This window comes from Phaseolus vulgaris, chromosome 3 (assembly GCF_051622355.1).
Source record: "Phaseolus vulgaris cultivar YP4 chromosome 3, ASM5162235v1, whole genome shotgun sequence".
Taxonomy (NCBI): domain Eukaryota; kingdom Viridiplantae; phylum Streptophyta; class Magnoliopsida; order Fabales; family Fabaceae; genus Phaseolus; species Phaseolus vulgaris.
In genome coordinates, this window is record NC_143500.1 from 51596554 (window position 1) to 51719218 (window position 122665).

The 122665-nt window shown below is 31.1% G+C and overlaps 15 protein-coding genes and 1 pseudogene across 33 annotated transcripts; 12 read left to right on the forward strand and 4 right to left on the reverse strand.

Moving 5' to 3' along the window:
• The first annotated feature begins 4453 nt into the window (after positions 1-4453).
• Positions 4454-10528, forward strand: LOC137808456 (hydroxyproline-rich glycoprotein family protein). Of its 3 annotated transcripts, none has more exons than XR_011080708.2 (4): positions 4509-4670; positions 4935-6339; positions 7546-7645; positions 10213-10528. XR_011080708.2 is itself a non-coding variant. In XM_068609577.2 (3 exons), the coding sequence occupies exon 2, from the start codon at positions 5142-5144 to the stop codon at positions 6294-6296; it is 1155 nt and encodes a 384-aa protein (XP_068465678.2). In that variant the 5' UTR covers positions 4454-4670; positions 4935-5141; the 3' UTR covers positions 6297-6339; positions 10213-10528. The 3 variants fall into 3 exon arrangements, 1 of the variants encoding a protein (XP_068465678.2); XR_011080709.2 differs by having other exon boundaries at positions 7560-7645; XM_068609577.2 differs by lacking the exon at positions 7546-7645 and having other exon boundaries at positions 4454-4670.
• A 5606-nt stretch (positions 10529-16134) lies between these two features.
• TKI1 (TSL-kinase interacting protein 1) lies at positions 16135-23070 on the forward strand. Of its 2 annotated transcripts, none has more exons than XM_068609578.2 (14): positions 16135-16384; positions 16856-17016; positions 17114-17199; positions 17338-17385; positions 17519-17628; positions 18742-18826; positions 18910-19189; positions 19356-19490; positions 19580-19728; positions 19821-20059; positions 20940-21297; positions 21594-22001; positions 22076-22213; positions 22463-23070. In XM_068609578.2, exons 2-14 carry the CDS (start codon positions 16887-16889, stop codon positions 22691-22693), a joined length of 2397 nt encoding a protein of 798 aa, XP_068465679.2. In that variant the 5' UTR covers positions 16135-16384; positions 16856-16886; the 3' UTR covers positions 22694-23070. The 2 variants fall into 2 exon arrangements, with proteins under 2 accessions (XP_068465679.2, XP_068465680.2); XM_068609579.2 differs by having other exon boundaries at positions 16156-16384; positions 16787-17016.
• Positions 23071-24265: 1195 nt separating this feature from the next.
• LOC137808458 (endonuclease/exonuclease/phosphatase family protein) lies at positions 24266-28883 on the reverse strand. 7 transcript variants are annotated; one of them, XM_068609580.2, is made up of 9 exons: positions 28491-28883; positions 27662-27880; positions 27467-27552; positions 26941-27056; positions 26763-26843; positions 26390-26581; positions 25877-26037; positions 25102-25802; positions 24266-24598 (listed from the first exon to the last, which is right to left on the reverse strand). In XM_068609580.2, the coding sequence occupies exons 1-9, from the start codon at positions 28708-28710 to the stop codon at positions 24527-24529; spliced, it is 1848 nt and encodes a 615-aa protein (XP_068465681.2). In that variant the 5' UTR covers positions 28711-28883; the 3' UTR covers positions 24266-24526. The 7 variants fall into 7 exon arrangements, 6 of the variants coding, with proteins under 6 accessions (XP_068465681.2, XP_068465682.2, XP_090155899.1 ...); XM_068609581.2 differs by having other exon boundaries at positions 25877-26028; positions 28491-28875; XM_090299773.1 differs by having other exon boundaries at positions 25877-26028; positions 26941-27051; positions 28491-28835.
• Positions 28884-30977: 2094 nt separating this feature from the next.
• Positions 30978-41594, reverse strand: LOC137808459 (calcium-dependent protein kinase 28). 5 transcript variants are annotated; one of them, XR_016519318.1, is made up of 15 exons: positions 41517-41594; positions 41040-41366; positions 40772-40902; positions 40584-40625; positions 38265-38376; positions 38094-38172; positions 37758-37927; positions 37442-37568; positions 33069-33184; positions 32667-32774; positions 32482-32544; positions 32081-32251; positions 31686-31878; positions 31454-31562; positions 30978-31283 (listed from the first exon to the last, which is right to left on the reverse strand). XR_016519318.1 is itself a non-coding variant. In XM_068609584.2 (13 exons), exons 1-12 carry the CDS (start codon positions 41343-41345, stop codon positions 31720-31722), a joined length of 1584 nt encoding a protein of 527 aa, XP_068465685.1. In that variant the 5' UTR covers positions 41346-41493; the 3' UTR covers positions 31322-31562; positions 31686-31719. The 5 variants fall into 5 exon arrangements, 2 of the variants coding, with proteins under 2 accessions (XP_068465685.1, XP_068465684.1); XR_016519317.1 differs by having other exon boundaries at positions 31454-31878; XR_011080710.2 differs by lacking the exon at positions 41517-41594 and having other exon boundaries at positions 31454-31878; positions 41040-41493.
• A 6472-nt stretch (positions 41595-48066) lies between these two features.
• F3H (flavanone 3-hydroxylase) lies at positions 48067-51539 on the reverse strand. Its single transcript, XM_068609586.1, has 3 exons — positions 50892-51539; positions 48759-49187; positions 48067-48661 (listed from the first exon to the last, which is right to left on the reverse strand). Exons 1-3 carry the CDS (start codon positions 51255-51257, stop codon positions 48359-48361), a joined length of 1098 nt encoding a protein of 365 aa, XP_068465687.1. The 5' UTR covers positions 51258-51539; the 3' UTR covers positions 48067-48358.
• Positions 51540-55293: 3754 nt separating this feature from the next.
• Positions 55294-59114, forward strand: LOC137808461 (large ribosomal subunit protein mL54). Of its 3 annotated transcripts, XR_011080713.2 has the most exons (3): positions 55294-55432; positions 58081-58644; positions 58762-59114. XR_011080713.2 is itself a non-coding variant. In XM_068609587.1 (2 exons), exon 2 carries the CDS (start codon positions 58090-58092, stop codon positions 58480-58482), a length of 393 nt encoding a protein of 130 aa, XP_068465688.1. In that variant the 5' UTR covers positions 55294-55432; positions 58081-58089; the 3' UTR covers positions 58483-58760. The 3 variants fall into 3 exon arrangements, 2 of the variants coding, with proteins under 2 accessions (XP_068465688.1, XP_068465690.1); XM_068609587.1 differs by lacking the exon at positions 58762-59114 and having other exon boundaries at positions 58081-58760; XM_068609589.2 differs by lacking the exon at positions 58762-59114 and having other exon boundaries at positions 55307-55432; positions 58084-58760.
• Positions 59115-60840: 1726 nt separating this feature from the next.
• Positions 60841-62531, forward strand: LOC137808462 (uncharacterized). Its single transcript, XM_068609590.2, has 3 exons — positions 60841-61053; positions 61143-61582; positions 61835-62531. The coding sequence occupies exons 1-3, from the start codon at positions 60981-60983 to the stop codon at positions 62336-62338; spliced, it is 1017 nt and encodes a 338-aa protein (XP_068465691.2). The 5' UTR covers positions 60841-60980; the 3' UTR covers positions 62339-62531.
• Positions 62532-64612: 2081 nt separating this feature from the next.
• On the forward strand, positions 64613-65372 carry LOC137808470 (uncharacterized). The gene has a single exon (XM_068609598.1). The coding sequence runs from the start codon at positions 64649-64651 to the stop codon at positions 65189-65191; it is 543 nt and encodes a 180-aa protein (XP_068465699.1). The 5' UTR covers positions 64613-64648; the 3' UTR covers positions 65192-65372.
• Positions 65373-65754: 382 nt separating this feature from the next.
• Positions 65755-68732, reverse strand: LOC137808469 (zinc finger (Ran-binding) family protein). Of its 4 annotated transcripts, none has more exons than XM_068609597.2 (7): positions 68404-68732; positions 67171-67571; positions 67046-67073; positions 66721-66785; positions 66433-66605; positions 66203-66283; positions 65755-66034 (listed from the first exon to the last, which is right to left on the reverse strand). In XM_068609597.2, exons 1-7 carry the CDS (start codon positions 68591-68593, stop codon positions 65986-65988), a joined length of 987 nt encoding a protein of 328 aa, XP_068465698.1. In that variant the 5' UTR covers positions 68594-68732; the 3' UTR covers positions 65755-65985. The 4 variants fall into 4 exon arrangements, with proteins under 4 accessions (XP_068465698.1, XP_068465697.1, XP_090155902.1 ...); XM_068609596.2 differs by having other exon boundaries at positions 66712-66785; XM_090299776.1 differs by having other exon boundaries at positions 66712-66785; positions 67171-67543; positions 68404-68710.
• A 2198-nt stretch (positions 68733-70930) lies between these two features.
• On the forward strand, positions 70931-72344 carry LOC137805978 (fe(2+) transport protein 1). The gene is made up of 3 exons (XM_068605852.2): positions 70931-71533; positions 71625-71774; positions 71871-72344. The coding sequence occupies exons 1-3, from the start codon at positions 70931-70933 to the stop codon at positions 72174-72176; spliced, it is 1059 nt and encodes a 352-aa protein (XP_068461953.2). The 3' UTR covers positions 72177-72344.
• Positions 72345-83316: 10972 nt separating this feature from the next.
• Positions 83317-84669, forward strand: LOC137805699 (fe(2+) transport protein 2-like; annotated as a pseudogene).
• A 570-nt stretch (positions 84670-85239) lies between these two features.
• LOC137805979 (endoglucanase 24) lies at positions 85240-88183 on the forward strand. The gene is made up of 6 exons (XM_068605853.2): positions 85240-85501; positions 85613-85896; positions 86254-86691; positions 86960-87107; positions 87285-87451; positions 87600-88183. The coding sequence occupies exons 1-6, from the start codon at positions 85264-85266 to the stop codon at positions 87927-87929; spliced, it is 1605 nt and encodes a 534-aa protein (XP_068461954.1). The 5' UTR covers positions 85240-85263; the 3' UTR covers positions 87930-88183.
• A 1331-nt stretch (positions 88184-89514) lies between these two features.
• LOC137808463 (uncharacterized) lies at positions 89515-94047 on the forward strand. The gene is made up of 3 exons (XM_068609591.2): positions 89515-89722; positions 91984-92840; positions 93603-94047. The coding sequence occupies exons 2-3, from the start codon at positions 91987-91989 to the stop codon at positions 93775-93777; spliced, it is 1029 nt and encodes a 342-aa protein (XP_068465692.2). The 5' UTR covers positions 89515-89722; positions 91984-91986; the 3' UTR covers positions 93778-94047.
• An 8800-nt stretch (positions 94048-102847) lies between these two features.
• On the forward strand, positions 102848-103298 carry LOC137808464 (auxin-responsive protein SAUR50). Its single transcript, XM_068609592.2, has one exon. It carries the CDS (start codon positions 102924-102926, stop codon positions 103227-103229), a length of 306 nt encoding a protein of 101 aa, XP_068465693.1. The 5' UTR covers positions 102848-102923; the 3' UTR covers positions 103230-103298.
• Positions 103299-111832: 8534 nt separating this feature from the next.
• On the forward strand, positions 111833-113267 carry LOC137808471 (large ribosomal subunit protein uL2x). Its single transcript, XM_068609599.2, has 2 exons — positions 111833-112329; positions 112768-113267. The coding sequence occupies exons 1-2, from the start codon at positions 111890-111892 to the stop codon at positions 113108-113110; spliced, it is 783 nt and encodes a 260-aa protein (XP_068465700.1). The 5' UTR covers positions 111833-111889; the 3' UTR covers positions 113111-113267.
• Positions 113268-116103: 2836 nt separating this feature from the next.
• Positions 116104-118667, forward strand: LOC137808465 (uncharacterized). The gene is made up of 2 exons (XM_068609593.2): positions 116104-118200; positions 118488-118667. Exon 1 carries the CDS (start codon positions 116142-116144, stop codon positions 118197-118199), a length of 2058 nt encoding a protein of 685 aa, XP_068465694.2. The 5' UTR covers positions 116104-116141; the 3' UTR covers position 118200; positions 118488-118667.
• Positions 118668-122665: the final 3998 nt, after the last annotated feature.

A 122665-nucleotide genomic window follows, 5' to 3' on the forward strand; every position in this document is an offset into this window, starting at 1 on the left:
AATCCATATATATCCACATGTATAAAAGCATTTAACACAACATAAAATAATCTCTTTCTAACAAATTGTTGCTTCAACGAACTCATTTTACTTAAGCTATTTATTTGTCATAAGAAAGACATCGACCATCTCGCTCAACAGTATGTAATACCTACTATTATATGAATATTTGTTACTTAATTAAAAACTCTGAGTAATTTTTGTGTGTGTGAAGATTTTTTTATGAAGAATATTAATTATAACATAACTTTATATACAAATATGTATATCAATATGTTACATCTTTACAATAATTCAAAGTATATAACAAAAACATATAATAATGTATATCAATATGTTACATCTTTACAATAATTCAAAGTATATAACAAAAACATATAATATAAGTTTTGCACAATAATAAGAGTTCTACACCACAATGGAGGGTTATTTATATATTTTAATGTCTCTCAAGGATATTAAAACTATGTTGTTTATGAGTCATCATTCTACTGAGAGGGTTCTCCTTCTACTCATACAACAAACACAAATGAAATAAAAATAGAGAAATGTAAGGTATTTGTAAGCTTTAAATATCAATCTTAATAAATTTAACATACAATATAGGCAATAAGGGTGTAACGTACTTTGTAAGTACTTCCTTAGACAAAATCATGATCCATGACTTTCATCCCACAATGTACCAAAAGTGTGGCTTCCCAATCAGAGACATTGATGCATTATCATGATTTAAACTTATTACAAGAAAAATTATGACTATTTTTTAATTAAACTGACATACTATTTACTAATTTCAAGGATAACAAAACTTGTGACTATTAAGATACATCAGGTTATTGTTGGAAGATGTAGAAGATATATCTTTGCTTTATTGATATTTTGAATCATGTAGATTAAGATAGGTTATGAGAAAATGAAAGAGATTTATTACACCACCGATACACATTTTGGATATATAATTACTTGTACAATGAACCTTTACTTATGAGGCTTAGATTTGTGTGTAAGTAAAAAGTGTTTAGATGTTAGTCTTTGACGAGACATGCTCGATATAAATTGTCTATAAGGGTTTGTACGTGATATTTGTTATCTTAAAAATAAATATATTTGTAGATATAATATGTTTAGAAATAGAATGAAAAAAGTTAGTTTGTACAAATAATTTTTCTTTGAGATATTAATTTAATGAATATTTCTTAAATTTTTCTAGATGATATATATACTTTTCAGATATCCTTTTGTTTTATAAACACTATATTAGGTATTAATGAATATTTACTATGAAAGTTAATATTTATATAATTTAAAATGTTATTATATATTTTTTTTATAAAATTTATTTTAAAATAAGTAGTAAATGAAAAATTTGATTTTTGACCGTGCCAATTTACTTTTTTTTAAAGAGTTGAAATGACCATGCCAATCTACTTTTTGAAAGAGTTGAGAATTATAAATGTGTAAAAGAAAATTAACTTAATATCATAAACTTAATAATAAAATGTTGTTAATAAATATTCCTTCTTTCTTCTTTCTCCCTCTCCATCTCTCCTTTTTTTTTTTTAAATAAAAGCTTCCATGTTAGGTATCACTATGCAACTTAAGATCTCAGCTAGGCTGACACCTAAAGTTACAACAATCATTTACCATTACATGAAAAAAATATTATTGAACAAAAGAAAAATACAAAAAATACAAAAATACGGGGGGACTATACCAAAACCCATATGTTAACAAAAACGATACATAGGTAGACTATACCTATTCATAAAGAATTCTAAGAATAGACAAGGTGGAAGCCTATTATACCAAAGAAAAGGCTCTCTATGAAAAAATTCTAAATTAGCCAACTTATCAGCACACGCATTTCCTTCACGAAAAATATGAGTAACCGTAAACCTAATTTTCCCACAGTAAGTAAGACAAGCATTCCATCGATTATGAAGCATCCAAGGAACAGTTGTCCCAGTAGTAAACGCAGCACAAACCAAAGCAGAATCACATTCCAACCAGACATTAGTAAGCCCCATCTTTTGAGCTTCCTCCATAGCATGTATAACCCCATAAAACTCAGCAACCAAAGCAGTATGAACTTCAAGAAATGCAGAAAAAGCTCCAATAAATTCCCCCATACTCCCACGAAAAATACCTCTGCAAGTAGCAAAACCATGATACCCCCTAGCAGCCCCATCAGTGTTAATTTTAACCCAGCCTGGTGAAGGAAACTCCCATCTAACAGGAAGAGGATGTAAAACTTTACCAGTACGAGTGTTAATACCAAAAAACTTGAGCACATTGAAATCGAACATATCATTCTTCATTGAAGCTTTAGACAAATTACCCACTAGACAAGTTAAATCTTTAATAACCAAAATAGCCCTAGAAACCTCAATCTTCTCTCTTAATTTCTCACTCCATACCTCATCTATTTTATAATCTGATCATACCACGCTGTAGCTGAGGAGTTAAGGAACATTTCTACCCGCCCGATCAAATTTTCAAACAGAGTAAGTCCATTGGTCTCTGTTTTTTCTAGGATTTAGTCATCAATCTTGGTGGGGTCAATTGAGAAGTTTAATCCTCTCAACTTATTCTATTATATAATGAATTTTTGTTTTGTTTGGATATTTTGAAATTAAGCCCATAAATCTTGAAGCTTATCCAAATTGTGGGGAATAAAATTCTAGAAGTTGCTTAGAAAGTAAGCAATTGAGGTAAAAGAAACTAAATTTAATTTTTAAAAGAACCCTAAGCTAGAAGATCTGGATGTGGAAGGGACGTGGTCCCAATATTCCATTTCTCTTGCATGGATGTTGTGTGTTTATATATATTCGGTTGTTTGTTTTATATTATTTAAATTTGTGGAAATATTAGGTTTTGATGATTTAGTATTAAAGTGTTATTTTTTTTATGTCAAATAGATTTTTGAATATTGTGGATCACTTTTTGCATGATATTGTATGACTGAATGGTATGTAATTGAATTCATACATTTGGGATAATGTATGCACTGATGTTTGTCGTGTATTAAGTATTGATGCCTATGTGGTAACAAAAATCTTAGAGTTTCACTGATGATCTAAGTCACATAGACTAAGATATCAGGTGGTGAGAAGCTGATGGGGGAGTTCATGCACACCATGACATATGAGATACACGACTTGGGTTGTATTGAACTTACCCTGATCCTTTCTCTGTTGGATTCGATGGTAATATTTGGATCAGGTGTTAGTCTCTAGTAGGACTCACTTAATACGGGTCTTCCGGAAAACGTTGTTTGTTGAATATTCTGAATGTGTAGATCCATGTGAGATCTATGTGATTGTTTTATTGTTGAGATTTGAAGAAAATTGAATAATTTGAGAATTTGATCATGTAATTTGGTTTTCTCTTTGAATTTAAGTGTGTATATTATAAAATTATATTTTCACTAACTTACCTTAAGCGGTTTGAGAGCAGATAACCAACCATACAGGTGCAGGAGAGCCTTAGAGGTTTCAAAGTTTTATTTTGAACTATAAATATGTAAATATTTGTATTTCTATAAATCATAATTAGAAATGTTTTAACAAACTCAAAATTGGTATAAAAACTGATATAATTTTTTATTATAATAGTTATATGTAAATTATGGGGTGTTATAATTAACATATAAATTTTTAGATTTTTGTAGGTTTTACATAATATTTGTTGTAAAATAATTGATATTATAAGTCCATTTGACGGATATAATATGATATCCGTGTCAACATGAATATGATAATGTTATCTTATTATTTTATTTTATTGATATAATATATATTTTTATCTCAAGGGAAGGAGTGAGTTAAATTTATCATGACAAGAGAAACTCTGTCTTTTTCTATATATATATTTTTACAAATAAATTTAAATTATAATGATTATTAAATTATAAAAATATTTCTTATTATATATATATTAAATAAAAGTATTCGCGTCATTATATTAATTTTACAAAAATCATAATTTATTTATAATTTTAATAAAATTAACTATATAAATGAATAATTTTTGTATATAATTTTGATAATATTAGTTTACATCATAATTTTTTATTTAACATTTATTTTATATGATTTTTATAATTATTTTGATACATAGATTTAAATTCTATTATTTGTTAAACTATTAAGTATAATAATAATTTAAATATTTTTTAAGCTGGTTATTATAATTTTAAAATCTTATGTAATATTTTACATTATAAAAATAGTTATATAAATAAAATATAAATTTAGTTATTTTTTAAAAATAATTTTCATAATTCATAAAAAATTCAAATTAAAAATTAATTTTTAGAAAATTATATATAACTTGAATAAACATTTTTTAGCTTCTTTTCTTTCAACCCCTCGCTTTATATTATGTCAATTAAACAAAGTATTAGAGCTATTCAATATTACCATATAAAAAAATACTTAAAAAAAGTTTATTAGAGGACTGAAGTGTAATACAAAAGGAATAAAGGACCTTCTTACAATAAAAAATTTGCAACACTGGGAGCAAGCATTAGATCTAGAAGAACTGATCATGCTTCTTCTTCTATTATCATTAGTTAGGGTTTGCAAAATTTCAATTTCCCTTCATTTTGCTACCCTGCACTCGTAGCATCTCGTGATTCCTCCGTTGTTCCGTTTCCGTTACTCATCGAGGTAGAAAGATTTCGTTCTCTGATTGCGAATGCTATCATTGTGGAAAACTAATTGCAGAGTGTGAATTAATTTTTCTGTGCCTGTAACGTATATGTGTTGCTATATGATGTACCTGTGTTCATTAGTTGTGATCCCTGTTCCTTCTAACTTATGATCCTGTGTTGTATCCGAGGCGTGGATTTTTCCTTTTTAACATTGAATTGATTATCCTATATTTTGACTTTGCTAAATTTTTTTGCTGGTGATGTTTGATTTTTTTTGAAGGATTTTGAGCAAAGCTCAGCATGTAAACCCCTGTAAGTGTTAGAGGATAATCTCCGGCTTGTGTTTCTGCAGTGTGAGTAATGCTTTTATGCCACTTGATTTGGTGAATGGAAAAAATGTTGTGTGGGCTTTGAAGTTACAATACCCTTCAATCTGCAATAATCTTTCTTCATCCCTTCATAGAAATTTGTTTTCCTGATAGAGAAGATGCTTCAACATCAAATTGTGCAGTCCCCTGCTAGGCTAGGCCTAGCAAACCCTAACTCTCCTTCAATTCCGAACCCTACCCCTCCGAAGCTCCCTCCAACACAGACCCAGCAACCCCAAGACCGCAACTCTTCAACCCCTTCTTCTGCTCTTCTGTCTCTCCTCCCACCCCTTACTAGAGCCCAAGCACTTCTTCACCAAATGGCGTCCTTAGCCTCCAAGCTCTTTGAAGTTTCCCCTAACAGGTCTCTTTGGGTCACTGCCTTCCGTGGATCTCCAACTTTCCTCTCTTCTCAATCATCTACCCCGCTTGACTCTTCTCCGTCCACTGCAAAAGAAATAATTTCCCTTTTTACTGTTCTCCAAACCCAAATCTTCGAAGCTGTTGTGGAACTCCAAGAGATTCTTGACCTCCAAGATGCCAAGCAGAAGATGGACCGTGAAATTCGTTCCCAAGATTCAATGCTACTTGCATTTGCCAACAAACTCAAAGAGGCTGAGTGCTGCCTAGACATTCTTGTCGATGATTACTCTGATTATCGCCGCTCCAAGCGATCAAAGTCTGGGGATGATGATTCCATGACTTCATCAACTGTCTCTTCTCAGCTGAAGCTGTCAGATATATTATCGTATGCCCACAAGATAAGCTACACCACCTTTGCACCACCGGAATTTGGGGCTGGCCAAGCTCCTCTTCGCGGCGCAATGCCACCTGCACCACAAGAAGAGCAAATGAGAGCTTCACAGTTGTATAATTTTGCTGACCTTGATGTTGGATTGCCCAAAGAAGTCGAAACCAAAGAGAAAATTGTTGAAGCTATTGTTGAGCCTCCATCACAGGTGGATACTAATGCAGTTCCAAATTTGTCTGCATTTCAAGGACTGCTGCCTCCGGTTCCACCTGGTTGGAAGCCCGGAATGCCTGTGCAGTTGCCTATTGATTTGCCACTGCCCCCGCCTGGGTGGAAACCAGGGGATCCTGTGCCATTGCCTCCCATGGACTCGCTTAGATTTGCCGAGCAACAAATGCAACCTCACATTCCTCAGCCCAAACAACCAGAAGTTATTCAAGTGCAGCCAGTTAATTTGGACCTTGGAGGAAGTGATACGAGTGATTATAGTAGTGATGATGTCAGCTCTGATGATGAAGATTAACAAGTTTGTTAAACTGATCAATCTCAAATTGATAATTGTACAGGTGAGGGATTTTGCACTTGGTTTTTATGTCACTCCCAGATGTTTTATATTCTGTTAATTATTTCTCAAGAATTGGGTTTTAATATGATGTTTTCAGCATTGATAGGTTGAGAATAAAAACTTTTCATTACCTTGATGTTCAATTTGGTATTTTGTGTAATGAATATAAATTATTCCTCTGCTGAATGCTTAGTGTTTTTGCTTTAGGCTCTAGTGAGCACAAACAATATCTGTACTTTATAACCACGAATATTATAATAAGAACTGCACCTTTACTAGTGGAGGGTTGTGTTTTCCAAGCTACAAAGGCGTTCAATTTACAGTAACGTAAGCTGCTATATAGTAGTACTATGAAAAAGAATATACATTTTATATCAGCCTAATATGTATATTTTTTTAATAATTTACTTTTTTACATTAACAAATAAATAGCTCTTTAAGACATTTTTGTACCAAATTGTGACAAGGCACCATGTGAACATCTTTTTGTGTCATGAAAATACTTTAAAAAAACTAACTACTTTAATAAATAAAGCAAATCCAATCTCTAGAAGTTGCCGCCTTTTAGCAGCTGATTCCTCGTTAACCATTCCCACTTCATTTATACACTTCATAAAATTATATTGAGTTGTAAATAGTAACCATTTCTCTCTTGTGGATACTTTCATTCGCATAGATACTCATCAGTCATTTCAAACCACCTTTTTCACTCTTCCACCCTCTGACAATGCAGCACTCTAAGAATTTTGCCTACTCACCCATTTTCACACCCTTTAGCATTCACGTTCTCTCATTTAAAGATACTCGCTAACTTTCTCATCACTCAAAATTTTGGTCGTAGGGTTTGATAATTTTGATTTTGGCTTGCTTTGTGGACTATTTTGGTTCTTGTCGATTTTGATTTTGGTGTTCTTCCTTACCGGTTTGGAAGGAGTGATAGATGTTATAAGATACTATGGAATCTGCTTCTACCTTAGTTTATTGTGGATATAATTTTCTAGAGGTTTGTAGTAATCTGTGACTGTTGCAGGCCAATATGCTTCATGCTTAATCATAAGTGAAACGTTCATTTATACGCAAGCTTGCTGTCACACCATTAAGATTTAATGTACTCTAGGATGAGTCTCAGTATCAATGATTTGGATATTGTTTTTCCTTGCACAACAGTCTAATTTGCAGCATTTTTGTTTGAATGATGCTTACAAAGCACTGCTCAATCAGGATATTCTTCATATTATTGTTGAGAAACTGCCATTGAAATTGAAGTTAACCAAGCATTTTTCTTCTTCTTCCTCTAGGGCTAATTGGTGAGTTAACATGCTAGTTGCTTTATTCACAAGTCTTTTCTGGTCGAGATTTATAGGTTATCAGTCTATGACGTTTATAATGTTTTGGCTCTATCTTTTCGTGGGGAAGCCTGGAATATATTAAAGTTGAAATAATATCCAACTTAACATACTAATTGCTAAGTATTGTATCTTTAGTGATTTGAAGAAATCTTGACAGGAAATCAGCAAAAAGCAACATGGTGTTGATTTTTAATGTCTATTTTTCTGTATTTGTAGTGCACAATGGAAAATATCTGTCATTATTTTTGAGTTAAATAACCTTAAAATTTCCTCTCCTCTTGACGCCTTCTCGGTTGAGAGGCTATTTACAATTTATTTGCAGCATATTGTTTTTCTCTTAACCCTTTTCAATGATAATGTTGATCTTACATCGATTATATATATGGTCAAATTATAGTATATAAGTGTACACCTCACTTTGCAATCCAGTTTTGTAATTGCAATCTAATTTTGTGATATTGAGTTAGACTTAAAATTCACTTTATAAGATGGTATCAAAGCTTGTCCTAATAAGGTTTGTTAAGCTTGTCGTGTCACTCACAAATATCTAGTTTCGAGCTTGAAAAGTCCAATCCTAAGCGTGAGAATGTGTGTTGGAGATCTCATATTGACTAGAGATATGACTAAATTATAATATATAAGAAGAGAAAACAATAGAACTCAAACAGCTCAAAGAATAAGGGGAAGAAACACTGAATCTCTGAAATTACCTCTTTGCTGAAAAGAAAAAACAAGAAAGCCTCTCCTTTCACACTAGATATTTGTCCAGTCAAAATAGTTCATATATGTCCAAAATTCTCAATTCTAAAATATATGGGCCTGTTAAGTATTACATCAACCTTTTAAAAAACTCTCAGACCCGTGTGAAAACAATTACAAGCTTCACCCTTTCCTCGCTAACCCTTTCCTTTTTCTATAATAAACCTGCAGAGGTTTTTCTCCTTTGGGATAACCTGAAATCATTCCCGGGATTCCTATATCTTTCCCAAACAACGAATGAGTATGATACATGGATTAAGATTTAATTAATTAGTGTACTGCACAGTGTAAGACAAAGGAGGAGACATGGCTGTATTCTTGTTTTTGTCAGTGTCTCTTTTTATTTGATACAACAACCTCCATCGCCTTGCTAGAGAGCTTACCATGCTTCATCACTTTTTATGTTAGGATAGATTAGAAGCTAGAGAGCTTACCATGCTTCGTCACTTTTTATGTTAGGATAGATTAGAAGCTAGAGAGCTTACCATGCTTCATCACTTTTTATGTTAGGATAGATTAGAAGCGATAAGTAACTATTTTTTGAAGGCTACTTTTAGTTTAAATATCGTAAATGAAAAAGTGTACATGTTCAGATATCTTGGTACATAGTTGTGTGGTCGTATTTCAGTTATTTCATTCTTTGTTAAGTAATGAGAAAGTATGTGAATCCATGAGGTGTTGCACTGGATTTGGGTGTCTAGTGCTTCATATTTAACTCCGTGTATTTATCCCCTTAATTTGGAATTGGAAATTGGGGAAAGTCACTCCAAGAGAGAAATTTCCAAATGTTAATCAAAATATCAAAACGCCTGTTAACTAGTACATCTAACTAAATCAGGTTCAGATTTCAGATCCTTAATCTACATATTGCTTTTATGTCTGGGACATTAGGCAGGACCAGCACAACTACTAGGTGACAGTGACAGTTTCACGTATCCTAAAAACACGCCCTATTTGTTCTGCAATGAATGTTCTCTCAAGCACTAGCTAGCCAATGCGAACCCAATTTCTTTGTTCCTATGATCCCTGGCCTGTCTAATAACACTAGCTAGCCAACGCAAACCCCAACCCAAACGCTGTTCTAAGATCCCATTCCTTTCATCAAAATCTTGTGTTATATATGTATTATACATATACATCCATAACTATGTAGTATGTTTATTTACTAGTCTCTGCCTACTATGTGTGTGAGGGAGAAAGGTGTCTATCGTGGATGGTAGGTGAGGGCATAGTGGTAATTTGGGAGGGTAAAAGCTGAGAGAATCCAGTTCCGACTGAGATCTAAATGATGATCCTGGTGGGTGGTCCTTCGTTGTGATTGTCTTGTTGGTACGGAAATGGGGACAAGGCTTGTAGGAAAGGGATCTCTTGCAATTTTGTACTACAATGGTATGATCCTTCACAAAAACCAAAACTAACAGTAAATCTAACTGCCCAATTCCTTATGGCAATTTCTACAAGACTATAAACAATTTGTATCAGTTGATTACCTCCCCTGATGGAAGGCACAACTCCATCATCCCCCACTTCTCTCTCTCTCTCTCCCTCATAAAACTACCCCTTTTTTGTTGGGGAAGCCTGATTTCTGGCTGTGGATTCCTCTATATTTATGAAATAAAGCAGGGTTATATGTATAAGGCATAGTGATAAGGCCGCATTGTGGGCACTCGGTTTTCTTTTCCATCTTGATTTTCATGCTGACATTCTTGTATTTGTTTGCTGGTATCTCTTGATTTCCATGCTGACATTCTTGTATTTGTTTTCAGGTAACTTCTTGAAACTATATGGGCAGTTCTTTAGTTTCAATTTTATGTCCTATGCTTCTCTCAAATCTGTTGTTGTTCAAGACAATGATTGATAAAAAAACTTTCTCTCGTGGGTGCACTGGAATGTGCTCTGCAATCTATGTCGAAGAATTGAAAAGGTGGTTGGTGAGAAATTTTAGGAAATTGGCTTCAAATCTATATAAGAGCATGTAAGGAGAATATTTAAAAGTTTTTGGATTATTAGAGTTTCAAAGAAAAATTAAGGATTTTTATGACGTATTTTCTCTAATCAAATCCTTGGAGGTTGGCATTGTAAGATTTGGATTTCAACCTTTATGAATTTTGAAGAGAAAGTTGCACACAAAAAAAAATCTCATTTATGCCTTCTTTATTTATTTTTTACTTAACAGTTTATCAAGAACAATTTAACATTAAAATTTAGGATAAACAGTCAATTTTGTCCCCGTGACGTGCTATCAATTTTTGCCTTTGCAAGTACACAAATTATAACATCGTTCGGGAATGAAAAATGTGTTTCAATTTGATCTTACTCTTGGATATGTTAAAATTAACATTGATGCTATTCATCTACATGACGGTAATGGTGTAAATATGGATTACTTACAATAATTTAATTAACATGAATAAGTAGAAGTTGATTGTGTTTTTAAGACTTGTGATATTACGTTATGATATTTTTAGTTTAGTTTTCTATTTCATTTATTATTAATTTCTAATTAAGTTTTATATAACCTATAAATTATTAGAAGAAAAACATTGTTATTTTTCTTTTTTCTTACATTTCTTATTTTTCATGTTTTTCATCTCCATCTTTTACAAATTGTAATTGTAATTTATCTTCACTTTCATTTTCATTATTTGCTTAACATGAGGTCATCATATAAAATTTAAATATGTAGAGAAAAGTGCAAGTAATAAAATAAGTTTTTAAATTTTGTATACATGTTAGATTTGAGTAAAGGATTTGACTTGAAACTTTATTGAATCTTGTTAGCAATGTCTTGCATTTAACCAAACATACATAACATGATTTAACCAAGCATACATATATCATGCAACTATTATACACAACATGCAACTATGAGATTTGGTATATGCCTTTCAAATCTTAGCTTTATTTGAACAAAATACATGTTACATTAGTTTCATAAGTAGAACAAACAAAATCATGTCCCTCACTTCCACATCTTTATTTTATCAAATGAATCAAAACAATAACAATGAAGAAGATCTTCAAGATCTATCTAGTCCTTAAACTCTCATATTGTCATATTTTTACTTATTTACATTCTTCACATGAATAAAAATCTAATTTAAAGTCTACTTTTAATTTAATATTACATTTAAAAACATTTTGTATTCCATACATTTAATTTTATGTGTTTTTAATTTTTAAATTGAGAAATTTTGCATATATTTTTTGAATGCAGCCAAAATATTTAATTTTACTTCAGAATTTAAAAGAATAATTTATAGTGCCAGTTTAATAATTTTTAGAACTCATTTTCTTTTTCTTACAATCAGGTAATATCTAGACACCTTACACTCTTAGACATTTAAGATTATATTGATAACTTTTCCACAACTCAGGATATTTTACTAGTTTTCTTATGTGGTATTTTAATTGTATAAAAAATGTTGTAAGAAGTTCTTTTGCTTGAAGATTGTCAGGAACACTATCACTAATAAACATACCATTCATAATTTTCTTAAGAGTTTTATTTTTCCTCTTAGTTGCTCCATTAGATTTAGGTGAATATAATGGAGTTACTTAATGAATAATACATTCTTTTACACAATAATCATTAAACAAAATATATTCACAACCTCCATTTGATTTATTCCTTTTAATTTTTTTATTTAATTGATTCTCTACTTTGGTTCCATTTGATTTATTCCTTTTAATTTTTTTATTTAATTGATTCTTTACTTTGGTTTTATAAGTTAAAAACATATCAACTTCATCCTTGTCTTTATTTAAGTACACTTTGGTGTATCCTGAATAATAATTTAAAAATGTTACAAAATAATTTTTACCACCTTTACATATTATATGTTTTAAGTTAGCAAGATCAATTCAAATTAAATTAAGGAGTTCAATTTGACGTTCCACAAAATGATATGTTTACTTTATTTGACATGAATGTTAATTAGTCTTAGTCGTTGCAATTTAATAACATACGAAGAATTTACATGTCCTAATCTAGCATACCACACATAATAAGAATCAACAATATAAGTAGAAGACCCAAATGCATATTCATTAACAACGTCAGTCAGAAATGTTAAGTACAAAAAGACCTTGATCACAATATCTCTTCCGCATAAACGCATAATTCTTTTTCTTAACAATTGTGTAAGACTCAAATGACACTTTGACCTGAATCTTTCCCAATAATGCTCCATGGATTGAATTAACTCTAATAGATGACACATGTAGCACGTCGCTTAAAGTTAGAGTCTTTCTAGATGAAAGCTTCATAAGAACTTTTTCTTTTCCTAGAATCAAAGTTGTCTTGGAGTCAATGAGATATACTTGTTCTTATCCATTTTGCACATTAGTGTAAGACATAAAAGCATTTCTGTTTGCATAGATGTGTCTAGTAGGCCTAAATTCTACTACTCATTTGCTCACATTGGTTACAACGTTCACTTATGAAACAACTACAATAATTGTAACTTCCCCTCGAGTTGTATTTGCCTTAGGAATATTGTTGTTATTGACTCTATGCCACTGAGGTGCATAATGACCTAACTTTCCACAAACGAAAAAGTTCCATTCTTGAAGGTGGGGTTAAATCCATTGGGATGAGAAAATTTAAACTTTTCTTCTTCTTGTGATCAAGTTTTTCTCTGACTTTTTTTAGCTGGTTTGTCTTTTATCACATTTGTCTTAGCAGATAATATCTTAGCCCTTGAGACAATAAATTCGTTTATGTTGATATCTTTGATGATAATAGAAAAAACAGAACAAGGTCCACATATATCAATATGTAACAATTCAAAAGTTTGAAAAATATGAGAATCACTAAGAGAAAGAGGAAGTCTTTTTCTTTTTTTTTTGGCTAGATGACAAGTATCACATATATAAGAATTTTCAATATAAATGTCAGGGTAATGATTTTTTAGAACCTTTCATCTTCCATCTGAGGGATGTTCCATTATATAATGCCAGAGATTGTTATTTTCACAGTGCAAATCAAAATAGTGGATTGATGATCAAAATTATTAAACACATACAAACCAACAACAATGTCAATTGAACCAATCTTGTCTTTGGTTTTGGAGTCCTATATAAAACACTTAGTAAAAGGAAAAAACCCAGTTCATATTTAAAGAAAATAGTACGATTAGATATAGAAATAAGATTAAAAGAGAAGTCTTGAACATATAGGACATTGGTAAAGAAAAACTTGTGGATAAAACGCACAATTCTAAAGTAGGAACCAGTGATAAAATGTCCTTTAGGAAATTTTATAAGAGTAGGTTTAATATGATTATAGGAAGAAAATTTGGATAGAGAGATAGAAACATGGCCCGTAGCATCAAATCTAAAATCCAAGAATGCTTAATTAAATTAAAACTCTTTTAAGTTTTAGATATTACTTCTAGGTGAGGAATTCTGATTCTGATGATAAGCAAAAATTGAACCAACTTGATTAACTTGAGCATGACCATTTGAATTATTAGCAAATTTGAAAAGATATGAAAGAATTTGATATTATTGTTGTGTGATGCAAATGTCTCCACTGTCATTTTTGACCCGATCTTGATTGAAAAAATTGTCCTCCTGAACAACCATATTATTGACTTGAGAAGATTTTCCATATTGGAACCTATAACCCGGGGGGTAATCGTGTTTCTTATAACCTGTCTCTATAGTGTGACTAGTCTTGTTATAGTGAGTACAACTCTTTTCATTGTTGTTAGTAGATCTAACACACTTTCCATCTTTATTAGGAAAACCATGTTCCTTAAAACAAAAATGTCTCAGTATGACCATTTTTGCCACATAAAGAACAGGTGATGGTGGTTTGCAAGACAGTCTTGCTAAGGATGGGATTCATGTTTTTTCATTGACCACTAAGACATTATTGTTTAACTGACATTCTTGTTGAACAAGAAAGGATATTTTTTTGGCTATGGAGGGAATCTGTTTCATAGAGAGAATAAGAGCCTTAACATTATTATACTGATAATTAAGACCATCGAGAAATTGCATACCTTAGTCCTCTTTCTTTGAGTTATGATAAAGGAAACTTTACAATAACATTTATTTTGACATGTGCAGACATGATCGAACCTAAAGTTTTCTAATTCATCCCAAATGATTCTCAACTTAGTAAAGTATTCGATAATAGAAAAATCACCTTAACTAAGGGAAGATGCTTCCATTTGAAGATCAAAAATCCAGGAAAACACGCTTTTTGGTCTTTCTAGATATCCACCACTTTGTCCATCCATATAATGATTTGTTGCATAGGAATAGAAAGTGAATGTAGTAGCCATGACTACCATATTGTTGCAATGAGTTTAGGCCGAAAAAGTCCTGTTTGTCTTTGCGGGTTGTGAAAGAGTACCATGGTTGAACTCAACCTTGTTCTTTGCGCTAAGAGTCGTGACCATGTACCTACACCAATAATGGTAGTTGGAGGGATCAAGAATGGGGGAGACAAGAGGAGTCGCGAGGTTTTCAGGGTGAAAGTACAGGTAACTTTAAGCAAGATTCTCGTCAGCCATATCAAACGAAATAGGATTGTCTAATCCAATAGTCTATCATTGTTGTCAACCTTGCCTAAAAGAAACTGTACCAAAAACAAAGAAACAAAATCAATAACAAAAAATAAAATCAGAGTGAACACAACCGAGCTTTTCATGAGTAAGAGCTTTGATACCATATAAAAAACATGAAATAATCAAGAAGTATAAGAAGCAGCCCTACAAACATAAGAAAAAATGATCAAGAATGAACCCCTTAACAGAAAAGAAACAATGGAAGAATGAGAAGAAGTTTTGAGAGAGAAAGTCTGATATAGTACAAAAGACACATAAAATATAAGACGCTTGTCACACAAAAGAAATACACCACTATTATCGTCTAAAGGAAGGTACAAACAAATAAAAGAGATGCAAGACATGGACCGAGAAGCAAAGGTCCATAAAACTGAAACAACCCAACTAAAAATAAAAAAAAGCAACATAATATTATGAAAAATTATTCAATTTTTAAAACCTAAATAATATTATAAGAAATTATTCAATTTTGAAAAACCTAAGTTAATACAATAATTCAATTCAACTTTTATAATTATTTGTTTTTAAAATACTAACAATTATGATGTTAATTGTATCAAATGACTTCAACAAAAATTACAGTGTACTTAAGTTGTGTCAGACTACTCTAATGTGATTAGAGTAACCCAATTCAATATAGTAAAATGCTACTAAATTTAAACTTAAGTATAAAAAAATTAATAATTACAACAACATATCAATTAAAAAGTTTACAAATTTTAGAAAAATAATAAGAAATGAATGAAAATATGTAAATTCTAAAAATGAGTTCATAATTTGAATTCAAAAACATACTTTTACTCACAAAACATATTTTGAGGGTGGATTATTGGTGGTTGAACACTTTTTTTAATAGTGAGTACAAGGTTAGTGTATATAATTTTGTATTGTTATGTATACAACAATTGTGACTTTTCAACATTTACTGGAAAAGTAAATAAACTTATCACATATTTTTGCATTATAATGGGTTATAAATTTTTTCATATACTATGTGGAAGGTTTTTTCTCTATTAATATTAACAATAAATCAGAGTTATTTAATATTATTTAAAAAATCATCAATATTACAAAATTATTATTAAGGGACCATTGTGTAATACAAAAGGAATAAAGGACTTTCTAATATTTTTTTTAAAAAAATTTGCAACGACTGGAAAACGAAGCGTTTAGATTTAGAAGAACAGAAGATGCAGCTTCGTCGATCTTGCTTCTTCTATCATCATTTGACATCGCGTTAGGGTTTGCAGATTTTCAATTTCTCTTCGATTCGCTACCTTCCCACCCTCAGCATCTCACAATTCCTCTGTTGTTCCGTTTACAAAACTCATCAAATTGAAAGATACCGGCCCACAAGGTAAAATATTTCGTTCTCTGAGCTTCAATTTGATTATGTTTCTCGTGTTAATACTTGATTCTTGCTTGTCAGTTTTACGAAATTCGAATAAAATAATTTTCATGTATCATTTAAATGTCTGTGTGGAAAACTAATTGGAGTGTGAATTAATTTTGTGTGCTTGTAACCTGCATTGTGCGTAATGATATGTACCTGTATTCAATAATTGTGATCCCTGTTTCTCATAACTTATGATCCTGTGTTGCAGTTGAGGCATGATTTGGTACTCTAATAATTTTAATTTTCAGTGAAATTGAATGTTTTGGTTAATTTGAATTAGAAATTGAAACTTGTTAGATACATTTTTTATACGGGCTTGAGCTCATCCCTATGTAATGCTTTGTGTGTATATATGCTCGTCAGCTATGCATTGAAATACTAGAGGATTATATGACATAAATGTATACCATTTCTCTCTTCAAACTTCAACAGAAGAAAGACGAGCATGTAAGCGAAGGAAAAAATGGAGGCTGAGGCGCAAATCTCTCACAATTCAAGTACTCAATTTCAGCCAGAGCCTGTTGTCTCAGTTCAAAATGGGGATCCTGGTGTTTCCTCATATGTGGCAAATGCTGTTATCCCTCAGCAGCCAGGTCAGTTCTGTGCATCATTCTAGTTTTAATTTACTGAGCAGTTGAGTTTGACACGTGATGCGAAGCTAAAGGGCTAACTGTTTGGTGTCATATATAGCTACAAAAAAACCGACCAGACAGTGGGCTGCGTGGACTCGACAAGAGGAGGAGAGTTTCTTCACTGCATTACGACAAGTTGGGAAGGTACGGTATATTTGGCGTTATTATTTAATAATTAATGCAGTTAGGAAGGTACGGTATCTTTGGCGTTATTGTTTAAATTTTAATATGTTTGTTTCTTATGGTATCATAATGATTGCTGATTTAAATTTTCGTGTGTAGAATTTTGAGAAAATCACTTCCCGTGTACAAAGTAAAAACAAGGATCAGGTAACCGTTACAACTCTATGTGGCTTCTTAACCCTTTGCCTTTTCCCATTCATTATATTTAGTTTATTGTGAATAATATCATGGCTTGTTTTAATTTTTTCACTCTTCTCTTTGTCCGGGGGTTGACTTGCAGGTCAGGCATTATTACTACCGGCTTGTGAGGCGGATGAACAAACTTCTTGGTCCAGGACTATGTTTGGATGCCAAAAACTCTAAAGATACTAATGCTGCAATGCTTCGCTGGTAACAATTTACTTGGACTAGTTGTTTGTTAAATGACTTTATTTTCATATGTGCATGTGTGTGCAAGACTAGAAAATTTGTCCACCAAGAAGTTATTTGTGTTAAAGATATCAAGGGCTTATGATGGTGAATGGGTGAGGAACAGTAATTTTGTTGATTTTGTTGTATAGATATAAGGAAAATAATGGAAAGAACAGGTTGATAATGGGAGGGGAACATGTCCTTGTACAGAAATGTGTCTAGCCTAGACTGTAAGGGTAAACATTTTTGGTACTAAGAAAATACTAAGGGGTGAAATTCTTGACTAACGTGCTTAAAATTACATAACTGCCCTGCTTAAAGACCCTTTTTAATTTGATATTAGACTGGACTGTTTAATGACTTGGTGACTGATTTTTTATTGAGACTGAAATTGTCTGGATCCATTATCTAGTCATTTACCCTCATTCATCACTCTTAAGTGTCTCTGTAATTATAGAAGGTTTAATTGATGAGAGATTATTACATTTCCACGTTCCTTTCATTTTCTTGTGTTCAACTCTTCTCAAATGACTGGAAGGTATATTAGGAATGTAACCACTAGACTGTCTACATCAGAGATCCTATGCTATGGAAATGTGAGAATGTTAAAGAAGTATAACCTTGAAAGATAACTAGTTGGATTTGTGATTTGAGTTTTATTTTATGCACTAAGTGAAATGAGTTTTACAGCTTACCCCATCATCCAATGATGTATTGTCACAAAATTTAATGCTTGTTAGCAGCATGAGATGTCAAACCTTATCAAATGTTATTGCAGTCAATAGAAATTTGGAATTGACCATAGAAATAAATGAGACTAAGCTCCATACAAGAGGTATCCCTCTGCCTAAGGATTAAATTGTAGAGGAATGGTGAAAAAAAAGGGGAATCAGGGCTTTCCTCTTTCTCTTTCCTGTTGTTTGCATCCCTTTTTCTTTACTAACCTCCTAACGAATTCTTTTGAATCTCCTTTTTTTTCTCTCTTGAATCTCCTGCCTACATGTAATATCCTGAATAAGAGCAGGGATATACTCTACTATTTTTATGAGAGTTTACAGCATTGAAAGTTTCTCACTTTTACTTGTGACTCAGGTGGTCTTTATTGGAAAAGTATAGCTGCAAAGCCTCAAAGCTTCACCTGAAGCCTCGGAGATTTAAAATATTTTTAGAAGCCTTGGTTAGTGAAAGCTATTTATTTTTTCAGGGAACTTCTTTTTTTTTAATATGTTCTGAAGCTGATCTATGTTTTCTGTTGGAAAGGAGCACCAACTATTGAAGGACCGAAAGAAGAATGTAAGGAAGCGACCCTTGCAGGGGGGGAATTGTCTTCCTCCTCTGCCTAGTACAGTCTCAAATCAAAGTAGAGCATCAGGAAATGAGGCCCGTGCAGTTAAACTTGTTCTTGTTGACAGTCAAAATATTCTTAAATTGGGACCTTCAAAATCATCAATGAAGCGCAATATAAACATGGGTGTTAGCCGTAGTAACACAAAAGGAGATTCAAATGCCATCAAATCAACAAGGCAACGAAAGAAATCTGGTGATTCTTTTCAATTCCCTTCAAGATATCTTTTACCTGTTTTCTTCTTTGAACTAGATTTCCTTCATGACTATTGGATAATTGATATTCAAAGTAAATTTGCATAAATCATATTTTTACTTCCTTTACGATGAAAAAAAATGTTCTCTCTCTCTCTCTCTCTCAGGTATGATTTCAACAGCTGCATATAAAAAATGGGAGAAGGCTGCAATTGCTGGTGTTTCTTTAGTTGCAGATGCTGCAGAGCATTTGGAGCGAGCTGCAACTGTTAGAGAGATTGAACAAGATCAGGAGAATCCAGGTAGCTATCACACTTTTGTTTTATCCTATCCTTGCTTCCACAAGGGCTTTCTCAGATCTTCTGTAACTTCACTCTGATTTTTATTCCAGGAGAAAAGTGTTCTGATCCAACCGATTATGTCCTGCCCTCTTTACCCACATGTCCACAAAATCAATTTGTTGATAACAATGTGAATAATATGAAACTTAAGCTCCAGTTATTCCCAATCGACGAACCTACTCGAAGAGCATTGGAAGTGGTGAGAATAAAGAAAATCAATGAACATCTTACTGTAGCAATGTATAAGGGCTTTTGGAAACTATTATATATATGTTTTTCTTTTCCTTTTAGGATAAGCATAATCCACACCTGGAGCTTACACTTAGTACTCGAAAGAAGATATCATCAATTTTGGAACATCTAAACCGTAAATGGGGTCATTCAAGCATAGCAGTTGGAGAATTAATGCTTTTTCCTTATGGTATTCAGAGGGAAAACTTGGTTAATTATCAGAGATGGACCCAGGAATCTATTCTGAGTGCAGCTGATATATATGCTATGATTGGAAGTCCACCCATATTTCGGTTAAGGTACCTCTTTTATCTTGCCCTCTTGGTGTATTGTTATATTTGAAGTAACTAAATAGAGACATGTAAGACAGTTGATTTAATTGTAATGTTCGTAATATAATTGGTTAGATAAAAGAACTTGTGAAAATCCATTTGTTATATAAACAAGAAAAAGTTTTGAGGGATCTTTACATACAATAAATGTTATGAATGGAAAGCCAACTGAGTTGCTAAGATATATAGAATATAATTTGAATATATCCAATTCCTAGCTTTTGATTCGTTGGCTTCAATATATAGATAAAATTGTTTGTAATCAAAATTTTCACGTGCAATACTTGTACTAATGTTAACGTGACTAGTGTTTGTAGAAAAAAAATTCCTTTCCTCTTTTTTCACTTTGAGAAACCCATAGCCTGTACTTTGGTCAACTTATGCAACAAAACACAGACTCTGACAGATATTTCAACACCTGATACCCAAAATGTAGGATACTGGGACATATGCAGACATACACATACATCAATTAGAGAGAGAAAAAATATGACCAACATGGCAAATATTTTGAATTGACTATCAAAATTTAATTTTTCACCTTCCCATGATAATGAAACTGACAAGATGACAAAGAGGCATTATTTAGTGTAGTTTGATTCTCCTTCATCCTATGATAATGAACCTAAAATGATAAGGGACATTATTTTTTTATATATATTTTATTTATATTTATTTCAGTTTTCTAAATGTTTAGAACACCTAGTGAGCAACGCTGGACATAAGTTGTTTTGTGTAATCATGCTGATATTGTACCTGACACTCCTGACACCTTAAGCAGGAGTGTCTGTGTATGTTTTAGTGTGTAGTTACATTGTAATGATCATATTCACTTATCTTTATGAAGGTATGGTTGGTTCTCCAATACTGAACTTGGGTTATTAAATATGCAAGTGACTGTAGCATCCGGCTCCATGCTCACACAATCCAAAAGTAGTGTATATTCTAAGGATCGGATTATGAATTCGGTTTCATTTCCTACACCATCAACTAATAGTCATTCCTTGGAGCTCTCTGAAGATTGCAGAATATCCATGAACAGAAATCATACTCTTATGACCTCTTCACCTGATGTGCCTAACACTAGAGGCAACAATGCTCACCCAAATACAAGCTCTGAGGAATCTCGTCGTCCTACAGCCAACTCATTGTGGCATGAAAAAGATGTTAGGGATGGAGCTGTAACTACGCAGTTAGAAGACTTGGTAATTTTAATAATCTCAATTTGTTTCTTTTATTAGCCCTGTAGTTTCACTTTAGACTTTCAACTTGTGCCATAGGATCTTAATGGGTTGCTTTGTTGTACTTTGTTGCCTCTAATGAAATAAGTTTTCTCATTTATTCTGATTTTGGGCATATATTCCCTCCTGTTTAGATTGGTACATTTCAATTAAGCATTTCCAGGTCAAGTGGTATACATTAACCAGACTATTTTATCTGGTCAGTTAAATTGCTTTATTTGTTTAATCAACTTCCATAACTTCAAGTTCTTTGTATTCAGGATGAGTTAAAATTAAGCAGTGGAACAGGACAGTCCGCTGGAGAATGGGCTGACAGCCTTACCAACATTAGTGTGGGGGATCTACTTTCAGGAGTGTCCCAGGATCTCGAAGATGACTGCATCAATCCTCCTATTGCTGAGAATTGTCATGATATTCAGCAAATTCCTTTTAGTAGTGATTCTTTTGATGCTGCTATTGCTGCTCACATATCCAGACACCAAGACAAGATGGGACAATCATCGCTGGCAGCCCATATGTCTTCCATCTGGGATGCTGAAGAAACTTGTGATGCCTTTTTATTTCGAAAAGATCCTATTCTTCATGTAGATCGTCCTTGTTTGTCTCCAGTTGCTTCTTTAGAGTCTGAGAACAAGGTTCCTGAAAGAAGCTTTGAGAAATTGGACGAGGTAGAGCATCTTAATTATTATTAGTAGATATTGCTTGCGAAGTGAAATTTTAACTTTCATGGTATTTATTGCAGTTCTCACCCGAAAGAGAGAGGCTTGTGGAAGATTTTGTTCAATCAGACCCTTTGCCTATGGACAACAGTTCCGAGTCTGACGCAGATATCCAGGATCATTTAGGAAAGGATTTTACTGCGCTAACAGATATATATTGGGTATTTTTCTTCTATACTTCAGTTTTAATGTCAAAGTCACGGCTTCTTTGTAGCTGTTTAGATTCACTTACATCAAGACAGTTCGTTGGAAGCTTATGTTAGGGAGTTACTACCAACATATTTACATCCTGCTACTCTGAACTATCAAACAAAATAATTAATCTGATCTTCAAAAACTCTTTGAACAGTTAATATACAGTGCGTCTGACTTTATTTCTCACTATGATTTTTTATTCTATCATGTGGCAGCCTGATTCCTTGGGACCTTTGGATTTGGATATACCATCATCAACTAAGTACCATACCGAAGATCTAATTTTTAGTGATAGTCTTAGTGGATTGAATCGCTTGATAGCAAGCAGCTTGGATGCATTTCAGAACTGCTCCTTTTTTGGGTTTGACAAGAAGGAAGCACCATCAACAGTTGAGGCTCGAGAATCTGCCACTCTTTCAGATTTTAAAATTGAAAGTGGTATCTGAGACTCATCATCACCGGATCTTGGTAATGTTTTCCAATTGTGGCATGATCTGGGTTGAAGTTTCTTAAGAATTAACAATTTTCTTTTATCTTACTGGAGGGTGCAAGCTAAAGAATTGTACTGAGTCACTTCAACTCTTCCTGTATATGTTTCTCTAATCTGTCTCTCTTTCCTTTTGTACAAAGAAAAAAAAGATCAGGGAACTGTAGAAATTCTTCTCTTTTAGTTGAACATACATTTTTTATTCTCTGCTTCTGGACGTTGTATTTTAAGAAGACCGCGTTTTGCAACTCCGTGGCATGGACTTGTTTTTTAAGCTAATGGACTTTTTCTTCTATTATGCAAGTTAATGGACAAAAAACTCAGTTTCTTTTATTATCTGATTTATCTTATTGTTTCTTTTGATAATGCGTGGAAGATAACTTGCCTTAGATACATAACCAATGCATTTGGCGGTTTTAAAATAGTATAAAAACATGCAATTCACTTTTCGAACAAATTGTTTCATTCAGATTTTGTTTGTTTGAGGTTTTAAATGATGAGGGCAAGACATTTTGCATTCATTTATAAAAAGAAAAAAAATATGTTCACTGTACCTAATGTTATTTAAAAAATACTTTTATATTCAATTATAGAAATAATCTTCCAGACTAATTTAGGGAATATACCCATGAAATCAAGAATATTAAATAAGCTCAACTACCATTTTTATTAAAGGTGAAATTAGTTAATTTTGTTCATATAAAATAAGAGGAAATATAACAAAAATATTTCAATGTATAATGAACCGAAAGAAGAGTATACATGATTATGGATTTGAGTAGCTGTAATTCTGCAATCGTAGATATTGTCTACTTAAATGAAGTTGGTTTCTTCTTCCATTGACAAAACTTAGAATTCGCAGCTCTGTCCAAATAATATCGTCAAGGTAATAACTGCATTTGAAGTGTTGTCAAATGTGAAATTTGAAATTCTATTAGGAGTCTTAAAAACCATCTTAACAAATTAAAGAAAAAATATATATTTAATTAATTTTTTTAAATGTATTATAGGTGTGGTTAACTTTTTCTATTATATCACATCAATATGTAGTTAATCTATTCATATTTAATAGTATTTAAATCTATATAATTTTATAACAATAGATTCTTATTAAATATTTTCTGGTTAATATAATGAAATGTAAATGTTTTTTAATTCATTGAAAAATTACTCTAAATATTTCCACAATATAAAGCACGTGCCAATTTCTAATATATCATCAAACACGTAGGGTAATTGACAAAGAGTTGTTCTAATTTAAATTATGACTAAGTTTGGAAAATATACTAAATTAATTGAGGAAGAGTTTTCTGATTTAAATAATGATAAATGTGATTCTTAAATTTATAGTTAGATTAGTAAGAACGTTTTTTATTAGCCATAGCAAGTCCTTAACTTATTTATTAACCGTGACTAGTTATGAGTTGGTGTTGTTTAGCTTTATTGATCTTGTTGTCTTTCTTTTATTTAAAAATAGAACAAGACTAAAATGTTTAGATTCTGCTAATCGATTTCTTTCTATTGGTCAAAATTTGTTCAAAACCATAAAATTATGTGGGTCAAACTTATCATATAATTTTGGTGGCATTAGCTGATTGTACAGAACAAAAATTCAGAATTGTAGAGAAACCTAGAAGAATACTTGCCTAGAGGGTGGACAGATTATCAGAGGCAGCTCCTTGAAGGAACTTGGTAATGATCATAATCATGCAAAACTGGTATTTCCTCTCCACATTGTCGTTATGAAAGAAAGTTGGACGAGGAGGGTTAATCAATCATCCATTCTCTTGCATTATTTATTCCTAGACTTTGAAGAAGCCCATCCAAAGTAACCACAGTTTGCTTCAGGATTAGACGCAGGGCCCTGTAAGTGGAAATCACGTTAATATTCACCACCTATCATAGGTTGGTGTTACACAAATTAAGAAATGACAAACCCAAAAAACACAAGGTGTCATTAAAACCCAATCCCTCCCTTAAAACAAGGAATGCTGATTATTTTCTTGTGTCATTGTATGGTGCAAGTATGCTACTTCTTACAAGACTGAATCCTCATTTTGGTCCTAATATATGACCTTACAACTTAGTACCTAAAACTAAATTGCTGCATCGTGGTAATTTGGTAAAGTCTAATGAGTTTACGAATCTAGTTTACCAACCCTCTACAAATTTTCATAAACTATCGACTTTGACAACCTTGAAATCAACTAAAAGATCAAGACTGTTTTAATTTTAACAGGTGACTATCTTTCTTGGATTGACAATGGATTGAGTTGAGACCTCACAAAACTATAGTTCAATGCAGAAAAATAATTGTCAAAGAGTAAGAAGCACAGAGCCCGAAACCACTCAATGGAAACAGATTACCTCAGCACGAGCACAAACATAGAATCTTCGGCCAAAATTTGGTCCTTGTTTCTTCACCACCCGAGAAATACAAGGTTCCTTATGGCCCTTGCAAATAGGTATACTATTCTGCATCAACTGTTGTATTCTTTGCCACTCTAATGAAGCCACATTACTCTTTTCTTCCTTAGTGGAACTATCCTTTGGCCCAGCTAAATCCTGATCACATGCATCAGTATCCAACGAACATTGCTTGGGACTGGTACTGTGATCAGACACTGTAGGAGTTTCATGTAACTGAGGGTTGGGTTGAGAAGGTTCAGCCTGACTACTTGAGTAATCAGTATATGAGGAGCCATTGACGTCATTGTCAAGATTTGTACTTTTTTGGAAAAATGACCGAAGTGAGAGCTGGGACCATTGACTATTTCTACCTTTTTTGTGGGGTTTGTTACACTTGTGCATTACTGATTTTTCACTTTCATTTAGTGATTTGGAAACAGCCTCCTGAGAAGAACCTCTGGAAAGTTCATTTGGTTTCAAAATGCTACCTTTATAAACCTGACTTGGAGGAAAACGACATTCATTTGGACTGGTTGCAGATGAAGCAGCTCTGTTAACTGGTTCTTCTCCCTCACAAGTAACATCCATTGCATCGTCTTCAGGTGCCATCTTGCATGATTTAATTTGTTCAGAAACTTTCCTTTTCATCAACACTGACACTGCAAGAAAAGGTTCAGAAACAAAAATTGTGTATAAACGGAGACTCATCCAAAGAAGAAACCATGTTTGGTACCCAGAGTTTGCTGTATGCCGTGAACCATAGGAACATATCTAGCAGATAAGGAAGGAGTACTATGCAGAGAGACCTCAGAAATTTCATGTAAAGACATAAAAACTGGAGCATGATCAGATCCTTCCAGTTTAATGCTGCGCCCTCCCTTCCACCTATGGGCACTGATCAGATCATTAAGCTAAGTTTTATCCTAACATTGAGAAAGACACATGCAGCACATATGCATTCAAATATTGAACCATTTAACAGAGTAGAGGTGAATAACCACATTATGAGTTGAAAACAAAATAAACAAGTCTATTAAAAAAATACGATGGAAAACTATGAAAAAGATAAAACAAGTTATGAAAGTACAATCTTTGCAAATTTCATATTTGTAATGATAAAAGATCCAAAACACAAGGGCATGTTAAGTTTCACCAAGTATATAACATTTACATCCATGAAAATAATAACCATCTAGGTTCACAGGCAAAAGAGCTTAGGATTTCACATACAAGGCTTGCATTTTACCTCGGTGTGTTTTCTGGCTTACACCGTTTGTACTGTGTCAGAATGTCACATTCCTTGACATGACATCTTACAAAACTATGGTCGCATGATTCATGTAAGCATGAACCGGCAAACAGAATATGGTCAATTCTACTCCCAAAGTTAAATACTTCAGCACCTGTATTTTGCGACCAACAGGTGTATGCTTCCCTTCTGCATGCAATCTCGAAATGTACAGATATGATGTAACAAGATTAATACTGATCATATTGAATAAAATGATTTTAAGAATAAAATGATTAATTCTCATTAAGTATCAATATCATTAAGTTTTCCAGAAGAAACCAACACATCATAATTGATTTTGATATTTAGCAAAACAGAGTATCCATACCTATCTGGATGTTTAGCTCTGAAGACATCAAAAAATTGACCGCCATTTTCAATTAACATTGATTTGAACCATTTTCTAAATCTACATATAAATTCAGGAAAAAAATTTAAGACAATTATTAGCATGTGAGATTTAACACCACCAAAGATACTTCATAGAATTCAGGTAGTAAACTCACTCATTATTTTCAAAATCAGGTCCTGCATCACATCGATCAATTGCAAATGGGGCAATATTGAGATCACCAACAACAAATATTCTCCTTCCTTGATGCAGGAGATACTCCCATCTTTTCTATTAAAGAGACTATCAACATCAATCAACCAGAAAACAAGAGAAATGAAAATTTTCAGTTTTGAAAAACTTAACAGAGGCACAAGAAATGAACATCAAACATAAACTATGCCAGATCCTATTTTTTAAGAGATAGCCTTTCCTCTTTTGATATTTAATATTCATTGAATCATATTAATTTATAGGTAAAACAAAATAAATAGTAATAATACTACTTTAAGAAAACTAGCTTTATAGTTTCTTACACTCTGAACATGTTCTAATAGACAGACAATGTTCAGGTCACATCTTCTTAGCAATGATGCAATTGGATGAACCTATTCAAACTTTTCAAACATACATTCTAATTATTAACTTTTGAATTTAGTCGCATCATTTACTGATTCCATTAACATAAACATTTCAAATACCTGTAATACACTGTAAAAAAATTTCTTAAACTGAATCCTCTCTGTCTCATCACTTGCAGCTCGAGGCCCATACACATTGAAAAGAACTGAACACAGGTATCCAATGTGTCAAAACAAATATAAACATATTTATTTAATCACACTACTGTATCATGCTTCACACAACTGGTTTCAATTTTTTTCTCTTGTACTCACCAAAGTGAGTGTGATCCGTGATAATGCATCGCCCCTCACTATCAAGACTTATAAGCTCATCTTTTGAAAATTCCTCTAGATCATCTGCCATGAACGGCAATTCATCTTTGCTAGTTTGAGAGTTTTTCAGAAGTCCAGTAAAGCCTTCTTCTGCTGCTTGTGGCAATGCCACTTCATTACTAGAGAATGCTGATTTTACACGACAAAATGTAATAACACCTGCACACACGCAACACAATATACAGCCTCATAAGTATGATTTAGACACTTTGTACCACACTCTTTCAAAAAAGTTCTTTATACTTAAATAAAATTTTATTAAAAACTAAAAAATTGTGGAGTCTTACTTCTTATCAAATAGGTTTCACTCATGATAATGTAATCTTGTTTTTTGTTTCCCATAAATTTCCTCCTTTTAGACAATCCTGTTTGAGACAAGGTGAGGTGCCAATAAGCTAGAAACTTATCTCACCATGATGGAGAGACTACCTCCTTTAAGATAGAACCAACCTTATATGGTACCATAATGTTGGAATTTTTCTATAAAATAATACACTCTTCTTCCACTTTCTTTTATTGATCAAAATGTATTGAAAATTACAAAATCAGTAAAAGTTAATTAACAAAGTTGTGTAAACCCTTAATCAATCCTAATCCATGAGAGGGAGAGAAAGAGTTCAAGAAACTAGTATTTTTTTAATTACCAATAAATTTTAAACAATAATAAAGAATGTGTTTGATATGCTAACCAGCAATTGATATCTAAAACACAAAGAAACAACAATATAGTCTAAAAAAAGAAAATAAGAAACTAAGTAAGGGTGGTCACCGGAATAGCCTGTTCGGCCCTTCTGAGAGGTGCGGGTGCAGGAAAAGAAGGATTCGTAACCGTCGGCCATGATCAAATCCGCCGTAAGTTCCTGCCTCGGAAGTTTGGTCTCCTGAAAACAAAGGATGTCGGCGTCGAATGAATTTAGCAGATTCCGGAGAGACCCAAACTGCGCTATGCGCTGTCTGAGACCATTCACGTTGTAACTCACTATCTTCATTCTTCCACACTTTCTTCTTCTCTCTCACACACATTACAATTTACATTTTCAAACAAATTTCTTTTCTTCTCCCTTCTTCTCTGTACCCTTCCTCTTCTCTTCTCCTACCTACACATTGCACAAACAGCTTATTTCTGCATTTTTTTTTCTTTTTAAAAAGAAAATACAAAAGTAGGGCAATTCCAAATATTTTTATACTATATTGTCATCTTTTGTTAGATGTAATTATTGGTAAATTGAATTTTGTTTTATAATATTTTAGTCAAATTCTCAATTTTATATGTATTTTATTATGTTTATTGAACTAAGATATTTATTTAAAATACCAAATCGATGATTTTGTTAAGAAAAAAATCAATAACATGATTTTGTTAATACCATTTTTTAGTATACACTCCTTTTAAAGTATTTTTGCTTTTGTTTATTTTGTGACAGCATAAATTCTATTAAAAGAATTACCATTCTAATTTTAGTTTTCTTAAATATTTTTTCCTATTAATTTGGGATAATTACATAATTTTTTTCCATACAAATATTTTTTTTAACTAAAAATCATTTTTATCTTTCACATTTTTAATTAAATGTTAATTAAAGTTGTCTTTACCACTTTAATGTTTAATTAAAACTGTATTGATCTCATAGTAAAATGTGTCAGTTTTACACGATTTTAGAATAGAGAAATTATATTTTTTTTAAATGATTTTTTTTAATCATACACAAATTATACCTATTACAAAAATTTGTCTATAGACCAACACACCTTGTAAATTCATGGTAGAAGGAAATTCTCATTACAATATTTAGAAATATTTAAGTAACATAAGGCTAGTTGAAGATTATCCATATATATTCATGTTATTCAAGTGATTAATCTTGTTAAACTGTGAATGTGGCAACTAGTATTGTGAAAATGTTACTAATTACTTCATTGGATACTTTCTTTTAGGACTAAAGAATGATTGAGATAAGAATATGATAGTTGGTATTGTGAAGTGAAAGGAAGAAGACAAATTGTTGAAGGTGTGACACATTTGATTTTGTTCTTGTGTGAAGAAGAGTTAAGTGAACATGTAAAACCCATACAAGTTGCACTTCTATGAAATGAAAAAATTAATGTGAAGAGAGACCTACACAATTGATATCATATACCATTCTTTTAAAAAATATAATCAATTATGTTTCTATTTCTAAGAACAATGACTACACACCTTACATTTCCCTTTTATTTCTATATAATTTTTAAAACAAAGACACTTTAGTAATAACTTCAGTTAAGTTTTTTATTCATTATTCTTCTCTTTCCACTCTTTTCTAATTTAAGCAACCTATTTTTTTTAATTTTTTTCTTAGTTTATTTCTTTTTTTACTACCTAACTTTCCATCTCTTCATCTAAAGAAATACTAAAAGTTAAGTACATTGTAAACAAGTTTTATGAGGGTGTCCCTTATTATTTGACAAAATGCCTCTATTTACAAAACATGACAAAATTGTCCCCAAACCCTGTACATTTTTGTAGGGTACATACAGTCGCATAACTTGGATTAGTTGAAAATAATATTCATACTCCTCACTATGGTTTACAGAATCCATTAGTATCCTCAAACTTAATCTTACTTGGATCTATTATTAGTATCCTCAAAATTAATATTACCTTTTATCTTTCTATCATGCTCCCATACCAAAAAGTGTCCTAGGTTTATCCCAAGCTTACATTTTAACAATGAATTGTTTATGATATATAAGAGATGACATTGACAAGATATTCAAACATTTTATAATATATAAATGGATATAAATTCTAACTTATAAATTGAGTTTATGAGATAATTAAAATCATTTAGAATCCATCCAATTCTGTTTGAGGGTGACAAAATATGATATAACAAAAGATCCATGTAAAATACAGAAGACATCCCGACTACTTATCGCTTCTACTACGAAAGGAAACCTATCACATAACTAAAAGCAAACACAACCTATGAGGTTCGGACACGCCTCTTAAATGGCGTGTCCGTGTCAAACACACGTATCAGACACCAATACTCGTAGGACAGGTATCCGTGAAGTTTCTAATTTAAAAAATATTTGTGATTCTGACAATTCTAACATGATTTTAATACAATTTTAAAGAAAAGAAACACATTAATTTTCTAAAAATTCAAACTTATTATATAATTTTTATTATGATTATAAAAATAAGGAACAAATCATTTTGAATCAGTCATGAAAAACATCTTTATGCCACAAAAACAACTGAAACATATAATTGTGTACATAAATCTTTATTACCAATTTATATAATTTATAATTATATAATATATAGATTTGTATCCTTATGTCTTACATTTTAGAAAATTATACGTATCTACATGTCAATGTCTGTATCGTATCAATGTCTAGTGTCTAGAGTACATAGAACGCAAGTCATCAAAGACTTCAACCACTCCTTCTTACGGCATCTTCCCGCTAATTCTTAAGAGATGAGCACTATACATAATTACATTTCAGATACAAACCAGTACACCAAATTTATACAATCATTTTACTAAGAACAGCAGGGTGCATTCGCTTTCTGCAGGGAAAGAAAATAAGAAAGAGATGGAAAAACAGTGAGAAAAAACAGAATCTGATCCGTATTTCATTTCATCATTTATAGTGTTGTTCTTTTCATTTTTGGCCAGAAGATTTTATTTATACAAGAAGTCAATCCACGCATAAATGATACTGCTGAAACTGCAATACCTGAAGCCCATCCACGCATGGTCTACATAAACTCTACCAAACACCTCTTGATGTAGTCCTCGTCAAATTGTGGACATAATCACCGCAAAGGGGATACCGCAGTCAATAACTGGTGTGGAGTTTCACAGATTGTCAGCACAGATGAGTGATTAAAATTTGCATAAAAGAAGAGAAATCTTAAGAGCTTCAGGAAAATCACACAAAAGATACTACTAAGAGGAACTCCACTCGCATCTCCAAATTTATGTCTCGGAAGTGCCTCTATTCTAGATTCTCCGCTTATAGACAGTTGGGCTTGAAACCTTTTGAGAACTCATGCTCGCAGTCCTTAGAAGTCTACGGAACTCTGATAGGCTGATTTTTCCGTCTTTGTCAATATCAGCTTCCTCCAGCAAAGGATCAATGGAGCCTCTCAAGCCTGTATGCTGAAAAGCCAAAAAGGAATATTAGTAATAGCAACTACGTTATCTTTACAAATGTGCACCGCCTAAAACTGAGAAGCAGATACCCCTCACCCAAAAAATCATAAACTTATAAGGATAGTAAACTAAAAGAGAACTATTTTGAATCTTCTTGAGAAAGTTTCGCAATAAATGAGTGGGGGCCTTTACAAAAGTTGATACCAACCATTTTAAGTTCCTCTGGACTAATATAGCCATCTTTATCTATGTCAAATTTCTCAAAAGCAGCTTGTGACCGTAGCTGCCACTTATCAGAGTCGTCCTCCAACTGATGCACATGTAATGTAGCAGCTACAAACTCACTAAAATCCACTAGCCCATCAGTGTTGCTGTCTATCTGCTTACACAAGATTGAATTATACTATTTTTGCAAGCTAGAGAGTATGACAAAGCAGCATTAGTAGAAAAGTGTAATTTGGGGAAGCCACATATATCTTCATAGAAGTAAATGAAATATTATCAATTACCAAAGAAACTCCGTAATTTTAGACATAGAATAAAGGTTGAGAAGAAGCTGCCAGCAAACAAAACTACATTTGTTGCTTGTAAAAGATCAAACATACTAACCGCTTGCAATATCTCTAGTACTCGTGGTTCTTTCAACTTCCAAGGAAGATCTTTCGCAAGAGCCTGCACAAAATCTTTCCTTTAGACTAAAGTAGGGAAATGTTTAGGGGAATAATTTGCTCATCAATAGAAAAGTGATGTTTTTAGATTTAAGTTGGTTAAAAAGCCAGTAAACTAAACACTACCTGTCTCATCTCTTCCAAACTAATAGAACCATTTTTGTCCACATCTATAGCATCAAATTGATCTTTTAGATCAGCCAACTCTTCTTCGTTAAGTGTGCTAGCCAATGCCTGCAGGTAGGTAATTATTGAAATTAAGTGTTTCATATAATCCTAAAACCTGTAGCATTAACCTTATACAAATCATAATCCTAGCTAATTAGGGAAATAAATCTTGATAAGATAAAGAAATATGGTAACTAATCCAAAGGGATAAAGAAGAAATAGGGAAACTAATTTAAAAGGATAATCTAAAATATGATTAGATATTTCCATATATTCCAACAGTAATCAGTTGTCAAAAAAGCTGGATGTCAAAAAGTTCCATGCTTCTGTCATGAAAAGTCGAGAACTAATTTCTCTTACCCTGAGTGCAAATTGTTTCAATCGACTATATTTCACAAATTGCCGCATGTTGCTAAGAACGGATATATCAATAGGAATCTCCGATGCTTCTCCTCCTTCTCTAACCCATGGATGTGCTGGAATTATCAGGTATAATTGAAACAGTTAAACATTAGGGAAAGCTTTACTTAAGAAAATGTTTTGCATTGTAGATAGAATAATACAGTTTGATTTTGCAAATTCTGTAAATAGATAATGCTACTTGACGACTAAAGACATGATGCAGAGCTAATGCATTCCATTTAGTGCAAGATAGTTAGGTAAATGGGCACAAAAACAATCTGAGATTTTATATTACGTAAAGTGATGTTTATATAGCATTGCCACTGTCCAGAAACATCATGCATCGTGTTTACTGAACATAACTGTAAGCAAATCTTCAGAAAAAACTGCCGAGGTCATTCAGCAAAGCTAGAATGACTGAACACTTAGGACAGAAAGCAGTTAGAGCTTCGAAACTTCAAGCTAGTGTATCTGTTTATTAACAACCACCAGTGTAGGAACAGTTACATCCCCCTTCTCTCAAGAACATTAACCTATACTCTTCTGTTCAATCTCACTAAATTCTCATTCTTCTGTTTCCAGGTTTGTAACAACTTGTCCAATCAACCATACCCATAATTTGGTGAGATGGAGCAACATATTGAAGCCTTGGAGAAGATAACCTTAGAAAAAGAGAACATGGTGTGCAGCTGCATTCCTCAGAATCTAATATCACATACATCAAGATGCCTGATAACATCAATGTGATTAAACTGAAACTAGGGTAATGGATGAAAAACAAGGCTTTGAGATGGTAGACAAAAGAGACAAAGAAGACATGTTTCAAGTTGTGCAGTTCAGAGTCATCTGAATGGAATAAGGAGGCAGTGAAAATTGCAATGAACCACTCTGGTTATGAAAAATTGGGTGTGGGGGGGCACAGTCGAATATGAGCAAGGAAAGTAAAAGTTTCCTATTTAAAGAGAGCAATTGACTATGTTGGATAGCAACAATCAAGTTCTTTAGATTCATCAAACGAAAATGATAGAGGATAGCCTTTATCAGCATGGACAGCACAAAGGTTTTACTGGTTCCGATATCGCTTAGGACAACATATGTCTGTTGAAACTCGTGGTTGGGGTCACCAGTATTGCAGTTTTTGCACAGTACTGGTGGTCAGCTATCCCACATGGGCATTAGGGCTACGGCTCATGATGAGATGTTAGGATCTAATTACAAGGTACTGGAGTTGAGCCTTAATAGGATTCTAGTAGGGTTCATAAGGTTTTGAGCCCTCCAACTACAACAGTTAACTTTTGTGATGTGATTCTCTCGTGGTTCTTATAACAGCATCTTCCCTACCAACATGTTCAACAAAGGAAAGAGGAGCAATATGTGACTAACTCTTAATTCTAATACACTAATGCCTAGAAAAGATTATGTAGGTGACGATTTTAGCAAAGGGTTAACAATTAGATGAGGACAGCGATTGCCAACAATGTGACAAGTTGGAATTTCATGGGGGAGCCAATTAATAGGTTTCAAATTAGGATGTTATATAATTAGTCTCAAAGTACTTATAGTAATGAGGTGATTACAGTTGGAAGGGAACTTTGCTTTATCCAAGAAAGGGAAACCCGAGGAAAACCCTTTTCTCAATAGTCATTAAATATTCAACAATAGAAGCATTCTTCTCTTTCTTTTAATTAGAATATAAAAAATAGCCAATATTATCTTGATTGTATCCTAGAATATCTTATATATATCCTTTAGGATTTAACTTCCCTATTTCCCTAACATCTCTTAGAATTGATTATCATTTGTCCTCGTCACATGATTTTTTTCTTTAGTTCGGATTGTTAGTATGAATAAAGGTAAGTGCTCTAGGTTATATGAACACATCATCATATTCTAAGGCATCAAAGGATATATATTTGTAAATTATATATATACATATTATACATTATGCATATATATATAACGATAATATCAATATCTTATATTCAGTCAACAATCTCTCCTCTCAGGCACAAAATCCCCTAATTTCAACAAGGTACCGATTATCTTCACGACTCTTCCTTTAAATTAACTTCTCTTGTGTTTCTTCATCTCCTTCACTGATTTCCTCTCTTTATGGATGTTTTCTAGTGTGTTTAAAACTGATTCGGGCTCTAATCTAAGTATCCCAAAAGTTTTCAATTTCCACTGAGTATTTTTCTGGCTTATTTCAAACAGTTCTCAGCCCTTCATTTGTCTCCTATCTCGTCCACCACATTTTTTTACATTTTACATAATTCCCCATCCCCCCAACTTGCAATGTCATGATTTCAGCAAGTTTAGTTCTTTTCCAGTCTCACAACGGCTGTTTCACCATCACTGCTGTGAATTCATTTCCTGCCAAAGCCACTCTCATGTTCTATTTTTGGAGGCGTGTTTTTTCACTTGTCCTTTTCCTTTGCTGTGAACAATGTCACATCTCTCTCTATTTCTAGCAACTCTTAATAGCTATTGGCTCACCATCTTGCTTGCCTCCTGATGTGCACTTGGTTTGTCAATTTTTGGTTCCCATGCATCCTTAGCTGTGGCTTTTCTAGGGCTGTTTGGCACTGTCTTTCTCTTCTCTACCTGACCCATGACCTCCTCTACTCAAAGCTGTCCTCTTTCGTTCAAATCAAGTACTGTAATATAGAGAGAAAATCAACTTTACCCAATTTGGCCTCCTGGCTTTCCCAGAAATATTAGCTTGCCTGGTGGCAGTCCTGACAATCATCCTAGCTTGTTTGGTTCTCATGATCTGTTTACTATTTAGTTAAAAATATATAGGGTTACTGCTCTAAGTTTTAGAAACATATCATCAGATTAAAACGTAACATAATGTTGATTTAAAAGGTACATCTCACATTCCAACTCTCTCTCGTACAAATTCTTATATTTTTCCCAGGCTGTCGATAACATAGTGCAATGCTACACAAATTCACTCAAGCATTTAATTACATATACCAATTTAAGTGAACCTTCAAAGTCAAATTGATTGTGGTAACAAGACTATGTATAACTTCAATTATTACAAATAACTGAACAATTACTTATCATTAAAAGGCAAATTGATCTCACTGAAAAAAGATAAAAACAAAATTTTAAACCATGGTAGTGTTCAATATTTGGTATCATTCTAAATTTATATATTTGTAATTCTTAGAAAGTGGACTTTAAGATTAACTCAATCTCACAAAACTCGCTTAGTAAGATAAGGTTTGCACTCATCTTATATATTATAATTTGGTCATATATTGGTCATATCACTAATTGATATGAGATCTCCAATCACGATGAGAACATCAAACATGAAAATAGAGAAGGGCCCAATAATAGGTTGCACGATAGGCTTAATAAACTTCGCTAAGATAGACTCTGATATCAACTTAGAAAGTTTATCTTAACCAAGTGTGAGGTTATGTACAACACATGTGTTTCTAAGACAACACATGTGTTTTATTTATATTGAGAAGATGAATGAGTTTAATTATTCCACTTCCACTGCTGAGTCACTTGTTGCTCCTACATTCCCAAATGATCCATCTTCAACAACATTTGAAGATTTTATCAAATGGAGTGCGACATGTCAATTCACTAGTAACATTGCTTTAGTTACACATACTGATAATTCATCTGCTTGTCTTTCTCAATCCCCTTCTTTTGGGCCTTGGTTTATTGACTCTGATGCAACTGATCACATATATCTGGCAATTGTTGCCTTTTCTCCTCTTTTACTAAAGCTGCCAATTTTCTTTTTATTATTGTTATCAATGGTTCACGGACGCGGCATTGGTTTTACCCAACCCTTCTCAACATTTGACTCTATGTTCCTAATTGCCCTTTTAATTTACTGTTTGTTGCCCGATTGACCCAATCACATGGTCTTTACTATCTCTATCCATTACCATCAATACATGCAGCTACGGTCTCTCCAATTATGATTCATGCTCAATTAGGAAATCCCAAGTTCACAAAATTGCAAAAGATGGTGTCAAGTTTAGAACATGTTCGATAGTCTTTTCCAGTTCCTTCACATATTTTTGGTTCAACATGTTTTGTATCGAGATAAACTTTCTAAGAGCATTAAATCAAAAAATTTAAAAATCTTCTAAGTTCTAACAATAAAGTAGCATTTAAAATGGGGTGCATTATGAATTCAATGCCTAAATTTTAGGTGCTATATAGAACAACCACCCAAAAATAATATTGCTATTATCATCATCATTATTACTATTATGATGAGACAAAAATCACTTAAAGGCTCAAATAACATAATAAACAGTCTTCGAACTGTAAGAAAACAACAGGATACATACATAGAGCTTGAGCAGCAGTTAGCCTTGCCCTAGGATCCTTTACCAGTAATTTTTTCACAAAATCTATTGCAGCATTACTTATAGTTGTCCATGGTTTCCGATGGAAATCAGGCTTTTTCCGTAAAACCTGCATATCAGATTATAAATTAAACACGACAACAAAAACATTAGCAAATTCCTTTGTAAATATTAAAAATTATGTGGACAATTAAAGTAAAGGTCATAGACTTAAAATGTCATTAGGAAACATGAATGGATAAAAAATCCCACATAAATAGGTAAAATCAGAAAATTACATGATAATAATCTAGTATACCTCCTTAAAAATACCATCCTCAGTCTTATCCCAAAATGGGCGTCTCCCACTCAGCAATATGTATGTAATAACACCAATACTCCACACATCTGATTGTGGGCCAGACTTGCGTTTTAATACTTCAGGTGCAACATAGTAAGCACTACCAACAATATCATGAAACTTCTTTCCTGCAGGATTTTTATTTTCAGCGATAGAGAATTATAATTCTCAAATAAAAATTGCAAGAGCATGTCTTGAAACTCTACCAAAGAAACAGGAAAATAAGTCCGAAACAAAAAATGGAAGACAAGAAAAAGAAAGAAATTGGTCATGCAAATGAGGACTCTCCCTCACCAGGTTTAATGAAATCCGACAAACCAAAATCTGTGGCCTTTAAAGGTGAATCTTCTTTAGTGGATTTAAGAAGAAAATTCTGCAGAAGAAAAATAATTCACCATATAGCATCTAGTCATATAACTACCACTTTATACAAATTTGTCAGATATGTAAAGTGCTTGACCATACTTCTGGTTTCATGTCTCGGTGCACCAAACCATGTAAATGGCACTCAGCTGCAACCTTGAGCATCTGCCTTACAACCACCGCTGCATCTTTTTCGGTATAACGACTCTCTTTCCTGATTGAAGCAAAAGAAGAGGAAGTAAGTTCTGGTACACATAAACATAGACTCACAAATCATTGTTGACTCTGGTTCTGCAATTTCAACTTAGAATTTCAAAAGTTATACATAACCAAAATGAGTAAACCTCCACTTTGCCCCCCTTGAGATTATAAGGGTTAGGAAGAATGGTCTATAAATTTACAAAAATTTCATTTTACTCCCCAAATTCATAATATGTTTAATTAGCTTTGGTCAATAATGGACAAATATTTATTGGATACAATGATTCTAAAATTATTTACAATAAATGGGTGAGCACGGTTGTCAAACTAAAAATTTTAGATAAACTCGTGGAGCTTCAGTAAACTTGACTCATAAAATCAACTTGTAAACTCATAGACTGTACCTAACATAAATAATATTAAAAGTCTATTAATGGCATATATGCATATTATAATAGTCTTAATACAACAGTAATTCAATATTTCCACTTCACAATAAAGAAAAGTAGCAAATCACAATAATGAATTATCGGTACATTAGTGCTAAATAAGATTAAACTACGTAGATGACTAAATCATATATAAATTCGTAAAAAACATAAGTTCTTAATGTGAAAACAGTTCAAAATGGAGTTAATTTCTTCATATAATTTGAGTCTAATAAAATATTGGCATTGTGGGAGGGAGGAAAAGTCGAACAAAAAATACATTTGATTTTATTTCAAAACTTGTTAACTCACTTCCTGACTCGAGAGTTTGTGAGTATACAACAAGTTTAAAGAGTTTTACCTGAGTTTACTTAGAAAAAAAGTTTGATAGTGAGTTAACTCATTTTCTCTATCTAAGATCATAAACTCAAGTTTGACAACCTTGGGGATGAGCATGACCCAACCCAAACTGTCGGTCCAGTCTGAGCTAAAGTGGATTTGGATGAGTTTGAATTTGAAAATAGACACCGTGCATTTTATAAGACTAGTTCGGGTTGTCTTTCCACGGTTTAACTACACATAATGTAAATTGTTATATAGTATAATTCTTTGGAGTCTTGATTGGATCTTTTTGACATAAATAAAGGAAAATTCTCCCTGCACCTTCATAATTTTTTTTTATTTCAATAATACTCTTTTGAGTAATATGGTGAGTGTGGTGTCGTCTTCTTCATTTTCAAGTGGTGGTGGTTGCTTGTGGTAGCTGGTGGTGGCAGTGTTTTCGTTGCTTAGTTTTTTTCATTTTCTTGGAAGTCACAAAACCCAGAAAACAAACAAGCAAGGTGCAAAAATGGAGAACTAAAAAAAAATTATCTTCACACTGGAAATGTCGAATACAACAAATTTTCTCGACAACCCTATCACACACGCTCAATTGATGGAATTGTTCCCTCGAACATTGCGATTGAAGAAGAATGGAAGTGATACGATTGGAAAGGAAGTATGAGGGTGCGGGGAGTGCAACTCAGGTTATTTAAAAGTGTGAGGTTATGTTTCATTTGGGGTTAATTAAACTTTTTAAAAAGGATAAAACCGACTTTTCACAATTAATATGAAGGTGCAAGGGGAAAGTATAAAGGTGGAGGGAGAATTTACCTAAATAAATGGTCTAATCAATATTTCAAGTTGGGCCAAAACTATGACATCTCTAGCCCAACTACACCCCTAATACAATATAATTAAGAAATATAAGTGTATACATAAATATACAAAACATGGTAAAATATAATTGTAATTCTTCAAATCCAAATACAAAAAAAAAAAGAGTATAAATCAGTGTCATAATATATTACTTGATATCATCTACAAATAGGAAAAGTACCATCAATCTCACTCATTTCTAGAGGTAATCCATGAAGAGAACAATTTCTATTTTTTGATTCATCAAGGGGCAATGTTTCTATATGTCTCAAGTTCTTGAATTTTCATCACCTTTTTTAAAGGATTGAATACTTCACCAATAAGTATTGGAAATATTCAAGAGTATCAGTATCGGATGCTAATACGTGAAGCAAATTAAAGGATTGATGTTTCATCGCTTTAGTACGTGTCCAGTAAATTTTTCACTTAAAACTGAATAATATAGTTTGTAACATTAAGATAAGTCGGGGACTGTAGTAAAAGTTGTATAAGGTAAGGCACTGGAGTAACCAACACTTTCAATCTCTGGGACTAAAGTGTTGAGGTTACTGCTCCAAAAATAGCAATCACATCCAAATCAAACAATACTTACTTGGCCAATATCCGATCAAGCAGTTCTCCACCCTCGCATAACCTAAGAAGCACGCACAAATATAAATCACATGGAAAGAAAACAAACTACAATTTGATAATTGAGCTCCCAAAGCACAAATCCAGAACATATCCAAGTGCTGAAAAATCAGAGCAACAAAAGAAGAAACGGCAACCAAAGCAACTTACTCCATAACTATGTACACGTAAGAATCATCTTCAAACGCATCATAGAACTGAACCACATTCTCGTGGCCAGTGAGCGCTTTCAATATCTTGACCTCTCGCTTAACATCCTCAACGGCAATAGGCTGAACCATCTGCCACCAAATTCAAGAATAAAAAAATCAGAAATCAATTCCAACATTACACACACCAACGAATTTAAAGCACTAAATTCGAGTCAATTCATTCGCAATCGCAAGATTCATGACTTATACGACACGAGCGAAAATACCTTACTCTTCTCGAGCCTCTTAACGGCGACGCGATCGCCATTAGCTTTGTCGATTCCTACGTAGGTGTAACCGAATTGGCCGTGTCCCAGCAATTTGCCCAGCGTGTACCGCGTATCGAAATGCTTCTCGTAACCAAAATCCGTGCGTTTCCCGCACGGCACGTGCCGCGAACTTGCCTTGTGCCGTTCGGTATTGGCCGTCGGCGTCCTCTTTTCGGGTGCCGCGGCGCGCTTGCGGTTTTTCTTGACGGTGACGGGGGAGCCGTTGAAGACGCTGACCTTGGTGGCGGAATAGCAAATTCCCATGGTCGGAGAGGGTCGAACACGCTTAAAAGATAGAAATCACGAGGAGCTTGGAAAAAAAGTTAGAATATCTATCTACAATAACAGCAATTAAAGTAGTTGCATTTGTGATCCCTTTGGGGAAGAAAGACAAAGGGGTGTGAACTGTGATGCAAAGGAATAACGGAAGAAAACCTTTGGATTAGAGCGATAACGGGACGGGGTCGGGATGACACCCCTTCCCCAATCAACTCCCCCTTACAGATCAACCCCTTCTATGGAAATTAAACACCCTTTAAATACTGTTTTTAATTCTTTAAATATACTAATTTAATTGCTATAACCACTCAACAACACTAATGAATGTTTCTTTGTTCATAAAATTCAAATCTTAAACTTGCTTAAATAAATATTAATATGCAAAACTATGGGTTCAAACAACCTCTTATATTAAATAAATGTAATTGAAATCTTATTTCTTTAAATTTTGATTTTTTTTCAATCAATTTTATGGATTATATTTTGTTCACTTGAAAAATAAAGTATGACTATAACTCTTTAATTTTCTATGAGGTTATAGTTTAGTGTAGCCTAACTCTTAACCTCGAATTTGTAATAGTATAATTGTGTGTTAGATTTCTTGTCAAAAAATATTTTCTTTTGTTGATATTAGAAAACCTTCTACAACTTAATTTACTAAAGATTAATATCATCCTCGTGAAGTATGAGACTTCTTTCTTGAATATTCAATTAAAGTATAACATTAGTGTTATTTATGGAAAGTAAATATTTTTTTCTTTCTCTTAAATATTCAAGTATTGAATTTGCATTATTTGTGGAAAATAAATTTTTTTCTTTCTCTCAATCACTAATTTGATCATATTTACTTCAACTTTTACACCTCTTTATGATATTTTTAAGTATGAAGATGATGGATAATTATACTTCTTTTCACCAACAAAAATACAACAATGTCTTTTCAATTTTGTAGCCATATACATAGTTAGTTAGTTTGATCTTCTATTGAAAGGGAATGTAACTTTTATAAAGAGTTAGTTTCAAGGCTTATTAATCATTAAAAGAAAGATTCAATAAAACTACCCTGAATCTTAGTTAAAATCGATAAGGAAAATTCAAACTTTAAAGATTAGATAATATTAGTTAAGATTCAAATGATAACATAGCTACTAACTAAGACTTATGAATATCTCTCTCAGTATGTAAAAGGGCAATTATGGATGCTCTAGTTAGAAACCCTACGAATTAAACAGAGGTATTTTTGGCTAAAACATTTTGGCACTGCCTATGGAAGATAGTTAGCGTGTTCTTTAGAAGGTTGGCCAGGCTGGTATTTGAATTTACTCAACATTTGGGTGAAGGCATTGTTGGAAACCTTTGGCATGATTGTCATAGTAGTTGCCTCCTCAATGGGTTTGCAATATGCATTACCAAATCCTTCTTCCTTCAGCCTCAACGTCTTCACATGTGTTGGCAACGAACTCAGTGTCAACCACCACACCTAGGTTCTAATATCCCTAGCGATGGTAGCCCCTCTTTCATCGTCTTCAATGTCAATAATATTGTAAGCTATGAGTTCCTCTCAATCCTCTCATAAGGTGACTCCCCATCTCTTTACCACCAACGACTAGCGATAGTTAGTTTATGGCGTTGGTGGAATGGCTACTTTTTGGTCCTTAAGCAAACACACATGACTCTAATTGTCACTTTGATTAAAAAAAATGCAGGCCTTGCACTTTAGGAGAAAATTATTCTCTCTCTATTATAATAAAAATACTAAAAAGGCAAATCAAAACAACACAAAAACGAGCAGATGAGCCTTATAGGCCCAATTACTATTCTAATTGAGATTTCAATCCTCATTACAACTAGGACATGCACACAAAGTTTGTACACCACATTATGACTCTAATTGGGATTTTAATCTTCTTTATGGCTAGAACATGCACATTGAGTTTGTACAACCCATTAAGGCTCTAATCAAGAATTTAATTCTCATTAAGATCAAAACATGCACGATGGGTTTGTACACCCATTACGGTTTATTACGATTAAGACACACACGCGAGGTTTGTACATGTCATTACATCTTTGAGTCGTTATATGAACGCAAGGTTTCCTATTACGACTCTACTTGGGATTTTGATCCTAATTACGTCTAGGACATGCATGCAGAGTTTGCACAACCCATTATGGCTCTAATCGAGATTTTAATATTCATTACGAGTAGGACATGCATGCAAGGTTTGTACACCTCATTATGACTTTGAGCTGAGACATGCACACGATGCTTGTAAACCCCATTACGACTCTAAACATCATTACGATTTTAAGTCAAGACATGTACACAAAAAAGTTTTGTACAACTCTTTTTGATAATTCCATCACAAAGTCTTCAATTGACGGTTTTTTTCCCACAGTGGGCTTTTGTTTTGCTTTTTTACCAAAATGGGATTCGTTTAAAAAAAAATACAAAAATAGGACAAGTCGTGCCAACTTGGCACGACTTCATATGCAGAAGTCGTGTCAAATTGGTACGACTTTGACACATCAACCTGAAACTGCCACGTCAACCTAAAGTCGTGCCAATTTGGCACGACTTTGTCCACGTCATTTTTTTATATTGAGTAGTGAGTTATGTAATATTTTAAATTAATTTGATACATAATTTTTCAAGGGTGTTAGTTTTAAGCAATAAAAAAATTAGATAATCGTATATGGATCATGATTGACGGTAACGTAATATATTTATTTGAGAAGTGCTATTTGAAAATAAATAGAGAATTATTTTTGTGGATAATTCAATTCAAATAAGCTAAAAAGATGTTCACATTATAGAACTGAATGTCACAATAGAAACAATTGTTCGCACAGACAGGTTTAATAATAAAATTCAATTCCAAGTTTGATTATTAATTTCCTAATTTTCTTTACCTATGTATTTATTCATTCGTAAAAAAAATTATTTATCAATTTAATTTCAAATATTACATAACTTATAATTCTAATTATAATTAAATAATTATAATATATATATTTATTTTAAAAATATATATATATAAAAAAATATGACGTTGACAAAGTCGTGCCAAATTAGCACGACTTCAGGTTGACGTGTCAAAGTCGTGTCAATTTAGCACAACTTCCACATATGAAGTCGTGTCAAGTTGGCACGACTTGCCCCATTTTTGTATTTTTTTTTAAACGAACCCCATTTTGATAAAAAGGAAAAAAATAACCCCCAATGATAAAAGAACCTCAATTGAGACACATGCACTAATAAAAAAATATCACTTAATAACATTATTTTTAAATTATAATAAATTATAAATTATGTTTCCATTAATGAAGTACAAATTAGAACATTTCAAATTGTGATGTGATATTATAACCTATAATTTAATCACAATTGAGAAATCCCCGTCAAAGTTCTTAGCCACTTACTTTGTCGGTTTCAAGCCACTTCTTTTACTCTTCTTCTCAATCTTTTTTCTAAAGCATGTGCTTGGGCTCATGCCTTAGTTAAGTCATCCATGGCATATTTATGGTGTTCTTTTTGCTCATTGATATGCGTGCTTTATCATCTATGGATTAGTGAAACTTGGTGTTAATGATGCAGTTGACTTGGCATGAATACTTAATAAATTTCTTTATCATTATCCAACTGTTTAAGGCATTTTCTGTCAATACTATTGAAATATGAATTATAAAAGGATCAATTTAAATTAATATGTGCAAAGAAAGTGGATAAAACCTAGAGTTTGGTCAAATTTTTAATAGTTCAAGTGGTTCATGAACTCAACCATAATAATCCATTTTCTATGATATGAAATATTGAATTTATGAAAATATTAGATGTAAAATTATAATCTATATATTAATTTTATTATAATTAAATAAACAAACATACTGGCCTACCATAATAAAAAAATCGTAAGTAAAAAAATCTAATTTATTTAATTAAATGAATTTTTTTAAAAGTTTAAATAAAACTTGAAAGATCACTCTAAATAAGTCATATGGGACACCCATACCTTACAAATAATTAAGCAGACCTTTAGATATTAGAATTTGAGGGGTGCGTGGGACATGGAGAGTTAGGTACAATGAACGGTGGAGATTCAAGCAATTCCGTATCTACTATTTTCATAGACTATTTATATTTAAATTTAAGATTTAAATATACCATATTGTGATAAAAATATTAGTTTGAGATACTTCAAAATACTCTTAAGATTTATAAAAAAATATACTTATATAAGAAGTATTTCAATCATCAGATATAATTTTTTAAACTTAATGTCTAAAATTAATTTTAGACAAATAATTATATATTTTTTACTATTCATTACAAATTATTTTTAAGATTTTATTTTGCAAGGATAAATTTCAGATAACATCATAATTAATATATATATATATATATATTTAAAAATTATATAATAAAATATATTTATATTTTCTTAAAAAATATTCAAATTTTGTCTAATTTATATGCTTTTTAAAAAAATATTATTTTAAAATAGATAAACAAGTTTTACAAAATTAAAAAATTAAAATTAAAATTTAATTTATCAAACAAAATATAATACTTACAATACATAAATAATAAAAAATATAAAAAAAAATCTTTACCATATATATTTTACCAATTTTTTTTAAAATTAATTATTTATAAAAAAGTATTTAAATCATCGACTTTCATTTTTCAATTTAGAGTCTAAAAATAAATTGATAAGTAATTATATATTTTTACTATTTATTACAAATTATTTAAGACAAATTTTAATGATAACTATTATCTTTCTTTAATTTATTTTATTTTCATTTTTTTATTTCACTTTTTTTTAATTTTTAATTACTTAAATTGTATACTTCTACGTTATTTTATTTTATTTTTATTCCAGTTTTTGTATAAAAAAATATATGTAAAAAATATTTTTTTATAATGTAATTAATTTTAATATTTTTGATTTATCTGGAACAAAATATTAATTTTGTCATCATCTTTTGATTTAATATATTGATGAATTAGTTTCATAAATATTTTCAAAGCAAAAATCAAATTATAAAATTGTAAAATAAAGTCTTCTCTCTTTAGTGTTTATTATAAAATATTATTTAATGAAGTATCAAAATACTTTAACATTTAAAATTAACATATTAAAGTATCAAAACACATATTCATATAACTATGGAATGTAAAAAACGAAAAAGAAATAAGACAATCAATTCAAGAATTGAATGTTGATTAAAAAGGGAAAATAAAAACGAAAAATTCAGAAAATATAACGTATGTTTTATAGTGTCTACTCACACGTCTTTTCTACCATTAGATTTTATGCTCATTATTATACGGATATAGAAGCTTATTTTACTTATAAAAAATAATATATTATTTTTTATATTTTCATATAATATAAATTTGTTTTTATTAACTAGTACCTTACAAATAAGCATGGGGACATGGAGAGTTAGGTAGAGTGAACGGTTGAGATTCAAGCGGTTTACATATCTACTATTTTCATAGTCTATTTAAATTTAAGATTTAAATATTGTGATAAAATATTAGCTTGAGATACTTCAAAATATTCTTAAGATTTATAATTTTTTTTTTCATAAAATTAATATTATAATTTTAAAATGATTTTAAATTTTAGAGAAATGAAAATGAAAAAATATTTTATAAAACATAGAATGTTGTTAAGTGTACTGTTACGATCCGGACGACTGAGATCATGACTCGTCGATCGACATCACCAAAATCATTACGCCTAAATAGGATTAATGAAATTAATCAAAGATCAAACACTAGGTAATGCACTTCTAAGCATGATTCAACTCCCTAATCTAATCTAATAACAAATGGTCAATGATAGTCATATAAATAGACACAAATTACAAGAATCAGGTATGTCATTACATAATATTAATAGTGTCGAGTGTCAAATATCGAATTCTTACTTGAACGACAGGAGTGTCTTTTTACAAATATAATCCTAAACCCTAAACCCTAAACCCTAAACCCTAAACCCTAAACCCTAGGCTCTCGACGCTTATAGGCTTGTGGTATAGTTCGTACTCGTATCAAGCTGTGGTCTCCGTCTCTTTCGATTATTAGTAGGTAGGGGCATTCAGTGAGATAGAAATTCCCTGTCTTCAAGTGAGATAGAAACCTACCTAAAGATTACGAGAACGAAAAATAAAATAATAAAAGAAAAGTTCGTTTTAAAAGGAAGTAGAAACCGAGCAACCCAACACTCGACTATCTTTACAGAAATTAAATATTTTAATCAATAGTAATATATACATGCTGAATGTTCAGTCCCAAAATCTGGTGATTATTTTTTGGACATTATTTAAGTAAAATAAGCAAATATTTATTAAGTGTGGCTCAATTCACTACAGAATTTTCGGGTACTTTCATAATTTCGGTTTTATTTTACATGGGTCCCTTGAAGACAACCCGTGGATTAAAAAAACATCTTATTAACACATTTTCTCAATAAAGACACAAAATGCCTTTCAAATTAATTTTGGTGTCATTATATTAAGATATTACTAAAGAATATTTTATGTTTGCACTTTTTCTATAATTAATGCGTATGTATGATTACAATATGTTTATAATGTCCTATGTGTATCTAACAATTTTCTTAATAAAATCTCTACTCAAATAGTTAATTGATATTTTTAATGAAAAATTTAGTTTCAAATATAACTCAAATTTAAAAAATCGAATTCAGTTTTACTTGGAATATCACAATGCTGGTTTTACAATAGAGAATCTACTTAGCAAAGTAGTGATTTCAAAATGAATTACATATTTAAATCCTCTGCTCAAATAAGGTGGTGTGAGTGCAATGATAGACCATCATGGAACCAATAAGGCAGTGCCACTTATTTGCATGTAGATATCAGGAGGATCCTAGCTAGGGTTCAAAGACAAGTTCAAACTAAAAACACAAAGCACCAAACTAGTGGGAAATGATAATTATTTATGTATGTTTGAAGACTGATTAAGCAAGAATTTGCTTCAAAGGCTTGGTCTCCAACTTTGCCTTCTCAAGGTCCTGCAATTGCTTTTCCTTAGCCAGCTTCTTCATCCTTGCAATCTCAAGATCCTTGCTCATTTTCTTCCTGTACATTTCAGCAAAAGTGATGGGTTCCTCCAGCACAGGCTTCTCTCCCTCCCTCACCTTCAAAGGGTACACAGTTGCATTTGGTGCTGGGTTCTGAAACGTGGCTATCGACAAACGGCTGTGGTTCGAGTTCACCACTGCTTGGTGATCAGCATTCTTAAACCTTCCATTGCTCACAAACTGCATACATATGCAAGAACGATATCAATGTTTTTTTTTAAGATTGATGTAATCGTATATTGATGTATATAAAATGAAATGAATGATTAGTACTCACGTGACCATGGTCGCCAAGATTGACAACAAAAGCACCCTCGACAGGCTGAACAGTGATCCAGGTTTTACCATTGTCTCTGGTGGCCTGAAGTCCACCGACTTGGTCCTGAAGCAGCAAGGTGATGGTGCCAGGATCAGTGTGGCGTTTGAGACCGAGAGTGAGGTCAGGTTGAGGGCATTTGGGGTAGTAGTTCACCACAACCTTCTGGTCCATATCAACACATGCATTGGTCAAAGCCTCCTTCTCTAACCCCATTGCCTCAGACAATACTTCCAACAATTTGCATGCCAGCCCCATCAGCTTCTCACTGTATTCCTCAGTCACCGCTCTCCACCCTTCTGGTGTGTCCGGCCACCGCGAATAGTCCCTTTCTTTCTTCGGGTACGAAAAGTATGTCACAATCTCTCTCCAGTCCTGCACCGACTCTCCCTGACATGTCCAAAAAAACCCCACATCGTTCATTTTCAAACCAAGCTGAATATTCAAACTTTCAACGATAAATACATGTAAAATGATATTTGACAACTTTTCTAGAGTTATTTAATTTTTTGATATGATGGATTTAAAAATAAATATAATAAAAAATAATTTTTAAATTACATAATATAAAAAATATTAAAATAATTATATTGAGAATCGTGTAAAAAAGTCAAAATCTTAATAAACTAATATTTGAATTATTTTTATGTTATCTTTTAGTTTAAAATATTATTATATTATTATAAGTACCGGTCAAAGTGGCTGTTTGAAGTGTCAAACAAAAATTTTCCACAATCTTGAAAACACATGCAAGGACAAAGAGTAACGCAAGATAAACATTTGGTAGGTGTTTGCATTTTAGGAGCAAACAAAAACAAAAATAAATGAGCACAAAAATTTTCCATGGCAGTGCATGGTACACATGGACAAGAAAATGAATGGTGGATTTAGCTCCAACTTTTCTGTTTTGTGCCTAAGCCTAAGTTTAGGTTACCCAAACTAAATTAATACAATTAAAGTGTTTATAACGGCAATTAGTATCATTTTCTATCTAATAATTAAAAGGGCCATAATGGCTGGTTATTGGCACTTAAATGATCAATTAATGTTACCAATAAAATTATTCCTACACCATCAATCCTCTTGTCTGAAAATACTTTCTATATCCATTTTTCCCTTCTTATAAAAAGTGTAATTCAGTATGTGGTATATGGAGAAGTTGCAAAATATTCAAAATAAAAATGAACTAAAAAGAGCTTATACAAACAAAAAGTTTAAATATAATTTATTAAGAAATGAATTTTAAACTATTTTAATTTTATAAAATTGACTTATTTTATAGAATTTGCTTATAAATTGAGTTTTGCTATTAAGAAGAAAAATCCAACTTTAACTCAACCTTAGACTATTAATAAGTTATATATTATGAAATATTTGTATTTGCATAAATAATGTGAAATTTTCAACCAATATATCTTGAAAAATGGTAACCTCTCAACAAATAAGAAATAAGTTTTTTTGACAATCACTTTCAAATTATTTTCAAAATTATAAAAGTCTTTTCATTTTTTATGTTTATGAAAAAGTGTTATATAATTATTGATATTTATCAATTATATCATAAACATCTTATTAATATTATTTTATTATAACAACAATAAATAATTAAACAATACTATTAAAATAATAAAATAAATTAGTAATAATATATACTTTTCATTCATTTTCATTTTGTTTTCACTCACCTTCCATTATCAAATCTAAATAAAGTATTAGTTCATAATTTTTCTATGCGCCAAACAGAAGGTTTTTTTTACATTTAAATATCATTTCTTTCAAATTCTTCTTATTATATACGTAGAGAGAATTTATTTTAATTTTTATAATTAAAAAATATATATTGATAATCTTGTTTCAATATATAACTCTTTCTCTTTGTTAAAAATTTTAATTTTTTTTATGAAATTACAAAAATATTTTTTTATATCATCAATTAGAAGTTATATAGTAGAACATGTTGTGAATATATCATTTCTCTTATAATTTCGATTTGAGATATTAAAATAAATAATTTATAAAGAAAAAATAAAAAGTTTGCATGTTTAAGGGAAAAAAAAGGTTAAAAAATGGAAAACAATGAAGAATGAATGTTACTTGGAGATGGCTGGAGACAATGAAGCCACCCTTTTTGCCACCGGACATGTCGAAGCGAAGCTTCTCCTCCGGCGGCAAAGCGAAGAACTGGGTGGCGAGACGAGTCATTTCGGAGACGAGTTTCTGATCGACGCCGTGATCAACAACCTGAAAAATACCCCAATCCTCGCAAGCCTGGACGATTTTCTGGCAAATGCTCCCTCTGCGGCCATGGACGTCGTCGATTCCGGCGAGAGAAATAACGGGGATCTGGTCGCTGAAGTGGTTGTAGGCAACCTTGGGGCGCTCGTCCTCGTCCCTGACGAAGCTGGATTCCAGCGTCTTCTCCTGCGCGAGGTACGTGAGAGTCTTGGGTGTGGGAGCCATGATGGTGAAATGAGTTTGGTGTGTTGAGCGGTGTGGGACTGAGGAGTTTGTGGGAGTTGAGAAGGTTAAATAGAATGCAGAGTGTTGAAGGATTGGTAGAATATTGGAAGATTGGGTGGTGTTGTGTTAAAGAGCATGGCCACGTAGAGTGGTAGCTCCTACTTACTCCTCTTTCTTTCTTTCCTACGCTTTCTCCTTATTTATTAGCCTCTTCTATTTAAGTCTCTCTCACGTTCTTACCTAACTCTCTGCACTTCTTTTATCCCTTCAAGCTCGTAACTCGGAGTCAGATCCAGATCGGTAAGGGTGTGAAAACTGCTAACCCGAAGATTACTATTCAAGTTACTATTACACACACGTAACATAATTAAAAATAAATTCATAATTTATTAAATAATTCCATAATCCCAGTATTATTATTGATATAGGATAGTTGTGTGTGACAGAAATAAATAAATGTGTTGTAATAACTATATTTTAAATGGGTCGAGGTTCAACAAAACTTAGTTTTATGTAATTTTTGAATTCTTAATTAGTTTTAACCTGTGAAGTTTGAACACTCCTTTAAAATGGCGTGTCGGTGTCAGATACATGTATCGAACATCGACACTCGTATGACACTTATAGGATAAGTATCCATTAAGTGTCCAATTCAAAAAATATTTATTGGATTTCTGACAATTCTAACACGGTTCTAACACAATTTTAAAAATGAAAAATACATTAATTTTTTAAAAACTCAAACTTATTGTATCATGAAAAACATCTTTCTGCTAAAAAAAATTTGGAACATACTTATGTACATAAATCTTTATTGCCAATTTATATAATTTATAATTATATAATATATAAATTTGTGTCTACGTGTCTTACATTTTAGAAATTATACTGACACTATGCTGTATAGGTTTTACCTGCTAATGCAATCCCCCAACAAATTCAAATTTTATTTGAATAATTAGATATAACTAACTTATAAACCAAACAAATCTCAAAAATAAATTATTATTACTCTCTTTATTTAAAATATATCTAAACTTATCATAATTATAATTCTTTTATTTTCCTCTCTTTACTTTATGTATATACAAAAAATTATTATAAAGAAATTACTAGTATATATATTCTAGAACCACCCGCTGTTACGTGCTGTCGACAAATCAGTTTATTGTTGATCAACTTTTTTTTCGTGACATAAATTCCATGATTAATTAGCATAATATTTTGACATAATTGAATTAAATCTTTCAAATACTACACCGATTAGTGTACTAGCTATTTCAAGCATCTTTGAAAAATAATCATAAGCGTGTACATAAAAGTCAAGTTTTTTTTAAAAAAAATTTTATGCTTTAAATTTGAATGTCGTACAATTTTGGTCTCAAGAGTTTTAGTGCAAAGAAAAAAATGCATGATTATGGTGTTAAGTTAAGTTGTGCAATTTGTTCCAGTTATATAAGTTGTTCCTTGTGTTAAGTAAGTTGTGATGGGGAAAAAAGTGGATGAAGCGTGCTCTGATTTGCATCAAGAATTAAAAGATGAGTATAACCATTTTTAGTATTATTATTGAGTAAGACATTAATCCGGTTTAGAAGAATCGTTTCAAACAAAGTTAACCTTATCATATTGGAAAAAATAAACTCTAACACATTTAATATTTCCAATGAATAATTAGTTTTAGCTGTTAAATTAAAAAATAATTAGTACATAGTTGGTTTTCATAATGAAATTTATAACTATACTAGTGTAAGTTGATATTGCAGAACCAATATATATAATCAAAATAAAATAAAATAAAATATTTAGATTGAATACCACATTCGGTTCAAATATTTGTTATAGTTATTCAATGTTGTGTCATAATTTTTTTTTCCCTCAAATCTAATTTTGTTAAAATGACACAATTTGCTTTGATTGGATTCGTTTGATGTTAAGAGTATACTAATTTGTTAAGAGGATAATAATTTGACACATGCGCATAGAACATAATAGACACATTTTTATTTTATTAAATGAATAAAATCATTATCTTTATTTATTAGAGGATAAAATTGTTGAATTAAACGATGACACCAAGAAACTTACTAAATATAATGGTATAGATAATTATTAAAATAAAAAATATTATTAAATTATAAAAAAATCATAAAAGGTAATTAATATATATATATATATAATTTTTATAATTTTATGTCGGTAGATTTTATTTATTTTGGAGATAGTCTTTTTATTACTATTATTTTAATATAAGAAAACAAATACACTCAACACGTAAAATAGTAAAAAATTGTATTCATCAGAGAGAAATCCCATTTGTTAATGTTATATAAAAACACATGTGTTTTTATGGACGTTGACTTAACTAATATTTTATTGAGGGCTTTAAATGACCTTTTTATTTAGTATGGTCAAACAATTAAGGATCTCGATTTTCGGATACGTTTGAGAATACTCTAGTAGAAAGAATCATACAATAAGAGCTATTAATATTAATATAGATAGTTTGACAATGTACACAAATTGAATAATGATTTGATTGCTTTGAATACCATTTTAGATCTAATTAATTATAAGCAAAGTCAAATATGTTTTTTTATAGACCATAAGTAATAAGTTAAATATCTTTTTACCACATTATACGGTGACTAAATTGTATATTTTCATATTAATGTAGAGACGGATTTCTTTTGTTCAATAAGTAAACAACAAGTTACTAACATAAACAACAACAATTATTTAGGATAAAACACTCATGACTAAAGAAATTGATTTGGAGGCATTAAATCGAACATTATTCTATTATTCTAAATTGTCATGCTCCATTTTGGGGAAAAGTGACGATATTAGGAGAAAATGTTCATCAAGTATTGTTTGTTATTTAAAAAGGTACAAAGGCATAATTTATGCATGTATTGTTGAGTCTCCTATGAAATAACACGAATGTATTGCATTTACAACAAAACATGCAACCATTACAAACAATTTTGCAGAATATCTCGTACGCATAAGATATGAGATTAAACCTATAAATCTTGATGATATGTTAAAAGTGCTCCCATGAACTACCAATGTATTGAGAATGAGAGGATTTAATAAAAAAAAATCCCAAATTTGAATTTCATATATGGAATGCATGTTATATTGTTTAAAAAGTCATATTATCTCAAAAAATGAAGATGTTGAAATTTTTTATGACATGATTATCGGTCATTTTTTAGGATATCAACATAATTTATTTTTATTTGATGAAATTAAAAGAGACACATAATTTATACCAATAAAGATATTTGCACTTCATTACTTCAAATGGTTGATCACTACCTATTTTAAAGGTTAACAAGGATTCATCATTAATGTTGTTGTTGGAAAACATAAATCCTAAATATAGGTTACATAATGATAAAAGATGACTCTATTGTGGGTTCTACATGAACATGCAGAGACTGAGACCGTTCAAATTGTTAAAAAGTCATCGGAACAAACCTTGAGGCTGCGGTTTTTGTGAATTTTCTAGTTTATTGTTCTATGTTTAATCTTTGTTGTCTTGCTATTTAGCTTATTATTGAGCACAATATGTGTAGTGATTTGAGACTCTCTTGTAACCTTAATTTATAGTGGAGAGCTTGATTGACTATTTGTGCTCGGGATTTTTACTTCTCACATTCAGAAAGTTTTCACGTTAAAATTTTTGTATCTTCTTTCAGTGTGTTTTTGTTGCGGTCATTATTCTTGTTCTTCACAAATTATTGCAAATTGAAAAAATTATTATCCGTTACTTATTGCTTTGGTTGAATTATTATTTTACTGTGTTGAATTTCACACTCATCTAAAAAATAACGTGGATAAATTGTTATTAATAAATAGGATCTATAAAGTTCAACAAACTATTAGATTATTTTTATGCCATTTTTTATAACATTGCAATACATAGGATCCATAAAAAATTTCATATATAGATTTTAGGTCTAAAAAACATGACAAGGTAATTTTTATGATTAACCAAAAATTAACAAAGAAAAAAGGACGAAGGTAAACTCCAACAGAGAGCAAAAGAAAATTTCTTGCAGCTGCTCTGTTGCAAATAGCGCGGTACATAACTCAGTTTCCGATCATCCATATATTTGTCATAGCGTAACCGCTTATTTCATCTACCGTTCCCACCGTAACTCTCTCAGGTTCTTCCCTTAATCCCTCTTTGACTTTGCTTTATTAATATTTATTCACTTCGATGTGACTATGTGTTAGGGTTAGGGTTAGGTTTACATTTGCTTCGGATTCATCGTACACCTCTTTCGATCTGTGTACGATATCCTCATTTCCAGTCATCGATCCTTGGAGTTTCGTTTTACCTTGATTCTCTGTGGTGTGACTGTAATGTATTCTTCTCAGAGTTTCGATTTTGAATCAATTTATAGTAGGTTTGGGTGTGAAGGATTTTTGACGTTTGCTGTGTGTTTTCCTGGTGCCGAGAAACAAAATTTCTCTGATGACATATAGGAAAAAGAAGGATAATCAAGTTAATATTTTAATTAATGGTTATGATTGTAAGAAATAAATTTCTAGCTGTGGTGGATTGTGGGAACTGGGAAGTGGAATTCCAGGGAGATATTTTACTTCTGGAGCTGATGAAATTGGGAATAATATTTTGTTTGGAATTACTAACCAAGGACAGTTAATTTGGATATATTATGTTACTTGCACTAACTGTCTGGATTAAGTAGAGAACAGGTCTTAGTGCTGAGTGCCCCTGTGGTAACTTGTGACTGCTGAGTGACCTTAAGTCTTTTGGAATGCTCTTTCAGAACAACCTGGAGCTTCTAGAGAAGGATTTGTGCATTTTTCACTTTAAATATGGCGATGCAAAAAATATGTAGATGTAATGTTGGATGGGGTGAACCTGATGATTGTTCCTTTTAGGAGGGAAGTCTGCTGAAGAACTTGTTTTCATTTTAAAGGCACCTGCAATTTTCTATTAGCAAGATGTAGCTGTCTATAACCATATGTCTCTCCTTTCCTTTCTTTGTGGTTATTTTCTTTGTTTTATTCCTCAATCGCCTTTACAGGATAATAGTATTTCACTATTCAAACCAAAACTATGCGTACAGATGCCTTTCTGTGTTAATCAATATTTCACCTTATTGGGTTAGATTCGCCAAAAATGAAGTGATATGCTTTCTTTTGTTTTTTCAAAGGTAGAATGATCTTATGTTGGGAATATATTATTTGTGAGAAGCACATGAATTTTATGAAGAATGGTGTCCAGGGCTTGCTGTCAATTTTTTTGGTGCCGAGTGCACTGGTATTTGATTCATGTGGATGTGAGATGAATTGCATGTTGAAAATTTCATGCTCTATCCAGTTGGAATTTGCTGTTTTTATATTTTGAAGGGGAGGTAGGGGGTTTGGCTTGGGTTGCCCAACAACTAAAATAACCGTTATTTGGATAGAGTTGTTTCACTGGGACTAGTGATTTCAGGTTTGAAGGAGAGTTATGTTTGATTATCTACATCACTAGTAATTTGTTGTTTATCATAATCACAATGTCAATAAGGTTGGTGCATTTGATATTAGGTGGCTTCACATGAATTTGTTGTTTTAAACTCAATTGAATGCAAATTTACACAAGTACAGAAGCTGGTTTTCCCCTAGGTGTATTCATTGGCAGATACCTAATTGTTGGTTGCCTCTGTTATGTTTTAAACCTAACTGGTAACCACAAGAAGTTGTTACATGAAAAAGAATTGGTGACCCATCATTAATAATGGAGAAAGGAGTTACCTGAACCTTTCAAAGCCACATTATTTAATAATGTATTGAGGAAGTTAAGTGTGGGCTAGAAGTGGTACTTGCCTGGTGAACATTTGGATTTTTTTCTCTCCTCATTTTGATCTCTCAGTTTCTTGTTTATTTTTTCCTTCAGATTGAGCAATTTTAACTTGACGTTTTTGTGCAAGAAAAATTCCCAGCTAGAGGGGGAACACATGATGTATCAAATAAAGATGAAGTTTTGATACATGTTAACTAAACGTGATAATTACACTAATAAATAATCCAAAAACAAATACTCTTAGGTGGAACTATTTCTTCCTTGTAGTGGTATTATGACTGAAATAAAATTATCTCATGTGACAGAAACCAATTTGGTATACTTGTTTAAGTCTGGGGATATTGTTTCTTTTACTTTCTTTTCATATCCATAGACATGTAGGGTCCAGCAGGAATAACCATAAATGGAGACATGGTAACAACTATAGATGAAACCCGTTAATTTTTAAAAAGAGATGTTGTTTAATTTTCTTTGAAATAAAGAAGAGTTATTCAATTATTTATTTTATTAAATAATTAAATAAATAATTTATTTGTTATTTAAACATTTCTGGATGAAATTTTACGAAACTTCATCCACTGGAGTGATTGACTAAATTCTCCAATTATGAAAAATACTATAATCTAAATCCCCGTGTTTAAAGTTCGATGATTAAGACCAACTTTGACCTGAATTGAGGGACCTAAATTACATTTTATTCAATTATTAATGAAGAGCATGTTTAGTCTGTTACTTTTTAAGAATAAGTGTTTATTCTCTTAATAATTAGGAAAGATAAGCAATTATTCCTCTCTGAATCAAACACACACTAGGATAGTATTATTAGAAGTTCAGATTATGTGTTGTACACTTTCTGCATCTTATTTATAAAGTAGGTATCTGAACTCTAATAAGTAATCAAGGTGTTGAATTTAAATTGTAAGAGAACTACTATTCATACTGAATTTTTCTATACAGTAATGTTCCACCCTGAACTGAAATAAAATTGTCTTTCAGAAGAAAGTGATGGCAATGAACCATGCCAGATGTATAAGATATATTACAACCAAGGAGGCAGTTAGGGTTGCATGCCAAAGAACTTTTGCCACCGGTAAAGCAAAGAAAGGATCTAAAGGGGGTGGAGCTGCTGATGCACCCAAGGCATCAACTCTTAGCAAAGAAATCAAGTCAAGCACAACTGTAGGTGCTAACATTCTGAAGGAAGGAACTGATCCAAAAATCCTGCCTGATTCAGACTACCCTGACTGGCTGTGGCATCTACTCGACAAACGCCCTGCACTTAGTGAACTGCGTAGGAAGAATGTTGAAACACTATCTTATGACAATCTAAAACATTTTGTTAAGCTGGATAACCGGGCAAGGATCAAGGAGAATAACTCTATGAAGGCAAAGAACTGATTTCAGTGGTCAAAAAGAGAAACTAGGAGTTTTTCCATTTTTCGTGGTTCCCAGTCTTCTGGGATTCCTCTGAGTAGTTGGCTTACATGGATGCAAATCATTGAACGGAACAAAATCCAAGAGTTGCATGATTTTGCACATTTGTTGTTTCTTTTCTTCCTGGTACTTTTAGTCTGTTTTTTTTACCTTGGATGCTTGGTAAATTAAATCTGACTGCATTTGTTGATTGAACAGAACGTTATCCGTAATTTTGATCTGTGCTTTGTTTTTCTTTTCTAGACATTTGTTATAACCTTGATTCAAGGGGATTCTTATACAAAGGGCGAAGGAATGTCGCTCCCCTCAAACTCAAACACAGAATTGTGGTGACTGCGCAGTTGCAAACATCAATTTTCCTTCGTTCAAAAATCACACGGTAAAACGTTGGATGAATTTTCCGGTAGAAGTAAATATCACATACTTGGTAACCCATTTCTGATAGAAATGTAATGAGATTTGTTGTGGTTGGCATGTGATGTTAGGCTCTAATAATCATAGTGTATGGAGTGAACCAGACGTGAGAAATCCTTTATCAAACTCACTGAGTTTTATCTCATTCTCCCGTTCTATCAAAACGTATAATGTTATTTCAATTGTTGTTGTATAATAAACCAAGCCTTTAGTTTAGTTTTGGTGTACGAAGTCAAAGCAAAAGCCTATTTAGTTTGTCAGCGAGTACCCTAGGGAGCTGAGGCTCATTACCAAAAATAAGAACAATAAACTTTTCTTACCTTTTGTCACATCATACAAGATTTGATTTCACCATATTATTAATGCATAACCTTCAAACTTTAAAGTAGCAATTTCAACTGCATTGTCTATATGCAAAGAAAATCTGTTTTACTTTCCTTCCCACTCAATATGCAATTCAGGATTTGAATTCCCATTAAACTTGGGAAATTTTTACATTGTATTTAGGTATTTTGTCTACTTCAAAAATTATTTGTCTTCTTGATCTTGGGAACTTCCTTTCTTCGTAGTCTTCATATAAATTTGTAAAAACAGTATTAAAAAAATTACATAGCCAATATTTTTGAAAAAAAAAGTTATTTAGATATTTTGAAATAAAGAGAAATTATTCAATTGTTTATTTTATTAAGTAAATGAATAAAATATTTTTAATTTATTAAAAGGTAAAATTGTTTTATTAAAATGTCATGCCAAAGAAATTTATCAAATAGTTTATCCTTTTTATATAACTATGAATTTTAGTCTAAAAAATGGTTATTTGAAGGGTAAGATAATTAAAATAGGTATGCATAGGCAATTTTCTTTATTAATGTTATCGATAAATATAAATAGTTTTACAATTTTATTATAAGCAACTTTTATTTATTTTTTAGGTAATTATTTTCGTTTAAAAATTTATTACTTAAAAGGTGTAGTGGTAAAAATTTGTATATACAGAAAGGAAAATCTTTGTTATTAATGTTATAGATTTTTATTATTTTTATGAGTAATGCATCAGAAAATAATAATAAAAAATGATACAATTTAACAGTGTATATATGTGTGTGTATATATATATAAATAATTTTATTAAATAAATAATTTTTTATTTATTAAAAAAAAATTATTCAATTAAAATATAATACAAAAGAAAGTTATCGAATGATGTTCTTTTTTATACAATTGTAGATGATGACAAATGGAAAGACATGTGCTACTCTTTTCTATTATAACAAAAAAAAGTATTATTATAATAATTATACAATAAAAAGTAATTAAAAAAGTGTTTTTTATTTATTTTGTAGGTACTAATTTTAGTTTAAAAAATGAAAATTAAATGATAAAATTAACCTTATAGATAATAATTTTTATAATTTATTGTAAGTAGATTTTATTTATTTTGTAGGTAGTTATTTTAGGTTAAAAAAGGGTTACTTAAGTGGTAAAAGGATAAAAAATTGTATACATCATAAACTTTTTAACAAAAGTTTACCCACATCATAAATTTGAAAAAAAATTGAAGTTACAACTCTCCTCTTCAAAATTCTTTTACAATAGTATTAAAAGGTTTAACATTCTATTTTTTTTAAATTGTTAAAAAATTGATTACATTTAAAACATATTTTTTGAATTTCAAAAGAAAAAATTGAAAATAAAAGTTTATTAAGATGTATACATAACCACTGATTGCTCAAATTTATAATTCAGCAGTACATTTCAAATGAGCTGAACCAAGCCCGCATTTGAAGCCCATAATCTACTGCGGGCCGAACTTAAACAAAGGGCTCAGAATTCAAAACAATAAGCCAACGGCTAGTTCATTCTGTCTTAATTTAGGTGATAAATAAGCAAATATTCACACGCGCCAACGGTCAAATTTGATGCCACCACCTTTTTATAAACCCCACATTTGAGTCTTGTAAATCCTCACTCTTCTGATTCATAAAATCTTCTCTAATCTCTCTTTTCTCACTCCAAAAACCAAGATCACAGTGAAATTTTCAGTTACAATGGAGACTCCATCATCCACAGCAAGAAGAGTCACAAGATCCCAAACCACCTCCAACAACATTCCCCTTTCAAGTAAGTCACTGTTTCCGTTAACCACCACCACCGTTATCTTTCTTCATCAATGATTGATTTTTTTTTTTCTTTCTCTTTTGGTTTCATAGGAAAAAAGAACGAGGACTCGGAAATGGCCGTATCGAAAACCCAGCAAAGAAAGGGCGTGCAGAACCAGGATCGGTGTGCCCTCATTGACATATCGAACGATTCTCCGATTGTGGGGCTTGCTAACGGCAACGACCTTGAGACACCATTGTCGTCTATGGCGAAGCAGAAGCGGGTGAAGAAAACGCCGGGTTCAGGAGAGGCCTTGCTGAGGGGTCAGGTGAAGACCCTTTTGCAGAAAGTGGAGGAAGAGGCTGTGATATCGAAACTCACCATGGAAGTTATTTCGCCCTTTCTTCAAATCGCTAATTCCCCCATGTCACTTCTTGCACCCACTCCTGCAAACACTCCTCAGATTCCCAATCTTTCTGGACCCAACGGCGATGCTTTGGCTTTGGTGTCGCCTCCTTCTTGTGTGATTGAAGAACAATTGATCACGCGGGTTAGTCCTCGTTATTTGGTTTTGTTTTCTTGCTCCTTTTGTTTTCAAGAAATGAAATTGTTTTTGGTGTTTGATATGAAATTTGAATCTGAGGAAAAGGAAGAAAAAAACTAAATATTTTGCTTATCAGAAACAGAATCAGCTTTTTGTCTTTTTAGACCAGTTATTTGTGTCTCGTTCTCTGTACTTATTTTTATGTGGTGTTCTTTGAATCGAAATAATAAAGGGGTTTTGTTCTTTTTGTCATGGCAGGTGGTGAATGAAATATTTGAAAAAAATAAGGAGGTTGAATGTGAAAAGAGCGTGATAACACGGTCCTTGCTGTTGGATTTCTCGGATAAATCCGAGGTGGTTTCTGAATGCTCTTCTGTGACACATGAGAGTGGTGTGTCCACGGAGGATGATGGGGCTTCTGTTTGGTCGATGCAAGTGAATGCAAGCACACACGATGAAGATGAAATGGAGGAGGAAAGTGGCGAGGAGGAGGAAGAAGGGGATTATTACGAGGATGCTGAGGAGGAGGATGATGGAGGATTGTTACTTGATGAACTGTGTGCTGGGTTGAACAACATCAGCGTGAATGAGAAAGGTTGTGGGAAGCACACAAGGTTTGTTTACGACAGTGAGGATGAGCTTGTGGAGAAGGTGGTTGAGTCTTGTGCTTCCTCTGATGTTGTGCATTTGAAGGGGTTGCCAACACCCAAAGGAAAGCACCTTCGCTTCCCTGAGGAGGAAGAAGAAAACTGTAGTGTGTGATTTTGATTGGTGATGATGATGATGATGCTGTGAGTTGTGGGTTGGTTGCTTCGGTTGTCTTTCTTGACACCACTTTCCTCTTTTGGTTGGCCATTGTTTTGTTCCTGAATCTGTTCAGGGATTTATTAATGCTGGTTGGAAGCAAATAATGTTGCTTTTCATTTATCAATAAACTTTGGTGATCTAAAATTAATATGCTTGGATCGTTCTTTATTTTCCCTGTTTCATCTAATTATATTCCATGTTTTTATATTATACTTAAAAAATAGTGAAGCATTCTATCCAAAAAGTAAAAACTACAGAGTCCATGATCATTCATTTGAATGAAACAAGACTCTATCCAAAAGATAAAAAATAACGAAGCTGATCACCAATCATATGAATGAAGCATGCCTCTATCCAAAAAATCCAAAAAATAAAAGACTACAAAGTCAATGACCATTCCAAAAGATAAAAATAAACAGTGAAGTCCTGAACTAGAATTTAATAGATGCAGGTGTCAGTCGAAGCTGGGCTTAAACATGTGTTAGTGTAAGTTGGCTTCATTTGCAGGTGTCAGTATGAGCTAGACTTTATGCAGAAAATAAACATATGAATGTCAAAGAAAGAAGGTGCATAAACGTAGGTATGCAAGTGTGAAGCAAGGTGTAAAAACCTTGGTATGTAGGTAAAGCAAGGTGTAGAAACCTTGGTATGCAACATGTGAGGTGTAGAAACCTTGGTCTGCAGGTATGCAAGGTGTCGAAACCTTGGTGTACAGGTATGCAAGGTGTAGAAACCTTTACATAAGAAACCATAATTCACATGTGAGTGTCAAGGAAAGTTGGACTTCATATGCAGTGTCAGTCGAAATTGGACTTTGATGTAGGAAACATATTTTGATCTTTCAACTGATAAGATATCAATTGAATTTTTTATTTTGTAAAAATAAGTTTGACTGATTAAGTTATGTAAATCATAACCTTTATTTATGAAGTAGTCATAAGGAAGGACATCAATGCACGATGTGATATGTGATGAATGTGAACACATGACATGATTCATGGTAATGATGAAATGTCACATCAAATCTTATGTGTGTTTTTCGTTTTTGTAAAAACAAATGTTTTTAACTTGAATGCATAATTCATTTGGATTGATTCCGATTTTGTTGTTATTTTAAATTCATTGAATCATTCTTGTTCCTTTTTTATTTTTCCAAATTGATGGTTATTGATGATTATAAGATGCATAATGTATATATACATTTATTGTATATTGTATGTGATACTTCTATATGATATGATGATCTTTTTATGGGTGTGATCCTTATGGCTGTGATGCTTCTTTTGGGTGAATTATGGTTCACTATGGGTGTGTGATGAGAATATGAGATGGTATTATGACCTCCAAAATGGTAGTATTAAGCATAAAAATTATTATTAAAATGATATATTACATTTTGCATTAATAATCTAATTAAATAGATAGGTAGATAGGATGTTGAGTGGTGAGAAGTTGAATAAGATCCTTGTATTAAGATTTTTTATAACATAATCACTTTTAATATAAGAAACTGAAGTTTATTTTTGCTAATGATATTTTTTATGGATTATGTATTAATCTGTCTTAAAATCGAGTGTGACAAATAACTTTTTATTAAGATTTAAATGTGGATGTTTGCATCCTTAATAGTAATATTCAGTTACAATTTATTGTATGGACTAATATGACTTTGATTCAATTTTCAATCTTGTATACGTTTAATTTTCATTTTTATTAATTAAATTAATTCTTAACCATACCCTATATGAATATGCTAAACTTACAATCGGTTGCAGTAAACTATAAATAGATAAAATGAATGTAAAATTGTGAGTAAGATCAACTCATAAAATTTATAAACCCTGAGAACTAAATTTTATAAAAAAAAATCAAAACCGAGGATAGAAATAAAAGAAAACTTAAATTATGGTTTATCTTTTATTTTTGTATATTTTTTAGGCATTTCAATTTCATAAAAGAAAAATATAGTTTTACACCTAATCAATATTATTATAATTGATTATCAAATGTATGTCTTTTTCTTTTTGAGTGTGGTAGAAACTTCTCCCCAATAAAAACATTCACTTCACAACCTTTACAAAAATATAAGAATATTTTAAATTAAAAAATAAAATAAATGTAATTAAAATATTAAATTATTAAGTGGGTAGTGTGAAAATATGAGTAGTTTTTCATAAAGGCTGGTGTATAGCCCAACCCAATAAGAACAGAGGACTATAAAAGGGAAGTGGATAAGCAAAATATAACCACACATTCCAGGAAGCCATGGAAACCATCTCTTTCTCTCCAAACTCATCTTCCGTCATCGTTCTCACTAGACATTCACTGCCATCATCAAGACACAGCCAAATCTTCCTTCCCCACCGTCACGCTTCTCTCAGGTTCAACCCCATATGCTGCACCACCACTGATAATAACAATAGTAGTAGCAGCAGCAGCAACACAACCAATGATGATGCAAACTCAGTTCAAGCACCAGGTGCAGCACCGGCTAATCCTGTAGAATTGAGCTTCAGGAGAAGGTCAAGAAGGCAAGCTAGACGACAGAGGGAGAGGGAAAACGGCATGCAATCTACAGACAGAAGGGTTGAGAGTCCTCCCAAGAAATGGGAGGATATGACTTTGAGTGAGAAAGCAATGGAGCTTTATGTAGGAGAGAAAGGTGCTCTCTTTTGGCTCAACAAATCTGCATATGCTTCAATCTTCATCATGATTGGGGGGTGGATAGTGTTCAGGTTTGTGGGTCCTGCATTCAACCTTTACCAGCTCGATGGCCCTCCACTCTCCCCTACTGATGTGTTCAAGTGATTCATCTCAAGTTTTGAACTTGATCAGTTACTCAAAAAGCTTTTAGCATCTCAACTCATCTGCAGTTATGTTTCTCTGCTCTCTCAACAAAGATTACCTTGTTACTTAGTATTACTGTGTGTAACAGATGTTATATATATAAATCCAGGGGCGCAAAACCAGACATTTTTGTTAGAGGCCACATCATCTTCTTTTAGTATACAGACATTTTTTCGTGTTTGGAATTCACATTAGTTTTACAGTAGAACTAACACAACTCTAACCAAATTATGAGACCACAAGCAGAGAATTTGATTTTTAATCAAACCTAATGATATGAATGATCCATATAATCATTTTTGTTTAGTGGGGTAACATTGTTGTTATTGGTGTCTATCATCATTTTTTATACGGGGCTGAAAGCAGCCTGCTATGTAATAAATAACTAGAATCAATGCTTTTCAAAATCCGTGTGATACATGAAATATCAGGTATACATCAATTTAATTCTTAGACATTTTGAATCCTTGTTTTACACTTCTGAACCAATGTTGTAACTTAAAACAAAGGATACTAGAAGAGAATACTCAAAATCTTCCACAATCATCTATTAAATAGAATATTTATAGTAAGCAATACATTTTCAGAAACTAGAAGATATGATGGTACAAAGCATAAACCATTATGTCTTAAGTAAACATAACGAGTATGTCAGAATCTCAACGCGTTTTGCTGGCAAAATACACGCTAGAAAATCAAAACAAAACTCAGCCAAACTAGGGCACGTCACAGCAATTTAACTAATGAATTCAACATTACACAACATTAACAGGTTGCATGGAGGCCATTCTTTGGGTTTTGCACCTGCAAATGACGAGCATCGATTTTGATTATTCAGTACAACGTGCAACAGAAAATGCGAACATGTTTGATTGCTACATAATGAATTAAAAACGTACATATTTTGTCTTCATTTTAAAGCATTTAATTTGCACCCCAAAACATAAAAAATAATACGAATGACATAATGACCTGTTACACTGTAGTCTTGAAGCATAATTATGATTATTGCAATTTGAGCACATCCAGTCTCCACTGCGCCATTGCTTTGCTCTAATAGGTACAATAGGTAAAAAATTGTATTTAAATTTAGAGCCTTTCAGAGTATGATAGCATCTATAGATGTACTATTAAAAAAATATAATAAATGTCTTCACTCTTCAATAATATTACACGATGCTCATGTGAGAGAAATTAATTACCCTTTTCCAAGGAGGGCAGGTGTAGAAACTTGAGGTGGAAGAAGTGTGGCCAATGGCAAACTTGGAGCTGTACTTGAGTTCATGCTGGCATAAGAGGGGAAGACTCCAGGTTTTGGATCTGCACCTGTCCCAACCACTTGATCTAAACTTGTATATGTTTGCTGATCATTTGTCTGCCAAATAAGTATGGAAGACAGTAAGAGGCTTCTAAAACTGTCAAAACAAAATTTTAAAACCACAGCAGTGCATCAGAAATTAGCTAAAAAACAAAGTCCTTACAGTTCCTACATTCAATCTCTTGTTGTCCCAGTCATAAACCAACTCTTCAGAGGCTAGCCGTTTTGTCCCAAGTGCTTCACACCCAAAAAGTGGAAACAGCATGAAGATTAACATGAATTGCTAGAAATTGAAAACCATTTTTTATATTTAATAACCAAAAGTATTCTTATGAATGCAACAAAGACCGGGAGGACTATCTGTGGGACAACAGAGCACCATAAGAAGGTGTGTTCCAAGACTTGTGCACATATACAAATTATCTTTGGTAGAAGACACAGATTAGTTAATTTGCACCCAACAAGGCTACAGCATATACAAAGGAAGGAAGTCATACCAGGTGGAAAAGCATTGCATTTTTTACACTGCAAATAGTTTCAACATAGAATCAGAAAAATAATTAACACTCAACTCTTGCATAGTGTATAACTCAACAACACTTTCAAGTAATTCAAGACATACCTGAGAGCGGGAGGAGTAATTGTGGAAGCCACAGTTACAGATCCAGTCCCCACTGCGCCATCCCTTTGGAACAGATAGATTCTGGTTGTTGGAATTATCAAGAGGATGTCCAGAGCCATAATTTCCACCTGGTAGCCATATGGAGATTGGCTGAACACCATACTTATCTGCTCCAAGAATGGGCCAATTGGAGTTTAAATGTAGTGACAGTGGCGGTGCTCCACTGCCAAGCAATCCAATATTCATCTTTTGTTCTGGTCCTCCTGGGCCCCTGGAATAATAATGTGAATAAGTGGGGAAAGATGCTCCAGTCATCGCAATCGCTGGCATGGCTGCTACTTCCTTTGGTTGTCCACACTTCTTGCACTTCTCTCTTGATGCATAATTGTTGTTAGTGCAACCTATTGTTCCATGCATACAAACCCAGCCCCAGAAAGCAGCCAGAGAGGAAAGGAAGCCAAGGATACGCACACCAACACGTCCCACGCACACCAACCCGTCCATCCCACACAAAATACACATACAAAAAGCACAAACATCTCAACCTAGGCGATAGCCAGTTCTTCATCTCAATTTGAAACAGAATATCATAAAACCAAAATCAAATGTCATGCTAGGTCGGGCATCTTTAACATCAATCATTTGCTAAAACCCAACCATGCATGAAATAAATAAAGCATAAAACACATGGTGGCAAACGTGTGTCCTTAAGAGTACTGCTATCCAGAAACAGAACACACAAAGCTGAAACACTAACAAATCTACACTATGAACCAGTTCGAATCAGCTTCTCAAGAAGCACTTAAAAGAAAAGAAACTAAATCAAGAAAACTAATAACTTGTTTTCTCAACTAGATCCCTTTTTAAATTCTATTCAATTTCAGTCCTCACAAATTACAAAACCTATGTGCTTCTAACCCTGAATGAGAGATTGTTACATGGAAGGAACTAATGATTAAAAAAAATAAAATTTAAAAAATAAAAAGTATCTATCCAGTTATAAATTGTAGTGAGTGTTTCATATATGGGCGAAATGGAAAGAAGCATACTAGGTCAGGCAGTATAAAAGATGATTGAAGAAAGGTGTAATTTTCCAATTCCATTTCACACCAAGATAACAGAGAGAAGGAAGAAGTAAAGCAGGCATTACAGAAAACATAAGGGGATGAAGGAGAAAATAAAGAGAAGGTATTTGAAATGGAAAAGAGAGAAAAAAGGGTGGTTGGGGCTAACCGGTGCAGATCCAATCGCCAATACGAGGAAGCCACTTGGAATCAGCGGGGGTTTTGGTGTCGACGAGGAGGCGGGGTTGCTTGCATCGATTGCAGAATGATCTGAAAGCATAGTTCCTGTTGTTGCAACTGCTGCACTCCCAATCCCCTTCTCTCCCTTCTCCACCTTCACCTCCTTTTGCGTTCAACATCTTCTTCCCCTCTCAACTCCACCACTCTCTCTCTCTTCTCTCTCTCTCTCTGTCTCTCTGTGTGTCGCACAAACCAAACCACACCGGAGACAGATTTTTGTTTTCGCTTCTTCGCAGATACTAATATTAAATTATATATATATATATAACATTTTACAATTCTTGTTAATTTACTGCAGTCAGAAACAAAACCTCAATGGATTTTGCTTCCTGCACCCCCATTTTTTAAACTGCACTCCCTCATGTTAATCAAATGACAGAAATGCCCTTAAGGGTTTATAATTAAAAAGCACGTTGGTCTTCTTTCATCCCTCCATATCTTCCTTCCTGTTGCATTTGTGGCTGCGCCTTTTCTCTTCTTCACGTTGCTTTGGTTATCTTTTGTGTTTGGTTCGTGATTTTTTTTTTTTTTCTAGTCGGGTTGTAGTTGCGATTTTTTTTTCTTTTTAGAAATATGGTTTAGAAGAATGCTGAAATTTGAATTTTGAAATAGGGGTAGGTGTGGATTATATATGGACAATAAAAAAATAATTGTATGCTTAATAAACTTAAGTTCCTAAGTGTTCAAAAATTTAAATACAAAATGTAGATTAGAAATGTCATCTAATGGTTATTGTACGTGTAAAAACTTGTATTTGACTGGTGTAATATAATTATTAAGTTTGGGTAGTCAGATAATAGTGGATAGACCACAACATATATTTGTTGGTGAAATTCAACAACCTTTTTGTAATTTCATGTGTAATAAATTATAAATAATGTAAGTTAAATAAGAATTATTACCTTAACAAACATTTAATTGAAATAATTCATTGGAGGCTCAAATTAGATAGGGGTTGACTCAAATCATATTCATTAAATCAGGGTGTGTTTAAAATATATATAGCACCACATTCATACATACTCTTCTTAAAAACCTACACGAGCTAAGATACATGTCTCGTTGAAGTAACATCACAGTTGTTACATTTCATTTATGTGACCTTGTTCTCATCTTTGACACACATTAATATAAACTTGCATTATGTCAATGACATTCTTATCATTATGTTCCTTCATTGTTAGCAAAATATTGTTAGGTTTCTTTGAAATCTTTTTCATATAAAAAAGCATGAATTTCTCGTCAAGTGTTAACCTACCAACATATGGATGACCTACCAACCAACGTACACATCAAATTATGATTATGAGAATCACAAATTAATTTAACAATCCATTGTTTATCATCTTTTATTTTAAAACAAATTCTATCTTAAATAATTATTGTATACCAATTTTTACAATTTTAAAATCTAATATTTTCACTTTATTTACTATTAACCATTTTAAAATTTTATCAACAAATTTATAAAATAAAATTATTTCAAAATAATTATCAACATTTTATGTGTAATAGATTGTTTTCATCAGACTAAAAAATTATGTATCATCATCCACGTAGTTATTTAAACAATTATTATTATTATATATATATATTAATTGTAATATTTACTATATTTAAATAAATATATTTTAGTTATTTTTAAATTATTTTGACATTCATTTATATTAACCATTTTAAATAAAGAAAACAAAAATCCAGTCTGAATAACTGAAATCTGAATGGTTAACACACTTCAGAAAAGCGAAAATAATTACCATAATTCGATTTTTAGAAAATCAAATTTCCACCATAGAAAATTATGTGTTCTACTTCACCAATTAAAATGCAAACTATTCTGCATTAAAAGCACAAATATTTATAAGGCATATCTCACAAACTATCTCCTTATAAAATCTTAATTATAACATTAACAAATATATAAATACTTATTTCCAAATTCAATTTAAATTTCTCCATATATGTATATATTAGAATTAGTAATTTATGAAACTTTATATAATCTTGTTAAGACGTTAAATTTTAAAACATATTTTGCAATTCAGTAACGAAAGCTCAACTAATTAACAAACCTTAATTAATAAAAAAAATTAAATACAATAGATATATATATGAATTTTTTATTTTCATGATTTTAATAAACATTAAATTAGCAATGTTAATTATATAGAATATTACATTAAAATTACTGTTTTAAACTATAGTGGTTGTTGACTTATATTTTGAAAGCGAAAAAGTTTGAGCATGTGTAATGCTAGCGCCACCATGTAACTGAAACAGTGAAAGTGTGTGCAGTCCACAGCTAGCACACTCAGACACGAGCATGCATATATTACCTTGTGTTGAGTTTGTTAGGTATGTTAGTTTCAAATGTCTATTTTAAGCCCTTCTTTCTATCTATTTAATACTTTCATATTCTTCTCTTCAAACACACACACGCTCAATTTTAGTTTCAGATGGCACCTTCTTTTTCTTTTACGATAACCACCATTCTTTTACTTTTCCTCACGGCGGTGCTTCCGACCACGGCGGAGCAATGCGACGCTAAATCAGAGGGAGGCTGTCGCGACAAGGTGGAGTCGTTGAAACTGAAGGTCATAGCAATATTCAGCATACTGGCCACCAGCGTCATCGGGGTTTCGCTTCCACTGTTCTCCCGGTTGATTCCCGCCCTGCGGCCGGACCGCAACCTCTTCGTCATCGTCAAGGCTTTCGCCTCCGGCGTAATACTCGCCACCGGTTACATGCACGTGATGCCGGACTCTTTCGAAGATCTCACGTCGGAGTGCCTGCCGGAACGGCCGTGGCGGAAGTTTCCGTTCACCACCTTCATTGCCATGCTCTCCGCGGTTTTCACTCTCGTCATTGATTCCTGCTGCGTCAGTTGCTTGAAGAAGAAGGTCTCTGCCGCTGCTGCTACGAACGCTAACGCTTCAACTTGCCCTGAAGCCGGAGAGAGAAAGGAAGTGCAATTGTTCGGTCACAGTCATGGTGATGGCCATGGACATGATCTACATGCAGATGCCGATCAGTTGTTGCGGTATCGTGTGGTGGCTCAGGTTAGTTAATTACTTTTCAAAATGAAAGCAAAAAACTATTGTAATTTTAATTTTTAGCGATTAATGTTTAATCTGGTGTGGAATGGTTTAGGTGTTGGAGGTAGGGATTGTGGTGCACTCAGTGGTGATTGGTTTGTCAATGGGAGCTTCCATGAACCCTTGCACGATTAAGCCTCTCATTGCTGCACTATGCTTCCATCAAATGTTTGAAGGAATGGGTTTAGGTGGTTGCATACTTCAGGTCATTCATCTTATCTATTCATTTTGTATGTTAACGTCATTTAAGAAAATTTAGAAGAAAGTATAAATTGATGGTAGTGAGTGATTGTGGCTGCAGGGTGAATATGGAATGAAGGTGAAGGCTACAATGGTTTTCTTCTTCTCAACAACAACACCTTTTGGGATTGCATTGGGGATAGCACTGTCGAATGTTTATAGCGATACGAGTTCAACATCGCTTATTGTAGAGGGGATTCTGAATGCTGTATCTGCAGGACTTTTGAACTATATGGCATTGGTTGAACTATTGGCTTCTGATTTTATGGGGCCTAAGCTACAGGGCAGTAAAAAGTTGATGGCTGTGGCCTTTCTTGCAGTTTTGTTAGGTGCAGGGGGCATGTCAGTGATGGCAATATGGGCATAATGTTGTAGATTACAAACTCATAGATTCTTTTTTGTATCTGCATCAAAATGCATTGTAGTTTCACTTTGTTAGATCAGAATTTTAGCTGCCTACATATATAATATTGATCAGAGTTTTATAATTTTTTTACTTGCATTCCATTTAAAATGGTTTGGCAAGTTTGTAACGGGAAGGGAGGCATTAGGAAAGAATAAAATTTCTTTGAAACTAAATATATGTAAATACTTTCATGTCAATGTCTTTTATCTCATTTATTATTCATGTACCCACATTCATTATGTAGTATTATACTATGTCAACATCATAACACGTCACACCTATCTCGAATTCAAGTACTTGGGAAACATTAACCACTGGATCAGACAATGAAAAGATTAACCATTAGATTAAATAATATAATTTATCATTTTAATATTATTTTTGGTCATATTATCATTTTTATCATACTTATTATTATTATTATAATTTATACATATTAATATAATTATTATTAATAATAATAAAATAAATTATATTCATATTATTAATATTATTCATATTATTAATATTATTCATATTATTAATATTATTAATATTTATTAATATTATTACTAATATTATCTGTACCTATATATAAAGGGATTCCCTTTTTAACCACTCTCAAATTTTTTTCCTATTTTATCCTTAGATTAATATTTGGTTTTATTTCATTATTTTGTTTATTGCGTCATTTTTTACTTTTTTAAAGTATTTGGAATAGATTATCGATTTTGAATTGAAAGATATGATTTATTTTAAAATTATGATGGCTTTATTGGAAAGAAGGCTTAACATATGCAATAGGTACCATCACTGAGTCAGACACCTAATTGAAAGGGAGACAGGCGCAATTCTGTGACTCAATCATTGGTGCACGCTACTCTCTCCAATCGATGCACGCTACTCTCTCCAATCGGTGCATGCTACTGCCGCTTACTAATGCCATAACAACTCTCCTTTCTATTTTTTTTTTTCGGTTCGTTCTTTTATAATAATTTATTATTTACATCTTTGTCTCCTCTTCCCTTTCTATCATTTTTTTTTCTTCTTCTATAATAATTTATTATTTACATCTCTCTCTTCTTTTCCTTTTGTATCTTTTTTTCTTTTCGTTGGTTCTTCTATAATAATTTATTATTTAGTCTCTCCCTCCTCTTCCCATTTTATCTTTTTTTGTTCGTTCTTTTATAATAATTTATTATTTACGTCTCTCTCTCCTTTTCCGTAACTATACCAACCTTTTTTAAAAATACCATTATCTTTGAGTTGATTTGAGTATCATTCATTTCTTAAATTGTATTTGTTCAATATTTCTGTAATATAAAAATGTGTATATTTAATTCTTGTGTAATAACAGAAACGGTTAGTAGATTTTAATTTTTTTTAAAACAAAAAGAATTTAACAAAATAAAATAAAATCAATAGATACAAATTTATTATTTGTTTTTTTAATTATTTTTATTCGTTGTTAGTTTGGGATTTTATAGAAAAATGGTGCTGATTAGTAAGGTAGTGTTAAAAAGGGTGTTGATTATTAATGTTTTAAAATAAATAATTAATATTATTTTGAAAAATTAATATATTTTGATGTCATAGATGAAAATCTTTTACTGTTAAAGATCCATTTTTTTGTGAGTATCATTTGGAAGTAAAATATTTTATTTGTTATCACTTAATGAAGAGAATGATAGGCTCAATTCCCTATCTAGCACCATTTATATCTTTATTTTCCTATCTAGCACCCTTTTGTTTTTATTTCCCTATCTAGCACCCTTTTGTTTTTATTTCCCTATCTAGCACTCTTTTATTTTTTATTTCCCTATCTAGCACCATTTTAAAAATAAATAAATAAATAATAAATTATTATTTTTTAATAATTTTAATTTTGAATGCATTAAAAAATAAATATTTTTAATGTTTAAAATAATTAGAAATATAATTAATGAATAAATAAATGAGTTTTTACAAAATAAAAACAAAAAAGTAATAAATTAAAAATGTTTAGTTTAAAATTATTTTTTTTTTAAATGAAGAAAATAAAAAATTAAACTCTAGAACAACATAAAAGTTGAATCTATAAACATACATTAGTATTTATTTTTATTATTATTGATGATGTAATCATGTTAATTTGAAGTAAAAAATACAGGACATATTTATAAAAAAAAACAAAGTCAATTAGTATTAATTAATAGTGGACACATAAATAATATTGAAGTGTTTACCTAAATGCAAAATTCTAAAAAAAACTAATACAAATGTTACACTTAATGCTTAAAAATGAGAAGAAAAAAATGCAAAAATAAATAAGTCTAGAAAATAAAAACAACAACAATAAAATAAAAACAAAAACCATAAATAAATAAATAAAGATTGTAGAAAAAATAATAATAACTAAAAACATAAAAGGTATAAAATAAAGAAAAAACAAAATAAGATAAAAGATATAAAAAAAATCAAATAAATCAAAACAAGATAAATATAAGAGATATAAGACAATACTAAATAAGTATATGTTGATCATAAAAAGGAAAATAAATTAGAGATGATCATTCATTTAATATGTTTCTAGTTATTATTATTTTTTCTGGCATTCTTTATTTATTTCTATTTATGTTTTTATTCATTAATTATATTTCTAACTATTTTAAATACTAAAAATATATTTTTTTAATACATTCTATAATTAATATTATAATTAATATTATAATTAATATTATAATTAATATTATTATTAATATTATAATTAATATTATTATTAATATTATTAGTATTAATATTCATATTATTAATATTATATTCATATTATTAATGTTATATTCATATTATACTCATATTATTAATATTATATTCATATTATTAATATTATATTCATATTATTAATACTAGCGGGAACACAGGCGCTCTCTATCCGCATTTTTTATATTTTTATTTTTTTTATTATTATATGTATATTGGTATTTATTTAAATAAACTATAGATTTATGTGTATTCATATTTTTTAATTTTTTTCATAAATTTATGTGTATATGTATTCTATAATATTTGACAATGTATTTGTATTTTATAGTATTTGACAATATTTGTGTATCTGTATTATTTGACAACGATGAGTATCAAATATTTCACAACACTACACTTGTGTATATGTATTTCTAAATATTTAACATCATCTATGTATTTATTTTTTAAGATTAACAAATGAGAATACACAAAACACTGTCAATTGTTAAAATATACGTATATACATATAAAATATCCATATACACATTGAAAGTAAATGAAACAATTTTTTATTGTTTGTAAAACATCATCTCAAAATATCAAATATTATAGAATGTAGATTCATATAAATTTATGAAAATAAAGATATGGATACAGACACGTCACACTTATGTTTTCACTAATTTTATGATAATTGTGTTAAAAATCATATTTAAAATATAAAATTATTAATAAATCAGTTTGATTTGAAAAAAAAAATCAAATCAAATTAAATAATATGTAAAACTGTTAATCAAATCAGTTCGATTTAGAAAGAAAAAAAATGAAATCAAATATAAAAACTGATTATTCAATTTAGTTTTTATTTTAATTAAATATAAAATTTAATTAAATTAATAATATTTTAAAATTCAGTTTCACACCAAACATTGGATCACTAATAATTAAGAAAAACGGTTATTCAATTTATTTATTTTTTTACCGATGTTTTACCTATTTATTTATTCTATATTTTACTGATTTAGGCATTAGTATATATGAGAAAAAAAAAGAGTCCATTAGTGTCAGCATTTTTTATTTTTATATAATTAAATATAAAATTTAATCAAATGAAATAATATATTATTATTTGTGTTAATTTTTTTATTACTTATATTTATATTTATTTTTAATTAAATATGTTTAAAACAATTATAAATCAAATGTAATATTATTGAAGAACTTAATATTTTAAGAATGTGATTCTTAACTAAAGAAATTGAAGTTATTAATTTAATTATAAAAAAAACTAAACATCTCTATATAAAAAAATAAAATAAAATGTATACATTACAGAAATAGGAAAAGCAAAATAAGATAAATAAAAGAGATGAAATAAATTAGCCATTCACAATTTCAGAATCTCAACATTAGGGTTTTTAAGCATTGAGGAGACAGAAGACCTGGTGAAGTGCCAGTGATGAAATGTGAAGAAGAACAACAATAGAGTTTCAAAATCCCAAAATTAAGATTTTTGGAGATATTAAAATGTTTTTATATTATTTCTCTCTCACAGTTTTCTTATATATCAATCTTTTACCTAATAAAAGTAACAGTTCATAAATCCACACTTCACCCCTCTCTCCACTCTTCCCTACTAAAAGGCACTAATCTCTCCACTTTCCTGTTAGTTAAGTGAGAACACATAAAATAAAATTTTAAAATTAAAAATATGTTTATTTAATAAAGAAGAATATCAATTTAAAACAGAAAAGTAATCAATCTCTCCACTATCCTATCAGTTAGGTGATAACAAATATGTGGATACTCCATTAAGTGAGAACAAATAAAATATTTTACTTCCAAATGATACTCACCAAAAAAAAGTTGATCTTTAACCATAAAAGATTTTCATCTATGACATCAAAAAATATTAATTTTTCAAAATAATATTAATTATTTATTTTAAAACATTAATAATCAATACATTTTTAACACTACCTTAATAATCAACACCCTTTTCTATAAAATCTCAAACTAACAGCGAATAAAAAAAAACAAATAATAAACTTGTATCTATTGATTTTTTTTTTGTTAAATTCTTTTTGTTTTAAAAAAATTTAAATCTACCAACAACAATTAAATATTCACATTTTTATATTACAAAAATATTGAACAAAAACAATTTAAAAAAATGAATGATCCCATTAGAACTCATATCAACTCAAAGATAATGGTATTTTTAAAAAAAGTTGGTATAGTTAGTGGAGAGGAGAGAGACGTAAATAATAAATTATTATAAAAGAACGAACAAAAAAAAATAAAAAAGGGAAGAGAAGAGAGAGACGTAAATAATAAAATATTATAGAAGAACCAACATAAAGAAAAAAAGATAGAAAGGGAAGAGGAGAGAGAGAGCACCTTTCAACATAAAAATATAAAAATAACTACAACTATTCATTATTTAAAATAAATTACTAATCCTAATCAATTCAAGAAAGCCATTACAAAAGGGCTACCTCCATATGGTCTATATGGTACCCCAAGGACTATATCCTACAAATGAGGCAGAGTTCTTCTCGGATTTGATCAATTGCTTCAATAACCTAAATTCAAACATGGCAAGACAACCACCAATTCATTATATAAACATTTAGAATGTTGTTGCGTTGGGCTGCACACGGAAAATAATTATTGGTGTGATCAGATATCCAACTTCAAGTCCCATTACCCTTGTTACAATCTCCATATCAGGTTTTGTGTTTTCTTTAGCAACAATACTTGCATCACTGACCATTCTTCATGAAGCAACCAAGGTTGAATATATCAGGAAAATTCAAAACAAACCTCTCACAAATACAAAGATAAAACTGTTATAACTGCAAGTATTTTTTGGGTTTGCAAACAATGTCTTAAAATCTCACCACACCAAAAAATAGAAAACAAATAAAAGCTATAATTAAATAAAAAAAAAAACTATAATTCATGGATTTATTTATGCAGAAGCAAGCACACGAGTCGAGTTCAATAAGCCTTAGCAAGTCCAGCCTGCACAGGTCATGATGTATTAATTCAAGCATATAAAAAGTTTCATTAGTCTTCATCTTGACTTTGGAGTAAAATTAATCGAGAAATTAAAGACAAAACCTTGTTAATCACAATGCAAAACGAACTTGCAACGAAGCAATGTGACTGAGAAAGATGATGAAATCTTCGCGTGACTTCGGGTGCTTGGATTGCTCCCTCTTTTTCTCAGACTCCCCCTCACGGTTTTCTTTTAGCTTGAAAAAAATAAAGTTTAAAGGACTAATCGCATGAAACCACATCGACTTCTCGATCTTGTTCTCCACTTTCTTTGGAAAATCAAAAGAAACATCCACAGAGAGACGAAACAACATCAACAGAGAGTCAATGAGAGTTTACATTAGATTTCGTTGATTGAATGAATAAAAAGGTAAGAAATGAGGAAATGAAAAATCTATTTGAATCAAATTATCGAGAACTGCTCTCGCTGATTCAAATTGTTTCGTTCTGCTGATTCAAATTGTTTCGTAAATAAAATGAAAAACCGTTCTGTTGATTCAAAAAGAAAAACTACAAATAGAAAATTAAATTCAAAACTGTCTACAAAATAACCAAGGTCATTTAGGAGAATTCTCTTTATATTTAACTGTTCTTTTAAAAAATTATATATAAAAAAAGCAGTTACAAAATAATAAAAATAAGAATAAAATAAAATATTAATATATAAAATATTAATAAAATGTAAGTGATTTTGAAAATAAATCAAACCGATCATCCACTCCTCTTTTAATTCATAATTGTTCCTCCACATCTCTTTCAATTCAAAATCACTCTTCCACCTCTCTTTCAATTCAAAACCGCCCCACTACGTATACCAAATATTGTAGAAAAAATAAGAAATGACACAATGACCATAATACAATAATAAAATTAAATATTAATATAAGGATAAAATGTGAAAAAAAATGAAGAGCAGTTAAGAGGTATAGATTATTAATATTATTAATATTATATTAATATTATTAATATTATATTAATATTATTAATATTATTAATATTATATTCATAATATTATTATTATTATTATTATATTTATATTATTAATATTATATTCATATTGTTAATATTATTAATAATAATTAGTATAATAAAAATCATAATAATACTAAAGAATGTGCTTGGTGAGTTGTTAAATTTTATTTGGTTACTAAAGGAACCTGATTTCGAATCCCATTCATTGCAAATTTTATTTTATGAACGAATTTTGATCCGTATGTAATTCGCGTTTTTCTTGTAGTTCGTTAACATCATATAATATTTCATTGTAAAACATTTGATCCATAATATTTATGCAAAAATCATAGAATAATCGGAAAAATGAATTATAGAATTCAAAATTTGGAATAGGTAATATGAATTCATGAAATGTTTTTCCAGAATTACAATTTTCTATTCCAAAATATTATTTGCAAAATGAAAATTACACTTCAAGCATTTTATATTTCTCAATCTAGAATTGATTTTTTTTTTTCATTTTGGAAAATTGACTTCCATAGCACATACAACCATAACCTTCTTGATGAATACTTCAAATTTTTGAACAGATATTCTCAGCTTCCAAAAATTATTTTCCAAAATGAACATCATAAGATTTTAGAAAGATGATTATGGAATACAATGGCAAACACCACAAATTATTCTGGGTTACATTTTCAAAATGCACCCCACAATTTTGGAAACTCGACCCCAAAAGTCACTCGGTGTCACAAAAGCGTGTTTTGGAATGCCTATTTCAAAAGTCTTTTTTATACTAACGACATTTTCATCATTTGAGCCAACATTAACCTTCGACCAGCACCACTATAACCCACTCTTCCATGGAGGTTTTCACTTTGAAACAAATCTCGCAAGGGCAAATTTAATATTTCAGAATTTGTGAGGCTACAGGTTCAAATTGAGAGGGTGCATAAAACCTTTATACTTTTGGAAATTTTTATAAGTTTGGATACTGGCTTTATTCTAGCCTAGTGGGCCTCCGTAATTCCTTTTAATTAGAAGGGTACTTCTTCTTGCATCCCTACATTTTTCTTCCTGCACCTCTACATTCTATGCAATACAAAAATTATTTTTGATAATTTTGGATGATGGAATTCCATAAGCAAAAAGTATTTTCAGAATAAGAGATCCGTAAGCAAAATATTTCCAGAACAGGAAATTCAAAAGGTAAAAAATCATTTCAAAATATCTTTTCTGAAACACATTTTTTTAATTTATAGAATGGTAAATCTGGATTTCATAAAATGTTTTTTTGAAAGTATGTTCCAGAAATATTCAATAAAGAATAATTTGAAAGTCATTTCTTAAAGGGGTAAAATGGTCTTTTCCAAAAATGATGGGGTGCAGGCAGTCATTTGTTGGGTGTGCAGGGAGAAATAGCCTAATTAGAAATCCAAAGTATGGGTCTGTCAAATGGTTTTTATTTTCTTAACCTTCATAATTTCTCCTGTACCTTTTTTATTACAGCAAACCACGAAAAAGACTTTTCAAATAAATTTACTCAAACATATTAATAATTATAATAAGTGATTATTTTATTAAATTTTTTTTTTCTGAAAAAAAATACATATCGTATGTTATTTTTGCTTTCCCTTAAATATTTGAAAGACAACCACTGAAATAAAGGAAGCATGTAGGTGTTTTTTTTTTTTCTAAAGTTGCAGAGTTTTTTTTATTTTTATTCCCCAAGTCTTATAACAAAAATTACATAGATAGCGTGGTTTGTATAAAAAAATTTACAGGTATAGCAATTCAGTTTTGAGGGAGTTTAATTCTGAAAATCACTTTTACGAATTTGGCCGAAATATGGGTTGATATTCGATTATCGGAAAATCAAATTCTTGAGTAGTTTTTATTTATTTTTTCCTTTTTTTTCTAAAAAGTGAGGGAAAGAGAATTAGAAAAAAAATAAAAAATAATTACTTAGAAGATATATTTAGAAAACTAATTATTAAAAAAACAATAATTTTAAAAGTAATTATTTTTAAGAAATCATCATTTAGAAAATTATATATTTTATAAAATATTTTTTAGAAAAATAAATATTTAGTAAAGTAATTAGTTAGTTTTTTGTTGAAATTCAAATATGTAATATTAATGTTTATTTGTTTTTAATTCAAAAACAGAAAATGAAGAAAACTTTTAAATAAATAAAATAAGTAATTAAAATGTAAAAAATAATTGTTTTTGTAAATAATAAAAAAATTGTAACAAAAAATATTAAAAATTTATTGGATAACAAAGTTTTTTTTTTTTTTTTTTGTATTATGTAGCATGTGATTAAATGGAATATGTGTTTAGTAAATATGATGGAGAAGATTAGAAGATTTATTGTTATATTTAATAAATTTGAAAATGTAAAACATTTAAGAATTAAGTTGGATAATTTCGTGTTTGATTAAAATTAATAATATAAATAAGGATTTAAGTACAATTAAGTAAAGCAAACAAAAATGAACAACTAAAAAAATAAATTTGGATTTGAATAAAACAAATGTATGAGTAAATGATTAATGACATATTAGAAAAATACAATTAAGTTATTGATAGGAAGTTAAGTTTGTCGGCAAAGTTATTTGAAATTATGTGGTTTGATATAATAAGAGTATCACTTTGTACAACATTATTTCTTTTTATGTTCATTTTAATCTAAATGCTTAACTATTTTGAATTCTCGTCTCCTGACTAGATTATGATAGACTTGTGAAATTTCATGTGTTAGTCACTAATATTTTTATTTAAGTTTTTTATTGTCATAAATTTTATTCAATTCATCCAACCTATGTAGACTTTAGAATTGTGGTGAATATATTTGCATACAACAAGCACATGGAAATATGGTAAGTGAGGTTTCTAAAACTTTTCACAATGGCACTACCTTTTATCTAGTCTAACAACAAATTTTGTAATTGGTTGAACCTATTTTGTATTGATCATCTCCTCGACCACAACCATGTGCTATTCTTGTCAATTCAAGCACTCTATGAGTGTTTAATTTTGAATGAGCATCTTCTTAAACCTTTAATACAACTTTAGAATAAACAAGACATGACTAGTAGTAAATCTCACAATTCAGCAAAAACTATTACACAACATAACATAAGTAATATAATATAAAAGAATATAAAAAGATCACGAAAATCAACTATCAATGTCTTGTTTGTGTAATTAATCATAAGACTGTGCATTTATTTTGTATAAATGAAAACTAACACGAATCTCACGTAAATGATTATTAGTTAGGAAATGATTCAACTTCCTTATCTAAATTCTATTTCAATTATATTTTGTTTTTCAATTTGGTGTGATTTATTTCCTTACATCTTTAACTCTCAAATAAATAAATTTTCAATTAATCAAAATTAATTATTAATTTTTTTTGTTAGTAAACAATTATGTATCATCATCCACGTAGTTATTTAAACAATATATTAATTGTAATATTACTATATTGAAATAAATATATTTTAGTTATTTTTAAATTATTTTTAGATTCATTTATTTATTTAATTATTATATTAACCGTTTTAAATAAAGAAAACAAAAATCTAGTTTGAATAACTGAAATCTAAATGGTTAACGCACTTCACGAAATCGAAAATAATGGTCATAATTCTTTAAAAAACAAAAAACAAATTTCCACCTTAGAAAGTGATGTGTTCTACCTAACTAATTAAAATGCAAACTATTCTACATTAAAAGCACAAATATTTACAAGGCATATCTCACAAACTATCTTCTTATAAAATCTTAATTATAACATTAAAAACTATATAAATAGTCATTTACAAATTCAATTTAAATTACTCCATATGTATATACGAGAATTATTTATTTATGAAACTCTATATAATCGTGTCAAGACTTTCAATATTAAAACATATTTTGCAATTCAACAATGAAAGCTCAACTAATTAACAAATCTTAATTATAAAAAAATTGAACTATAATAGATATATATTTTTTATTTTCATGTTTTCAATAAACATGAAATTAACAATGTTAATTATAGAACATTGCATTGATTATTGTTTTAAACTATAGTAGTTGTTGAGTTCTATTTTGAAAGCGAAAAAGTTTTAGCATGTGTAATACTAGCTTCACCATGGAAGTGAAACAGTGAAAGTGTGTGTGGAGCCACACCTAGCACATTCAGACACGAGCATTCAAACTATTAACTTGTGTTGAGTTTGTTAGGTATTTTAGTTTCAAATGTCTATTTAAAGCCTTTTCTTTCTATTTAATAATTTGTTTTCACATATACTTTAATATTAATCTCTTCAAAAACACCATTTGCTTTTACACACTCTCACTCACACACGCTCAATTTTAGTTTCAGATGGCACCTTCTTTTTCTTTTACGATAACGGCCATTCTTTTACTTTTCCTCACGGCGGTGCTTCCGACCACGGCGGAGCAATGCGACGCTAAATCAGAGGGAGGCTGTCGCGACAAGGTGGAGTCCTTGAAGTTGAAGGTGATAGCAATATTCAGCATACTGGCCACCAGCGTCATCGGGGTTTCGCTTCCACTGTTCTCCCGGTTGATTCCCGCCCTGCGGCCGGACCGCGACCTCTTCGTCCTCGTGAAGGCTTTCGCCTCCGGCGTAATACTCGCCACCGGTTACATGCACGTGTTGCCGGACTCTTTCGAAGATCTCACGTCGGAGTGCCTGCCGGAACGGCCGTGGCGGAAGTTTCCGTTCACCACCTTCATCGCCATGCTCTCCGCGGTTTTCACTCTCGTAATTGATTCCTGCTGCGTCAGTTGCTTGAAGAAGAAGGTCTCTGCCGCTGCTGCTACGAACGCTAACGCTTCAACTTGCCCTGAAGCCGGAGAGAGAAAGGAAGTGCAATTGTTCGGTCACAGTCATGGTGATGGCCATGGACATGATCTACATGCAGATGCCGAACAGTTGTTGCGGTATCGTGTTGTGGCTCAGGTTAGTTACCTTTTCAAAATGAAAGCAAAAAACTATTGCATTTTAATTTTTAGCAGTTAATGTTTAATGTGGTGTGGAATGGTTTAGGTGTTGGAGGTAGGGATTGTGGTGCACTCGGTGGTGATTGGTTTGTCAATGGGAGCTTCCATGAACCCTTGCACGATTAAGCCTCTCATTGCTGCGCTATGCTTCCATCAAATGTTTGAAGGAATGGGTTTAGGTGGTTGCATACTTCAGGTCATTCATCTTATCTATTCATTTTGTATGTTAACGTCATTCAAGAAAATTTAGAAGGAAGTATTGATTGTAGTGAGTGATTGTGGCAGGGTGAATATGGAATGAAGGTGAAGGGTACAATGGTTTTCTTCTTCTCAACAACAACACCTTTTGGGATTGCATTGGGGATAGCATTGTCGAATGTTTATAGCGATACGAGTTCAACATCGCTTATTGTAGAGGGGATTCTGAATGCTGTATCTGCAGGACTTTTGAACTACATGGCACTGGTTGAACTACTGGCTTCTGATTTTATGGGGCCTAAGCTACAAGACAGTAAAAAGATGATGGCTTTGGCCTTTCCGCAGTTTTGCTAGGTGCAGGGGGCATGTCAGTCATGGCAATATGGGCATAATGTTGTAGATCAAAATGCATTGTAGCTTCACTTTGTTAGATCAGAATTTTTGCTGCCTAGATATATATAATCTTTAGAGTTTTCTAAATTTTTTTTGCTTACATTTCATGAAAAATGGTTTGGCGAGTTTGTAACGGGAAGAGAGGCATCTAAGAAAGAATAAAATTTCTTTGAAACTACTAAAAGAAATCATTTAATAAATTTTTTTAAAATAAAATATTATATTATAATAAAATAATAATTTTTTTATAAGGTTAGAACACTCCTAGTGTTTCTTTAATTTATTTAATTCTTTGAAAAAAACAAGTATACATGTATACTCTATAAATTAAAAATTATAAACTAATATGAATAGACAAATATTTCGCCTAAAAAGAATTGCATAATTTGAGCACACACAAACCTTTCTACAAATAATGCATAAGAACCTGAAATCCTTGTTTGTACGTTCTAAGTGGCACCATTCTCCGGCGGCACAATCACCCTGTTGCGGTTGCGTCTTGGATTCTCAAGCTTTATTTAATAATTAATAAGAATAATAATAATTTAGCAGTTCCAATTTTGTGCTTCACTATCACTTTTACAACATCAAAGTAGAACAACACCCTCTACTTGTCTTACTCTACACTCTCTTCTACACTCTCTTCTATATTAAACAAAACCGTGGTTTAAAATCGCCATGACTTAACTTACAAATCCTAGTAATTACCTTAATGGAACTGAACCGGTATAAAGAACCCAACAAAAACCACAACGTTGGTGCTTTGTTTTTGTGGTTAGCAGTGTCCATGATCGCAGTTCTCGTAGTAGCTGCTGCTGTTCTTTCTTTAATAACCAAGTTTGAGGTTGGTCACTCTCATTCAGCTCAACTCACTTCTCACCCCACCAACGTTGTTCAGAAATACGCCTCTGCTCTTCAATTGGCTCTGCAGTTTTTCTACGTCCAGAAATGTAATCACTGCATATAATATTATAACACGGACTTTATATTGTTAAGATTGTTAATATGATTTGCAAATGCCCAAAGTTGATTTTTTGTTGTTGAAAAATTGTGCTTTGTAGCGGGTAAAGTGGAGAATCAGAGGGTTTTGTGGCGAGGGGATTCAGGGCTGCGAGATGGGAGTGAAGCGGATTTGGATTTGTCGAAAGGAATGTATGATGCTGGTGACCAAATCAAATTTGGGTTCCCCATGGCTTTCACTGCAACCGTGTTGTCTTGGGCGATTCTTGAATATGGAGATCGCATGGATGCGGTGAAGCAGCTACACTATGCACTTGAATCGTTAAAGTGGATCACTGATTATCTTGTTAATGCACACCCTTTTCCAGAAGTGCTCTACATTCAGGTCAACTATTTGTTTCCACTTAATGTTACTGGTTTCTGATTTTTTTTGTATAAATAATAGGTCTCTTTTAGGAGTTGCTGTTAGGATCCATTTGCAAGATAAGAGAATCTAGTGAGTTTTATATAGTATCTTCATCCTTCTAGTTACATTTACTAGTTTTGTGGTGTGATTCTTCAAATATTTTAGTGTGACTTTACTTTATTGCTTGGGCTCTCAATTTCCACTGTACCAGGGTTTTGGCAAGTTTCTTATCAAACACTATAAAGAAAATGAGTCAAATCAAACATAAATTTGTTTTTCTTGCCATTTTTACTCTGGTAAGCTGAATGAAACACGCTTTTGTTTTCTTGATTGAAGGTGGGGGATCCTGAGGTGGATCATAATTGCTGGGAAAGGCCTGAAGACATGCATGAAGAAAGGCCACTCACTCAAATTAACTCGTCTTCTCCAGGAACAGAAGTTGCGGCTGAAACTGCAGCTGCATTGGCCTCAGCATCTCTTGTTTTTAAGGAGATTGACTTCACTTATTCTAGGATTCTCCTACGACATGCTCAACAGCTGTTTATTTTTGCTGATACATATAGAGTTTCCTACTCTGTCAGCATCCCTCAAGTCAGGAACTACTATAACTCATCTGGTTTTGGGGATGAACTGTTATGGGCAGGTGTCTGGCTCTATCATGCAACTAAGGATCCATCATATCTCAATTATGTGACAGAGCAGAATGAGAAAGCATTTGGCAGTTTAGGAAGCTTATCGTGGTTTAGCTGGGATGATAAACATGCTGCAACTCAGGTACCAGCTATGATACAGTGTTTTTAGCTTTTAGTAAATAGTCCATGTGTATGATAAGTTTATAGACTTTATTCCTTAGTACCTTAAAAGTCATGCTAACCATGTTTTTTTTAATTGATTCTTAGTGTTAAAACTTCTTTTATTCTAAAAGTACGTAAAAATTGAACACTTTCTTTTGTTCACTTTTCCTTGGTAGCTCTCAGATGAATTAGGCATATTAATTCTTGTGATAGATATTCTGTTCATGCATTTTGTGATGTTGAACTAGGTTCTTTTGTCCAGAGTAAGTTTCTTCGGGGCAAGAAACATCCCAGATACGGAGAACCTTGACCTTCAGATGTACAGAGAAAGTGTTGAAATCCTCATCTGCACGCTTCTACCTGATTCACCAACAGCCACCACCAACAGAACTGAAAGTAGGATTGATTTCTTCCCTCTATCATTTGCATAACTTGTGTCAGCCTATTCTTTTTTGTTAATTCAGGCAAAAGGGTACCTAGAATTTCATGTTAACAATGCAAAAGATGGCAAAGAACATATCAAATATTAATTTCCCCATTGGATGAACCAAACCAACTATCGTCATGTAACAGGTGGACTGATATGGCTGGTGCCATGGAACTCTTTGCAACATTCAGTGGCTTCTGCATTCTTGGCTATTCTTTACAGTGACTACATGCAGACATCTCAAACCGAAATACTATATTGCGGTGGGAAATTGTATAAGCCAGTAGATCTTCGCAAGTTTGCCATTTCTCAGGTATGCAAGTCCTATAAAATGAGAGAAACATCTTCCATCCTTTTAACCATCACTGTATTTAGCTTCAAAATCTCCTAGTCAGTAAGCACCTATAATTAGTATAGGATGAATGTGACTCTATATTGCATTTATGGTTGAACAATTTCAGGCAGATTATGTGTTGGGTGAAAATCCTATGAAGATGAGTTATCTTGTGGGATATGGAACTCACAACCCCAATTACATACATCACAGAGGATCTTCTATTCCAGTTAATGCTACAACTGGTTGCAAGGATGGATTCAAGTGGCTTTACTCACCTTACCCCAATCCTAATGTAGCACTTGGGGCACTAGTTGGTGGTCCTTTCCTTAATGAGACATACAATGATTTCAGAAACAACTCTATGCAAGGTGAACCAACAACATACAATAGTGCCCTCTTTGTTGCTCTCTTGTCTGGTTTAGTTGCCAGTTCCACTGTACCATTCTCCTTCTAGAACTTGTATCATCCAAATCTGTTTGTGCCATATGTAAATAACCCTTTTCTGTATTACCTTCTTAGATAGCAATAACTTTTTAGCAAACCCTTCCAAAAGTTTTGCTTTGTTTGGCATCAACACCTACCTTCATTACAAGGAGCTTTTCTACTTTATTAAGAGATGCAAGATAATGCTTTATGTACAGAACTTCTAGATTCCGTTTCTTAACCTTGTGAATACACTCTTTCTGTTTGGTGTTTTTCTTTATCTTCAATAATGACCAATAATTAAGCAACAGGTTCTGCTTTTCTTTATCTGCTTCGCTAGCTGATTAGAACAACATTTATTAATTATTGATATTTTCAAACATCCATGATTTATAAGGAATGTACACGTAATATTATTAATTAATTTTTTTATCAATAATTGAAACTTATTACTTTATTTTCTAATCCGAGTTACTTCACCAATTAATAAATTTTGGTATTTTAGTTAGAATCTCACAAATGTTATATTATTACAGTCAATGGAATGCTTATTTCTTTTCTTTTTATACTTAAATAAATTTAAGTCAACATATCATTATTTAATATATCACATTTTTTAAGCAAATGCTTAATAAAATTATAAAAATTTGGTTTAAGTTTATTTATTTATTGTAGAATTATTATACTATTATCACCATTGCATTAAAAATATAATAATTAATTATAAGTAATAAGTGTTCAAGTTGTACTCAATCTCCTTACATAATGTCTCATTAGAGATAACAAACCAGATTATCATAAAAAGATGAAGTTATTTAAATAATAGTTAATGTTCTTTCTCATAATTTTTTACTAAAATAAAATTGCATTAATTTTTAAAAAATATTTAGAAGAAAGTTTTTATGACTATTCATTAACATTAATTGTAAAACAGATTTATATTGTGATATAAATTTAAATTATTCTCATCATCAAGGTTTTAGAGTTTACGAACATGTGAAAGTTTTCAAAACTTGTAAATTTAATTTGTAAACCTGTAAAAGTTTATCTAATATAAAAATAATATAAATAATATTAACAAATTATTAATGACATTGATGCATCACATTGTACTCCTAATAGAATAATAATTTAACATTTCTACTTCATACTAAAAGGAAATGTAGTAAATCACAACAATAAAATATTATAGCACATTAATGTGAAATTATATGAATAACTAAATTATATATAAATTCACAAAAAAAACATAAGTTGTTAATATGAAAATGATTCAAGAGTTAATTTTAAATAAGAAGTCTATTGAAATATTGTATTTGTGATAAAAGTAAGAAAAAAAGTCACATTTAATTTCAAACTCTTTAATTCATTATTGATTTATGAGTTCATTAGAGTTCATCACAAATTTCAATAGTTGATTAAATAAAGAGTCTGACATTTAATTATCTGAGTTTTTGTAACTAATAAAAAATTAAGAGTTAACTCCAAAGAATTGGGAACTTCTTGGTGGTAAATTTTGAGTGATTATGTTGTATTGTTGTTGGATCCACATGGAATATTCTGAATTTCCTTGTACGACAAATCTTTGTGGATTAATTTGATCTTGAAGAAAAAAAAAACAAAAAAAAACAGAGGGTAAAGAGGAAAGTGAGAAATTGCAACAATGAATAAAGCACATGCTGCTTATCTCAGAAATGGGTTTTTGTTGCCTTTCTTCTCTTTTTCTTCCCAACAAAGAGAAAGAAAGATAGGCACACATAGCCGTAACACCTTCATCTTCGTCATCATCATCTTCTTCCTTTAACTCGCTTTTCATCCTACCAGGTTCTCTCTCTCTCATGGTTCTTATCTTTTACAAGATTCCTCTTTTTATTGTTTTCCTCTCTCCCTTTGTTCCTTTTTTTTTTTTTTTTTTTTTTATCAGCACCCTTTGTTCCTTATCCAAACTCTCCAATTCTTTTCCCTTTTCCCCCGTTTGGTGTTTCGGTTGCACCTTTTCCCATCCAACTTTCGCTTCAATTTCGATTCCCCCCTTCTTCTCGTAGATCACTATAAAGTATTCAAGAAAAAAAATAGGGGAATCTCAGTTGATAGTGTTTAGGTTTGGGTTAGTTCTATTTGTCGAGATAATCGTTTGATGCATGGCTTTGATCGTTAACTGTTAGATGCAATAGATTTAAGCATGAGGGTTTTTTTATTATTTACAATAATAATAATAATTAAGAATAATTGTTGCTGAAAACAATGTCCGGAGGATTATAGCATATGAAAGAATTAACTTTTTTGTCGGTTGCTTGTTTTTCCAGTAGCATTGTTGATTTAGTTTTAATTTTGAAGGTATACTACGGTTACCCATTTGCATTAAGTTTCCTTGGTGTTGAACCTAGTTTCAAACAGAAACTGTACTTTGTTAAATTTTATGGGCATGTGTTGTTATAAAGTAGGTAGTTGGCTTGCCAATAGTTCCTGCAGAATAATGGCTCAGCATGGTTTGAATCAATTCTGTATTAGGTTTGATTAGAAGTCCTGGTCGTTGTATGAGATTTGAAATCTGGGGAACATGAACTATGCCGTGCTATTTGTCTAATATCGGTGATGTACTTATTCATTGTTAGAGTAGGTGGATGTTATAAACTTCCTAGTTTCTGGCTTTTAAAGGCCTCAGGACCCCAAAAATGTATGTTATGTACGAATTACTGTTTATAAAAGACATAATGTTTGTATTTATGTGTAGCTGCTATAACGCTCTTGCGTAGTGCAATTTCTTGGATCCATGATTGTAGCCTTGTTCACTATTGCGGTTGCTATGGTGTCATAATGTGTTCTGCTTCCTCTTGTCATCTCTAGCAAGTCTCTGGACAATTGAACTTTTGAGTTATATTATGTCAATTTTTATGCATTTTATTTTTATTAGCAGACAACTTATTTTCTTTATGAATAATAATGATATATGTCATATACTTCAATCACCATGATACTATCTGGCTTATGATATAGCAGATTATTAGTTTCCCTTCATTTTCTGTATTCCACCATTGATAACACTGCAGCATAATTTCTTGGTTGTATTTAATATTTGTGATATATATGAGTTTGGAAGAGGCAAACTCTGTGAAGCCTGGACACACACAAGCACCGGACACTGCAACACCTATAATTTAAAAAATGTAGTAGATGATGGCAACATGAATATGTATACACACGCTCACGTTGAACATTATTATGAATTATTTAAATTGACAATCAAGATTATATTCAAAATCATTTATAAAAAAATTAGTCAAATAGAACAATCTGAACACATTATTTCCTAATAGAAAAAATGGATCAATCAATTCTTCTCAAAATCAAAAGGTGAAAAGATGATCTAATTCATTTATGACATTTCACCCCTTTGTTGATCACCATCATTGAAAATTACAGCTTCTAAGTTAGATTCATATAGTGAAGATGGAAATACAAAATGTAAATGTGAAATAGACAGTTTGTTTGTTTAAAGGTGAAATAGAAACTTACACAATAAGTTTCTTACTTTCCAACTCCTTAAAGAGATCATTGTGTCTGCCCTCATTAATGTTGTATCCGAATGGTGTTGGAGCATGCTTGAGGAATGTTGGAGCTGCAAAAAAACGTTTTTTAAATTTGACACTTTAGCAAAGTGCTTGACATATGTTGTATGGGTATCGTATGTGTGCTGGTGTTGAACATGTGTTGGTCTCAGAGACATGGTATTGAAGAGTGTTTCTGAGCTTCATAACTATAAGATTAAAAGGTTGATGATTTTCTGGTGAATTGTGCTTTCATTTTACTTTTATTCTATACTTGGCATGCACATGGCTGCATCCTTATATTGTCAGTTCTGAAATTGGTTCTTACAATTGAAACCCAGTTACAGATGCCTCATATCTTCTTGCTTTGTCTTTGATTGAGTTTTACCATATATTTCTAGTTACAACGGTTTGTTACGAATTTTCATATTTTGAAATCCAAGGCTCATGTCTTTGCCCTAATGGACATTTATGATTACATTATCACAGCCAACTTTGTTATAATTTTCTCATATTGTTCTATTCAACATTGGGCAGGACATGGCAGCAGATGATGGTATGTCAGCTTTGAATTTTAAGCTGAGTCAGTCACATGAAACTTGGAAGCAGGAGATCGAAAGAAGTCAATCTCAAGTGGATGTGTTGGAGGCAAGGATAATGGAGGTAAAGGCTTGCATACATGGCTCAGAGGACGATGCAAGAAAGGAGTTAGAGGTTCTATGGCGAAGAGTCAAGACTACATCTACCCTGTTGTCCTACTTAAAATCAAAAGCTAGAATCATGGCGGTTCCTCATCTAGCCCATACATCTTGTGGCATAAAAAAGTTAGATGTAGTAGGGCTTGTTGACAAAGATGGGATTCCATTATCAGGTTGGTCTAGGAATGTTGATCTTTCTTCATTTGATGATCCAGACGAAGAATCTTGGTTAGGAATTAGCCGTCAGCTTGGTTCCTTGGACGAACAAGATGCAGTTTATATAGGTGAGATACTCAACTCTGTTCAGATGGTCACGGATGTGATGGAAGTCCTTGTCAAAAGGGTTTTATTGGCAGAATCAGAAACTACAATGGAGAGGGAAAAAGTGAGTTTAGGCCAGGAAGAAGTTATGCGGAAGTCTGCTCAGTTAGAGAGTATGTCCATGAAACTAGAGGAGATGGAGCGGTTTGCTTTGGGTACAAATGGTATTTTGAATGACATGCGGCAAAGAGTTGCAGATTTGGTTGAAGAAACAACTAGACAGAGACAACGTGCTTCTGAAAATGAAGAAGAGCTTTCTCGAGTGAAACGGGAATTTGAGTCTCTAAAGTCATATGTTAGTAGTTTAATCACAGTAAGAGAAACCTTACTTTCTTCAGAGAAGCAATTCCAAACTATTGAAAGGCTATTTGAACGGTAAATATTTATATATGCAATTGCTTATGTTTAAGTTTGGATTTTTATCTTTATTTGACCTGTTTCAAATTGTTTGACATAGATGGTCCACTTCCTGCTACATTCTTATGGTTAAATATACCTATTATATTTATACTGGATGGCATTAAATATACCTTCTATAATTCTTTTGAATTTGGATAATTATATTCTTCAAATGTTCTTGTATTTGTTGGCTTTTTCTTGGATGTTATAGATAGCCATTAGTTAGCTAGGAGAGTCTGAGGGAATCATAGTTCGTTAGTTAGGAGTTGCCTATAAATAAGAGCGGTTGAGGGGGAGAGTTGTCTTTGGATTTGGTAAATCTTTGGGTGAGAATCAGGTCCCTTGAATACCTGCGATGTAACACTGTTTTCCATAAACAAACATTATTTTCGTCTATAATTTGTTCCGGTTCTTGTCAGGGTTTGTACTAATGGAGGCTGGTTATAGCCATACAAGACAAAATAACTTTTGTATTACTGCTATTACTACACCAATTGAAGCACAAGTTTGAGACCCAAAAGTATGTTAATATGTAAGATATCTTGGGTAGGACGGGATGGACAGTGTGTATGTGCCTATGCAGTATTAATACATGATTGTGTAACACAGGCGTGTTAATATCCACATATTTTCCTGCTAATGGGGTTTAATTTAATTTCAATTCTCATAGTGCGTTTATGTTTTCTTTTTAAGACAAAGATTTATTTGTTTTACTGCTCGGTTTTTTCTCTTGAGCAGACTAGTTGGAAAGACTACTCAGTTGGAGGGTGAGAAAATGCAGAAAGAGGCTGAAGTTCAGAAACTTATGGAGGAGAATGTGAGGTTGAGTGCTATGCTTGACAAGAAAGAGGCCCAACTTCTAGCATTGAATGAACAGTGTAAAATGATGGCCTTGAGCTCTTCAAACCTGTAAATGCCATTGCACTCTACAAAATGCTGGCTTAGCTCTTTCTTGTTGACAACTGGAGGCTTCTAAGTGAAGCGTTACAGGATAATGACCATTTGTCAGAGGTCTTCTAATCCAGAAGGAATCATCCATGGAGGGCTCCATAAACATCATCAGTGCCTTTCATCTTAATTTCTGATTGCCATTTTAATGCCTCTTTCAAAACGGATTTTTTTTTCCTTAGAATGTAAACTCGGCGTAATTTTTAATGAGAAAAAGACGTGTCTCTTCGTTGTATATGTTCAAACCAGAAACCGAGTCATCAAACCCCGGTCAAATATATACCCATCAAATGTTTGAGATCAGCAAAAGATTTTTCTGTTCTATACTGGTAATACCCAGGTTTCTTCGCCGCAAAAGAAGTATTTTGCTGTGTATCATTAAATGTGTTCACCTTTTAGCCTGTGTTAAAAATGTAGTTAGAGATGTTGAGGGCTCTTTAGAATGAGATGATACACAGATTCAATGGTATAAAGAGATTTCTGTTGTTTTCAGAACATCCAATAATTTCTCATTCTATAATCCTCATGCTTTAATTACATTTTTTTGCAAGAACAAGTTGCACTGTCATATCGCTCCAGGATCACTCTATTTCTCACTTGCTTGAAGGATGTTGTGTGTTGGTATTCTCAGAACATAACAGAGACATATAATACCAGGATAATTGAACTGTGCACGTGAAGTACTTTCAACTTGGAAAACAAGATAAAACAGACTAGATCAAACTCTATTTTGCAAATGTTGAAATGAAACTATAGATGCCAACCATGTTCAAGGTTTCCCCTGCAAAGAAATAGTCACAGTAATATATTGCATAGAAGATTGTATGATGATGATATTCACATCAGACCTGCCAATACACCATAAGTTTGGAACCAAATTATTAATTTCGTTAGTAGTACAAAAACTAAAATTTAAATTTTGGAAGAAAGCACCATGAGAACTAGTAAAAGGAGTCATAGGTTCAACAATAAAAATAACCTCAGGCTTTTGCTCATGAATGATATACTAAAACATGTTCAAGGTTCTGTCATTGGCAATCCCTTCACATTTCAAAGCAACCCTTTAAGATCTGAGACTTTTTCTTTTGACCAATTTTAGTGGTCTTCTTTGGTTATGTAAAAGTTCTTAGGAGGTCTGTCAGGTTTCATGCTAGATGGGATCACTTGTAAGGAGATAGTCTCATCTTCAATATCATCTTATTCACTTAAGGACTTTTCCTTCTGCTACATTCTATCAGTCCAGAATTTTGGAAACCAAATTGGCTTCCACAGCAAGCCTGGAGTTGGAAGCAATTCTTTAACAACAGAGCCAAATTCAACATCAGCCATATAAGAAGAAATAGCCCTAGCTTTAACATCAGGAGAAGCAATAGCTTCACCTTAAGGATCCTTGTTACTCAAACTACGAATATTATTTAAGAGCTAAATATGGCCTCTTATTGATCTAAAACATTAAAAGTATGAATGATAGGAATATCTTCAACAAACCTATTCTCTAAAGCAACATTAGAAATGTTCAAACCTACCTCCACCAAACAAATGATAGGTTCCAAGAGTGGCATATCAGCTAGGTCGTTAGGGAGGACAAAGTAGGTCGGGTTGGCCCACCAATTCGTATTGGTCTTGTCTGTTTAACTCGTCAACCTACCAAGTCACAAGCGGGAAGGTCAACATCCTTCTTTATTTTTTGCACTTTAAAAAAAATTAAAGAGTGGCGAGCGATTCTGTCAACTCACTCTATGACAAAGCGAGTTACCAATTTCAGTTTGTATAACTTTGGGGGGCCAGTCCAGCCCACTCGATTTTAATGAACTAGTGACGGATCAGAGCAAAACAGGTTAAGTTAGTCTCTTTTTCCATCCCTACTCTCGAAAACAATAATAACATTAACTACTAATGTTATTATAAAAAAACATGTAACACCTTATCTTTCTATTTTTCTATTGTTTAGGTGTGTATAACCTTGCTGTTGTGAGAAAAAAATAGTATCTTTATAAAAAAAATGTTATATTATTCCAAGCTATTTTATTAAGAATGGAGTGATTTATAAAAAATCGATAATTTTACCTTCCAAATGCATTTAATCCCTAGTCACCTAATATTGGACTTAAGATTTGAATATGGGTGAGGTATTTCCCTTGTTCACACTAAGATTCCACACATTGAAGTACCAACTTTTAACAAATTTGAATATCAGCCTTAAGGACACTGATAATGACATGAAGATGACTTAGGCTACATTGAAATAATTTATTGGAATTATTTGTTCTTAGACAAATCAATATTAAAAAGCCTTGATAAGTCTTAATTCAATAACCTAGAATGAACTTTGGTTGATCCAAGAATTCACCACACATAATGATCAATCAACCAAGGCCACCTTGATCAACTAAGCATACATGCATATTTAATAGTATTACATTTTATTGCAAAATACAAATACATTAAAATTGATATCTTATTCGGTCATCATTAAAAAATATTTAAAATATATGAACTTAAATTTTGATGTTACTTGAAATAAGAAAAATTATCATGTATAACTAACTAATTTGGTGTTAAATAATATAATATAAGAATGCTTAAACTTTTTATGCTTTCAATCTCATTTAGTAACATTGCTGTTAATCTCTTATTAAATTATAAGGACTTACTATGAAATTAAAATTATAAAAGAAGTATCATTTTAAATAAATGTTTATAAGTTTAAGAAAGACATTTTTAGTACATTTTTGGTAATTAAAATAATATTAAGTAGCAATCATTACTAATTAAGTGTCGAATGAAAAAAATAAATTAAAAGTTCAGAAATACCATTGAAATTTTAAACCATAAGATCTACTCCAAAATAAGGGAAACAACAGAATCTATAACTTAACTTAAAAATAATATTAAAGCATACAATAATAATGAAAAATTATTATGTACTTGTGTCATGTGATATTATTTTCATTGTAAATAACCGTTTTTTTCAATTTGCTAAATTACTTGGAACTTATGCAAAAATATTTTGTCACTAACAATTTATAGAAATAAACTTTTAATTGGTTTAAATTGAAAAGGAAGGAATATAAGAACTTAATATTTTAAATTTTATAAATTAAGACGTGGACTTTAAGTTTAACTCAACCTCATACAATCGACTTATAATGTGATATTTGCATCCACGTGATTTTAAGCTTAACTAAATATTATAAAAACTGACTTATAAGGTGAGCTTTACACCCATTTATAAACTATGAAATGTTTTAATCTCTAGTCGATATGAGATCTCCAACCTACTCCTTGACGCCGAGACTGTCAACTCATGTGTGAGATTATATAATAAGTGGTCTGATAGCGGGTAACACTATAAACTCAACAAACTCTCGCTATGATATGCTCTAAACTTTAATACCATATTAAGAAGTGAACTTTAAGTTTAACCCAACCTACAAAATGTTTTTTTTAAATAAAAATGACATATATATACACTACAATAAAATCATTTAACTTAGAGACAAAAAATAATTATATTTATAAACTAAAAATTTATTGGTATCTAAAATAATTTTTAATATTAACAAAAAATTATAAAATACTTTCTAAATTTGTATCCAACATTAGCTATCAATGTTTTAGTTATTAAATATTTTAGATTCTATATTGGTTTTTAATTTTAAATTAAAGACTAATTTAGAACCTAAAGTAGTTAGTAGCTAAAATACTGGTAATAATGTTGAATATCAATTTAGAACCTATTTTATAAATTTTTATTGATAATATAAATTTTTTTAATCAATAATTTTTTAGTTTATAAGATAGTATATAACTTATAATAAGTGTTCTGAGTGATTATTTTTTATTTTTAAAATTAGTTATTATATGTGTGGGAGGTTTCATTAAGAAGGTGTAAGATAAGATAAGAAAAAGTGCAGCCAATAGATGAATGAAGGATTGTTGGAGAGAGGGACATGGGGAGGCAGACATAGGATGTGGTGTTTGGGAGGTGGATGAATGTCAACTTCAATGATCCTTAGGAATCTCTATTCTCATTGTCTTAACATAGTACTTGCCAATGCAACAAAGGGACACTACAATTGAATGTTCCATTATTAGGTAATGGTCATGTCTTATGTGCTGTAAATATTTCAAAGCACATTTTAAACATATTTTTATTGCTTCTTTACCTATTTATTAAGATTTATAAAATCATATAATTTGTTTTCATATTTGACAAGTTTTGTTTATAATTTTGCAGAATTTAATGTCAATGTGTAAAAAAAATAGTTTCTCGTATATTTTAAGCTTCAAGTTTTAACTTAGTAAATTGGATAATTTTTAATAAATATTAATAAGACAATAAAATAAAACTAAAATTAGATAAAATGGTTTCTTAACTTATATAGAATACGAAATATCGGTAGGTATAGGTGGTAGGGACTTGTATTTTTTAACCAAAAGATTTAAAGTTGATATATGAGTAATCTCACTTTAAATATGGAATAGACTATATTGGAACGAGAATATTCATGTCGATTGCATATAGGTCTTGAAGAAATTGTTGAAAATACCATATAAAATCTTGCAACACACTATATAGATTTGATATTGAAAGATTTTGATAAAAAGATCCCTCTTCATCATAAGATAATTTTCAAGGCTAAAAAAAATAGAATATATATTTATTCAAGAACTTATCTCATCACTCTTATGCGACAAAAGGAAAAGATTTGAAAATATTGGATTTAACTTATTTTGCACATCACTCCTTTCTTAGGGTTCTTATTGAGATCATGGGTAATGTGATTTTGGATAACAAAAAATTAATTTGTGGGGGAATCTCCTATTTATCAAAGTGTTTTGAATGGTTGATTAAGATGACAAACTAGTCATGTGACCTCTAGGTGAGGCAGTGGTAGAAGCTAAGGAGAAGATTCAAAATGAGTTGAATGATGTCAAGAAAAGGTAATAGTGTTATCTAAATTATTTATGATTTATTAGTTTTTGTCTTAATTTCAAAAACAAAGTCTTACTAAATTTATTTCATTATTTAGCTATGTGACTCAATGGAATATAATTAATGAGAAATATCATAATCAACTTCCTCATCCACTTCATATCAAGAACCAATATTTTTTTATAAAAAACTTTCATGTTAAGCATCACTGTGCTACTTGACATCTCAGCTAGGCTGACATCTCAAGTAACAACAATCATTTGTCATCACATGAAAAAAATATTATTAAAAAAATACAAAAATATGGGAGGATTAGACTAAAACTCATATGTTAACAAAAATGATACATAGGTAGATTATACCTATTAATAAATAATTCTAAGAACAGACTAGATGGAAACTTATTATACCAATGAAAGGATTCTCTATGAATAAATCATAAATTAGTCAACTTATCAGCACACACATTCCCTTCACAAAAAATATAAGTAACCCTAAACCTGATTTTTCTACAATAATTAAGACAAGTATGTGATAAGTTAAAAAAACAAACAAAATTTATAAATAATGTGATGAGAGAAGAAGAAATAATGTTAATAGATCACTTAACAATAAATAAATAGTATGCATTGTATTGTATGTGACTAAAATATATTTTATTTGCAACCTAGAAAGAATAAGAAACTAAATTTATACATAACATTTCATATCATATTAGTTAGATAATGGATCACCAGCTACAGCTTCACTAATGGATTAATGTCTTTGAGTAAGTGAACACAAGACATTATATATCATGGATGAATATGATTTCATTGGCTCCAGTAATTCTGAATTCCATTTTAAGGTATTATAACATATAAACCACTAAAAACAATATGTAACTTGCTCGATAAAAGACTAAAATCAAATAAAAATGTGGAAGATAACACATTATGCTACTACTTATAAATAAAATTATATTAAATAAGGCACCAAAATGGTTCGCATCACTGACATTATTAATAAACAATAAGATGGAAAAATAATAAACATCAAAGACACTAAGATGGAATAGTTATAGACATCTTGAGTGATTACGATTTTAATTTGGATTATCTACTTTAGAGGTCTATTTAAAGTGTTCAGATGTTCTGTTTTGCTATAAGAATAGGCAATTGTGCAATATCTTAAGTTGCTTTTTTTCTGTCATCTATTGATTTATGATATTTGTATGGAGTTTTAGTTATTGACTTTCTTATAGTTATGAATTTAAATATTAATTAAAGCTTAATCATAATATTTGATGTATGGTGTAAATGTCAATTTTAGAGTTTATAATTTTGTGATCCCTTTGTTATAAGGATAATGATACATTGACAACTCTAATTTTTTATACAACCACATTACAACTCGCAATATTATTATTTTAATATTTTTTTATACCACTTAATTACAAATTATTTTTTATTATATATATTTATTTCTAAACTCATCAGAGAAGTAATGTACAACTCTAAAAGTTATCAAACTATATTTTCTTCATTATAATCTCAAATTTGACTACCATTCTTTCAATAATTAATAATTTGTACTAAAATCATAAAGTAATTTTAATTTATAAAAAAATAATTAATTTATATTTTCTTTTTTCTTTAATTATTGAATGAAACTTTTGCTCAAACAAAATCTAAAAGCAAATATTATTTACGTGTGGGGTTTTTGATAAACCTCTTTTGTTAGAGTTAGAAAATGAAATGAAACATATGTAAAAGATGAAATATATAAGTTTAAAATTTTGGATGAATCCCATGTGATGGTGAGTGTGAAGAAAGTTTTGTTTAGTAGTGAATCTTGGATTTATGGTGATTGCAATCTTTCACAGCTCCCATTTGCACAAGTGGGATTTCATTGTACTTCATGCATCGGACACTTCAATTTTTCAATGCCAAATTGCTTATTCTTGTCGTTCAACTTCATGCACTCAAACTCTTTTACAATACAAAGCCACGAAACACTAAATTTTAAGAAAAATATTTTAAATATGATGATTGATTTAACGATATTATGTATCAAATTTTAAGTTAGAATATGCTAAATTACACTGTGGATGAGTAACCATATATTGTTTCAATTTAACCTCTGATCTTTAACTCTTTCTTTTTAAATGCTTAAAGAATAAATTTTGCCATTCACAACAACTCTATCCCGAGTTAAACATTTGGAGTGAAAAATACATCTAGTTTCTGGAAAAAAAAAAGACAGAAGAAAATGATATTTTAGAATATTTTAGAAAATTAAGAAGTAGAGTAAAGATTCCGTAAAATCAAACATAGTGAATATATTTTGGAAAGAGATGTATTGAAAAATGAGATAATATTAGGAGTTCAGATTTGGCACGCAAATTATAGGAGGAGTGACGAGTGTGAAAAGAAGGAAGTATCAAATAATTGAAATGAGTCTAATAAGGAGAGTGTCTTTACCTTGCTTTCCACTCTTTCATATTTATTTTAAATTCAATCAGATTTAATATCAATGATGTTTATCACATTGGATATCTCTCATTGAAATAAAATTATTATTTAATAATATATAAGTGATTCAAAACTTTATTTTATAAGATTGAATTAAAAAAAATACAATTCTTTTAAAAAAGATATTATTAGTGTCAATCACCGCATCTGATATATTGTCCACTTTGGAGGTTTGTACTCTATCACGGTTTTATTCTTAAAAGACGCCTCAGAGGATCGAGAGAGAAAAATGTATATAAATTGTCAACAACGATGTGAGGTTATATTGGACATACTAGAACAAGTCCCTCAATCGAAGTCTAAGGGAATGATTCCCCTAGTTAAAGGGTTTGGGAGCACATTTTTGTTTTCAAAAACGCCTTTTAAGGATAAAACCGTGACGGAACATCGACCTCCAAAGTGGACAATACATCAAATGCGATGATTGATCCCAGTGATGTTATCTCTCAGACTTAAGATCAAAACACTATATAAGTAAATATAAATTTATTTTTTAAGTCAATTTTATAAATTTGAGTTAATTTTAAATTTTATTTCTTAATAATGTATGCTGTACCGATATGGGCGAGACCGACCCCTCGTCTCTCTGACCGAGACCCACCTGACTGCCCGAGACCTAGTCTACCTGACCAAAACCAGAGAACCTTGGCCGAGACCTAAGACTTGGCCGAGAGGCCGAGGCCGACGGCCTACCGGATCGAGACTAGGAAAACCTGGCCGAGACCTTAAAGACTTGGCCAAGACGACCGAGACCATGGAATCCTGACCGACGGCCGACCCATATTACCGTTAATGCTCAAACTAAGGTCAGTGAAGTTAATTCGTCATTAAGGATTTGGTAATACAATCCTAAGCGGTATCCACTCCGATAAACAGGCCCAACAAGGTAGACCCATTAAAATAATATAAATAACACGCATCCCAAGGAATAAGGTACGTCATTTATTACTGTTCACCTACCAGAACACCATCACTCGTTTTACTGACTTGAGCGTCGGAGTGTCTTCACAGGTACTCTACCATCCGATGTTCACCCGATATGGAGTACCGAAAGAGAAATAGAAAGACGAGAAGAATCCCAGTCCATCTCTCTAGTAGAAACATATACTATTTGTATTTTAACCTTTACTCGTATTAAGTTTAAGTTCAGCAATGATTTGTTTTAACACTTACTTGATTCACTTGAGAATTACATAATTTGGTGTGACTTTGAGCTTAATCAGTATTCAGTAATCCTTAGACAAGCATAGTGTGATGGGACAGAGTGAAGTGAGTTGTATAAAGCAGCATTGTGATACCCATCACAACATTTACCTATCTTTCATTCTATCCTTTTTCCTGTCATCATTAGATCCAAAAGTAATTACTAACTGTTTTTTAATAATTAAATGTTTGAATTTGGTGCATTCTACATTTGTTAGGAAAAATGTGAAGGTTTTTCCTTTGATGGTTGCAATTGTGAGAGACATGTAGGAGCAATTTGGGTGTGGTCTGGTACATGTCCCCACAACCACGTGACCCTGTTTCTCTTGCTGAAATTCTCCTCTCCACACTCAGCAATGTGCAATGATAAATGGCTCACTCCACTCCACACTTTTCCCTTAAGAGAAGTTTGAAGTTTGAAGTTAGAAGTTTGAAAGTGAGTAACAGAAAGAGAAAATGGGCATAAGAAAATCCAACCAAGCAGAAGTGGTGAAGCAAATAGTGAGAAGGTGTTCAAGTTTTGGAAAGAAACAGGGCTACAATGAAGAGGGTCTTCCTGAAGATGTGCCAAAAGGGCACTTTGCAGTGTATGTTGGTGAAAACAGGACAAGATATATTGTCCCAATTTCATGGTTGCCTCATCCACAGTTTCAGACTCTTCTCCAAAGAGCTGAAGAGGAGTTTGGGTTCAATCATGACATGGGCCTTACAATCCCATGTGATGAACTTGTTTTTGAGTTTCTTACCTCCATGATTAGATGAGAATCTACCAACTACTTCATCTCTTCCATCTCTAAACCACTAATAACATTTTTACTTTTCCTTCTGTAATTCTAATTCTAATTGTATATACCTTCATGCTTCTCATTTCTTTTCTTAATTAACTTCTCTCCTACCCTTATTTTTCACTTTAATTCATCTACTTCTATCTATAAATAAACTTATATCCGGAAATATTATCCAAATTCAATCCAATACTGAAGAAAATATATATATTTACTGAAAATAAGTATATGTATTTATTATAAAAGTATATTTAAGTCTAACTCGATCTCTTAAAACTGGCTCATAAAATAAGATTTACACCAGTTATATACCATGAATTGTCCTAATGTTGAAATTCCAACAATATTTATCCTTCCTTCTTAAAGTTATTAAAATATTTTTATAGTTTGTTTGATGTTCCATCTTAAAAGTTTTCAATTTATGTCATTATAACTTCTTTATTGATATTTGGCATCCAAGAGAAGAAACTATGTGGTTTTTTATAACATCATATTTTGTTTACTTTAAGTTTTATGTTTATATATTTGGATGAGTGTAGGATGAGTATGAATTTTTATTTTAAAACTAAAGATAAAATATGATGATTCTTTGTTTAATAATAAACCTTCTATCTAACAATTAATATCACTTTTTAACAAATTTAAAGTAAACTATTGGGGAGATCTTCACTTGTGGGGTCATAGCCAACGTAAAAAAAAGGTAGAAACCAATTTTAACTCAAATTCTTAATCCAATTTTAAAAATTTCAATGTGTTCATTTGTATATATATATAATATAAAAAAAAATGTTTCTAAGTACTATTTGATGCAGAAGCATACAAAAATTCAAGCTTATCCCATGAGATTCTTTCCTGTTGTGTTTTGTGAAAAAATTGTACAGTCTCATTCACAAAATGTCCAATAAAACTAGATAATCCTTGGTGCTCAAAATCTTATTATTTATCATATATAAAATAAAATTTCTTCAAATTGAAGATACATATTTTTGACGAATAATAAATTCTTCATTTTTCTCTTTCACATAATAATTTACTTTAATTTAAGAATTTATTTTTGTATGTGACTTCATCATTTAAGTAAAAAAAAAATATTTAACTAAAAGAATTCTCATATTAATTTGATGAGAAAATATATTTAACTAAAAAATATATGTCAAATTGTGATTATGAGAAACACAAAATAATTTAATAATCCATCATTTATCACCTTTTACCAATTTCCCTTGAAATCTAAAACGACAAGGACAATAACATTTTTTACCTCCACATTTAGTAACCTCTAGGTCATTTGCATATTGTCTGAATGTACCTCACTTCTCACAACCTAATAATACACATGTATTTTTTTCTCGTTGGTCATTCGATTTATCTTACCTTAATATAACAATAACAAAGTCAAACTCACAAACAATCTTTCTTGTCCACTTTAACATGTTATCCTGAATAACAAATACCTACTAAAACTTATGACAATTTTATATTTCATTAACCAAATACATTTCATAGATACACAATATGTAAATACTTTTGTGACAGTGACTTTATCTTATTTATCGTAAATGCATCATTGCATTCATTATGTAATACATTATAAAATATTTGCTACTCCATATCAAAATCATATAACCTCCTTGCCATACATCAACACCATAATATTCTGATGTAAAACCTTTGATGCATGCAAAAGTTCAATTCATGTTAGAAAAAAAAATCACAATTGTTTTTGTTTCAAATTATTTTTTTATCTTTAATATTTTTTATATTTGTCTAAATCACTTTATTTCACGGTTAAAAACATTATCTAAACAATTTAGAGAATAAAAAAAAATTATTAGACAAAAAATGTAAAAAAATTCAAAAAAATATAATTTAAAAATAAAATCATATTTAAGCCTACTTATATTTATCCATTTTAGCACCAACATAAAATTCTGATATTTTAAATATCAGTCACTTCATTTAGTCTATTTCGTTTAAATATCATTTCATAATATATTACAACATGGAAAATGTTAGTTTTCCATAAAGAAAGCTTAGGAGGATAAATTATTGTAATTTACAAATCGGTTTGTAGTAGTAGCTGCTTGTATTTTTAATCAATTTTTTAGATGATACCACTTTGTGAATGAAATATATCATATATTGAGAAATAAATATCCTACTTGTGTGCATTAGAAACTACATGATAATGTAAAGTCTGAACCACCAAAATTCAATGAATATATACTTTCTTTTAAATGGTCAAACATAAAAGAATATATTTACTTGGAAGATATTAAATATTTTTTAAGAAAATTATAATTATCATATGTAACTGAATTTATAAAAATATGGGTATATTTTTTTTCTAAAATTTAGTAGTATATTTAAAAATAGATTAGATTTGAATAAATTATGTTAGTAGCTAAATCATATCTAAGGACAATAATAGTCAGCAATTGAAAAATATTAAATTATTTCGTAATAATTTAGAATTAAAAATAATTAATAATTAAAATATTGATAATTAATATTGGATATCAATTTATAATTTTTTATTAATAATAGAAACTAATTATATACTAATAATTTTTTCTATAAAATAATATCTAAGTTAATTAATATAATAATTAATAATAAAAAAATTATTAAATTTTTTTTTATTTAATGGTTTTTTAGTATAATTTGAAATGAATTAAAATAGTGTGCATAAGGATCAAATAATTAATAACCTTTTATATATGAACAGGAAATAAAATTCATTAAATATAGTATCAGGAATGATTAGTTAAACCTAATAATAATAACATTGTAAAAGAAAAATAAATGATATCCCAACATTTTATTTAAAAAGCATGAAAATAACAATTATCTCTAATCAAATTATAAAAAGTATTTTGTTAAACAATATTATTAACCAAAATCATTATCTTATTAATGTATGTAAAAATAAATTAAAGAGTTTGGGGAGGGTCTAATCCCACTTAAAAGGGATTTCGATGAATAATTTGGGCTCAATTCCCTATCTAGCACCATTTACATCTTTATTTCCCTATCTAGCACCCTTTTGTTTTTATTTCCCTATCTAGCACTCTTTTATATTTTATTTCCCTATCTAGCACCATTTTAAAAATAAATAAATAAATAATAAATTATTATTTTTTTAATAATTTTAATTTTGAATGCATTAAAAAATAAATATTTTTAATGTTTAAAATAATTAGAAATATAATTAATGAATAAATAAATAAGTTTTTACAAAATAAAAATAAAAAAGTAATAAATTAAAAATGTTTACTTTAAAATTATTTTTTTTAAAAATGAAGAAAATAAAAAATTAAACTCTACAACAACATAAAAGTTGAATCTATAAACATAAATTAGTATTTATTTTTATTATTATTGATGATGTAATCATGTTAATTTCAAAGTAAAAAATACAGGACATATTTATAAAAAAAACCAATGTCAATTAGTATTAATTAATAGTGGACACATAAATAATATTGAAGTGTTTACCTAAATGCAAAATTCTAAAAAAAAACTAATACAAATGTTACACTTAATGCTTAAAAATGAGAAGAAAAAAATGCAAAAATAAATAAGTCTAGAAAATAAAAACAACAACAATAAAATAAAAACAAAAACCATAAATAAATAAATAAAGATTGTAGAAAAAATAATAATAACTAAAAACATAAAAGGTATAAAATAAAGAAAAAACAAAATAAGATAAAAGATATAAAAAAAATCAAATAAATCAAAACAAGATAAATATAAGAGATATAAGATGATACTAAATAAGTATATGTTGATCATAAAAAGGAAAATAAATTAGAGATGATCATTCATTTAATATGTTTCTAGTTATTATTATTTTTTCTGGCATTCTTTATTTATTTCTATTTATGTTTTTATTCATTAATTATATTTCTAACTATTTTAAATACTAAAAATATATTTTTTTAATGCATTCAAAATTAAAATTATAAAAAAAATTACTGGATTGTGCAATTCTCGTCATTAATTATGTTTCATTTTGCACAAACTATTTAATGAAAATATCAAATGAATGATCATCTTTTATTTATTTTCCTTTTTATGATCAACATATACTTATTTAATATCACCTTATATCTCTTATCTTTATCTTGTTTGAATTTTTTTTTTATATTTTATCTTTATCTTATTTTGTTTTGCTTTTATTTTATATCTTTTATGTTTTTAGTTGTTTTTTTTTTCTGTCATTCTTTATTTATATCTATTTTTTGTTTTTATTTTATTGTTGTTGTTTTTATTTTCTATACTTATTTTTTTGTCTCATTTTTAAGCATTAAGTGTAACATTTGTATTAGTTTTTTTTAGAATTTTGCATTTAGGTAAACACTTCAATATTATTTATGTGTCCACTATTAATTAATACTAATTGACTTTGGTTTTTTTTATAAATATGTCCTGTATTTTTTACTTAAAATTAACATGATTACATCATCAATAATAATAAAAATAAATACTAATTTATGTTTATAGATTCAACTTTTATGTTGTTGTAGAGTTTGATTTTTTATTTTCTTCATTTTTAAAAAAAATAATTTTAAAGTAAACATTTTTTATTTTTATTTTGTAAAAACTCATTTATTTATTCATTAATTATATTTCTAATTATTTTAAACATTAAAAATATTTATTTTTTAATGCATTCAAAATTAAAATTATTAAAAAATAATAATTTATTATTTATTTATTTATTTTTAAAATGGTGCTAGATAGGGAAATAAAAAATAAAAGAGTGCTAGATAGGGAAATAAAAACAAAAGGATGCTAGATAGGAAAATAAAGATGTAAATGGTGCTAGATAGGGAATTGAGCCGAATAATTTTTATTAAGGTTAAAATTAAAAAGAAAAAAAAAGTTTTGGTTGTCAATGGATGCCATTATTGATGGTACTATCGAAAAAGTATATGCTGCTTTTCAACTTCATCCTTTCTCACATCATTTTCTTTATCAGTCAAAAGTTGTTTCGAAGGAAAGCAAATAACTAATTTGAAAAATGTTTTTTTTTTCTTTTTACATATTTAATTAATGTCTACCAATACTCAATAAATATTAATATTTTAATTATTTATAATTTTAAAAAATATTTTAATATTTTGTTATGAAGGTAAGATGAGGTAGGGTGTTAAAATATATTATCCGACTGATATACTTATGGTTTTGTATTTAAATATGATAAAATTACTGATAACTAAAATATAAATCCACATTATTCACAATTCGATTTTTGTAATTTCTTTTATTGAGTTGTTATTTGGATCTAAAAATTTATAAATATCTTATTTTTTCAGACATATAATTTTTTATATTTATTTATAAATATTCTTACTAACTTGAATGTTAAATAATTTTCTAAAAATATTTTCATCCATTCGATAAAACAATTCGGAGATCTCCATACTCGTACAAAGATACCTTAAAAGAAGAATAGTTCATCTAAATAATAACATATCATCATGAAATTGCAACTTTTTACTACCATCACAAAATTGCAAAACAAAATCTATAACTTGTGAATAAGGGCTTAGTTGACGGCCACCACTTTGTTGGTGGTGATTAATCATGCATAAATATCATAATAATTGATACATAATTGACAATTATGTCACATTCTCTTTTGTCATTGAAAGGAAAAGCTTTATTATGGAATATAATAACCCAAAGTAGGAAAAGTATCCTACCATTAGAAAATAGTATGATTAAGGAAATAGTATGAGTTTAGAATTTCATGAGAAGCATGATTAAGGAAGTTAGAGAGTCTTAATCTCAATAATAATGTTTCATTGACACTTGAAAGCTCCAAAACAGAAGTGCTGACATCATTTTGTTTTCATCACCTTAGAATTATAGTGCATATATATATGAGATTGGATCTATATCACTGCAACTTAACAGTTCTTACAAACTCCATTATTCACCAAATCACACTTAAATTAGCAGATTTTATTACCACCATTAAAACAACATTAACTATATGTAACATCGACTAAGCTGATATATAAAATAATAAATTTATATATTCATTTAAATATAGTCCACGACACCTTATTAATATTTTTTTTTTAGGGTTTAGTTGTTAAGGATGTTTTCATTGTGTTGGGAATATAAGTTTGAGGATATCACATATTTATGTACATTATGAATTGTTCATGTTCCAAAAATAGTTGTGATAATTAGCTTTATTTATTCTATTATGAGTTTAATTATGATAATTTGTATTTCTTATATTCTTAGTTTTATTCCAAGTAAAATTTGAAAAGTGTGTATCTATTCCCTAGAATACCTTTAGCAAAAGGGATTGCATTTTCTTTTGGTGATTCAAAAGAGATAATAACCCACCATGTTAGGTAATGTTGTTTTCTCACACACAAAAAATGCATCATGAAAGAGACCCTATACCAAACATGAAAACTAAACCATTTCTAAGTATTTATAAATTGTTCATCTTTGATTTCTACTTGCATGAATTCAAAGAGACAAGAAATAAGTGAGTGTGTTTTGTCTTCTTTGAGTTGCTTTTGTTCCCATCCAAACACGGATTTTAGGTATACACATTTTGAGATTTATAGTCAATAGTTTTCATGTGATATGTTTTTCAAATTTCATTTCTGATAGACCACTTCAATCAACGACCATAATATGTTCCCTTCGTCTTTTCATTATTATTTTTTAGTGAATAATCTTTTAAGTATTATAATTAATATTATTAATTACTTTTAGTTTGCTATCGATATTTATAATCATTTGAACTTTAAATAAGTCAACAAACTAACAGTAAAACAAAAAAATTATAATATTAAAAATCAAAATAATTAATTATTATATTAATTAATTTTGAGACTATTTAATAAATTAAAAAAATTATTATAAGTAATTTTTATTACTAATAAAAATTTATAAAATAATTTCTAAACTAATATTTAACCATTAGTTAATTTAAAAATTATTTTATAAAAAATACGTTATAATTTTTTATTAATAATAAAAATAATTTTAAATATGTTTGTTAGTTTTTAAGATAATATCTTATTTAATTAATATAAAAACTAATTATATTTTACTTTTAAATTTAACTATTATTTAATGATTTTTTAATGTAATTATTACTCTAAGGTGATTTAGTTACTATTTAATAATTTTATTAGTGAATCATTGATTAAAAGATGATTGTGATAATATCAATAAAATAGTATAAATAATTAAATAATATCAAAATAAACACTAAAATATATAATAGTATAACTTAATAATATTAAAATTTAAAAAAATATATTTTATGTTCTTAACCTTTAAAATACACTTAAAAATCAAAATATAGTATAATATTTAGATTTAAGTTTCTATCATACACAATTATATTATTTAAAATAACAAATGCTTTATTTTATTTTTAAAATAAAAATGGCATTAAAAAATATCTTTAACCTACTTTCATTTTTTACCATTTTTATTTGATTTTTTTAACGGTTCAATTTTTTTTAGATTAGTTGAATTGAAGGTTGGTTTTGTAATTTTCAAAGCATCTCGTCAGTCAGATCAGAGTTGCTTGTGTATTTAATTAAAGATAAATTCTTCCAGCACCTTGACAATTCTAAAATTATCCTCTATTTCTGATTTTAAAATTTAAAATTCAAAAAATATTTAAAAATAAATAAATTTGTAATAGATTATTGTATTTTGAAAATAAAACTTTAGAGCCGAATTCGAAAATTAAAATCTTGTTTCGAAAAAGAAAATTCAGAATAGAAAAAATCATTTGAAAAATCATTGTATAAGAAAATGGTACATGATAAAAAAAAAATTATGTTACATCATTATAGAAAATATAATAAAATATTAGATTGTACTACGACAATAAATTGAATTAGTGAAATTATGTTTGCATTTGATTTAAACTTTGGTAAAAGGTTTGAAATCATCACTTTGAAATTATTTTCATATTAAAAAACCTGTGTACAAATATTTCTGGGTAAGCTTATCAAACATATCTTATTCTTTGATATTCCTATGAAATCAGAAAAAAAAAAATATAATCATCCTCAAATTTAGTCATTAATTTCTACGTTATTTTCCTCACAGAATCGAAATCTTATGGGTTTGGGCCGGTCCAAATTGACCTAAGTCCAGAAAGAGAAAACTTGGTATAGTCTAAGGAAATTGCTTTCTGCACCATACAACTGCACACAATAATCTCTTCTGGATAAATTTTGTTGGAATGTATTATTTTTAATTCTGAATTATTTTTTATCCGGAATGGGATTTTGATTTATTTTTCTTGATTTTTATATCCGGAACACAATAATCTATTTCGGCTCTACTTTTCCAGAAAGCAGTATTTTTAATTCCGAAATTTTATTTCTAAAATAAAAGGTATTTTTGGAATTTTTGAAATTATATTGGGTGCAGGTTCAAAAAAGTGTTGGATGCAGATTCAAAAGTGTTGGGTGCCTGGAAGCAATTGCCATAGTCTAATGTAAGCCTCCAGTTTGGGCCGGTCCAAATGGATCTAAGCCCAGAAAACTTGGTATAGTCTAACATAAGCCTCCATTAACCTAGAATTCATTTCCATCTGAGAGGTAGGTTATCGAAGGTTGCAGAGCTGCAATGGGACGTGTGATCCGTGCGCAGCGTAAGGGTGCGGGTTCAGTCTTCAAGTCCCACACTCACCACCGCAAGGGTCCGGCTCGCTTCCGCAGTCTTGACTTTGGGGAGCGGAACGGCTACCTCAAGGGTGTCGTCACCGACGTCATCCACGACCCTGGCCGCGGTGCCCCACTTGCCAAGGTTACTTTCCGCCATCCCTTCAGATACAAGAAGCAAAATGAGCTCTTCGTTGCCGCCGAAGGCCTTTATACTGGTCAGTTCATCTACTGCGGCAAGAAGGCCACTCTCGTAGTTGGTAATGTTTTGCCCATTCGCTCTATCCCTGAAGGAGCTGTTATATGCAACGTTGAGCACCATGTCGGTGACCGTGGTGTCTTCGCTAGGGCTTCCGGCGACTATGCTATCGTTATCAGTCACAACCCTGATAATGACACATCTAGGTTCGCATCCACGTTTTTGTTGTTCTGTTATAATTGCATTTTTTGAGTTGCCTAACGTGATTTATAATTTACTGGTTCAGGATTTGGGTAGAAATGTTTAGGATTTTGTATGTAATCGGAGCATTTTAATTCTGTATTTGCAGTTTGGATTCTATTGTATTTGTAATTCTGGAGCATCTGGTCGCGGGTTGATTGAAGTGCTTACCACAATGTTTATTTCATTGACGAGAAATGTTGGGAATTTGGGTGAATTGGTTTAAGAGTTTTAATTGATATGTTAGGTCCAATTCGATTGTTGTGTGAGTGCACAGCATAACATACAATTTAGTGATGAGAATGGTTGAGGGTTTTGGTGAATTGATTTAAGGGTTTGTGGATTGTTATTGAAATGGTGGGGCATTTGAGTGTTGTTTAACTGTGGTTCCTGCTTTGATACAGGATTAAGCTTCCATCTGGTGCGAAGAAGATTGTTCCCAGTGACTGCAGGGCCATGATTGGGCAAGTTGCAGGCGGTGGAAGAACTGAGAAGCCTCTTCTTAAGGCTGGAAATGCTTACCACAAGTTTAGAGTGAAGAGGAATTGCTGGCCCAAGGTGCGTGGTGTTGCTATGAATCCCGTTGAGCATCCTCACGGAGGAGGTAACCACCAGCACATTGGTCACGCCAGTACTGTCAGGCGTGATGCTCCTCCTGGACAGAAGGTTGGTCTCATTGCTGCTAGGAGGACTGGTCGTCTTAGAGGACAAGCTGCTGCAACTGCTTCCAAGGCCGATAAGGTTTAAGGAGAGAGTGTTGTTAGGATTGGTATATTTCATTGCCTGTTTTCCATTTTTGTTTTTCTTTCTCTTATAGATTGTTATGTTAAACTTTTGGCCTCTCTTTTGAGAATCATTTTCTACCAAGAATATGGAGTTTTTAATAGACAGTAATTTATATTTTGTTTAAGTTACATGTCCTATTGCTGTTATTGTTTATGGGTTTGTGTTTTGGGATTCCTTGTAGCTTTTCGGAGCTGCAATGCTTTAACACAAAATAAAAGCAAATGATTTGTCCATATCCATCTATGTCTGTCAATTCTAAGTTAACTTTTTGAGCGAAAAGTGTAACACCAACAATTTGTGGTCACTCAAATACACAATACTGAATACTCTGGTAATTTGTGTGTGTTTTTTTTGCATTTTTAGTGACAGTATTGCTAATTTGAATTAATTTAAATATTATCATTTTGTGACTAGTAATGTTTCGTTTCCGATTGCTCTCCTAGCTTCTTTTGGGTAATATGGGTTGAATGGATTGAGATGATTGATGAATTTTTTTTAACACCTTGGCTTTATCGTGGTAGAATATTTATGATGAATCTAGGTATGAACGTCTAATGATTTTATTATGCCAATGTTATGTTCTTCGAGAAAGAAATATATAAATCAGCACAAGTGCAATTTACTTCGAATTATAACATGTAATCACTACAATTACTATATAAGAAATATTTCATTATTACTTTATAAGAAGTTTAAGGATATATAAACATACACGGGCTTTTATAATTAAAATATGCAGCACACTTCAAAGAGTCAGGTGCAAATAATTCTCTGAACAACAAAATATATGGCAAATTCTCTCCAACCTCCTTACCTTTTCTTGCATTTTCATATTTTTTTTAATTCAAACAATATCTTTTAATTAAAACACAAACTAAAATTAACAAAAACGTCTAATTTACATTAATTTCCTTTTAATATATATATATACATATAAAATAAAATATATATAAATATTCCAAATAAAGTTTTTTATTAAAAAATAAAATATCATATTTAAAAATTGATTTTTTTTTATTTTAATAAATTTATTTGATGTTGTTTATTTTTAAATACTAAAAAAAGTGAAATAAGAATTTTAAATTATTTGAGTTCATATTTTTCATAAAAATATAAGTTAACAATAACTAAATTATTTCTCTTCTAATAATAAAAAAATTGAAAAAAATAAATCAGAAAAATATTTAAAAAGTATGTTTATTTGTATTATTAGTTTTAACAAAGATAATATTTTATTTTTTTAAATGTTTAATTATTAAGCATATTTTTTGAGAAACATTGCGACTATAGAAAATAGAAGTCAGAAAATTATTATTAAATTGAAACCAAATTTTAGAAACCAAAATAATTAGTCGTAATGGTAACTAAACTAGAGATCATTTTAAAAATTAAAAGAAAAAAATATTTTAAATTAGTTTTTAAATTGATATTTAATTAATAATTTTAACTATCAATTATTTAGATTTTAAATTTGGTAAAAAAAATCTTGATTGCTAAGAAATTATTTAAAAATAATATAAACTAATTTAGAAATCAAAAATTTATTTAGTCCCTAAAATAATCTCTAATTTAGTTACTATAACAACTAATTATTTTTGTTTCTAAAATTGGTTTCTATTTCTTTCCCACTTACTCTACTTCCCACTTTCTCTCTCTTTCCTTCCCACCTACCTACTTTCCACATTCTTTTTTTACCATACTTCCCACATTTTGTGAAAATTGATATATTATAAAAAATATATATAATAAAATTAATAAGAAAAAAAAGAAAAAAATGAAGAAAGGAATAAAGATTAGAAATAAATTGATAGTATGTTTTTCATGTTTTATTAATATTTATAAATTTTCAGTTTTTATTGTGTTGTAATATGTGAGTTTTTAAAGACAAAAACAATTTTATGAAATCAGTTAAAGAGAGTCTTTTATAATGTTATCATTTGCATTTAAAATTGATCAATTCCATATTTTGGAATTTTTTTTCTTAAATTTTATAATAAAGAAATATCACATAAGTTCCTTTGCATAACTAAAAAGGATATAATCTCTTTATATTATTATAAAATTAATATAAATAAAAACTGAAAAATTGTAGTCAAGAATAAAATAAAATATAAAATCCTATGAGACAAAGTTAGCCAACAATATTTTTTTGCAGTACTTTATATTTAACTAAGAGAGTCTAAGAAAAAATATAAGAAATATAGTAGGAATAGAAACTTAATTATCCACTAGTAATATACAGGTATGCAAACTTTAGAATAACATGAAATGGGAATTCAACTTTTTTTCAATATTAACAAAATAGTATGAGATTCAAAATCATGAGAATTAAAAGAAATAATACCATTATTGTGGAATACTTTTATACTATATTTAATCCCCTTCATTCATCACCTTAAAAATTCAGACAAGCATTCCACGAATATGAAAATACATTAGTTAACCGTGGTTGGTGGTGGTGTCTCATTGTCAACTGTCCGACTTGAGACTCGAAGGAAGGAACGAGGAGATCACCGATACATCAACAATTGAACAACTAGTTCTAGATACTATCTATGTCCTCTTTAACAAATTAACAAATTGAATGAGAAGATAAGATGGTACCTAATAAGGTAAAAATAATAGTAGCTCAATGTTACAAACAATGTATTTGAGTTTACTCCAACCTTTACACTTGTATTTAAATTAATCATAATTATGCTTGCTTGTAGTTACTACCCATAATTATTTAAACACTATTAAATGGATATGAAAAGTGTATCTCTTTTAGATAATTATATTTTTACATCTTGTTTCACTTTACACCAAGAAAATATTAATATTTATAATAAAAAAATAAAAAATATCATTAATGAAAATATAAACGGAATGAAAAATAATAAAATAATTTTTAAAATTAAAAAATTAAAAAATTAATATTTGATAGGGTATATGGTGTAAGATAATATTTTTGCAACTGGGGTTTTGGATCGGAGCGTTAAAGAAGAGAACCATGTCAGACATAGTGAAGCAACTTTTGGCAAAGCCGATCCAATTGGCTGACCAAGTCACCAAGGCGGCGGAAGAGGCCAGTTCCTCTTTCAAGCAAGAGTGCTTAGAACTCAAATCCAAGACAGAGAAACTCGCGGGGCTTCTTCGACAAGCAGCGCGTGCCAGCTCCGACCTGTACGAGCGTCCCACGCGGCGTATAATCGCCGACACCGAACTCGTGCTCGACAAGGCCCTGTCTTTGGTCCTGAAATGCCGCGCCAACGGCCTCATGAAGCGCGTGTTCAGCATCATTCCGACGGCGGCGTTTCGCAAGATGTCGTCCCAGCTCGAGAATTCCATCGGGAACGTGTCGTGGCTCCTCCGGGTTTCGGCTCCGGCGGAGGATCGCGGTGACGAGTATCTCGGCCTCCCTCCGATCGCTGCGAAAGGACCCATTTTATTCCTCATTTGGGAGCAGGTGGCGACCCTCCACTCGGGCTCTCTCGACGACCGATCTGACGCAGCCGCCTCGCTCGTGTCGCTGGCACGTGACAACGACCGGTGTGGGAAGATGATCATCGAGGAAGGTGGGGTTGGACCCTTGTTGAAGCTGATAAAGGAGGGTAAAAAAGAGGGTCAAGAGAACGCCGCCAGGGCTATTGGGCTTCTGGGCCGTGACCCTGAGAGCGTGGAGCTTATGATCCTTGCCGGGGTGTGCTCTGTGTTCGCCAAAGTTCTGAAAGAAGGTCCCATGAAAGTTCAAGCTGTGGTTGCCTGGGCCGTGTCTGAGTTGGCAGCTAAGTACCCAAAATGTCAAGATCTTTTCGCTCAGCATAATATCGTTCGCTTGCTTGTAAGTCATCTTGCTTTTGAAACCGTTCAGGAGCATAGTAAATACGCAATTGTTAGCAACAAACCCACATCAATCCATGCTGTTGTGATGGCTAGTAATAATTCTAATGGCAATACTTTGAAAAAGGAGAGTGAATATGAGGACAAGCTTATGCAAAGTCGCATGCAGCATCCCTTAGGTGATAAGTCCACAAATCAGATGCTTAAAGTGGTCACAAGTACCATGGCAATGCATGCTGCCAACAAGCAGCAGCAACAGTTCAATCAAGACAATGAAGGGACTCAGAACTCACAGGGTGCTCCACCAAAGGCCAATGGGAATAGTAATGGCAAGCAGAGCCATCAGTCCCACCAGCAAAGCTCTACCTACTTTGGAATTAACATGAAGGGAAGGGAACTGGAGGACCCTGAGAATAAGGCTTACATGAAAGCAATGGCAGCAAGAGCCCTCGCGCAGCTCGCCAAGGGCAACGTAGCCATTTCTCGGAGTATCACTGAATCGAGGGCTCTGTTGTGCTTTGCCATTCTCCTTGAGAAAGGGTCTGAAGATGTGAAGTACAATTCTGCCTTGGCAGTGAAGGAGATAACGGCAGTGACAGAAAAAGACGCAAAATTGAGAAGATCAGCTTTCAAACCCAACTCTCCCGCTTGCAAGGCAGTTGTTGATCAAGTGCTTAAGATCATTGAGAAGGAAGATACAAAACTCCTGATTCCTTGCATAAAGGCTATAGGGAATTTGGCAAGGACATTCGGGGCAACGGAGACAAGGATAATTGGTCCCTTGGTCCGGCTTCTTGATGAAAGAGGGGCAGAGGTGTCAAGGGAAGCAGCAATCTCTCTCACAAAATTTGCCTGCACGGAAAACTACTTCTGCCTTGATCACTCAAAGGCAATTATAAGTGCTGGAGGTGCAAAGCACTTGGTCCATCTTGTGTATTCTGGAGAACAGACAGAACAGATTTCAGCACTAGTTCTGCTCTCCTACATTGCATTGCATGTGCCAGACAGTGAGGAACTTGCTAAGGCCGAGGTTCTTGGAGTGCTTGAATGGGCTTCCAGGCCACCTAAGGTGATGCAGGATGAAACCATCGAGGCTTTGTTGCAGGAATCCAAAGGTAGGCTGGAGCCATATCAGTCTAGAGATTCAACCGAAGTAGTAGAACAAACACAACCACGGACAGTTTATGTACATTACGGACACGGACATATACAAACGTATAATGTTTAAGGTAGGACATGGAGACACACGTGTGTATATATATATATATATTATATAATTATGAATTATATAAAGTAACATTAAAGATTTATATATATAATGTTTTTGATTTTTTTGATTTTTTTAGTTTTTGATTTTTTTATAGCTGGTTAAAAGTATGTTATGTATTTTTATAATCATAATGAAAATTTATACAATAAATTTGAAATTTTAAAAAATTAATGTATTTCTCATTTTAAAATTATGTTAGAATCATATGTTAAAATGGTAAAAAATCTAACATATTTTTTGAATTAGACATTTTATCGATAGGTGTCTTACGGGTGTCGTACAAATGTGTCGTGTCCGATGTGTTCAACACTGACATGCCAGAGAAGTGTTCGGATCTCCATTGTTCTTGTGAGTGTATATACAATCAAATGCCTTATCCAATTGTTCAGATTTGTTTTCAACTATAAAGAGAATTGTTTGCCTAAACCATTTGTTCTAACTTTCCTTTCAACCTCAAAAGTTGACCCTCTCATAGAAATTGTAACCAATGAAAACAGTTATAAAGTTATACTTTGTAATCGTGCCTTTGTAAACACTCTACTGTTGCTCTTTTCTAACGGGAAAGTAAAATGTACAGCTGAACTGTTTTCCCGAGTTATTCAGCTACAATGGGTTGTAGTAGTAGCAAATTTTTGTTTTCCACAATGGCCATTAGACGTTAATTTTCATAACGAAGGACCTATTAGTCTAATTAAAGCACTGAGGTTGATACATGCATGTTCTAAAGATGTTCCATTTTCCAACTGTCAAGGAACTTATATAGATTTTAGATGAACAAAACACAGTGGCCGGATGCGTAGTTAATTCCAAAGCTTTCAGGGCAACCAATCGAAGTTGATAATTTCCCAAACCTTCAATAGCCACAGCAATCTGTATAATTTTAATTTCATCAGAGAAAGTTTAAAGAAAATAATAATGATTGGGGGCAGATGAACCCTCTGACACGATGATATTCGCCACTGAAGTTTAGTGGCATGGGGGCCAATAGTAGAATATGATAGTTTTTGGCACGCATATATATATATATATATATATATTCATTTCAACTGGCCATATTATACTATTTGTATACAAGTATCACATGTAGGCTATTTCATCATGATGGATAAATTGCTATCATCTAGAAAAAGTGTTGCTAGTACTTCAAACAACGAGGAATCAGGGCAAAATACACCAAAAGGAATGGCCATAATGATCTTGGATAGATTCTAGGAATAGACAACGAACTAGCTGTGCACTACAGAAGCTATTATCAATTAAGAAGCTCACTACTTAGGCATACGGAAAAACAGCTAAGAAAGTGACATGGTTTATTTTATGACAAGGAAATCTGTTAAGATATCAAAGGGAAGCAATACACTTTAATATCAAACAAGTGAAATCAGAGCCCGTTGGTTATACAGAAAAAAGTCATCAAGCCAGAATTGGTGTCTTAACAACAGTATCCCATGAGAAAATTGAAAAGTTTTATATTTCTTTTCTCATCTGTAATACTGATAATAATGATGATATTTTTACTTTCTATCTATCTTTTTCGTCATGTCGGTTATCATTTTATTATAATTATCGTTCTTCTCCTCTATTATCATTCTTTACAATAGAAACTATTGTTCAATCTGACAACAGAAAAAACCCTCGTCACAGTGCATCAATCTGTACCGTACACTACTCTTTCAAAACCAACATTTAGGAATGCTGAAGGCAGAGTTACAACTAATTCATACTCCTATTACCAAACCACGCACAGTTTGGCCACTGGTGTATTCTTCACTTTCAACCAATAATGATAGAAAATTAAACAGTAAGTAGGCAATTTGTCTTCAAAAGTATTCATTTGTGTCAATTTAGAATAGAAGTACGCAATTTCTGAATTTGTTTGTTAACTAATAATAAATATTTCCAGTAAAGTTAAACTAACTTATCACAAATATAATGATTTAAAGGCTAAATTTACAAAGACGACTAATTGGACAAATTTGAGTATGAAATTCTATACAAACTATAATTTTAGAAGTATTAGGAAAATTGGTTAAAGTTCGAAAAGTTTCTTCAGGGTCGGATCTGATTTGTAACTATCTGTGTAATTAGTTTTTTGGGTGATCTTTGTGCATTGTGAGGATATCAGAGAAGAGAAAGAGATTTTGTATGATGAAACATACAAAACATATTGTATTAGAATAAGAGAGGGAGAAAGAATATATAGAAATAGAGTTTAGGGTTAATAGAAGATTGTTTTCCAATAATTAATTATTCACTTCAAGAATTCTCTACTCTATAAGTCAAGAATTTAATGGTGATCCTAAAGACACTTAAATTTTTAGCTTAATGTGAAATAGACTTTTAACTATAACAAAATCAAATCAATGAGAGACCACTACTTATTTATTCAAAGTTAATCTTTCTATTATCGAACACCACGCTCATTGCTCATCCTAATTCCTCCTAGTGATTGCCTACATGCATCACATTCATTTCCTTGCGTTCACGCAATGTTGATTAGAAACAGGATCACAAAAACACGGGAGAAACAACAATGAAAACAAAATCAAAAACCGAAATCAAAATCATATATTCTGATTTACAAATGAGAAGTTATTAAGGAATATATCACTAATTATTGATATTATTAATTATTATATAACTTAATTAGTTATTAAAGAAATTGTATATAAATTATTATATGATATAATTAGTTATTATGTAACATAATTAGTTGATTGAATAGACATGATTATGTTTTATATTCTTTTCTGAAGTTACAATTTTGTTTATATATATATATATACTCCGAATTCATTCTATTTGAAACCAATATCTTTATTCTGGTCATGGTATCGTAGCATGATCTTGGTGTTCTTGATTATCAAAATTTTCATATATTCTAAAAACACCAATACTGTCATGGTAGACGATTCGAATGGTTTTGGATCGGATATCAAAACCACTGATCCCTCACACCCGTTCTATATTCATCATTCAGATCAACCAGACAATCTCTTGGTTCATATCAAATTAAATGACATCAACTATCAATCCACGAAAAACATGACAAAATCCCATGAAGTATATCATTCAACTTCTTCTAGTGCAGTACAAAGATTCATTGTGGAGCACATCCAAAAATTAGCTCAAGCAATCAATGCATTAAATCAAAATAATTTTGGTAATATTGACGCGTACGCGAATGTCACAGGTTTGATTCCATTAACTCTTGTGTCTGTTAATTCTAGTAGCGTAAGTTCTTGGATTTTGGATATCAACGCCACAAATCACATTGTTTCCCATATGTCTCTTTTAAATGAACCCAAATCTTCCATACAAGTGTCAATTTACCGAATGGTGCTACAACACAAGTCACACACACTGTCACCGTTATTTTTAATGCCAAACTCACACTTAAAAATGTCCTACGTGTCCCATCTTTTAACTTGAACTTGGTTTCAGCTAGCAAACTCACAAAATGCCTAAATTGTTGCATTTTATTCTTTCCTGAATTTTGTATTTTGCAGGACTTGGTTTCGGGGAAGATGATTGGCTTGGGTAGACAGTGTGGTGGTCTATACTACATGCATTCATCAAAGAATAAATCGACTATTTTCCATGTCTCTCAGTCGTCCAACTTATGACATTTACGTTTGGGACATCCCTCTTTTTCTCGTTTTTAATTAATGTGACATTTACTCCCTAATCATCTTAAATAACTAGGAAATAGTTGTACAATTTTTCCAAAGGCTAAGTAGACAATCATGCCTTTTCCCAAAAGCTCAATAACCACAAAATTTCTTTTTTCACTTTTACATTGTGATGTCTGGGATCCTCATAAATTCCTACACACATTGGTTTGCGTTACTTTCTTACTGTTGACAATTTTTCTCGTTGCACATGGATTTTTCTCATACATCATAAATCAGAGACACAATTTTTATTAACTAATTTCATACAATTCGTCACGACTCAATTTTTTGCTCCGACCAGTCTGTTAAAGATTCATCCGTCAGAGGGAATTATTACATGAATTTTAGCATCATTCAGTTATCAAGTTCAACATGTTCTATGCTACTTTTATTGAATGTTGGGCCTTGTGTCAACAATACATATTATTTCCATAAAAGCTTATTAGTATTCCCAAGTCAAAGTTGAAGGAAACTTAAAAGCTCGGTCAACCATTATCGATTACATAGGCCTCATATTACTGCTTCAACCAAACTATTTCATTCTATATGGCAACGACTATGCCACTTATCTCAACGCTCGACAAAAATTATTGTTTTATCTACTTGGCAACGACTATGTCGCCTACTTCTCCAACTCAGCAAACAACGTCTTCTCTCTCTCCACGACTTCACCCTCTACTTTGGCAAGGTTGGCCTTTCCCGCCTCCAACTCGGCTTTCAATGCGGCCACCTCTTTCTTCGCCTCGTCAA

Excerpts from the sequence above, each read along its gene's own strand:
- LOC137808456 (XM_068609577.2), top strand. The coding sequence starts at position 5,142 with ATGCTTCAACATCAAATTGTGCAGTCCCCTGCTAGGCTAGGCCTAGCA.
- TKI1 (XM_068609578.2), top strand. The coding sequence starts at position 16,887 with ATGGAGGCTGAGGCGCAAATCTCTCACAATTCAAGTACTCAATTTCAG. Across the intron at positions 19,190-19,355 it reads AAGGCAACGAAAGAAATCTG|GTATGATTTCAACAGCTGCA; the intron begins GTGATTCTTTTC and ends TCTCTCTCTCAG. Across the intron at positions 19,729-19,820 it reads CTCGAAGAGCATTGGAAGTG|GATAAGCATAATCCACACCT; the intron begins GTGAGAATAAAG and ends TTTTCCTTTTAG.
- LOC137808458 (XM_068609580.2), bottom strand. The coding sequence starts at position 28,710 with ATGAAGATAGTGAGTTACAACGTGAATGGTCTCAGACAGCGCATAGCG. Across the intron at positions 27,881-28,490 it reads GGGCCGAACAGGCTATTCCG|GTGTTATTACATTTTGTCGT; the intron begins GTGACCACCCTT and ends GCGTGTGTGCAG. Across the intron at positions 26,844-26,940 it reads CCTGATTTTGAAAATAATGA|ATTTAGAAAATGGTTCAAAT; the intron begins GTGAGTTTACTA and ends ATTTATATGTAG.
- LOC137808459 (XM_068609584.2), bottom strand. The coding sequence starts at position 41,345 with ATGGGAATTTGCTATTCCGCCACCAAGGTCAGCGTCTTCAACGGCTCC. Across the intron at positions 38,173-38,264 it reads ACCGAGACATGAAACCAGAA|AATTTTCTTCTTAAATCCAC; the intron begins GTATGGTCAAGC and ends TTTCTTCTGCAG. Across the intron at positions 33,185-37,441 it reads AACTGCTGCTCAAGCTCTAT|CACATCCATGGGTTAGAGAA; the intron begins GTATGTATCCTG and ends TGATAATTCCAG.
- F3H (XM_068609586.1), bottom strand. The coding sequence starts at position 51,257 with ATGGCTCCCACACCCAAGACTCTCACGTACCTCGCGCAGGAGAAGACG. Across the intron at positions 49,188-50,891 it reads TTGTCTCCAGCCATCTCCAA|GGAGAGTCGGTGCAGGACTG; the intron begins GTAACATTCATT and ends TGGACATGTCAG. Across the intron at positions 48,662-48,758 it reads ATCTTGGCGACCATGGTCAC|TTTGTGAGCAATGGAAGGTT; the intron begins GTGAGTACTAAT and ends ATATGTATGCAG.
- LOC137808461 (XM_068609587.1), top strand. The coding sequence starts at position 58,090 with ATGGCAATGAACCATGCCAGATGTATAAGATATATTACAACCAAGGAG.
- LOC137808462 (XM_068609590.2), top strand. The coding sequence starts at position 60,981 with ATGGAGACTCCATCATCCACAGCAAGAAGAGTCACAAGATCCCAAACC. Across the intron at positions 61,054-61,142 it reads CAACAACATTCCCCTTTCAA|GAAAAAAGAACGAGGACTCG; the intron begins GTAAGTCACTGT and ends TTGGTTTCATAG. Across the intron at positions 61,583-61,834 it reads AAGAACAATTGATCACGCGG|GTGGTGAATGAAATATTTGA; the intron begins GTTAGTCCTCGT and ends TTGTCATGGCAG.
- LOC137808470 (XM_068609598.1), top strand. The coding sequence starts at position 64,649 with ATGGAAACCATCTCTTTCTCTCCAAACTCATCTTCCGTCATCGTTCTC.
- LOC137808469 (XM_068609596.2), bottom strand. The coding sequence starts at position 68,593 with ATGTTGAACGCAAAAGGAGGTGAAGGTGGAGAAGGGAGAGAAGGGGAT. Across the intron at positions 67,074-67,170 it reads ATTACTCCTCCCGCTCTCAG|TGTAAAAAATGCAATGCTTT; the intron begins GTATGTCTTGAA and ends AACTATTTGCAG. Across the intron at positions 66,284-66,432 it reads CCTGCCCTCCTTGGAAAAGG|AGCAAAGCAATGGCGCAGTG; the intron begins GTAATTAATTTC and ends TGTACCTATTAG.
- LOC137805978 (XM_068605852.2), top strand. The coding sequence starts at position 70,931 with ATGGCACCTTCTTTTTCTTTTACGATAACCACCATTCTTTTACTTTTC. Across the intron at positions 71,534-71,624 it reads GGTATCGTGTGGTGGCTCAG|GTGTTGGAGGTAGGGATTGT; the intron begins GTTAGTTAATTA and ends GGAATGGTTTAG. Across the intron at positions 71,775-71,870 it reads TAGGTGGTTGCATACTTCAG|GGTGAATATGGAATGAAGGT; the intron begins GTCATTCATCTT and ends TTGTGGCTGCAG.
- LOC137805979 (XM_068605853.2), top strand. The coding sequence starts at position 85,264 with ATGGAACTGAACCGGTATAAAGAACCCAACAAAAACCACAACGTTGGT. Across the intron at positions 85,502-85,612 it reads GTTTTTCTACGTCCAGAAAT|CGGGTAAAGTGGAGAATCAG; the intron begins GTAATCACTGCA and ends TGTGCTTTGTAG. Across the intron at positions 87,452-87,599 it reads GCAAGTTTGCCATTTCTCAG|GCAGATTATGTGTTGGGTGA; the intron begins GTATGCAAGTCC and ends GAACAATTTCAG.
- LOC137808463 (XM_068609591.2), top strand. The coding sequence starts at position 91,987 with ATGGCAGCAGATGATGGTATGTCAGCTTTGAATTTTAAGCTGAGTCAG. Across the intron at positions 92,841-93,602 it reads ATTGAAAGGCTATTTGAACG|ACTAGTTGGAAAGACTACTC; the intron begins GTAAATATTTAT and ends TCTCTTGAGCAG.
- LOC137808464 (XM_068609592.2), top strand. The coding sequence starts at position 102,924 with ATGGGCATAAGAAAATCCAACCAAGCAGAAGTGGTGAAGCAAATAGTG.
- LOC137808471 (XM_068609599.2), top strand. The coding sequence starts at position 111,890 with ATGGGACGTGTGATCCGTGCGCAGCGTAAGGGTGCGGGTTCAGTCTTC. Across the intron at positions 112,330-112,767 it reads CCTGATAATGACACATCTAG|GATTAAGCTTCCATCTGGTG; the intron begins GTTCGCATCCAC and ends GCTTTGATACAG.
- LOC137808465 (XM_068609593.2), top strand. The coding sequence starts at position 116,142 with ATGTCAGACATAGTGAAGCAACTTTTGGCAAAGCCGATCCAATTGGCT.